Below are 144179 nucleotides of genomic sequence, written 5' to 3' on the forward strand. Positions count from 1 at the left end.
TCTGTGGAGCCCATGGAATGGGAAAAGATTTTCACAAACTCCGTTATCTGATAAAGGGCCAATGTCCAAAATATATGAAGAACTCAAGAAACGAGGTATCAAAAAATGGAATACAGAACCATACAGGGGTCTCAATAGTGGGATCTCAAATGGCTGAGAAACACATAAAGAAATGTTCAACATCCTTAGCCATCAGGGAAATCAAAACTACTCTGAGATTCCTTCTATTTTACACCTTTTAGAATGACTTAATCCAGCATGTCTGCTCTTTTTGAAATGTGGGTTGATTTGTACTATTTGGTATTTCTGTTAACCATGGTTTTACTCATCTTTTCCTGTCTCTGCTATGCCAGTTGGTTTTCTCGTCAGTGTGACAGAATGAACAATATGAAGCATGGTTTGTTTTACTCGAAGTCGTAGCCAATAGTCATTGGTTGTATGAATTTCAGGGTCACGGTGAAGCCGAACACAGCAGGAGAAGCCTTTTATCTTCTGTGGGACTTGTTTAATATTATGGGGGACAGAAGCAGAGTAAGGAAAGGAGACAAGACCTTCAAAGGCATGATCTCAGTGACCTACCTCCTGAAACAAGATTCCATCCCTTAACGTTTCTAGAACCTTCCAAACCAGGGCTGCCAGATGTGAGTTAAGAATTCAGTGGCTCCCCTGGGGGGAGAAATTTCATATTTATGCTATAACGCCTGCCTTACATTGGGGTGACTGAGTTTTATCTTTTCCTATTGAAAACTTGTATGCCCCTTTAATGTTTAACTATACTAACATTTAATGTGAAGTCTCCATCAGAAGTTCATCAATGCCTGCTTTCCTTTCCAGCAAAAACATCTTTTAACTCTTCACATGCCTTCACTGTCTGCAGCTGTCTGTTACTGTAACTTAAAAGGAGGAAATGCTTGGTTCAGTTTTTGGGGTTTCAGCTGATGGTGCCTTGGCCTGTGTTTCTGGGCCTGAAATGTCATGACAGGGGTACATGGTACAACAAGCTACTTACCCCGTGGTGTCCACAAATCAAAGAGAAAAAGAGAGCCTGGGATCTCAGTATCTCCTCTAAGGGCATGTTCCCAGTGACCTGAGCCTTCCCACTAGCCTCTACTTCTTACAAGTTTTCGTTACCTCCCAGGAGTGCCAGGCTGGAAAGTAAGGATTTCTCGCATGGAACTTTGGAAGGTATGCCACATCTAAGCTGCGGCATTGTAGTCATGTTGTGTGTTATTATACAACATTCTTATTTTCTTTTATTTTTATATATTCAAACTGTTTCTATGGTTGTGGTTGTTGCTTTATAAGGCCAGTAATTGCCTACCAATTTTTTAGGCTAATCATTTCTTCTTACAGTTTAAAAATTTAAGCTCAAAATCCTTTAACAGATTCTGTAGTGAAAGCCCACTGGTCTTGTCTGAAAATATTATTTGCCTTAATTAAAATCTAGGTTGGCAGCTATCTCCCATTGGCACTTTGAAGTTGCTCTTCTATTGTCTCAGACTTCAGTGTTACTATGGAGATGTCTGCTCGTCTTGGTGTCATTCCATTGAGAGGTAATCTGACCTTTTTACGGACTCTCAAGATCTCCAGATTCTTTGCTTCTTTCTTCTGTAGTTTCACTTCTATGTCTAGCAATGCATTTTATTTATACACACCACTCTGCATACCTCCCTTGTCTAAAGACATCAGAAATTTCTTTGAGCATTGTCTCTCTCAGGCTCTCTAGTCTTTACTTCTAGGTCTTCAATTAGATTTTTACTTTTTATCTGAATTTGCTTTTTTCTTTATTTTCTGTTTCACAGCTTCTTGATCTTTTACACTGTATTTGGGGACATTCCTGTAGAACTTTCAGTTCATAAATTTTGTTAAGATGTGTTTCATATGCTCTTTATTTTACCACTGAGTTTTAGATTTCAGTAACTAAAATGTACATTTCTAGAATTTAAAAATAATCTATCTAGACTCTTTTGAGACAGGGTTTCACTGTGTAGCTCTGGCTGGCTTGGAATTCCCTATACAGACTAAGCTGGCTCCAAACTCAGAGATCTACCTGACTCTGCTTCTTGAGTGCTGAGATTAAACTATGTGCCTAGCTATCTGGTACTTCTTGACAGTGCCTTTTATTTACTCTCCTGCTTTCTGTCCAGTATTTAAAAATATCAATAAATATTTGAGTGACAGTTAAAAAATGCCTATTATTCTAATAATGAGAACTACCAGGGTACTATTTTTGTTGCAAACATTTTTATGCTGTGTCTTGTTCATGATGGCTTGCTTTTATATATTTGTTTCAGTTTGGGGATTGTAAATTGCAGGATAGGGCTTTATCTCCGAGGTCTGTGGCATCTTTAACATGGTTCTTACTTGAAAGGATGCACTTGCTTCTTTTCAGCTACCTGGATGCAACTAATCTAGTACTACACTGTTATTGTTTGGGGATTTCCAGACTGTGTGCAAATGAAAACTCTAAATCTGTATCCTGCAGATACAGGATGATATCATAAAAATCAACAGCATAGAAAATCCTTGAAAAGGATTCTCAAGCACATCCTCTTTTTCCATCGTCTAGGTTTTTCTTTTAGTTTGCCATTTCGTGAAGAACACTGTATTTCAAATTTTCTTATTTTAAATGGAGAGTTTTACTTCCAACATGGGGATTAATAAGACTCTGTGCGGATGAAAGCTTTATCTTCTGCCAATGACTGTTAAAATTCATGGTTATTTAACTGAGACAGGTTAATGCCTTCATGATAGCAGTGGGTTAAGTACCACTTCAATAAGTCAGCTTTCAGTTCCTTACGTAGATGTCCTGTGTGCTTGTAATTTATTTTTGAGAAGTAAATTATACATCTTAGTAGTTTGACAGAAATACTTCATCCAGTACTTATGGGTGATGTGTGTACCTGTGTTCATATGTGTAAACATATGTATATGCAGAGGCCAGAGGTTGGTAATACATGTCTTCCTTGATCTCCACCTAATCATTTTGGAGTCTCTGGCTGAAACCAGAGCTCACTGAATGGCTGAAAGCTTAAGGAATACACCCGTCTTCTTCCCTCCACAACCAGCACCAGGGTTATGGGTGCACACACCCATTCCTTGACTTTTTATACAGATGCTGGCCATCTGAACTCAGGTCACTTTACTGACTGGGCCATCAGTAAACAATACCAGTTCTTGTTTAGTTGCAGAATTTTAGGCTTATTAGCTGCCATTAGATGGACTACTACATCAAAGTCACAGGCTTTAGTTCTTCAAATCTAAAGATTTCTTCTGTACACAGTTTTATAGACCTTATATGAGAATAAGACAGGAAGGCTGGGAACACAGTTCAGTGATGGAGCTCTTGCCTATCACACACAAGCGCCTTTGTTTGGGGACAGAGCCTCATGTATCCCAAGCTGGCCTCAGACTTGCTGAGGCTGCAAATGACTTTGTACTTCTGAACCTTATGCCTCTATACTCCTAGTGATGGAAGTACAGGTGTGCGTCACCACACTGTTCATGTGGTGCTCACGAGAAAACCAACACAGGGCTTCATATATGATGGGCATACATCAACTGAACTACAGCCCCAACCCTTGATTTTTAAATGTTAAACGTTAAGCCTTATTGGCAAACAAGGACACATCGACTTCATTTCTTTTCTCTTGCTCTCATTTACATCTTCTTCCATCTCACTTTCTTTTCATTGGCTGGGGCAATATATCAAGGGAGAAAGAAAGGCTACAACACAAACTCATATAACTAATAAAACTTAACAACATTCTTGAGTTGTCTTATGTTTTCATACCTATTGTTTTCTATGAGCCTTTTGATGGATTAATCCATAATTTTAAAGACCTATTTGCCTCATAGTATGTATTTTTTTTTTTACATTGTGAGCTTAAATATCAACCAATTTTAATAAAGTATTGTGGGGTTAATCATCCTAAAAGTCTCTTAGATATTCAAGTAAAATTCTTTGGAGATGTTTATGCTATGATGATTGTATTGGGTGCTGAGGGTTGAATCTTGGGTCTCATGCTCTATATTCTCAGTGTGCTACACCACAGTCCTATTTTTATAGTTTAATTTGGCTTAATTTTTCTAGGTTCTCTATTGCTAGTAGTTTTGCATGCAACACAGCCAATGCAACAATACTTATAATTAACTTCAGAAATTCTTAAATATATCCATTTCACTTTGAAATAAATGGCATGATAGTGTTTGGAGGGTCACAATATCAGCATCCACACAAGAGAATGACAGACAACTGGCAAGAACAAAAGCTACTGGTCAAGGCAGGAAGAATGGTACGGATGCTTAACTTCATGAAGCATGTAGATCTTTAAGAGTGTTTTATGTTATGACTGTTTCCGTTTCATTGTACAGGACAAGCACTGCAATGCAGTTACATAATAGACACTCAAGGATGAGGTGTGTTTTTGTCTTGTTAGTCATAAGAATATTTCTTCGACAAGTTGATTTCTTTTATTTAAATCAAACTTACTTTGAGTTTATCAAGTCACCTGTAGTTACAGGTCAGCTCTGTGAGGACTGACATCTTAAATCAACAGACCTCTGGGAAATCAAGACAATATACAATTAATGCTATCAATGGATAGCAGGTTGGAGGGTGGGGAAGATCCAAACTTTTCTTGTAGCAAGAAAACAAAAAAAGCTTGATTAAAATTTCTATTTATCATTTTGATTTCAAAGAGTATATGAGAAGAGTTTAAATAAGACAAGGAATACATCAGAATGTATGCTAGAATCAAAGGTTGTAATTAATGTTTTCAATGGCTGTATCTGAGATATGTCCTATAATAGATGGGGGCCTTAAGTTAGGATCAATGGATCAAAAATAATATGGTACAATAAACTACCAGTCAAAATATTAACCTATGCAGCATGTAAATTTTAAGTGGATGCACTTCATATTTATATCAACAAACATTTCTTATTGTGACCAGGAATATAAACTTTTAGTAACTGCAAAGAATGGAGTTGGCTTTGTAAAACAGGTATAGTGTATTCAAAAAAGGTCCTACAGTAGGCTGGATAATGATCCTCCAACAAAGAAATTTGTATCTCTAAATCCAGGAACCATAAACTGTTTGTTTGACATTTCATAAGGGTCTTTTCTGATGCGGTTAAGAATACGGACATGGGCCGGGCGGTGGTGGCTCACGCCTTTAATCCCAGCACTCGGGAGGCAGAGGCAGGCGGATCTCTGTGAGTTCAAGACCAGCCTGGTCTACAAGAGCTAGTTCCAGGACAGGCTCCAAAGCTACAGAGAAACCCTGTCTCGAAAAACAAAACAAAAAACAAACAAACAAACAAACAAACAAACAAAAAAAAAGAATACGGACATGGAAATGAGATTATTCTGGTGAGCTCTGAATCCATCCTGGTCAAGTTGTGGAGTCATGATTTCTACCACCTTAGGGATGGAATGCAGCTTCTCTGACATTGGATTTTAGCTTCAGGTGACCCGTATAGAAAACTGTGGCCCACAAAAATCATAAACCCATTAATGCTGTTTAAAACAAAAAGTTTTGTTGAAACTGGTTACAACCGCAATAGGCAAGAGGTTTGTTCCAGCTAAATCAACGACATACTGCGTAGTACACAAACACTGTAACACGTGCAAAAGACATTTTGGCTTCATTAACTTGTCGGGGAGGTGTCGGGCAACGGGCAGCATCCATTTAGCTCATGCTGGAGAGGGTAACAGGCTGCGTGGTGTGCGCCTCTTCCTCAGGGTGTTTCACGAGCTTAACACTCCGAGGTTAGTTAACCGAACCCCCTGTTTACCTTGTTTGTGCCAGGGCTGCTGGTTTTGTTACAATAAACTAGGTAAACCCAGTAAGACGACCTCCTAAAGCTCGCCCTCCTGAAGCTCCCAGACGACGAAGCCAGCACAAGGACAGCAGTCTTTGCAAGGTTCACAGTGCCTTTCCCGCTCTTAAGGGACGCCACGCGCCTGGAGCCTCAGCAAAAATGAATAGATAAATAAAAATTCGAAGGAGGCGATGAGTACCAAATCTCGCGATATTTGAACGTCCGCAGACCGTCCCGGCCGACCGAGTCCGGAAGGGAGCTCGCTGGAGTCGGCTTGGAGGCTAACCCATCTTCTCGCGATATCTACAGGGAGCGCCTAGGGGTCGTTCTCGCGGGATTTCGGACTGCGGCCGGTCGCTGCGGTGACGCCCACCCCGAGCTCGGCGCTCCCGGCGGGCGGGCGGGCTATGCCAGGCGGGCGGCCTCCGTGCTGTGCCCTCCTCGCCGCCGACCGCTAGATGTCGAGAGCGGCGGGGCTGCCAGGCGCCTCCCTCTGGCCCGATGGACGCCTCCTCCCCTCAGCCCCGCGCGGAATCCCGCAAAGGTATGAGCTCCGAGCTCGCGCCTCTGCGCTGACACACGCCCCGAAGGGACTTCCGGGAGAGGCTTCCGCGTGGTTTTGTGATTGGCAGCTGACGATTTAGACCCCTTTCACCGCGGGAACCTGAACGTCAGGATTTAGTGCTGCCCCTCGCCGTGGGAGCAGACACCTCATCTTTTCAATGGGGACAGTTGGGTTTCATGACTCCACTTTTGACCCGTAATAAGCATTCCGTATATGTTAGATATTTTTCCTTTACGTCTTTGTATAGGCCAGTCACTAGTCGATAGTAGGAATTTGTTAAGTGGATGAGTGAAGGCCTATTTTATTACACAGACAGCTTATTACATGGTGTATTGAAGCCGAATTCTGCCTCTAGTACTTCACCAAGAGTTTTTGAAGAAGGCATGGTTATCTCATAAGTATCAGGATGCAGGCTTGCCCCCTAACTTATATTAATTACAGTGATTGCTATAATTGATTAAAAATCGTTTTGTGGATGTCTGTGTGTGTGCATGCACCAGGCATGTGGACGTTAGACGACAACTTGAGCAGGTCAGTTCTCTCCTTCCACCTTGTGATCTGTGGGGATGGAGCCCAGGCCACCAGTGTTAGCAGCCAGTTGGCTTACAGGTGGAGCATCCTACAGACCTTACAAAATGGATATACAGTTGAGTGTTTGTTGCCCAGGAATCTTCTGATAAATTTTGCTTTTCCTTTGAAGAAGGTCTCTCATGAAAGCAAGGCGGAATCCAGTGTTAAATCTCAGAGTAGGCAACAAGCCTTGAACTCTGGGGCTATAAATTGATAAAGTCATCATAATTAAGGGCCCACGAATATAAATGTCTTTGTGAGTCTGTCTGCTAAAGGCATATAAGTAGAGTTTTGGGTTTTTGTTTTTTTTTTTTGTGGGGAGAGGCCGCCACGTTTTATTAGGGTGCCGCAGAATAGAGTTTTTTTTTTAATTGATTTTATTGAGCTCTACATTTTTCTCTGCTCCCCTCCCTCTCTCTCCCCTCCCCTTCAACCCTCTCCATGGTCCCCATGCTCCCGATTTACTCAGGAGATCTTGACCTTTCCTACTTCCCATGTAGATTAGATCCATGTGTGTCTCTCTTAGGGTCCTCATTGTTGTCTAGGTTCTCTGGGTTGTGATTTGTAGGCTGCTTTTCTTTGCTTTATGTTTATAAACCACTTACGAGTGAGTACATATGATAATTGTCTTTCTGGGTCTGGGTTACCTCCCTCAATATGATGTTTTCTAGATCCATCTATTTGCCTGCAAATTTCAAGATGTCATTTTTTTCTGCTGTGTAGTACACCACTGTGTAAATAATGTACCACATTTTCCTTATGCAGTCTTTGGTTAGGGGCATTTAGGTTGTTTCCAGGTTCTGACTATGACAAGCAATGCTGCTATGAACATAGTTGAGCACATTTCCTTGTGGTACGATTGAGCATCCTTTGGGTATATACCCAAAAGTGGTATTACTGGGTCTTGAGGAAGGTTGTTTCCTAATTTTCTGAGAAATCGCCATACTGATATCCAAAGGAGCTGTACAAGCTTGCACTCCCATCAGCAATGCAGGAGTGTTCCCTTTACCCCACATCCTCTCCAGCATGAGTTGTCGTCAGTGTTTTTGATCTTGGCCATTCTGACAGGTGTAAGATGGAATCTCAGAGTTGTTTTGATTTGCATTTCTCTGATGACTAAGGATGTTGAGTATTTCCTTAAGAGTCAGTCATTTTAGATTCCTTTGTTGAGAGTTCTCTGTTTAGGTCTCTACTCCATTTTTTATTGGATTATTTGGTTTTTGTTTTTTTTTTGTTTTTTTTTTTTTTTTTTCGAGACAGGGTTTCTCTGCAGCTTTTTTAGAGCCTGTCCTGGAACTAGCTCTTGTAGACCAGGCTGGCCTCGAACTCACAGAGATCCGCCTGCCTCTGCCTCCCAAGTGCTGGGATTAAAGGCGTGCGCCACCACTGCCCGGCTTATTTGTTCTTTTGATGAATAATTTCTTGAGTTCTTTGTATATTTTGGAGATCAGCCTTCTGTCCAATGTGGAGTTGGTGAAGATCTTTCCCATTCTGTAGGCTGTCATTTGTCTTGTTGACCATGTTCATTGATTTACAGAAGCTTTTCAGTTTCAGGAGGTCCCATTTATTGTTTATCTCAGTGTCTGTGCAACTGGGTTATATTTGGGAAGTAGTCTCCTGTGCCAATGCGTTCAAATGTGCTTCCTACTTTCTCTTCTATGAGGTTCAATGTAGCTGGCTTTATGTTGAGGTCTTTGATCCTTTGGACTTGAGTTTTGAGCATGGTGATAGGTATGGATCTATTTTCATTCTTCTACATGTTGATATCCAGTTATGCCAGCACCATTTGTTAAATATGTTTTCTTTTTTCCATTTGATATTTTTTGCTTCTTTGTCAAAAATCAGGTGTTCTAAGGTGTGTGTGTGTTCCATCTTACACCTGTCAGAATGGCCAAGATCAAAAACACTGATGACAACTTATGCTGGAGAGGTTGTGGGGTAAAGGGAACACTCTTCCATTGCTGGTGGGAGTGCAATCTGGTACGGCCCCTTTGGATATCAGTATGGCGATTTCTCAGAAATTAATTTATGGATTAATATCCATAAATGATCCCTGGAAATAAGATGCAGGGAAACTACTCACTACCTTTTTTAACATTGTTCCTCATTTTATACCCATTATGTGGTACAGTGTCTGATAAATAATCGATGTTCAAATCATGTATGTTGAGTGTCAATTAAGGAATGAGGTTTTAAAAATCAGAGGCAGATGCATCATTTAAAACGGAAATTATGTGTTAGGAACTGCTTCCGCGGTTAGCTCAGGCTCAGCTAGCCCTGTCCCAGAGAGAAGACACTTGGACCTGCACACCCTTTGTGCCTGGACAGTAGAGTAGGGTATTAATTTCATAATAGTATAACAGTTCTCAGTTTGGATCTTAAGAATAGAGTGAGAGAACTTGTTTTTTCCATGTGTACTTAGGATGACTATAGTAAAACCACTTCAGCAAAGTTAGTGGGAATAATGCTTTTGAGGAATAATTGATGAAGACCATCATGGTGAGTTATTCCTGCTTAAGACAGCCTATACCTATCATTATAACCAGAAATGTTTTGAAGTTCTAACTGGAACTTCTCAGGAAGATCCTAGGAAAGCACTGATGGTCTTGTGATATCCGTGAGGAGTGTGTAAGAAAAATAATCCCCAGTATCCTTACAGTTATAGCCGTATAATTTCTTGGATCCTTTCAATGAGGAATTCCATTTGGAAAATTACTCTCCATTTTGTACACTTTAAGCTGCTTAGTAGTATATTCTAGGGAACCTCTCTCCCCTCATGCTGTCTTCAGAAGAGAAAACAAGACAGTTGGCTGAATAGTTAACAAAGAGTGAGTTCAGGTGTATAGAAATCAGTATCTTCAGTAATGGCATAACTTAGAACTGGAGTTATAAATGGGTGTGAACCACTGTGTGAAGACTGGAATTGAACCCTGGTGTTCTGCAATGGCTTCAAATACTTTTCAGAGCCCTCTCTTACAGTTTAAAGTATTCAACACCCAGAATAGATAAGCTGTAGTGGTTGTGGTGTCATTGTAGTCAGATAAGAGGTTCCCTTGGCCTATTACATACCCGTGTTCAGAGAAGGATGGAGTAAGCAAAAAGCTCATGACACAGAGTTGCTTTCCTGAAGATTCCAGCTTACTCTTACCGTGTCTATTTCTCTTGCTGTATCATATAAAGAGAATGTGTATAATATTTATGAATCAGCAAGAATATTTAAATCAGTGGATATCAGCTCTGGTTGACCATCAAGATCAATTTTATAGGAAAACATCTGATAATATATTTTAGAAAAACATGCATGAAAATAAATATTTATTTTGTTTAAGTTATTTGGAAAACATGTTATATTTTTTTCTCAGATAAATGAGGTATAACTTCATGAGCTTTTAGAAAAGCTAATTTTCTTTCTTCTTATAGACAAGTGGTATCCAGGAGAAAGATGTCTTGCTCCTTCTTCAGATGATAAAAAGCTTTGTGAAGCAACCATAAAGTCTATCACTGTGGATGAAAATGGGAAGCCATGTGCAATTGTCCTGTATTCAGATTTTCAAGAAAAGAAAATACCTCTTCAAAGACTTCAAGAAGTAAAACCAGCTAAAAATTTCTCCAGAAGTTTTATATTTGATGATGAAGATTTGGAAAAACCCTATTTCCCAGATCGAAAAATTCCACCATTGGCTAATGCTTTTAAATTATCGGAAGATGGAGACTCCATTCCTTACACTATTAATAGGTATTTGCGTGATTACCAAAGAGAGGGAGCTCAGTTTCTCTACAGACACTACATCCAGGGAAGAGGGTGTATTCTCGGTGATGACATGGGACTTGGAAAAACAATACAGGTATTTATATTAATTACTTTATAATCAGAGTAAGCTCATCCTATGTATAAGAGTGCATACACTTATGCAAATCTCTTTTTGTAATACCACCTGTTACTATACGTATTTGTTTGTCTTATTAGCTAGATGGTAAAGTTTCAGAATTGAGAACGGTGACTCAGTGTGTCACTATTTTATCCTCAGTACTTCGTTAGTATGTGGGGAATAACATTTTTCTTAATTTTTATTCTTAGAGAAAATGCCATATGCAATATAAAAAGTTAATTAACGTCCAGCGCCCCAAGCCCTTTAAAAACGAAGCAAAATAGCCTTTGCATTTTAAAGACAAATTTGATAAGGTCTGTAATTCATATTGTAAGACTCGAGCTTTGTAATGAAAAGTGAGCTAAATCGCCTTTCAAAATGGCACTTAATTATACATTTTTAAAAATATATTTTGGTCATTCTTTACCCTTTCCTAACTCCTCTTAAATCCTCTGCCTTTCCCAACGTAGTGTTCTTTCCTCTCTTAAAACACACACACACACACACACACACACACCCCAAAGAAACCAGGCAGGGAATCAACCAACAACAACAACACACACTCAAAAGCAAAGCAAAGAAACCGTGGGATTCATTTTGTGCTGCCAAGGACCCTGACCATAAGGCTGGCTCTGGGGTGTGGTTGAGACATCCATTGCCACTCCATTGAAGAAAACGGGCTTTCCCTCTCGATCAGCTGTCAGCTGCAATCGCTTCTTGGCTAGGAGTGGGACTGTGTGCCACACTGCCCACTGCCCTTTTCATTCTGGGACGCTGTCTGGCTTGAACGCCTGCAGATCTTGTGCTTGTGGACACAGTTTCCAAGCTCATGTGTGCTTCAGTCTTGCTATACCTAGAGCATGCGATTTCCTTGGAGTTGTCCATAACTTCCGGCTTTGCAACCTTTCTGTTTTCTCTTCTGCATAGATCTGAGCCTGGAGGGGAAGCGTGTGATAAAGACATCCCATTTAGTGCTAAGTATGTTGAAGTTTGTCACTCTCTACATTGCCATTTTTTTAAGCAAGCAAAAATCTTTTTGCAAGTATTGTTCTGAAACATTCTCTGTTTCTTTTTATCTTCTGTGAGATGAAAAACAATAAGGAATGTGGTTATCTCTTTAGTCTTATGAAACCCACTTGTCCCCCTCCTCTTTTTTTTTTTTTTTTGGCTAAGCCTTTGGTTCGAATGTTTGAAATGTTTCCCAGTCTCTCATTTATTCTATATCAGGAGGTAACTGCAGGTGAGGAAAGATGCCTTATAAAAACGTTTGCTTGGCAGAGTTTAGAAGAGAGTGCCTGTGAAAGCAAAGCTTTTCCAGGAAGATATTTTACTTATGACTTTTATTGTTCTAATGTGATAGTCTTAAATTTTTATCTATCATCTATCTATCTATCTATCTATCTCTATATATTCTGTAAGCAATTTTGTAAATATTCCACAGTAAAGCACTTTCTGATTAGTTTCTTCTGAGGATTAGTTTTAAAATCTTCATTCTAAATTTGTCATAGATCTGTAAATTGAGATTGTGTAGACCTGTACTGTGGCAGTGACTTGTGGTAGACCAGGCCTGATCTTCTCCAGATATCCATGTTCCTTTTGCTGTGGAGTAGTAGATCAAGTACAGTGTTTCTCTAATCTTGCATGTCAGTGTAGTTTTGACAGACTTAGGCTAGTAAAAATAGCATAGACGTGATGAATGCCATTTTGGCCCTGGCCTGTGAACCACCTGTATGATTTTTCATATCCTTCTTTCCCTTTTGGATATTATTAGCACATTATAGTTAGCATCACTTTAATTATATCAGGCTGAGAGATTACCATGGCTTTAGTCTCCCTGTTCACTTAGGGTGTATTCTCAACTAAAGAACAAGTTTATACCTTTTTGGGTGGGGGTGAATGAAGCAGTAAAGTTTGAAGTTAGTGTATATTGTTGTTATTATCATTAGTGTATTTAATGAATTAGATAAAGCTGATTTATAATTGGATCTTAAAATTTAGTTATGACATTTTACAAAGGTCTGAGTGTTTTTAAAATGATTTGTTCTTAATTATGTGTGTATATGTGTTTCTGTGCATGAGTATGAGCACATGTGAGTGCAGGTGCCTGAGATGTCCAGAAAAAGGTGTATGATCCTCTGGAGCTGGAGTTGCAATCAGTAGTGAGCCACCCAGTGCAGGTGCTGATAACCAAACCTGATCCTCTGTAAGAGTAGTGCACTTCTTAGCTGCTACACCATCTCTTCAGCCCTAGATCTGAGATTAAGTAAATGAAAAGCATTTCATGTTTTTGCTTTAGGGAATTTGGCAAATCTAGAATTAAGATTATTTTGGAAGTATTCTAAAGTATTCTATTTGTTTCCTCTAGTCACTTCTAATAACTTTTGTGTCTCAGTTTTTGTTCTATGAAGCACCCACTTGTGAATTTTTGATAATTTTTTATTTTGGTGGTGGTGAGTAATTAATATTCCTAACTACTGAGCCTATGACTTAAGATGTTTTCTTTTTAAAAATGATCAACTTTTATTTCTTCAAATAAATCTCATTACCATTCTTTTTCTTCTCTCATTTGGGATTTAGATAATTGGTATCTACATATTAAAAATCACTTTTCTCATAAGGTATGTACTGACAAACACATATATAGATACAGTCACAGTTGTAATTCCAGCACTTGGGAAGGATAAAGCAGGATTGCTACAAGTTTGAGGCCACCTTGACCGGGCTACTAAGTGAGCGTTAGTCTTCCCTGGGCTAGAGTAAAAAAGATCTTTGTCAGCCCCCTTCCTTGTCCCCAAATCCAAACTTTCCTTTATAGTTTTTCTACTTTTTTTTAATAATTTTTCTCTAGATTTCAATATTTCTATAATTTATTTTTTAAAGTAATGATTTATTTACTTCTATATGAATACCTACCTCATACACTTTCATCCCAAATCTTTAAAACAACCTTGCTGATATTATTTTTATAATTTTTGCAAAGAACTTTTTTAGGGAGTTAATTACCTTGCTGAAGTTCACATAGCTGCCAAAGAACCAGTGTTAACATTTCAACCAGCAAGTGTCTAATTGGTTGAATGTTACTTGCTATTGATCGTGTGACTATACATGCTTTTTCTTATTTTTAGTCTTCTTTTTAATTTTTGGAGAAGAGCTGCTATTCAAAATGATATGTATTGATGAGTTGTGGTACCCTGCCTTAAATTGGCAATGCTGTTCATTAGATAAACAAAGGTACTAATCTATAAGGCAAATATTTCTTCCTTTTAGGAATTCATTTTTTACAGGAAAAGAAAAATGTATAGTTTATTTTAGAGGCTTTGAGAAGATAGTATCCATGGATGGAAACAAATAGTAAGGTAATATCTCAGATGAGGGAATAAAGAAAGAATTTATCAAGTGAGCAGAATTGTTCTGAGATGATGGCCATGTGGAGTTTTATGTGTTCAAAGGTAGTATTATTATATGTTTGCTTGTTAATTCAGAAAGAGTACCAATATTTTTATGCTTCCTCTAACATCTTTTTGTTTGTAGTTTACTGATTAGTTGTCACGTGTAAAGTGAAATTATGCATAGTAATAAAGTCTTTTTTCTTCTAGGTTATTTCATTTTTGGCTGCAGTTTTGCATAAAAAGGGAACTCGTGAAGATATTGAAAATAACATGCCAGAGTTCTTACTAAAAAGTATGAAAAAGGAACCCTCTTCTACGGCCCAGAAGGTAAAATGTCTCAAAGTATTTAGCTTATAAAGCTGTCATTGCAAATACAGAAGCATTTAAACACAATATAATGTATTATACATTTTAAAACAGGAATATAGACATTAAACTATTTATTTATTTATTTAATTAGACTTTGTGGAAGGTTGCCAGTTTCATCTGCTAGTTGTATCAAGTTATATCTCAGACTTGCCCACCCCGTAACTAATCAGGCCTGGCTCTGCTGAGATCAGACATGTTCAGGGTAACGTGCACAAAATAAGAGATTTGTAACAAAATTAATAAAACAATAAAATTATCAGAAGCGTTACGCTTGCAGCCTTTGTGTGTATACATGCGTGTGTGTGTGTGTGTGTGTGTGTGTGTGTGTGTGTGTGTGTTTGCGCGCGCAGAGGACATGCACATATGCTAAAGAGGACCAGAGGTCAATGTCTGGTGTCTTCTTTCTTCACCTTAGTTTTTGAGACAGGGTCTCTCACCAAACCTGGACCTTGCTGATCCATCTAGACTGGCCGGCCAGCAAGCTCCAGGAATCCTCTTGTTCCTACCTCCTCAGTGCTGGGACTGTAGGTCTTCACTGCCACCCAGCTTTTTAAGCCATGGGTGCTGAGGATTGAATCAGACCCTCATGCTTGCACAGCAGGTCCTTTACCAACTGAGCCATCTCTCTAGTCCCCTTATGTGCTCTTCTGTTGTCCTCAGTATTTAGAAAATTAATAGGAATAAAGATGGAGTGATTAGATGAAGACAATTACTGTTTTATTAAGGTAGTGAACTATATTCCTCAAGTTCTTACATGGGATTTCTTTTTTAAGATTTTGTAAATCTTATAATATTGCTATGAAGTCCAGGTTTACTCCAATGACTTCAGAAGGGTTATATTTATATAAAAAGTTGAAAAGTACTGACTTACGGTATTTTTGTTATTACTTTAAATTTTCTTACTATTTTACCAGCATTCATGTGTGTGGTATGAGACAATAGCTGCCTCAGTTGACACTGGTGTCTTCTTTTATTCTTTCCTTCCTTCCTTCGTGTGTCTGTGCATATATATTTCAATCCTTTGTCATAGCACACATTATTTTTATTAGATCTTTTTTGGTTGAAATTTTACCAATTTGTGTTGTCTTGCATTCTAATAAATTCCATTAATGTATAGATGTTCCTTTGAGCGCTACTGTAGCTCCATTACTATCTTGATGAGTAGTAGTGTTCTCGTTACTCTTGTCTGAATTGTCTGTGACTCCACTTTTGCTTTTTAACCAAGTACTATTTAAAAGACAAGTTCTAAAATTTTCAAATAAATATAGTATTTGTGATGGAAGAGCTTAGTTTTTAAGATAATATAACTGAAATATTTCCTTTGTAAAGTATTGATACTGTATTTTGTGTAGTCTGTTATTTGAAAATATCCATTTATTTCTTGTCTTCTTTGTTATTATGGCCACATAGTTGTGTACTTTCTGTTTAACCAAGCTTGATTGCCTTCTTAAAAACCTTTATCCTATAATTGAGACAAATTAGAAAGACAAGGATCCTCTTGACTGCTGAGTGTCAAGAATTCCAGCACAATTAGCAGATTTGCTGTGAGAATTGCCTGTCTATAAACAACAGAGCCATTTCAAATACAATACTGAGGTGTGGGGTTTTGTGTAAGACTGAAAGGGATGTGACCTTTGAGTTTGGCGCACGCCTTTCACAGCTGTGAACCTGCAAGTTTTTGAGACGCTCACTGGACTATGAACTTTGTTTGTGGGAAAAGTCTATGTTTTCACTACCTAGTGAGCTCCTTCCAGGCATCACAGCACAGATTGTTTTCATATTTGTTCTTCATTTTGGTGGCATCAGTGCATATATGTTTTCAGAGAGTCCATTTGAAGTAGCATACATTTTTAAAACATGTTTTGTAAAGCCAAGCAGTAGTGGTGCATGCCTTTAATCCCAACACTTGGGAGACAGAGGCAGTCCTCTTGGACTCTTTGTGAGTTCAAGAGGCCAGCCTGGTCTACAAGAGCTAATTTCAAGACAGCTAAGACTGTTACACAGAGAAACCCTGTCTCAAAAAACCAAAGGGAAAAAATGTTTTGTGAAAAAGAGAATAAATAAAGTAAAGCTAATGCCAGAATTAAATCAACCCTGAAACACTGATCTTTAATCTCCTTGAAAAAGAAACATTCAATGAATTAAATTCTACAAATTAAGTATTAGTATTTTGAGCTAGGGATGCAAGTATGTGTGAAAGATCTATTTTATATACATTCTAAAACTTTGCAGGTATGAATAAAACTTTGAGGAATGCATGAAATGTAAGTGCCAATGAATTCCTAAAGGAAAAGACACAAACCATGCATTTCAAGTGCTTATTCTTGGAATGATTCATTAGATTTAGGCTAAGTTTATGCTGTAGTTTGGTCTTTATGAAATAAATCATAGTAAGTTAATTAAAATATTATCTTCTAAGATCAAACTTTGGAGATTCTAAGAATACATTGTAAGAGAAGGGCAGAGGCTATGGAGACAGCTCGGTGGGTAAGGTACTCGCCGTGATGGGGCCCTGAGTTTGTACCTCCAGTGCCTGTGTAAAGGAGACAGCTCGGTGGGTAAGGTACTCGCCGTGATGGGGCCCTGAGTTTGTACCTCCAGTACCTGTGTAAAGGAGACAGCTCGGTGGGTAAGGTACTCACCGTGATGGGGCCCTGAGTTTGTACCTCCAGTGCCTGTGTAAAGGAGACAGCTCCGTGGGTAAGGTACTCGCTGTGATGGGGCCCTGAGTTTGTACCTCCAGTACCTGTGTAAAGGAGACAGCTCGGTGGGTAAGGTACTTGCCGTGATGGGGCCCTGAGTTTATACCTCCAGTGCCTGTGTAAAGGAGACAGCTCGGTGGGTAAGGTACTCGCCGTGATGGGGCCCTGAGTTTGTACCTCCAGTGCCTGTGTAAAGGAGACAGCTCGGTGGGTAAGGTACTTGCCGTGATGGGGCCCTGAGTTTATACCTCCAGTGCCTGTGTAAAGGAGACAGCTCGGTGGGTAAGGTGCTCGCCGTGATGGGGCCCTGAGTTTGTACCTCCAGTGCCCATGTAAAAAGTGGGTTGGCAGTTTGCACCCATGACAGTGCTGGCAGCAGAGACAGGCAGAGCCCAGGGCTTGCCAGACAGCCAACCTAGCCGAAATAGGAAGCTCCAGGTTCAGTGAGAGAGGTGGGGACCCAGAGAGGAAAACATTCAACATCATCCTCTGCCCTCCCATATGTACACATGCACATGCACCACACAGGAAGAAAATTAAAACTGAAAAATGAGAGGAAGAATTTCCTAGCAATTACAATACCAGTGTTAGAAATATTTTCAGTTGTGTCGAGCAAAAGAATTTTTCAGCTATTTTGTGTAGCATTTACCATCTTTTTTAGCTCTTGTTATATGACTGAAACAAGTATTAAGTTTCTGTTTCCTTCTTTCACTGTGATAAAACACTCTGGTCAGATGCAGCTTGGGGAGGAAAGGGTGTATTTGGCTTACACTTTCAGGTCCATACTCTGTTATTGAAGGGCAAGAACTCAGAGTAGGAACCTGGAGGCAGGAACCATGGGGGAACACTGCTTGCTGGCTCATTCTCTCACTTGCTCTCAGGTTCATGCGTAGCTAGCTTTCCCACACAACCCATGATAGCTTGTCCAGGATACTACAGCCCACAGGAGGCTGGGACCCTCCACATCAAGTAATAATAAAGACAGCTCCCCACAGACTTGCCCACAGGCCAGTTGTATCAAGAAAATTCCTCAACTGAGGCTCTAGGTTATGCCAAATTGACTACTAAGACTAACCTGAACATAAACACTAGAACAGAAAAATAAGGAGCCAAGCAGTTTTAAGGAGAATCGGTCACAGGAGGCTGCATGGCAAATGATGCTACTGTAAACACCGTTCCGTGTACAGCTCATCAACCTTTGTAGTTAATAAGTATAGGGCATATTCTTAAGACAAACTGCAATTGTGAAGGTAGGAAAACTACTGGGTGCCCAGATGGAGTTTGTACCCAGGATTGTCATCCTGTAATATACAAAATTCAAAGGGAGACATCACAGTTGGACTTAATATTTTGAGCCTTGACTTTGTATTTGAAAGCAGAAAAATTAAATTGTCAGGTGAGCTACAATAGCAAAGGTATTTGAAGGGAAGCAAGAAAGAGAAGGTGCTCCTGTGCTTGAGGAGTGGGGGCAAGGAGCTCACTTCAGTTAAACTTTTGCTTTCTGTTTTCTCTTTACAAACACAGTCACGTATTTTGTTTCTTACAGGTCATAAATGACCTAGATGAAACATGACACAGAACCTATAAATTGGTTCATCTCTTGGGTAGTGGGGCAAGTATAAATCTTTAGAAAAGTTTGCCAGTAATACTCTCATATGTAACAAGCTATAAGTATTTGTCATAGGGAAAAATGAGATCATAAAAAATTTTAAGCTGTTGATAAGAGTGGTTTCCAGGGTTCAAAAAGAAAAGTGGAGCCTCCAAGCACCACTTTGAAAAACAGACGTGTTAGTAATCTTAACAGCCTGCTTTAGTTGGAAGCTGAATTAATCAACTTTCCGTCACTGGAACAAATTACCTGAGATACGTAACTTTAAAGAAGGAGAGGTTTGTTTCGGCTCTTAGTTTTAGAGATTTTAGTTCATGATCTGTTGTGGTGCTCCTCAGTCTCTGGCAAGGCTCCTCATGGTAGGAATCCATGGAGAAGGAAGCTGCTCCTTGCGTGGAAGCCAGAGTGAAAAGACACAGGAGGTGTTCTCCAAGGGCATGTCCCTGTGGCTCAGGTTCTCTTCTCAAGGTTCTGTCTCTTTAAAGTTCTACTACCTTCCTGGGAACCAATCTTTTGCCACACATACCTTTGGGGGAACACTTCATATCCAGACTGTAGCTTTTTTCCAAATTCTGTTCACATGAGTTCAGTAGCGACCAGAGGATAGAGGTAATGAGTACTGATCGGCCTTGAGAACGTTGCTGTAAAGGAAGGGACTGGCAGCCAAAGATGTACGCTGGAGAAAACTTGTTATGTTTTGGTTCAGTTTGATTTTATTTTGTTTTTTAACCCTGGGAAATGTACTCATTGATAAAAGTGGTTTGTTATAAAGATAAAGCTGGCATGTGTTGACTCTAGATTGGCAAGAGAGATGATGGGAGCCACTGAGTATAATCAAACATCATTTGAAGAACAGAAGCAGTTAATCTGTGGTCAGAGGTGGTAAGGCAGGTGTGTGGAAATAAATAGAAACCTACATGGAGTCCTCTACTTGTTTCAGTTTTCCAGTGAGTTTCTCATGCCTTTAGCACAGAGAAGCTGAGGAAAATGGAGTTGGAAAGAGAGATGAAAGGAGCCCCAGAAGACTGTTCAGAGAAGGATGCTACCCATTTGCTTTGCGTGTTAGCTCTTTAATTTGTTGTTGGGATCCTGATTTTATTGTTCTCTCTCTTAAAAGAGTTACTTTTCTCTTCTTCAATGTCTTTAAGAATTGAAATGAAAAATAACCATTCTCTTCAGTGGGTTATCTTTGTTGTTGTTCTGACAAAAGCTAATTAAAGAGTATTTTTTGAGGATGTTTTGTTCACATTTAACAAACCAATCAGTTGTATCAATCGCTTATAACATCAAAATCAAAGAGGGACTGTTGATACTGTGTATTTCATATTGGAGTTCTTATTAAAACGTGGATGCTTTCCTTCTGTTTTTAGATGTTCTTAATAGTTGCCCCTCTTTCTGTCCTCTACAACTGGAAGGATGAATTGGATACCTGGGGATATTTCCGAGTCACTGTTTTACATGGTAGTAAAAAAGATAATGGACTGATTCGTTTAAAGCAAAGAAAATGTGAAATTGCTCTAACAACCTATGAAACACTGCGCTTGTGTCTGGAGGAACTTAACAGGTAAAACCATAAGAGTGATGCTGTCAGTGTGCTGCTAACATGAGTCATATGCATCCTTTATGTCATGATTCAAAACTCAAACGCTTTTAGTTTAGTTTCATGTCAGGGTTATACGTTTTGGTTATACCTACTTTGGCCTATGACAAGGCAGGATAGAGTCAGGTGGGAAATCAAACAGATATGGGAGAAGGGTAGAGTCTGGGACACACCAGCCAGTTACAAAGGAAGCAAGACATGTGAAAAAATGAGGTAACAAGCCACAAATCACTTGGCAAAGCATAGATTTTTAAAAAAGGTAAATTTAAATGTAAGAGCTAGCTAGTAATAAGCCTGAGCTATCGGCCAAGCATTTATAAGTAATATTAAGCCTCTGAGTGGATATTTGGGAACTGGCAGGTGGGAGAGAAACCTCCAATTACATATTCTTTTTATTTTTACAGCTCATTTAAAATATAAAGCTATTCTTAATTTGTTGACTGTGCAAAACTATCCACAATCTGGGTGTGGCCTGGTGGCCACAGTTCACTGACCTGTGTTTTGAACAGTGAATGCTTGAGCTCAATCCCTATCCCAAGTAAGAGAGAAACCTTTCAACTGTCCTCTTCTTTACAGCTAACCTTTCTTCAGTTCTCACCATGAACATTCATCTTGATTTCTATTGTCAGACTGTTTCAAGCTATTCCAGAGAATTCTACTAATACAATTAAGCTGAAAGTTTCCTCATTCGTGCCTGGCATCTTACCCAACATATTTTTGAGATTCATCTGAACTATTTAGTAAATCAGTGGTTATTTTTTAAACGTTGAATTGTATTCCGTCTTATGTGTGTGTTCCTGTTTTTCTTACCCATCATTTGAAAATAGTTACTTAATTTGTTTCCTATTTTGTTGTTATTATAAGTAAAATTTCAAGGAGTATATTTATAGAAGTCCTTTTTTGATATATGTTTTTATTTCTATCGTGTAAATAAATGAGAGCCTTTATGCCAGCACTAAGGAGGTAGAGACAGAAGTGATATGGCTGGACAGGGAGAGGAGTATCAGGCGGGAGGAGACAGGAGCTCAGTGCAGTCTGAGGTTTGGTGGAGACAGACGGAGTCTGGAGATGCAGTTTGAGGACAGGATCACCCCTTCAGTCTGGGTATTGGTAGAGGTAAAAGAGCTCTCTAGTCATTGGCCTCTCTGCTTCTCTGATCTTCAGACTCTGGGTTTTTATTATTAAGACCAACTAGAATTCATGCTGCGCTCTCCCCCACCCTCCCTTTCTCTCCTCATCCTCACCTCCACCCTCTTTGTTCTGTTCAGTTTGATTTTGAGGTAGTCTCACCTAATCCAGGCTGGCCAGAATTTTCTGTGTACCTCAGGCTGTCCTTGAATTCTTGATTCTCCTGTTTCTACTTTCTGAAAACTGGGATTAGAAACATGTATCAACATGTCTGACTTTTATAACCACATCTCTAACAGTGTAGTTATGCTACAGTTTTTAATGATTTTTCTGTGTCAAATTCTTAGGGGAAATTAAGATTTTGCCATACTTGGTGCCTTTTATATCCTTACATGAGAATAACTTTCATGTCTATATTGTAGAGTGGGGATTGTTATTTATGAGGTCCAAACAATTTCCTGAGTCATACAGTACCCCCAGCTCCTAGTTCTTTTAAGAACTACACATAGGCTCCTTGCCTTGTTGTGCTGCTGACCTATAGACTGATTTCTCTGCTTCTGTAGGTCATCTTGTCTGTCTTTCCATTTCTTTCTTTCTGTGTTCTTGAGAGGTTCTATCTTTTTGTACCTTTACCTTAACATGTAGAAAAACTGGACAGATGTGTATGAGTGTCCATCTGCCCAACAGTTATAGCCAACAGATCTTTTTGTGCGTATCTGTGTATGCTTGTGTGTGTGCTCTTGCATATATGTATGTGTGTGTTTTATGCATTATGCACACATGCACATACACTTTCTCTAAGTATCTTTGTGAATCACTTCAGTAGACTTCACATAGCATGACAACTTGAGTCCTAAATATTTTAATGTTGTTCTCTCAAATTTTGTGTTCTTTCTTGCTGTTGGTTATTTTTACTCTGTGGGAGCCCACAGAAGTGGATCTGTTCCACATCTAAAGAGGGGATATTCAGACCCTTTCTTGCTCCTTCAAGGTTCTATGACAGGAGGTTTGACCAAAGTGTGGCTACTAACAGGATGTATGACCTAGGGTGTGGTTACTTTATGTTTTGGCTATTCAGAAGGTAACTACTTTGTTCTTTATGACTTGGTAAAGAAGCCTTTTTTGCCTTCCCCCTCCTTTCTGGATTGAGGTATATAAAGGCTATGAGAAATACGAGGCTTGTCTCAGTATTTACTGAGTGCCCTCCCGATTCTATCTGTTGTCTCTTGTCTATTTCTTTCTTAATCCACGTGCTTCCCCCACCCCCAAGTACAGACAAATATGTAGTGTAGGACCTGGCATTAATCTTTTGGGGGCCCACCACCAAGCTCCCAAATAAATACATGGAGATTTATTCTTACTTATGAATGCCCGCCCAGCCTTAGCTTGGCTTGTTTCTAGCCAGCTTTTCTTAAATTACCCCATCTACTTTTTGCCTCTGGGCTTTTACCTTTCTCTAGTCTATATAACTCTCTTTCCTTCTTAGTCTGTGGCTCATATGGCTGGCCCCTGGTGTCTTCTTCTACCTTTCTGCTCTTCCGTCTTCTCTGTTCTTCTCATTGTATTTATTCTCAGTGCCTAGTAGCCCCACGTGTCCCTCTCCTGCCTAGCTGTTGGTTGTTCAGATCTTTATTAGACCAATCAGATGTTTTAGGCAGGCACAGTAACACAGCTTTAGAGAGGTAAGCAAATGCAATGTGAAAGAATGTACCACGTCTTTGCATTATTTTTTTTTTTGCAGCAGAAACAAATTAACACAGTTAAAATAATATAGCATAATACTTTATACTTCATTATCCTTGTCTTATGGGTAGGTAACTTGGTAAACTGCTTGCTATGTAGCATGAGGACCTGAGTTTGATTTCCTAGAACTCACTGGGCATGGTGGCACACACTTGTAGTAGTAGAGACAGGTGGATATCTGGAGCTCACTGGTTAGCTAGCCTGGCCTTATTGGCCAGTTCCAGACCACTGAGAGATCCTGTCTCAAAAAAACCTAACAGACAGAATCTAAGGAATAATACCTGAGGTTGACCTCTGTCTTTCACATGCATGTGTACACACATGTATACATACAGGTACATGCGTACATACATTCACAAAAGAAAGTAATAAAAAATTAAAAGACGAGGGGGAAACAAATGTCCTTAAGATATTATCAGTAGCTAATTTTTGTAAGACAGGATTCAGTAAAGGTTTGGGTGGTGGCTTTGGTTACTAAGTCTTATATTCACCTGATATACAATGATCCCCTTTATCATTTGTATCTTAGTAAATTGAGTCTAGCCTAAAGCTATTAGATGCTGTTAACATTGTTGACAAGGATGCTTCATCAAATGAAAGCTTCATGAAAGCTGTGGACTTTATATTTGTCACTTTGGGATATGCTATGCTGTTCATTGTTAATGACACTAAGTTCACCTGTAGGATAAAGGAGCCATCCATACAATAGTACCTTCAAAACACGGTTCTCCCTTTATCATAGCAAATCTACGAAATGACATTTTACTACCACTTAAGTGTAGCGCCTGCACTACAGGATGGCACGTGCACACACACACACAGACAGAGACACAGGGACACGGGTCATCTTTGAAACAAGAATGCCCCCTTTATTGTGTTCCAGGGCAGCTTATATAGGGGTCCTTAACTGATAGCCACGCCCCAGCCAAACCCACCAGAAACCACTCCCCTGCCGTCAGGAACTCCTGAGGTTCTGTGCTCAGAGCAGCTGCAAACACAGGAAAACAAGTTGTTTTGTTCAGAGCAGCTGAAAGAATAACAAGTTGTTTACAGGAAATTCAGGGTCTGGGAGTCCATAGTCCCCAACATTTACGTACTTTATGTCCATTTTTGTAAATGTTTTGGCGTGTAAAATTTATCCTTACTTAAACCCATTTATTTTATTGGGTCTTATAGCATAATGTGTTTTTCCAGTTTGTCATTTCTTTTATCTTATTATAGTATTCTTCTCTAAAGAAATGTCTCCTTGGTTAGGAATTAGATACAGTTTTAACTTAAGTCATGGTCAGTGAGTGCCTGATTGCATTGGAGTGAAAAGTTAAACTAGTGAATGAGTATACAGATCATGGCAGTTTGTCCTCCTCCTCTGCTTTCTGAGTTACAGACATGTTTATTTGCAGCCTGTGTGTTGTTAAATAGTTCAAGCTATTTGCCCATACTTTGGTTAGGCTGCTGAGTTGCAGTAGCATATAGTCCATGTACAGGTTTTCTTCTGGCTATAGTTGGCACATGTTTTTCTCTCAGTCTGTGATTCATTTTCTTAATGATGTCTTCAGAAGGGCAAAAGTTTGTAACTTTGACAACATCCAATTTATCACAAAAATTTCTGGGAAGTTTTTGTCTGGCTTAGAATCAGGAAGATTGCCTGTTCCATAAATTTTATTATTTTTCCTCATATTTAGATTTATAATCTATCATCTTAAGTTAATTTTGTCTATGGTGGTTTTTTTTCTGTTTAATTCCTAGATGTTTATTTATTCAGTACTTTTGGTAGGCAGATTCTGCTCTTTGGTTTCCCAACTTCTCAGACCCGAATAATCAAATACAAACTATATTAAGTACAAAACTGTGTTTGGCCAATAGCTTATGCATATTTCTAGCTAACTCTTACATCTTAAATTAACCAATTTCTATTAATCTGTGAATCACCACGAGGGTGTGACCTACCTGTTAGGTTCTTTGGCAGCGACATGGCCTCTCCCTGAGTCCGCCTACTTTCTCTTTCTATCTCTGTTCTGATTTCCTGCCCGACTTTACTGAATCATTGGCTGAAACAGCTTCTTTAATAACCAATGGTAATAAAACATTCGTAGCATATAGAGGAGAATCCCACATTATTTTATACCCAATTGTAATTGGGATTTTTTTTTTTTTTTTTTTGACTTGGGGTTTCTCTGTATAGCTCTGGCTGTCTTAGAACTCACTCTGTAGACCACGCTGGCCTTGAAGTCAGAAATCCACCTGCCTTCTGAGTACTGGGATTAAAGCAGTAGGCCACCACTGCCTGATGTAAGTTATTCTTGATGCTCCAATATTCTAATTAGGCTGGTCTGGGCGTTTAACCTAGCCTTGGCTCCTCAGTATCTCTGCTGTCCCCACTGTCTCCACTGACCGACACTGCAGCTACTCATCTCCATGCAGTGATATTTTGTTTGTAATCTAGCAAAGAAAACTGGACCCAAGATCGGAGTGCAGAGCTAAGCTACTAGGTAGTCATAGAGGCCAGGTAGTAGTGGCACACACCTTTAATCCCAGCGCCAGTGGAGACAGGAGTGATATGGCTGGGCAGAGATAGGAATGTAAGGCAGGAATAAACAGGAGCTCAGATGTAGTCTGAGGATTCGTAGAGACAAGATCGCCCCTTTGGTTCGAGCATTGGTAGAAGTAAGAACTCTCTAGTAGTTGGCTGCTCTGCTTCTCTGATCTTCCAGCATTAATCCCTATATCTGACTCCGAGTTTTTATTATTAAGAACAGTTAGAATTTGTGCTACATCTCTAGGAGGGTCACAGCATTAACCTTTTTAGTAAATAGTGTTCATTATGAGTTTTAAAAAAATACTGCTGTCTATATCAGTGCTTTTCAAATTTAACATAAAGTTTGTTTCTTTTATGTGTCTGTTTCTGGTTTGTTACTTATAGGAGGAATAGTCATTTAGCTTTTATTCCAGCATTATCAGACATGATCTCTAAACCTGGTTTAGTATCATTTGTATTTTATTGGGGTCTACAAAAATCATGGGTTTTTTTTCTCATATTTTTCCTACATTTATTGGTAACATTCTGTGATCTAGATTCACTTAGCCAAATGAGAACCAGTATAGTCATCTAAGGATAAAGATGCTAGGGAGAAAAACAATGCTATCTAAATTCTATTAGACTAAGGTAAGGACATTTTCTGTTCTCCATTCTTCCCTTTTTTTTTTTTCTTGTAGTTTGGAATGGTCAGCTGTTATTGTAGATGAAGCTCATAGAATCAAGAATCCAAAAGCACGAATTACAGAAGTCTTGAAGGCTGTGAAGTGCAAGGTCCGCATTGGCCTGACTGGTACCATCCTCCAGAACAACATGAAGGAGCTGTGGTGTGTTATGGACTGGTGAGTGAGATGCCTAGATAGTTTCTGTTTAGGTGTTAGCTGAAGGCTGCCTCCCCAGAAAACGGGCCACTTAACTGTTTACAGAAATATCCAGCCCCAAACATGTTTCAGTCTAGGAAGTTGTGTGAGAAGTCAGCATGTTCCTGTTGGTTCCCAGAGTAAGGAAGTGCTGGGTTCCTAGTTCCATCACCTTCAGTTAGAGACCTTTACAAGGGAGGAATGCTGTGCTCCTGGCTCTTGTTTATGCTGTCATTAGTAAGCAAGTCACTGAATAGATTCCTTACCAGCAAAGGAATTGAATGCTTTTCTTTTTAGATAATTTAGTAACTCTGTTATATTTTTCTTACTTCCTTTATAAAGGGCTGTGCCGGGACTTTTAGGCAGCAGGAGCCACTTTAAGAAGCAGTTTTCTGACCCAGTGGAACATGGCCAGAGACACACAGCAACCAAAAGAGAGCTTGCTACTGGCCGAAAAGCTATGCACAGGCTTGCAAAAAAGATGTCTGGCTGTTTTCTCAGGCGCACCAAGACCCTTATCAAGGGTCAGCTACCTAAGAAGGAAGACAGGGTGAGAACTGTATTTGTTTGTATTATTAATTCCTCATCACAATTTTTTTTTCCTGAAAAGCATTTCTTTTTAGGATTCCTTTTGTTACATGTGGGATTTCAGAAAACATCAACTGAGCTCAGTTTTATTTCTTTCCTGGTTTTACTGACCTGTTGGCTATTAGGCCTGCAATTAGCACGTGTGTTAGTTAGCTTTCTGTTGCCATGATATATTCTGGAGATAAGTCACTGTAAAAGGAGGGAAGATCTGTTCTGGTTTCATTGGTTTCAGCCCGTGGTTCTTTGTTCCTGTGTCCTGTGGAGAACATGGTGGAGCAAGCTCTTGCCTCACAGTGGTGAGAAGGAAAAGGAGACAGGAAGGGGACAGGAGCCCAGTGCTCACTTTAAGGGAACAGTCTCAGCGACCTAAGTTTCTTCTGATGGTTCCACACGTCGAAGGCCACTGAGCTGGGCTTTGGTTTATGGGCCTATGGTGGACATTTGGTTTCCAAGCCATGACGGTATGTTTCTAATGCATATCTTAAGTCAGGGTAGCGGGGCATTCCTTTAATCCCAGCACCAATACTCAGGCAGGTGAATTTCTGAGTTCAGGCCAATCTGGAGTACATAGTGAGTTCCAGGCCAGTGAGGTCTGCACAGTGAAACCCTTTCTCAAAAATAAAAAACCAGACCAAATTCTCGTGTCCTATCAAGGCTTTTGATTCAGTTCTAAGGAAGTAGGGAGAGCTTCCCTTTGTAATGGATTTTCCTTCACACGTAGCACTGTTCAGTGTGTTCTGTGGCATCTTAAGTCTAGTTATAGGACTAAAATGGTTTAGTGCTGTTTTTCTTGGTTGGCTTCATGTGGAATGCTGTTTGTAGTTATGCTCCTGACCTAATTATTCACTTGTAAGAAAATAACATTGTTTAGAAACTTGGAGTTGTCGAAGATTTTTATATTTTTTTCATTGATTATTTAACCTTATGATTCCTGGCTCCAGCAGTAGAATAAAGATTCTGTAAATTATTACAAGTTAAATCTATCTCATGCTGTTTTAACTAGAGGTAATGATATCAAATGCATTCTAGTCTTAGGATACCTTGTAAAGATAGATTTGAAAATAAAGGCTGGTACTGACATGGTAGTCGAGAAAATTAATGATATGTGACTTGATATTTACCTAAAGCAAATATTATGTTAGAGTACTTTTGAACCTCTGCTTTCTAAAATGTTGCATGTAGGGCCACATGTGTACATGCACTTGCGTAAGCACGTGTGTGTGTGTGTGTGAGAGAGAGAGAGAGAGAGAGAGAGAGAGATCTATTAATAGGAATAATGCAAACAAAATACATCAAGAGAGAACTGTGCCTGGAGATCTAGAACTCGGGCTCTGGCTCTCCCAGTTACAGTTCTGTTTCGGTCGAGCATCTTGTCGAGGTTCTCAGACCAGGAGCCAGTGACTATAGGCAGGCTTCACATGGTTGCTCTGAAATGCATGACACATACGAAACACTTAGTAACTATTGAATACTAATATAAAATATTAAAATATCCTTATATTGTAATCATTGATTGCCATATTCTATGTCTGCCTGCTATTCTTAAGTACTTTTATAATCAAGACTGAGCATCAAGGAGTAATTATATTCTGTAGATATTTTTTAAAATTCTAACATTGTTTTTAAACACATTCCCATATTTGCTGAATGTCTATTTTTTGTAATGCTGTCCCATTGAGCATATAAATGCTTAAAAGTGGATGGCTATTCCTTTTTATTCATATTCTTATGGCCTGTTTTGGATACATTTGATTTTATGACACTGATTTCACACATATTTAGAAGAATTTTATAATTTCTAGTGCTGCCAGAAGTAGGAGGGAAATTGTGTTCCTTATAACTTGTTGGCATAGTTTTGTTATAACATTTTGTCTGTCCTTGAATTCAGACATATAATAGCAACTTTATTTTGGTTTTGCATATATTTATTTAATTCTTATCTTTACTAATTTTAGGAATTTATAGCAAGGTCCTGAATACAAGTAATTAAAGTAACATGGAATTTTTAATGTTTTTGCAGTTTTTCAAGTATTTCAGTAGCATTTGTTATTTATACTATTGTTCTGAAGTCTTTTGTTTTACTTTATCATAATTTCTTTGCATGATGTACGAATATATATTCTAAGGAGACCTGTGATATACTGAGAAAAATATAAGGAAGATACATCATTTGTTTTTCATGTTTTTTTAAGTAAAATAAGAACAAATTGTAATGATTATTTCAAAGTGAGGTGATAGTCTGTGCACTGTCAAATGAGGTGAGGAGTGAAAGAGATGGGAGAGTAATAGTCACAAAGACAGAGCACAGGTGACCAGTGTAGGTGAGTGTGGTGTGACCGTCACTAACTCTTAAAGACAGAGCACAGGTGACCAGTGTAGGTGACTGTGGTGTGACTGTCACTAACTCTATAAAGACAGAAGCACAGGTGACCAGTGTAGGTGACTGTGGTGTGACCGTCACTAACTCTATAAAGACAGCACAGGTGACCAGTGTAGGTGACTGTGGTGTGATAGTCACTAAATCTAGTGGGCTTTGTGATGACTCCTCTCGTTGCTATAGAAACCCTCATAACTGTCCTCTCCTTGGTCTGCAGATGGTGTATTGTTCTTTGACAGAGTTCCAGAAAGCTGTCTACCAAACAGTGTTAGACACAGAAGATGTAGCTTTGATCCTTCAGTCCTCTCAGCCTTGTACCTGTGGCAGTGGCCGGAAAAGGAGAAACTGCTGTCACAAGGCAAGCATTCCCCTTACCCTCACTGTTTCGTTCTGTGTCAGTGAGACCACTGTTCTTCGGTTCTTTAACTTTAGAAGCTGTGTTTTTAGAAAGTTATCAAGAGGCCAGGGAGATGACATGGTGAGAAAAAGTGCTGGCCACACCAGCCTGACAGCCGAGCCTGACAGCCGAGCCGCGTTCTGATCCCCTGACCCACACAGACAGCGTGCGCAGCAGGCTGTGTGAGCTTAGCACTCCTGGCAGGAAAATCCCTGGGAGCTACAGGTCAGTAAGAGAGTCTGCTTCAAAACAAGGTGGAAGGCAGGAATTGCATTTTAAAAGTTATCCTCTCCACATGTCTGCCATGGCACAAGCATACCACATGGGTAATCACAAATTAATCAGAAATGCTTTACAATTTCAAATCACTACACTATAAAATACAATATTCAGATAGCAACAAAACCTAGTTTAGAAATTGAGCTTCAGTTTTGTATCTTACTACTTATTAGGAAATAATTTACTTTGAATTTAAAATTCCATTTTTACAAATGTTTCATCCACTGCTGTTAAGAATGAATCAGTGCTTTGCTGATGAAATACAACTCCTAGCCACAGTATCTGCTTAACAGAGCACTGTGTTAGTAGAACAAAATGTTTCCTTAGAGATAAAAAATTACTTGTTTTCCTATCTGCTGTTTGGTTGGTTGGTTGGTTGGTTTGTTGGTTTTCTGAGACAGGATTTATCTTTGTAGCCCTGCCTGTCCTGGAACTCACTGTAGATCAGGCTGACCTTGAACTCAGAGATCCACCTGCCTCTGTCTCCCAGGTACTGGGTTCAGAGGTGTGTGGCACTGCTGCCCAGCTTTCATAAAATTTCTTATGTCACATACCTGTGATGATTACAGGGATCCAAGTATTTCTCTAGATTGCTTTTTAATCAGTTTAGCTGGTTTTGCTCTTTTCAGCCATTTCCGTTTTTGTAATACTCCATATTTTTAAAAAACTTTCTAGTTTTATCAGATTTGGGGGTTACACCTGTTCCCCAAGTCAGATCTGGCCTCTCATCGTAATTCAATTAAAAGAGGAAGGCAAAGAAGATTTATTAAGCACAACTACATTTGAAAAAGGGACAGAGATCCATCAAATTCCTCAAGTCTATGTTCCCATTCCAGAAGTGAGGTCAGCATTTAAATAGCGGGCCAAGGATGTGCCATCCAAGCGGTGCCAGTCAAGATGCTGTCCCGCCCACCACTGACCCATCAGTGTCTAGGCTTCAGTCTGTAACGTGGTTTTGCAAGTTGTTAGAACTGTGTAAAATCTTTCTGGAAGTCGGGTTCCCTCGATGGCTAGCGTTTTTTTCAACCTCACGGTATGAGTTTCTTGGAGAACTTTCTGGTTTCTTGGGTTCCGTTGTTTCAGTGGTCTGATCATCTATAACTGGAGGTTTCTCTCCCACCTGCCAGTTCCCAAATGACCACTCTGAGGCTTAATATTAATTACAAAAATGTTTGACCCATTAGCTCAGGCTTATTATTAACTTAAATTGACCCATTTCTATTCTATATTTTGCCAAAAGGGTCATGGCTTGTTACCTCACATCTTGCTTCTCTAAAGACTACTGGCATCTCCCTGACTCCACCTTCTTTCCCCCCTCTACTCTGCTTGGATTTCCTGCCTAGCTCTATTCTGCCTGGCTGTTGGCCAAATTAGCTTCTTTATTAACCAGTGGTAATAGAACATATTCACAACATACAGAAGGGCATCCCACATCAATAGTCCAATTGAGAGACAAGTGTCTCTTAAGAGTATCTTCAGTTCTGCTGGGCTAGGCGTAAGTAGAGAAGAAAGTATTCTTTAGAACATGGTGACTACACTGTAGTTCTGATACCAGGACCCTCCTAACGGCAGCCTTTCTGTCACTGCTCCATCCCAGAATGGAAGTTCCCCTTATTAAATAAGCATTGCTGTCTTATGATCCATGAAGAGTGACTCTAGGTCCCTGCTTCATGGATATTCCTCCGAGCAGCTGCCTTCACTGTCTTAGGTAACTAGAAATAAGTATCAGTGTTGGGTTTTATAATTAGCTGTATAGCTATGTTGTTAATGCTTTTCTTATTTGTGTTTTCTGTTCTTTCGGTTACAGACTAATTCACAGGGTGACAAAGTGAGATCACTGTGTCTTAGTTACCTGACTGTGCTACAGAAAGTAGCAAACCACGTTGCTCTGCTGCAGGCCGCCAGCACCTCCAAACATCAGGTGGGGGTTCACTTTACATCTCTCTGTGTTGCTGTTGGTATAAAACTGATACTGTACAGTGTTGCTGACACAAAAAACATAGCTCTCATCTTCAAGGAAGTAAAGGATACTTTATTCTGGAACCATTTCAGTGACCAGAGCCTAGGAAGAGGGATTTAGATTATCCCAAATTCCATATTTTAACACGGAAGTGGTTTTATGGGGTTTTATAGTTTACTGAAGAAAGAAAGTCACACATTGAGGGAAGTTTTATACCAGTGGGTACATCAGAGAGATGGGTACAACAAGATGGAGAAACTATGTTTATAGGCTCAGTATGCTATTCTGATAACATTCTTAGCTTCTGGATTGCTAAAAACTAAGATCCCAAACTCTTTATCTGTTAGCCACAGAATGTTAGTTCTGACATAGAGGTGGGCAAGGAGTGGCTGTCAGAGGGTGGGACTAAAGCTCCGTCCCTTAACTTCTGAAGCTGCAACATTTCCGTCTGTCCACAGTATTGTGGCGCTGATCAGTTGATCATTCTCTGCAGACACAGCTTCTTTCCAGAATTGTTCTTCACGTTATCTTAGCTAAATACTCTTGGTTTGGTTTGGTTTGGTTTGGTTTGGTTTGGTTTGGTTTGGTTTTGGTTTTTCGAGACAGGGTTCGCTGTAGCTTTGGAGCCTGTCCTGGAACTAGCTCTGTAAACCAGGCTGGCCTCGAATTCAGAAGGCAGATTACATTTGTCTTTTTACAAATTTTTATTTTTTGCAGGTTTAAATATGTATTGAAATTTCTTCTTCCTTCTCTCAGGAAACACTTATCAAGAGGATATGTGATCAGGTATTTTCCAGATTCCCAGATTTTGTGCAGAAAAGCAGAGATGCAGCCTTCGAAACACTTTCTGACCCTAAGTACAGTGGGAAAATGAAGGTGCGTGCGCTTCCTTCAGTTTGCATTCAGCCAGGAGTGCTGCACAGAAAAGTTTGATTTATACCGTGGTACAGCAAGGACACCAGCGAGTCAGGACAGATCCCAAACCCTGAGAAGTGAGGGAGATTGTAAGCTGTGCACATCGATCTGTGCACACAATGGGTTCTCAGTGGCAGTTGATCAAATTACTTCATATTTTTCCTTACTTCAGATTTTCCTATTGAGCTTAAGAGCACTTAAAATATAAGCACATATAACACATGTGTGCAGAGACAAGGACTCTATATCTAGACTAGATTTTCTGCCTCCAGGTTTTGTTTGCTGGCCTGGATAGTAAAATTGCAAGGGGGCATTTTGTTCTGCTCAGGGAAACTGACCTATGGCCGTGTTGTTCTTGGTACTGCATTACTAAAGGGGTGTGGAAAGGAAGCCTTAGGAAGACCTAAGGAAGCTTAGGTTTCAGGACATTACCTGTCATCGTAGTGTGACTGCCTTCTGCAAGAAGCCAAGTTTGCTTGACCCCTCAATAACTATCAAGAATCCCTCATTTATGGGCTCATAGATTTTTATAGAACAATTCCCAGCCTTATACTACAATTAAGAAGATGGTAAGATATTTATTTCTTTTGGCAAAGGGAATAAAAAGGAAGTAATTCAAATTAGTCAATTAGTGTCTTATCTAGAAGTGCTTTTAGCTGTTTTTCTAGATAAGCTCAATGTGGTTTAGTTGCTTAGAACCTAGAATTTCAGTGAAACAAAATAGGTGAAAATAGAAGTAGTAAAGAGGATTACATTAAAAATTTATTTTAAAAATTAAATTAATTTGTATTCATGAGTATATTACGATTTATTCAAAGAAATAATTAAATTATAGCAATCTCTTTTTGTCCATTTTATTTATTTATTTTAAAATTTCAAAATATAAGAGCCAGATCTGTAGAAGGAGCGGCAGGCTGCATTCCTGCCCGGCTCCTGCACGGCTAGCTTAGCCCCAGAATAATTACATGGAAACTGTATTCTTTTAAACACTGCCTGGCCCATTAGTTTCAGCCTCTTATTGGCTAATTGTCATATCTTGCTTTAACCCATATTTAGTATCTGCGTAGCACCACGATGTGGTGGCTTACAGGGAAGGATCTTAGCCTGCATCTGTCTCAGAGAGGAGAGGCATGGCGACTGCCTGAAGTGTCTGCCTGACTCTGCTTGTTTTCTCCCACAATTCTGTTCTGTCTACTCCACCTACCTAATTTTCTGTCCTATTAAAGGGCCAAGGCAGTTGCTTTATTAACCAATGAAAGTAACACATAGACAGATGACCCTCCTCCATCACAGATTCATTTAGAGTTTTACTTTTATAAATTATAGTGTGTAGTTAACATAATGATTAGATTTCATTTTTATTTTTATTTTGGTTATTGAAAACTGGATAGGCATCTTTCTTTCTATGGAGAACAGTTGATTTGCAACTTTTGACTGATTGCTAGTCAAACAGATCTTGACAGTAATAAGCCGGAGATATATACCGCAGGGCTGTTTATTTCTTCTCATGTAATTAGCAGCATTACCTTTGACATACTGTTCGGTGATTTATAGCCTATAGGCTTATCATAGAATTATTGCTGTGAGGTTAGAAACTTCAACTGTGCATCCAGACATGGAGAACTCTCTTTCTATCCCTTGGGAACACCACAGGTCCACCTACTAAGAGAGCTGAAAACCTAGGGAGCCAGGTCAGTGTTGTGTGACGGAAAGGAAGGCACCGCGTTCATCCTTCTAGGCCAGTCTGACTAATTCAAGAAACTTATATCCAAAACCGTATTTACTTTGAATACTCTCAGATTCATAGGTAGATTGTTTTTTGGAAGCTAAGTAAAGATCTGTATTATTAAAGTGTCAACAAATATTCATGGTACTGCCATTTTTGAATTTTTGGTAAAAACACTTAATTTATGGTTATTCATTTAGTGAGTTGTTTTTCTTTAAATTAGCCTAATGAAGACCTGCAGTCAGGAAGAAGAAAAATTCTCTTCTCATTACTTATTTCTGCTTTTAATTTTAAATACCTCACATGACAACAGATCAGAAGCCATCCGTGTCCAGTGACACGAGTAGATTTCTGTTCAGAATATTTCCGGTTGAATGCATTAGCATCTTCCAAGGGAATAAAGGACAAGCCACAGACCAAAATGTCTTTACAAGATGATGAAGGATTGGTATTCAAAATATACAGAGAATCTTAAAACTCAGTAGTAGAAAATAGGTAATCTAGCTTAAAAGTTGGCGGAAGATCTGAACAGATAATTTGGTACAAAAAGAAGGTCAGATGGCGAGCAAGCTCAAGGGAAGATGCTGCCCACTGCTATATAACTGCAAAAATAAAAGGAGGGGACCAGTGCATGCCTGTTCTGGTAGCAAAGTCCAGACCACTGGAGCACCAGGTGCTGCTGCCCCTCTTCCATCCCAGGTGAAGCTACAGAGTGAATTGGTCTCTCTGGAAAATAGTTTGGTGACTTTTGGCAAAGCTTTTACTTTTGGTAATGGTAAATGCATAGCATTTAAAATGTGTTTGAGATTTAAAATATGAGAATGAAATATTATTACCTTATTACCCATTAATCACATTTCTTGTTATTTATCTAAGAGTTAGATTTAGTGAATTTTACTAAGTTTAAACTTAATGCCTACACAAGAACCCCACCTAAATTTATTCATAATTTTCAAAGCTTGGAAACAATCAAGATGTCCTTCAAAAGGCAAATGGATAAACTGTGGTACAGCCATAAAATGGCATAGTTTTTAACAATAAAAACTAAGTGAGACATGGAGGTGCATGCTTTAATCCCTTCACTCTGGCTGCAGAGGCAGAGGCAGAGGCAGAGGCAGAGGCAGGTGGATCTTGTTAAGTTCAACGACAGCGTGGTCTACATAGCCAATTCCAGGCCAGGCAGGGCTACACAGTGAAACCTTGGAGAACTCTTAAATGTACATTGTTAATTGAAGAACCCAGTCTGGAAAAGACTAAATGTTGTGTGACTCCATCTGTGTGACCTTCTGGAAATGGAAGCACTCCAGAGATAGCAAAACGATCAGGGGAAAGGAAGGTATGTAGGTAAAACACCAGGGACTTTTAAACAGTAACACTGTTTTATATGATGTTGTCATGATATACTCATCAGAATTCAAAACTGTAAACAAGGTGAGTGAACACCAATGCAGGCTGGACTTCTGTTAACAGTATGAGTCAGTATTCTTAGTTGCATAGATACCCCATGAATGATAATCATATTTTAATAATATTAGTTTTACATAGACGTTAGTAGGAGGTATTACGGGGATATATAACTCAGACGTAGAGAGCCTAGCATGCACAAGGCCATGGATTAATCCCAAATATTGCAAAAAGAGAGGTGGGGGGTGGTATGTGGGAGCTTTTTACATTTATACTCAGTTCTGAAAACTTTTGTAATGTATATCAGTTGAAAGTATTAATCTTATATAAAATTAAAATGCATGTCCTTCATAAAGTCAGTTATTTCATTTAAAAATAAACTAAATGCAAATAAAACTTTTTATGTTGTCAGATATTAAAATAATATTTCCCTAGGCTGTGGCATTTTTATTCACCATCTGAGTAGATTTAACAAGGCAACCTCTATAGCATGTTTTCTTTTCAAGGATGGAGGCTACAGCTCAAATTTAGAACAAGTCCTTACTAGATAAACTATTAAAAGGTGCTATATTGAGTATAATTTTTCTTTAAATATTTATCATTAAATAAATAGCATTGTTTCTTTCGTAGTTCAGTAAAACTTGGTAGAGAAAAGTCCTCTTCCCTCTGTGGATTGCTTTTCCATGGTGTTCTGTTTCCCAGCTATGAGGGTGTCTGCTTGAAAACAGCATTTTCTTCTGTTATCTTTGGGTTGTTCTTCCCCTCCAAAGACCTGAGTACGAGGGCAGATTATTAGCACTGTGAGATCAAATCCAGCCTGGAAGTCAGGTAAATAAACAAAGGGGAGAAAGCAGGTGCGCATCTAAGAATAAACATCAGGTCTTTCGGAACCTACCTAGATGCAACTGAGAACATTGTGTTTTGTCTGTCTAGAAAGCCATTTATTTGCTAAAAGGTATGATTTGCTAATTCAGTTTCTTAACATAGTGTAGATATAAAATTGTATTCTAGAAATTAAATTCCTCATCTAAAATGCTTCTTTTTATTAAAACCAGATTAGATGAAATAGGGAAATAGGCTTTGGGAACTTTGCCTTCTTTCTGACAGCAGGATGATGAATAGCATTTGATGAGATAAATATTGCATTTGTTAACTTGGAATATATAGAAGTTAGCAGAGATGCTGAGGTTAGTGCTGTGTAGAGCACTTCAGGAACTCTTCAGTGCTGTCTGGATGTGAAGAGCATGGTTGGGATTGGTTCTGGTCCACTGATGCCCTGTTCCTCCCGCAGGTTCTCCAGCAGCTTTTAAACCATTTTAGGAAACACAGAGATAAGGTTCTTCTCTTCTCCTTTTCCACCAAGGTGAGTTCCATCCAGACTGCTCTTGCTTGGTGGACTTGGGTTCTCTAAGCACTAAGCACAAGGAAGTAGCAGATACTGTTACATTCTCTTCATCCCCACAGCAAATTGTGGTGAGGGAAGCAACTCAGACCTTCCCAGCACACTCAGTTATGTGTGGAAATTAGATAGGGGTGCCACCATCCTGTCAAACTCAAAGGTAAAATTGTATTTTCTGTTGATTATTTTTAAATATTTAAGATATTTTAACGTTTACAAAATGGCATAAATAAATGTTTACATAAATTATTTGACTGATGATTTTTAAGAAAGACTTATTAAAAAGAAAAGATAGCCTATTTCAGAATAATGGAAAGAAATACATAGGTTAAAAGTGAGAAAGTATTTATTTATTCATTTATTCATTCATTCATTCATTCATTTATTTATTTATTTATTTATTTGGTGCTGGAAATAGAGCCTGGGCCTAGTATAGGAAATCACTCTCACACAGAGTTACACCCAGGACCCCTTTATCTATTGCTCTTTAGTTAGAAGAAGGAATGGTGGGCCCAATGGTCAGTGCTCACCAGATGCAGCCTCAGTGGCTGGACAAAGCCTGTGACTGAAAACTTGATGCTTCCCCTGCTCCCCTCCAGCTGCTGGACGTGCTGCAGCAGTACTGTATGGCTTCCGGCCTTGACTACCGGAGACTTGATGGAAGCACAAAATCAGAGGAAAGACTCAAGATTGTGAAAGAGTTCAACAGTACACAAGACGTGAACATTTGTCTTGTCTCCACGATGTAAGAAAATAAAACTGGGTAGCTTGATTTCTATATGATTGGGTTTTTTTTTTTTTAAAAAAAAAAAAAACTGTTTTGGGATTAATTTTCACCAAATAGGCGTATGTTGCTCTGTTTTATTTGACTTTAAAAAGCAGTAAAAACTCTATCATTTGTAACTGGAATAGCAGTATCTTGAATTTTACCTAATCCTTTATTTACTTCTCATTCTGGACCTCCCCATGTAAGGACAGGCTTATAAGATGAGAATGAATATACCAACGTTGATTCCTAGGAATTCCTGGACAGTGTTGGTGCCCTAGGGTCAGTACCATTGGACTCTTTGCTCAGAACTGAGCACTGCGTCCTTCTCTGCTTTGTCCCAGCTGGAGCTGCTCCTGAGATTTTATAAGGAATAGATTTATTCTTGCACCTACTTAGTGAATCTCTAATTAGAGCTTGTAAGGAAAATTTATTCTTCTGAGAAAGATTTCAGCCAGTAGGAAAACCTAAGGAAGATATTTGAGGGCATAGTAAATACTTTGGCATTCTGTGTGAGACTTTTTAGGCTTTTGTCACTGTAGGGGGAGGCTGCTTGTTTGTTCACAGCTGCCCAGGACCAAAATAATCTCAGAAATCTGTATTAATTGCAATGCCATTTGGCCAATAGATTGAGTGTATTTCTGGCTAACTCTTACATCTTAAATTAACCAATTTTACTAATCTGTGTATCGCCATGTCACTGTGGCTTACCAGCGAGGTTGTGGTGCATCTGTCTCCTGCAGGCGGCTACATGGCTTCTCAGTGACTCTGCCTACTTCCTTTGTACATCTCTGTATTCCCAGCCTGGCTTTACTGTGATAAACCACTGGCCAAAAGCAGCAATGGCATTCACAGCATGCAGAGGGGAACCCACATCAGAGAACCTTTAGAAATCAAATATGAACCACACGTGTGGAACTCAAGCTGAGTACTGAGGTGCGGAGTCAAGCTGCTGTGGTGTGACTGGATTCTTGTAGCTGAGAATAGGGGAGAAGCTTTGAACTTATTTGTTGTGGATGATATCGAACATCCCTCACCTAAGTCCTTACATTGAAAGCAGTACTTAGTGATGTGAGTCCTGCCTTCCTTTCTTAGGTTCTGTGACACTGAACAGAGGTTGTTTTCTGAAAACAGCTGACAGCTCTGGTCTCACTGTAACTGAACAATCCCTACGTACCCAATGCACTGTATTCCTAATGTCTAAAGAAAAATGTTTATTTTTAGGAATCCTATTAGAGCTTTACAAACCCACCTTATCATTTTATTTGCATTTTGTTCCCTATGGTTTTTAGTCTTTTAATTCTTCATCACATTATTAAAATTTTTGAAATTATTTATTTTTAAAATTAATATATTGTGGTTAGGCAAGGCTTATGCCATGGTACATATGTGGAGGTAAAAGAACACCTATGTAGAATCAGTCCTTTCTTACTTTTATGGTTCTCAACCTTCCCAATGCTGTGACCCCTTAATACAGTTCCTCCTCATGTTGTGGCGACCCCCAACCATAAAATCATTTTTGTTGCAACTTTATAAATGTAATTTTGCTACTGTTATGAACTGTAATGTAAATATCTATTTTCTATTGGTCTTGGGTGACCCCTGTAAAAGGGTCGTTCTAACCCAAAGGGATCAAGACTCACAGGTTGAAACCTCTGGATTAGGAGATCAGATTCCAAGACTTGTATGGCAAGTGCTTTTACCTGCTGCTCCATTTTGCTGATCCTAATTTTTTTTTAAGACTGGGGTCTCATTCTGTAGCCCCGTCTGGCCTGATGTGAACCAGGTTGATCTTGAACCTGCTTCTGCCTCCCACATACTGAGGTTAAAAGCATGCACCAGTACACCCAGCCCCTAAAATCTTTTTATTAGTGGTTTTTTTTTTTTTGTTTTTGTTTTTTTTTTTTACCGTATTCAGTTTTGTACTTGGGGTTGCTAATCATCAGGCTGTTTCCTCAGGCTCTTGCTTCTGGTACATGATTTCTTCACACATTTTATAAATTTTTATTTTGATTTCCTGGTGGAACTGCTTTGGAGACCAGTTGTCCTCCACTTGTGTGGTTTTCCTGTGTCCTGACCAAGGTAGAAGTTCTGTGTGACTGAGTTCAAGAAGTAATTCTCTGCACAAGCCACTCCGTCTTTGACCTTTGCCCCCGTCCGTATCTGTTAACTCCTGTCTTTGACTTTGTTGGGGCTATCACTGTTTTTAACTCCTGAAACGCTAACTAGCTTCGTATCCACAGATTAGCTTTTAGAGCAGTTATTAGACATGCAGTGTGCTCAGATGCACATATTAGACATGTAGTGTGCGCAGATGCTCATATGACCTCTACTTGCAGTGCATTTAAGTCTCTCCATGTTTACCCCAGCTTCTCCATGCTGGGATTGTATTGTTGTTGTCTTTTTTCCAAAACTCTTTCCCTTTCCCACCTTTGCCCCCAGGTTCAAGTCTCTCTGGAATTGTTTTGTTTTGTTTTTTGAGACAGGATTTCTCTGTGTAGTATTGGCTGACTTAGAACTTGCTCTGTAGACCAGGCTGGCCTCAAACTCACAGAGATCCACTTTGCTCTGCCTCCTGATTGCTGGGATTAAAAGGATACACCACCACCACTAAGCTTCTCTGGAATCTTTTTATTATCAGCTCTGGAAAGTAATTCTAAAAAGACAAGTCAATTTCTCTTGAGCACTAAATTTAACAGGATGCTTCAGTTTGAATACAGGCTCAGGCTGCTTAGGAGACCTTTCTAAGATATGTTTGGATCTTAAATTTATCTTGAGGAAGGCCAGTCCTAGTGATGGACACCTTTAATCCCAACACTTGAGAGGCAGAGCCAGGCAGATCCCTGTGAGTTCAAGGCCAGCCCGGTCTACATAGTAAGTTTCATAACAGCCAGAGCTACACAGTGAGTCCTGTGTCGGGGGGGGGGGGCGTGGGGGGATGTATCTTGAGGATTAAAGACAAGAAAATATCTACTGTGACTCCTTGTGGAGTCGTGCATAGTCAATGTAAATTTTTTCCCATTTAATGCATGTTTTAAGGAAGAAGGTCATTACCAGTTTTTGTCTTAGATGATGAGCATCAGGGTGAGCAGCCTGAGTTGTGAGTGATGTTCCTGACACAGTGGGAAACTGACAGCCAAAGGCTTAAGAGACAAGATTAGGAAGGCAGTGGAGGGAAACTGAAGACAAACCTTTTTCCTTAGACTTCAGTTTTGCTGCTCCATTTAGTTTTTCAATTGGTTTTTAATTATATAAACTTCATTATAAAAAACTTTAAAAAATAGAAATATCACATTAAAATTAACCATTAAAACTTAGTGAACTGCTGTATAGTTATAATCGGCGTTTAGAACAGAAGCTGTGGAGCTTTACATTAAATTTTACACTTCAGTATCAAATATATTTTATTTACTTATCCACCATCAAGACCCAAATATCCATGGCAGGATTAGAACTAGAAGTATAATTCTCTTTCCATCATCTCTCATGACTCCTGACCATCGCCTGCACTCATCCTTCCTCTCCTCCGTATCTTTAGCCTTCCTTGTTTTCTTTTCTTCATGTCATATCCATAATTACAGTTGTTTACTTATATTATTGGCTAGAGTTCATGCATGAGAGAGAGAACATGGGGTGGGGGGTTCTTTCTGTGATTGTGTGACCTTCCTTAATAGTGTAAGTCCATTTTCATGTAAATTTCTAAGCTTCGTTCTTCAGAGCTGGAGTACTCGGTGTGTGTGTGTGTGCGCGCGCGCGCATGTGTAGCTGTTCCTTTTTAAATGTGTACAGTTTTATCACTATTGTAAATTCGCTGTTAAAAAGGGAATACAAGACTAGAAATTTCACAACATGGAAAGGTCATTACCACTGTTAGAAAAGATTTACTCATTGACTGTAACGAATACACATCAGTCCTGGACTGAGTCTGAACTTTGTGAACCAGGATCCTGGAGGGACAAGTAGACTGGGCTTATACTGTACAGATGTTTCCGTAACTTCTACTTATCAAAGTTATATACTAAAGTCAAAGGATATACTAAAATTGTTTTTAATTATATTTGAAATTCCTGTAGAAATGGTATTTGAATATGTAAAAATTATAAAAACTAGCATATTGCATGGATTTCTATCAATCTATATATAGATTGTTTAGGGATTTTCTTTGAATGATAGAAAAAGAATATGTCAGACATAAAAGCATATTTCTGTTTAAATCAACTATTTTTATATAAAATGGCAATATAGTATATCAGCTGAAGAAAGTAGGTATGATTGAGTTATAGCACAATGGTTTGTTCTGTTCTGGATAGCGGGGGTTTTTTGAGAAAGGGTTTTATGTTAAAGCTAAACTGACCTGGAACTTTTGATTCCTGCTTCTGCCTCCTGAGTGCTGAGATTGCAGTGTGCACTGCCATCCCTCTCAGTGGTTTATACTTTTTAATGTGTTGTTTCCTTTTCTTTCCAGGGCTGGTGGACTAGGTCTCAATTTTGTTGGTGCCAACGTTGTTATATTATTTGATCCAACTTGGAATCCAGCCAATGATCTTCAAGCCATTGACAGGTATTATACTGACAAAATGTAAATGACCTGTGAGTTCTTGTCATTTAAAACCACTCCGGAACTTTATAGATTTCTTATAGTTAGAAAAGGTAGGTACCTTGTAAAAATTTGTATTAAAAAATGACCCCAAACCTCTAAATTCAAATGGCAGGCTGCTCGTAGCCATTTGTTTTTTACCTCCAAATCCTGCTTATGTGAATAAGGCCATAATACCAACGCAAACTAGGAGAGTTCATTGCTGGTCCAGAACTTCTGCGGAAACTCCAGAGAGACTTAGCAGAGAGAAAACTGCCAGCCTGAGCTGACACCTCGTAGGGTGTGGAAGCAGATAAGGTGTTGCTCTTGGGAACTCAGAGCAACATGAGGAGGAGGCAGCTTCCTCTGTGTACTTCATACACAGGCATGGTCTAGGGTGAGTTCCTTAAAGGACCGTTTCATAGGTAGAAAACTGAGATTTAGGTCACAAAGTGGAGCTATATACTTTGTACACAGGAGTGGTCTAGGGTGAGTTCCTTAATGTAGAAGGAGCAGCGGGCTGCCTTCCTGCCGCCCAGCTCCTGGCCGCTTGGCTAGCTTATGCCCCGAAATAACAACACACAAATTGTATTCATTTAAACACTGCCTGGCCCATTAGTTCTAGCCTCTTATTGACTAATTCTCACATCTTGCTTTAACCCATATTTAGTAATCTGTGTAGCACCACGAGGGGTGGGCTTACCAGGCGAGATCTTAACCTGCGTCCGTCTTGGAGAGGAGAGGCAACTGAGGCATCTGTCTCACTTCCCTTCTTCTCAGCATTCTGTTCTGTCTACTCCACCCACCTAAGGGCTGGCCTATCAAATGGGCCAAGGCAGTTTCTTTATTAACCAATGAAATCAACACAAACAGAAGACTATTCCACATCACCTTAAAGGACCGTTTCATGGGTAGAAAACTGAGATTTAGGTCACTAAGTGGAGCCAGTCAAGAATCCCAGGTCTTCATAGTACACGATACGAGAAGTGATTGAATAAACCTATTGCCTACACAGGGAACTAGACCATCTTTCCACTTTAATTCACGTGCCTTTTTATTTTAATTACAAAGAGAAATTAAGAATTATGAGACATTTCCATAAAAATAGCAGCATGAGAGAAAAGAGCCACAGCAAAAAACAGGTATTGAAGGGGCTAAAATAAGAGTGAGACAAAAATAACACAGCTCAGTAAGAAGAACACGTGTGCAGTGAGCAAGACATGTTCTTAGAAGTTATAACCTTTGCCAAGATCAAAGTCATCAGCAGATCTGAATAATAAAGCAGAGAGAGCAATGTGATCTAAAGGATGCGTATTTTAAATCAAAGTGCAGTCAAATAGATGTAGAATATGAGTACAGAGAGAGGAAAGCATCCCCCCCGCCAAAAAAAAAAAATCTTCTGTTTGTTCCAGAAATAAAAATGGAAGACTAAAGGATGGGAGGGAATTAACAATATATCTGAAGAACATTGTTAATTTTGAAGGGCTGCCAAACACTTAGTGCAAATAATGGCCAAGAGGGAGATGAAATCTATATCTTTGTTATATTTCTAATTCTGAAGATAAAGAGGACTAAAATACCCCAGAGTAAGAAATAAAAGGATTTATAAAAACAAAACCCAAAAGAAAAATCAAGTTAACCATAAATGGGAATCAGCTTCATTTCTGCAGGTCAGACTTTTTGTCTGTGACTGTAGTTATGACCTTATGAGAAAGAAAACTACTTTGACTTGTGGTTGTGATCAGTGACTGACGCATTAGTGTGTAAGACAAGATTAAAAGCAGCCTGACACCCGAGAGCTCAGGGATGTACTGCTGTAGGCGGTGATGGCCGAAGAAGGTTCTATGTAGTTGTTGGTGCTAAAGCATATTGACAGTGTGGTCACGAGGCTTCATACAGTTACAAAGGAAAAAGTCTCCCAATACTAAAGGATGATATAAAAATACCAATAGGTAAGAATTGAAACTCCATGTAATTTTAATGAAGTGTCAGGATTATTCAGGAAGAAGAAACTCTTAGAATTTTTCTTTGCTTTCAGGAAACAATATCCTGATCAGTTCTCAAAAATTTTAACAATGATATTTTTAAATACTAGAAAAAATTAAGGGCAACAATTATAAGAATGAGTCATGGGTGATCCCTCACTACTGTTTGAAAGCACAGATGACTAGCCCTCACCCTCCACACATTCTGCCTCTGAAGTTATATACAGGAACATACGATCTGTTCAAAGTAATGGCAAAACCAGTCTCCAGACACTTAAGGATAGACAGTGAACATACAAGACAGACTTTAAAATAACCATCTTAAATTCTCTAAAAACTGAAAAAATATACAGAGAATTCTAGAAAATACTGGTGGACAAAATGAGAAAGAATATCCGCAGAAATAAACATTGTGAGAACAAAAGTACAAATATTCTGAACCTGCCATTCAGTTCTAGAATTAAAAGCTTCACTAGACTTAACCTTGACTTAAACAGGATGAAGTAAATGAACCTGTGAACATGGAGTCATAGTACTTTAAGATACTAAGCCTGAGAAAGAATCTTTTAAAAAGAAGGAAAAATAAATTTCACCAAAGAGGCACATTTTCCTTTACTTTTCTTCTCTTTTCTCATTCCTTCTCATCAAATAGACCTCTTTGCACATTATGGAATTCTCAGCAGAGGAAAAAGAAAAGAAATAATTATTGAAAAGCTTCCTGAGTTTGAAGGAAAATACAAGAAAGAAAAAAATTCCATGTTGAGATGATCCCAAAGAGACTTGCACCAAGACTTTTTCAGGCTGTCAGTAGGTAAAAACAAAGCCAAAGTCCTAAAAGTGGCAGGATCAAACTGTATGGTGTGGGACTGATCTCCACAGGCTCAGCAGTGATTGTCTCAGCACAGACCTGGCAGTCAGAAAGCAGTGTGCTGGCGTGTTCAAAGGAGTAAACATGTATAAAGTGGAAGTGAAAAGACAGCAGACAGTAACTGGAAGCTTTATGAAAAGTCCATCAGTCTAAGTAAATCCATGGGCAAGTACAAATATCAATAGAATTTAAATGTTTGTTTTCAGTAGAATTCAAAAGGAAAATGCATAAAATGCTTGTGAATCCATCTGTGCATTTGTAATATATAAATATGAAATTTATAATATATGTTTTTATTTATTTATGTATATGTATTTATGTATATGTGTTTTATATATATAGAAACAACAGAGAGGAAAGGCATCAGTGTATTACTAAAAAAAAAAAAAAAGATCAGTTAAAAACACAAAGGAATACAAGAGCTAGTTCCAGGACATGCTACAGAGAAACCCTGTCTTAAAACAAAACAATACAAAAAACCCACAAAGGAAAAATCAGTAATGGAGGGAATCTGACAAAACAGTTAAACACAGCAAAGGCAGCTGAGCATAGTGGTACAAGTCTTTAATCCCAGCACTCTGGAGGATGAGGCAGGCAGATTTCTGTGAGTTTGAGGCCAGCCTGGTCTACATAGTGAGTTCAGAACAGCTAGGGAGAGGCCCTATCTCAACAAACTAGCAAAAGCAAGACCTCCTTTGTTATTTTATTTGACCATAGGCAGATTCAACTCCCAGATCAAAAGACATTGATCTCAGAACAGATTAAAAAGGAATATGGGGGAGGATAGGAGAATCTGACTACATGGTTTCTATAAGTCTCAGTGTGGATTCAAGGATATGTGTAAGCTGGAAATCAAAGGCTGGCAAAAGATATTTCATGAAAATATTAACCAAAAAAAGAGCAGAGGTATTGTGTTAATAGAATAAAAAATAGACTTTTAAGTAAAACCTGTTATAAGAAGAAAAGAGGGACATTGTGCAATGATTTTTAAAAGTCAGTATGCCAACAAGTTATAGCAGTTACAAATAGAAGTATAACAAACATCGAGCTCCAACCCCTCCAGCAAACCTGTCAGAATTAAAGGGAAACAGATAGTTCTGCAGCAGTAGGGGAGACTCACTGTCCTTCCTCAGCCCAGTCACGGATAGAGAACTTCACAGCAGATGTAAAGAGAACACCTGAACAACATTGGAGACAAGTCAAATGTGACAGATGCCTCTTCCAACAAAGCATCAACAAAGTGTGCTTCTCTCAAGTACACATGAAACATTGATGTGGGAGAGTCTGCTGTTTGTGATGATTTCATTCGTTAATAAAGAAACTGCCTGTCCTGCCTGGCCTATTAGTTTCAGCCTCTTACTCACATCTTGATTAACCCACATCTAGTAATCTGTGTAGCACCACAAAGTGGTGCCTTACCAGGAAGATTCTAGCGTATGTCCATCTTGGGCTTCATCGAGTCTGGCTCAGAGAGGAGAGGCATGGCAATTGCCTGAGGCATCTGCCTGAGCCATCTACCTTACTTCCTTCTTCCTGTTCTGTCTACTCCACCCACCTAATAAGGGCTGGCCTATTAAATGGGCCAAGGCAGTTCCTTTATTAATTAACCAGTGAAATCATCAGATAGATAGAAGACACACCTACATCAAAACATTCTCTAGAATAACCCATATTCTAACCTGCAAAAAAACCTTAACATGTTTAAAAATACTTAAATTGTTTAGTATTTTGTTTTTCATTTGCAGTAGAAGAAAAAACTCAAATATTCACAATTATCTGAAAATAAAACAATCCACCCAAAACCCTTAACTGATCAAAGAAGAAGTGGCAGAAGAAATTTAAAATATCTTTGAATGAAAACATCATTCCAAAACTTATGGGATACAGTGAATAAGAGAAATTTATAGCTATAAATCCTTACTGAGAAAATTGGGTACAGAGGGGCCGGGGGGCAGAGACTAAGGAATTGCTGTTTGGTGGATAAGAAATTTCAGTTTGAAATGAGGAAGGCTTGCATATTATATATGATGTTGGTTCCAAAGCACTGAATCTACTTTTTGCATTTCAGCAGTATGCTCAAAATGATTAAATTTGACGTAGCATCTATTTTATCATAAAAGAAAAATCAAAAGAGCAGATGTGATTTTTTTTGTTTTTTTTTTAGAAATAAGTACTAGTGAAATCACTGTAGATCACTAAGTTATCATTAGTTTATAATTTTAATTTCTTCTTTAAGATTTTCTTTTATGTGTATTGTTTGCCTGTATGAGTACATGTGCACTGTGTGCATGTGATGTCCACTGAGGCTAGAAGGGGACTTGGGATGCCCTAGAATTGGAGTCACAGGTGATGGTATTCCAGTTCAATGGCTACCAGGAGTCAATCACTGAGCCGTCTTTCCAGCCCCAAATTTTAAATTAATTCCTTAGAAAAGACTGAAAGTGAATGAAAAAGACAATATAACTTAGAAAACAAGCAAGCAAACAAAAAAGCAATAAGAGAAAGTTATAGAAGAAATTATCATTATTAACATGACATAATTTAAGTTATTAATTAAAAGAATGGTGGGAGAGGACAAAGCAGAAAGGAGCCTAGTATGGTAGCATACACCTGTACTCCCAGCACTCTGGAGGTAAAGGCTAGCCTAGTCTCTATAGCAAGATCCAGGCCAGCCAGAGCTACGTAGAAGAGCCTGTCATCATCATCATCATAATAATAATAATAAATAATAATAATTAATCAGAAAGGCTTACTAACAACTAATGGCAAGTACTTTACTGAGTTACCACCCTAGGTCCTAATTTTGTACTTTTTCATATATATCCCTATGACTTAACTATTCCACTCTCCCTCATAACATAGTGCGTTTCCCTCCCCAACCATCTCCTTCTACTGAGTCTCTAGAACAAAGAGAAATCAAGACATTGACCTGTGTGTTGTAAAGCAGTTCCTTTATATTTGTCTCTATATAGTAGAAGACTCATCATTTGTAAGTCCCTGTTTGATGGACCAAGAACTTGATGAAGCATAAGTACATGTATTCAAGTTTCACCCGTGGAAATTAAAAGACAAGCATTCTAACACATAACACAAAACAGTGGGCTACACACACACACACACACACACACACACACACACACACTCGACAGAGACAGAGAGACAGAGAGGGAGGGAGAGATTTGATATTTTCTTGCATCCTTCTCTGATTTTTTTTTACAGCCCCTTTATTCCTTTCTGCAGAAACAAGGTTTGCAGTACCCAAAAGTCTTTATGAGAGAATACCAAATATTAATAGTATTTACAATGATCTCTCAAGTTCAAAATAAATTTTCCCCAAGTTATAACATTTTTCAAGTATTATAAATAGTTAATAATGTAAATAGTTAAGTCTTGTCCATTTGCATCAGGAACTCCACAAATGTTTAGGGATATGACTTTGTTCAGAGCATCAATAGAGCCTGTTTGAGAACCAGAGGGAGCAGACTGGTAACCACTATGGCGAATCAGGATCAAGTGTGGTTGGTATCAGGGTCTGTATCACAGCCTGACAACCTGGGGTGTAGGTAACCAAGTGATTCACTCAGACCCAGAAGATGATGTCAGTTCTTAAACCTGCATCCGAGAATTTTCAGTTATTTTTAACAAAATCTATTTTTTATTTTCGTTTTTATTCTTTGGGATGGGTACTTTTTATTGTTTTATCTTAGATCATTTTATTAAAGTGTAATTGCCATATTTACATATAGTAAACTTGACAAACTTAATGTGTATAGTTGGTAAGTGTTGATGATTGTGTATACCATCACCATAATCAAGATAATGAATGTTTCCCTTCCCCCACAGGTTTCTTTGCACCTTTTGTAGTTTGTCCTCCTGCCCCTTACAGTCCCTCATCCCCAGGCAGATATTAATCTTGCTTTTGCCACTATGGATCAGTCTGCATTTGGAGGAATCCATAAGAAAAGAAAAACTAAATTTAGGAAAAAAGCTTTGGGCAATGGAAGATGATATTTGTAACAGAACGTTTTATATACCTTTTCTATAATATTCTCAGCAACTAATATTTATATGACTAGATATATTTGCTTTATTACTAAATAACACCACATAACCTAAGCACTATTAAAATGTTGTGATCTTCCACTACTACATATAGAAGCTGCCTCTTAAACTTCAGGTTGTTTCAGCTGACGTCCTGTTTTTTAATTTCCAGAGCATACAGGATTGGGCAGTGTAGAGATGTCAAAGTGCTCAGGCTGATATCCTTGGGGACTGTGGAGGAGATCATGTACTTACGGCAGATTTACAAACAGGTGAGAGTATGCCTCATTCTAAGTTAGAAGTCATCATGGGTCTATTTTGAGAAATTAGGAACAAATTTGTATAAAGAACTTTTGAATTTTTACTCTAGTGTATAATTTACTACGATTATAAAATATACTCTTCCATGCACGTGCACAAAATAGAGTAATTGTTAAGTTCATTGGATTTTACTCTTGAAAGCATTATCTCTTAAACCTTAATGTGTACTTTAATCACCTAGGGATTCTGTTGACATTCAGGTTCTGATTAAGTAGGTCTGAGGTACAGCCCAAAGACTCTGCATTTTGTTTGTTTCCTTCTGAGTGCTAGGATTTAAGGCATGCACCACTACTGCCCAGGTGACTCTGCGTCTTTAACTTGCTTCCAGGAATGCCAAGACTCAGCTAGTACACTGACCACAGTTTAAGTCATACAGTGAGCCAGGGTGTGATATGTGTACCGTAGGTGAGTTTCCAGTGCACAGCTCACAGCAGGAATGCTTGAGCCACCTTCAAGCCTTAAGGGACCTCCTCTTTTTACTGCAGGTTGATATTCATGGTTCTTCTGTATGTGCTGAGACATGAAAAAGATCGAGGAGCACTGCCTTAGAGATACAGAGACACCATAGGAAACTGGCTGCAGAGATGCCCAGGAAATGAGATTGTGCAGCTTGAGCTTCCGCTGCTGCTGCTTGGTGCTCTGAGTGTTCATCCGAAATCTCATTGGCTCTTTAATATGTGTAGGATATTAATTTCTGTTCTCTTCATACTTATAAATAAACATTTCTTTATTTAGGATTGCTCATTTGAGAAGCTCTGAACTGAGGCTCAAGTTTAATTACAAGTATTAAATTTGAATTGCTCCCTGTATATTTGACTGGCATCTATTTAAGAACAAACATCTTTCACATGTGGTGGTAGTTAACCTAAAAATGATTCAGTCTTAAAACTCATGCTAACTTCTTCATTCTAAAAACAGAACCATGCGCAGCAGTTTGTGTATTTTCTTAAATCATTTAGCTCTAAAGGAAATAGTTTGGAACTACTTGAGAGAAGTTTTTTCTAACTTAACCACTTGTGAAAAAATGGGCTATTTCTTATGACCTGTTGTTTTGAGTTCTGTCTTAAACTGGTCATCAGTAATGCTTCCTTAACCATGTAAGTGGTTTTCAACCTATTATTATATGCACTTTTAGTTTTATCTAAAACGGCATATTATGTACTGTAAAATAGTATATAATAGAAAAATTTCAGGAAACTGTAATTTAGGTGTTGAGAACTTTGTATGATACAAAGATAAGGTAGCGATCATATAAGGAAAAGGCAGGACACATGGTTTAAAGACAGTTGGGAATTCGAAACAAGGGTGCATATCAGGCATACATACATTGAGCCTCACATTCTTTGAGAAAAAAATTAAAAAACTAAGAACAAAAAAGCTGCAAATATGTTGAAACACAGGTTACTCAGGGCCCGGAAATTGTTTAAGGATCCTTAAAGACAGAAAAGAAAGAAACTCAGTGAAACTCAGCCAGAGGGAGAACACCAGAAAATTAGACAGTCACTACCCCAAAAAAGAATTCCTGGAGACTCTCTGGAGCATCGTGTGTAATAAGGTGGCTTAACGTGTATTTTCATCTGTGCACTGTGCAGCCAACAGTTGTCTGTTCCCAAGTGAGAACAACAGATAGAGATCCTGGAAGCAAACAAGTAAGACAACTCAGACATTTTGCTGATATACACAAAAAAGTCACCCTCATCACCCAGAAGGCTAAATACTCAGACAGTCTCTGCTCTACTTCAAGTAGCTGTGGAGTAGGCTAAAGTGAGTGTGGACTGAAACACACTAGTGACCAGGTGAAGGCAAAAAGATGAAGAGTACAACAGTGGGCTGGACTGTGGCTAGCAAATCTTAGTACCTGGAACCGTATTACTTCATATCAGAGGCTATGTTTATACACGAAACTGTTTCTCTGTAGCTGCAACTGCACTGCAGGGACATCTGGAAAGATCTGAGATCTCTTGTTTAAGGAGAACTTGGAATGGGGTATGCTGTGCTTCCATGCAGCTACCAGATAGTCTGTGGTTTGAAATAATATTTATACAGCACCTGTGTTCCTTCAAATTTGGAACATCATATACAATCAAGTTTGGCATTTTGAGATTTACCTTATCTATATGTTGTACATAGGTATACCTATATATACAATTTATTTAGAAAAATTTATGGAAGAATTGACTGAGCAGCTCAAAAAACTCCAAACTTGCCCCAATTCCTGTTTGATAACATTTTTCATGTTTGCCTTCTCCTTGTTGGAGCTATTACCTTTCTTCTTTCTCTGGGCCATTTGAAACTCACAGACTTATCATCTATGTGTATTTCCTCAAAGATCATGTTTAAATTTTACACACTTACATTATATTATGAAATAGTTAGCAAATAGAGAGTATCCATATGGTGATGCTAAAATGATATATATCCATATATATCCTGAATTACTCAATTGTTGGGGTTCTCAAAACTCTTGACAGTGGTGTTTCTAGGATTTTCATGGTACTTGTCAATGAAATATTGTGGTTGGTAAATCTGCAGTTAGCTTGGCATCAGCATGTTTATTGTATAGATACTTCAGATTGTAACATAAGTGATATAACAATTCTGCTAATTCCTTTGTTATACTGTAAGAAATAATTAATATGAAAGTTATTAAAAATTATAAGAATTTCAAAAAGTCTTCATAGAAATAGGTTCTTCTGGAGAATAACTATATATTTGACTATTTAATAGCAATGTTAAAATGAAATCTCCATTCTATTTTGCTGTTTTAGTTTGTTTTGTGTTACTATAATAAACATGAGCAAAAGCCACTTGTGGTAGGCAAAGGCTTACTTGACTTAAATATACTTTTTAATGTAGTAATTTTAAAAGAAGAAAAATGTATTCAGATGTCAGATTTCATTATTAAACATTTATAACAAAACATTTATAATAATGTAATCTCGACTCAGTATTTAAAAAACAGATAAAATAGGAAATATAAAATGCCTGCTTCAGCAAGGTGGCCAGATTATTATTTCACCATAACAGCAACATCTGCAGAGAAATTGAAACAAAATCTCCTCCTTAAGGCAATTCAGCCAACCCTACTAAAACTGTGTGTATGCAGGGAGTGCCAGGAAACTCTGACATACTGTTGGAGCAAACATTTCAGAAATATCTTTTATTTTTCTGTTCTAGCAACTTCACTGTGTGGTGGTTGGAAGTGAAAATGCCAAGCGATACTTTGAAGCAGTACAAGGATCAAAAGAACATCGAGGCGAGCTCTTTGGTGTCCACAACCTCTTCAGACTAAGGTCCCAAGGGTCCTGTCTTACGAGAGACATCCTGGAGGTATGGAGCTGTTCTGTGACCCTCTTCAGTGATGATTTCAGGACAGTTTTATCATTTGGGAATTTTCAAATGCAATTGGTGTCTCCTTTCCAGAGAAATTTTTGGTTTTCCTTAACATAAATGCCTGTTTAGTATGTTTACTTTTAAAGAAATGGGAACTGAATTGTACCTCAAAGCCAAGGCTTTCTCATGGATGCTGATAGATAATACACATCCATATATTCCATCCACGCATGAGATAGTATGGCCTCCACGGCCATTTCAGACAAATTTGAGAGTTTATTATTCTGAAAATGGTTGTTGAAATTGAGAGCTAAAAAATTAAGATTTTCCTAAATAAACAAAACTGTAAAACATGTTTTGATTAGAAGTTACAAAATACTCCCTGAGATGTACTCTCTTGTCTCTTAGAGATTTTTGTTTTCTGTTCCCAATAAAAATTCCACACCAATATTTCAGACTCTTAGCTATGTTCATGCTCAGCGTACAGATGTTTTTTATTCTTCAAATGAGACACTTACATGGCTTTAAAAATTCCTTAAGTTCGTTAATTTACCAGAACACTGAGAATATTGTCCTTTTTCTCAACTGAGATTAGTGTAGATATGATAAAGCCCTGGAATATCATCCTTCTCCATCTCCTTCTTACATAGATGAGGAAACAGCCAGCAAGAACTCCAGGCTATTTCCCTTGGCTTCTGGGACTTGGTAGTAAAATTCTTGACTGTATTTCATTTAGTAAGCATCATAAATAAAGTTGAAGAAAAATTAGTCCCTGTCTTTGAGCAATTTCTGTCCTGATAGAGATGGAGATGAAGGACATTTGTACAGGTGGACATGTGTACTGTACTCAGGATGAGCGCTGGGGATGGGAAGGAGGCCTGTATTGTCCGTGTCCTCTTCTCTGGTGTCTGGTGACTCTGAGTAGCTGAGCAGCCCAGTAACGTCCTGTAGTGGATGTGACTAGCAAATGCACTACTGACACAAATTAAAGCCCCGCGGTTTAGCACAGCGTCGTGAGGCTTGGATGCTGCCGTATGCCTTTTCTTCAGATGTGAAAGAGCAGCTGTGATAGGCGCATCCTGGGCAAATGTGGCGCGTGTGCTTCCCAGCAGTGCTTTCAGTGGAGCTGGACACAGCCCTCGTTTTCTGTGTTGTAACACTGTATGAGTTTCTTATTTAGCAATGAGAAAGTGTTATTAAGGATGCAGAGCCACTTATACTTAGCCTGCCTTTGCTGTTATTTTTCTGGTTATTTCACTCTGTATTTACAGCTGTTTATATTCTCCCTTGTGAACATTACAGAGAGAAGGCCAAGTGGAAGCTGGCATCATGACAGCCACAACATGGTTGAAAGGGGGACTTTCAGCACAGGAACTAGAAACAGTGAGTAACCAGAAAACATGGCATGTGACAGTCTTTTCTTCTACTTCTTCCTTCATTTTTCAGTACGCAAAAAATAGAAAGTTTTCTAAAATCTCAGAGTCATAAAGTCATAGGATGATGAATGAAGTTAATTAAGGTGATCAGTATTCATATAAACAAGTCCAGGAGCAGTCCCAAATTAAACACCTTCTGTAAGTGACCACACCAGACTATATTTTTTGTTTGTTTTATTTTTTTGTTTTTGTTTTTGTTTTTCAAGACAGGGTTTCTCTGTGTTGCTTTGGATCCTGTCCTAGAACTAGCTCTTGTAGACCAGGCTGGCCAGCCTTGAACTCACAGAGATCCGCCTGCCTCTGCGTCCTGTGTGCTGGGATTAAAGGCGTGCGCCACCACTGCCCGGCCAGACTTTTTTTTTTAACTGAAGAACAAGTTAAATAGAGAAATGACCATCAATGTGCATCTAAGATTAAACCCAAGTGTCAAAATCATTCAGTAAATCAAAGCAAGTATTGTGTTGGTTTGAGTCTGTGATCTAAAGATCTCTTTATACAGCCATGAAACCTATGTTGTTACCAGAAGCCATGTTAGGTATAAGATAAAAAAAATATACGGGCGATTTTTATGCTGTGGGATGATGCTCTTGTACACTGTAAAGATTGTTCACTCGTATTGGTTTAATAACATGCTGATTGACCAGTTGCTGGGCAGGAAATATAGGTATGGCAACCAGACTAGGAGAGTTCTGGGAAGAGAAAAGGCACAGACACAGTCACCAGCCAGACACAGAGGAAGCAAGATGAAAATGCTTTACTGAGTAAGATACCAAGCCACATGACTAAACATAGATAAGAATTATGGGTTAATTTAAGTTGTAAGGGCTAGTTAGTAATAAGCCTGAGCAATAGGCCAAACAGTGTATAATTAATAGATGCCTCTGTGTGTTTATTTGGTACTGAAAGACTGCAGGACCATGCAGGACAGAAACTTCTGTCTACATTTTTATGTTGCTATTCTTGTTTTTGTTTTGTTTGCTTTTGAGATTTAAGTTTATGTGAACTGAGTGACCTTGAACTCAGGGGACTTGTTTTTATTTACAAATTTTGTGTTCTACCAAGTTGGATCAGGCTCAGGTTGTTAAGCTTGGTCACAGATGCTTCTCCCTCTGAGCCATCTTGCTGGCCCAGGCTGACAATTTTTTTTTAAATGTAGATAAGAACAAATATAAAATAATGGCAGAAGTATCAAATTACTTTCTGAAAATATTAACAAGTTAAGCCTTAATTTTAGGGAACTGAAGGTTATCCTTAACTTGGGTTACCATGGAAAGGGAACTGAATTTAAATTTGTAGCAAATTTTGTTCTTGAGACAGGGTTTCATATAGTCAAGACTGGCCTTGAATTCCTGGTGAAGTGGAGGGTTGTTATAAGAAGCTGCAAGAGTCTGTTAAGGTTCTCAAGAATTTATTTGGTATAAAATAGGGGTAAACGCTCACTGATACTGAGCGATGTAGATGCCACCACTGATCAGCTGTCTTCATCCAGTCTGTTCAGGGATGAAAAGCAAGCTGCCTGCTCCACTCTGGCCACCCAGGAGAGCATGAGAGCAAGAGAAAGCGAGATCCTCTCCCTAAGCTTATAAGTTGTCGCGTCCGCAGACAAGTCCCGCCCTAGGATTCATAATCCCCAACAGCCATTCGCTGAAGGGATCAGAATCCCACAACCGAGGATGGTCTTGAACCCCTGATCCTCCTGTCTATTTCCCAAGTCCTTTGCTTTTCCTGCTGTAGACATGCACCACTGCACACCACCCTTCCCTCATGTTTTCTGATGTTTCTGACTGCTTTTTTATGTAGCCTAGAGACCCTGACTGTCAAGAATCCACAGAGGTGTGTGAGCTCTACAGTGACTTCAGTGATGACGAGCCAGTGGGCCGCTCCCTTGGAAAGACGGCTGAACACAGAGTCTCTGGCTCCAGTAGAGCTGCAGGCTCCTCAGCACAGCTCACTTTGCTGCAGTGTGGATTCTCTAAATTGTTTGAGGCAAATTGTAAGTCAGTCCAGGATGGCAATGGAAACGCTGCCTCCAGTGATGAAAGCTCTGATGAGCAGCCCACATGCCTGTCAGCAGAAGCCAAGCAGGCTGCTTGTCAGAAAACTCGAGACTCTGTTTGTACTTCAGAACATCAGAAATCAGAGAACATCCAAAATCCTAATGAGAAATGTGGTTTTGATAAGAAGACTTTAGAACAGAACGTTTCTTCTCAGTCTGATGAGAAAAAGTATCACAGTACAGATGGGCATCATGGCATGGGACAAAGTGACACAGAGTCAGAAGACAGTGATGTCATCTTTCCCACACAGTATCCAGCTCAGAAAGCCCCTAACAACCGTATACGCTTTAAGCTGCTGTTTGGTGAATCTGAAGATTCTGAAGCAGAAAACCCTGTGAAAAGAAATTGTGTTGCTGGTAGACAGAACAGTGGCAAAGGAAATGGACCTGTTTCAAAACCCTTGAGTACTGAGAACATGACCTTGAAACTTGTTAGGAAAAGAAAAGATACAGATGATATTAGTGATGAATCTGATGACATCGACATGTTCCCCAAGTCCAGAATAAGAAAGCAAAGAGCTACTACTTCCCTGAAGTTTAAGAGAAAAAAGGAAAACAAAAGGGGGTCTCCTGGAAGAGCAAAGGAGCCCAAACAAGTGTGCGCAGCAGATGGGGACTGTAGCTCTCAGGTCATTGACGACTTCTCATCCTCTGATGACAATGTATCTGTCAGCCATTGGAGTTCCTCTAAACTAAGTCACAGAGCAGAAACTGTAAAAGATAAAATCAGTTTGTTCTCCAAGCTACCTGGCCCGGATAAGAAAAACATTTGTATATCAAGGAAGCCAGCAAGCTTTTTAAATGAAAGAGTTGTCAGTCAAGAGCAAATGTGTGACTCAATGGATAAAATATTAGGTAACTATAACTGTAGACATTTCTCTAAATAACTGTTTTTCACTCATATTCTAAGAGAGATTATTCAGCCAGATGTAAAATAATTGTAACGTCAAGATGCTGCATTGAGGCAATAATGCAGGATAATGAAGAAATAATGAAGTGGCAGGTAAAGGAAAGGCCTCCTACAGGAGGGTGGAGAGTTTTGCTCTCTCCCTGTCATGCCCCTCCATGTGGCCCACCCTCAGCACGGCTTCTCTGTGCCATAGAACCAGTTATTTTGATTTGTAAATTCCTTAGTATATTGTTCAATTTTGTCACATGGGTGTGTGTTCTCTGAAGGCCTAGCTCAGTCTTGTCCCCTTCACCTTACGTCATCTGTGCGATCTGCAGGAGTCTTCCTCATCCTTTCATTACCATGTGATTTACTTACAGAGTTTCCGTCAGTCTGCATTTTGCTCGGTTCTCTCAGCAGCCAGACATGTTCACCAACCTCTGGATTACCTGTGAATGAGTAGTATTTCAGTGGTCATATTATTTGTACGTTTGCATGTATAGTTTATGTACTATATTTGTAATTATATATCTTAATATGTATATTATACATATACTCATTTGTGTATGAATGTACATACAGATATCTTATGTAGTTGTATGTGATGGTGAATATATCTCATGAACTATATTTATACTTCCATATTTATAGTGGTACTTAATTAGAAAGTTCTCTCTCATCTCCATTATATTTGAATATTATTTCTCTCATCTTGATCATTCTGGTCACATGCAAAGACTGATTTAGTTATAATGTCCCATAATTGCTTATTTATTTCATCTCCTACTATACAATAGTGAAGGAATGCACTGGCATGGTACCAAAGTGAAGGTTGGAGGTGTATCCCAGAAGCAGAGCATCACAAAAACATTTTTAGTTTGCTTTTGGGTTTTTGTTTTGTTTTGTTTTGTTTTTTTGACAAAATGTTCCATTTCTTTCTGCTTAATGGATACACTATGTCTAAACTGCCAGAGACTTTGGCTATATTCTTCACCTTTGGTTTCACTCCCTGTGGTGTATAGGTAACTAGAAATTCCATGGTCCCTTTCAGTCCTCCAAGTGTCGGTGTCTCTAAATCATTTGCATCATCTGGACCTTGTTTTCTAGTAAATCTCTTAAGACATGTTGCAGAGGGACTTTTTTTTTCTACTGAAGTTCGTGTGATAATGTTTTGTACCCTGAAAGCCAGTTTTGCTGGATCTAAAGTCCGTGGCTCACACTTTGCTGAGTATTTTCAATATTATTTTCTTTCCATTGCTGCCCAGTGGTCTTGCCAGACTGTGTTTGATGTTTATTCTGAGCCAGTGCTCCCATGTGCGAATGTAGTCTCCACATAGTCTTTCCTTAGGAGCGTCAGCTGCCATCAGCGCCCTGTTCAAGTCTCTCGTCTGGTTCACATGTCACTGCTCTTGAGGATCAGTCTCTTAAATCAATTTTATCCTCTCACTTGTTTGGGTTTTTGTCATTATCTATGGTATTTATTTCCTCTTAATGTTTCTTCTAGATTAGTCTTCACTTACAAATGACATTTTCTTTTTGTTTTTATTTTTAATTATTTTTTAATTTGTAATTTTTATTTATTTTATATACCAACCACAGTTCCCTCTGCTCCTCCTGTTCTCCCCTCCTCTCAACCCCACCCCCAAATCCACTCCTCAGAAAGGGTAAGGTCTCCCCTGGGGAGTCAAAAAAAGCCTGACACATTAAGTTGAGGCAGGGCCAAGCCCCTCTCCCCTCTTCATTAAGCTGATAAAAGCATCCACCATAGACAGTGAGCTCCAAAAAGCCAGCTCATACACTAGAGATCGATCCTAATGCAAGCCACTCCACTGTCACCCACATACAGAGAGCCTAATTTGGTTCCCTGCAGACTTCCCAGCTGTTGGTTTAAAGTTCATGAACTCCCACGAGCTTGGGTCAGCTGTCTCTATTGCTATCTCTATCATGATCTTGGCCTGCCTTGCTCATATGATTCCTCCTCCCTCTCTTCAACTGGACTCCAGAGTTTTGCCTGGTGCTTGGTTGTGGATCTCTGCATCTGCTTCCATCTGTTAATGGATGGAGGCTCTATGATGACAGTTAGGGGATTCACCCATCTGATTACAGGGGAAGGCCAGTTCAGACACCTTTTCCACTATTGTTAGGAGTCTTAGCTGGGGTCATCCTTGTGGGTTCCTGGGAATTTCCCTGGTACCAGGTATCTTTCTAACCCCATAATGGCTCCTGCTATCAAGATACTGCTTTCATTACTCTCCCCACTCTGTCCCAACCCCCATCTGGGCCATCCAGTTCCCTCATGTTCTCCCCCTTCCCCTTCCTTCTACTCACTCCACCACCACCCCCATTTACACAGGAGATCTCATCTATTTCCCTTTCCCAGGGCGATCCGTGCATCCCTCCTAGGGTCCTCCTGGTTACCTGTCTTCTGGAACTGTAGATTCTGACCTGGTCATCCCTTGCTTTACATCTGGTATCCACTTATGAGTGAGTACATACCAGGTTTGTCTTTCTGGGTTTGGGTTACCTCACTCAGGATGATTTTTTTTTTCTAGTTCCATCCATTTGCCTGCAAATTTCATGATATCCTTGTTTTTTACTGCTGAGTAATAGCCCATTATATAAATACACCACATTTTCCATATCTATTCTTTGGATAAGGGGCATCTAGATTGTTTCAAGGTTCTGGCTATTATGAATAATGCTGCTATGAACATATTTGAGCAAGTGTTCTTGTATGATTGAGCATCCTTTGGGTCTATGCCCAAGTGTGGTGATGCTGGGTCTTAAGGTGGGTGGGTCTTGATTCCCAAATTTTTGAGAATCGCCGTACTGATTTCTGTAGTGAGGAGCTGCGGGCCGAAAGCCAGGCAGCGGGAATGCAGCCCGCTGCTCCCAATCACTACAGATTTCCAAAGTGGCCATACAAGTTTGAACTCCCACCAGAAGTGGAGGAGTAGTCCCCTTACCCCACATCTCCTCTAACATAAGCTGCCATCAGTGTTTTTGATCTTAGCCATTCCAACAGGTATAAGATTATCTCAGAGTCATTTTGATTTGCATTTCCCCAATGACTAAGAATGCTGAGCAATTCCTTAAATGTCATTCAGCCATTAAGATTCTTCTGTTGAGAATTCTCTACTTAGATCTGTATCCCATTTTTAAATTGGATTATTTGGTATTTTGATGTCTAGTTTCTTGAGTTCTATATATTTTGGAGATCAGCCATCTTTCAGATGTGGAGTTGGTGAAGATCTTTTCTCATCCTGTAGGCTGCCATGTTGTCTTATTGACCGTGTCCTTTGTCTTACAGAGCTTTTCATTTTCAGGAGGTCCTTTTTATTGATTGTTGGTCTTGGTGTCTGTGCTACTAGTGCTATATTTAGGAAGTGGTCTCCTGTGCCAATGTATTCAAGGCTATTCCCACTTTCTCTTCTATCAGGTTCATTGTGACTGGGTTTATGTTGAGGTCTTTGATCCACTTGTACTTGAGTTTTGTGCATGGCGATAGATATGGATCTATTTGCATTCTTTTACTTGCCAACATCCAGTTATGCCACCATTTGTTGAAGATGCTTTCTTTTTTTATTGTACAATTTTGGCTTCTTTGTCAAAAATCATGTGTTCATAGGTCTTCAATTCGATTCCATTGATCCATGTGTCTGTTTTTATGCTGCTACCAAGCTTTTTTTATTACTACAGCTCTATAGTAGAACATGAAATCAGGAATACTGATGCCTTCAGAAGTTACAAAGGACATTTTCTTAATGTCTAAGTCTTTCTGAGACATTCCACCTCTCATTTCTAAATTATTATAATTATGATTTATATTTTTGGGGTGGGGCAGGTGTTCAATAGAAGATTTCTCTCTGTAGCCCTGGCTGTCCTGGAACTCACTCTGGCTATGGAACAGAGATCTGCCTGCCTCTGCCTCCTGAATGCTGGGATTAAAGGTGTGCACCACCACTACCTGGGCTGATTTATATTGTTAATTTGTGACTTCTTTCATGGTCTTAAGGTGTTTTGACATCAGTCTGTTTTGTGAGTCTGTCATTTACCTGGTTTTGACATAGGTCTCTTTTGTGAGCCAGTCATTTCTGACAGGGATATTACTCTGCTGCTTGTTCTTTCTTTGCTCATAATTTTTGGGATTTGACCCAGATAATTCTTTCAATCTTTTTTTAGGAGAAATTATTCCCCTGCTTAGTGCTGAATCCTGCTCTCCTGCACACACTGATCACCTCCCTATGTTGCTTCTCTTTGCTGGGCTCTGGCTGGGCAGGAACACCAGTAAGTGGGCCAGTCTGGGAATTTATATTATATAGTTAGGTTGGTACATTCTGTAATAAGACTTCTGGTCTCTTCAGTCCTAGTGAGCAGAACACTTCCCTCTGAGTGACCCTTTGTGCCTCTCAACAAATGCCTGTTGGCTATCCTGGGATCTCCTGTTCTTAGGTCTGTCACATGCCACACCTCCCTTCTTCCGTAATACGGATGTCAGTACTGTACGGCAGTGATTCCCAGCCTTCCTCACACTGCCGCCTCTTAGTGCAGGTTCTCACTGTGGTGACGTCCAACCACAGCGTTACTTTCTTTGCTGTGTCATGGCTGTAATTGTGTTACTGTTACGAATCATAGTGTAAATAGCTGTGTTTTCTGATGGTCTTGGACAACCCCTGTGAAAGGGTCAACCCCCAGGGGGTTGTGACCCCATAGGTTGAGAACCGTAGTTTTGCCATTGGCAGATTGCCTCCACTTGATTGTAATTTAGGGCTCGTGGAAATGCCCTATCATCTAATTTTGTTTTCATGTGGTCCATAGGTGTCTACTTTTGTTGTCTAGTTGCTGTTTGATTTTACCTGGGGATTCAGAGGGAATGAACAACCTTTGTTCAGAATCTACTTGGTGATTATGAGTTAGCATTGCTTTATGAGTGTCTGTCTTATTTCCCATAAATCATGTGAAGCAAGATGAAATAAGGTGCTACATGCAGCTTGTTAACTTTTATTTACCTCTGCATTAGGCTTTCTCTTATGGATAAGACCCATTTAAAATATCCCAATTATATCTGTGCATCCTGGTGCCATTATTAACTCAGCACAGGATTATCGATTGGATTGTTTACTCCAGTGAAATTAGAGGGTTAAGGATTTGTTACAAATACTTTTAAAAATAATCACATGAGGTTTTTAACAGCAGGTGTCAGCAGTTGGAGTTAGTGGTATTTTGTGTCACCTAGAGATGTTTTCCTGGTAACGTTTAATTACATGATGTAGCAGTGTCTTGTGGTTTGTGCTTGGTGATTGCTGGAGAGTTCAGGGCTAAAACAGCTGTGTCGTGGCCACAGTTGAGGTTGATTGCCAGGGCTGTTTGAGGAAAATTTTACAGGCCTCAGTTCCAGCCTCCTCTTTTATGGCTGTAATTTCAAAATAAATTATTAGAACCTAGATGCAAAGCAATAAAAGATACAGCCACTTTTAAGACCTCTTTCAGATAAAAAGCTATGAGTTAATTTTTCTTTCACTTCCTAAAAAGCTCTCATCTTGACATTCTCTGGGCATGTGTACAAAAAAAGACAAAATACAAACAATAAAGCCGAGCACCACCAACCAAACACAACTTTCTGGTCATAAACCCCATGTTCTCGTCCGTCACTGCCATCAGGGCTTTTTTAGACGAGCAGATAAGCCTAGAGCAACTCCTTAAATGTGCAAACAACAGTTTGAAATTAGCAAGGAAGAAAAATCTATATAGGACCATTAACCATGATTCTCACAGACAAAAATCTCTATTTCAGATTTAAATTTAAAAATTGTTACTTAATTTCAGCAATTCTCATATTGATAACAGTAGAAGGTCATTTCCAGGTTAACCTGAACCAACATATTTGAATTCCTTTTTCCATTTGCTTTTTAAAATGTTGTGGTAATAACGTGATCTTTTAAACATTAAAAATAAAGCAAGCCATTAAGCATAGTTGCTTATACCTGTAATTTCAACAATACTTAGGAGGCTTAGAGAGGAGAATTACCATGAGATCTAGGCCATCCTGAGCTGCAGAGTAAGCTCTTATTTCAAGGAAGCAACAAAGATAATAATAATTTTAAAATACAGCAATCATAGCCAGATGTGGTAGTTCACACCTTGAATCTTAGCTATGGGGAGTAAGAGCCGGACTGACTGAGTTTGAGACCAGCCTAGTCTACATAGTGAGTTCCAGGTCAGCCAGGGCTACTAAGTAAGGCTATATCTTATAAAGAAAGAGAGGTAAGGAAGGAAGAAAAGAAGGAAGCATAACTAGGAGTCTAAGACAGAAGAATCACAGGTTTGAAACTAACCTGGGCTGTATAGTAAGAAGGTCTCAAAAACAGAGGGAGTAAGAAAGCAGGTTTATCCTGTTCTTAGCGTGCTGTGGATAATTGAACCATATTGCATCACAGTGATTAATCATTTAATAAACATGTTTGCCTCCTAGGTGGTGTTCAGGAAGTGGCGTATATCCACTCAAATCAGAATGTGATTGGATCAAGCAGAGCTGAAAATCACATGAGCCGTTGGGCAACCCGTGATGTATTTGAGTTGAAACAGTTTTCCCAGCTCCCTGCTAATGTAGCTGTTTGCAGTTCAAAGGTAAGAAAATTTCGTTTTTATCTCACTTTTCACAAAAGTTTCTCAGTAGGGTTTTTTATTTATTTTTTTTTTTGATGTTTTTGTTTTTGTTTTTCAAGACAGGGTTTCTCTGTAGCTTTGGAGCCTTTCCTGGAACTAGCTCTTATAGACCAGGTTGGCCTCAAACTCACAGAGATCCGCCTGCCTCTGCCTCCCGAGTGCTGGGATTAAAGACATGTGCCACTACTACCCAGCTAATAGGGTCCTTTTTATGACCTCAGAAGTAGCCGCTGATTCTATTAGGAGACATAGAACTAAGTGTGGAAAAGCCATATAGCATTGTAATAGTTACCATCACAGAAGATGTTGGGAATGTGTAGTGGCTTGGATGAGAATGGCCCCATAGACTCATGTTTGAATATTTGCTCCCCGGTTGGTAGAACTATTTGAGAAAGATGAGGGGGTGTAGCCTTGTTGGAGATGTATCACTGTGGGCAGGCTTCCCAGAGTGCTCTCTCTGCCTTCTGCTTATGGATCAAGATATGAATTCTCAGCTACTGCTCCAGCACATGCCTGCCTGCCTTCCTGCCTCACGCCAGGCTCCCTGCCATGATGGTCACAGACTCTAACCCTCTGAAACTCTAAACTCTAAATAAACTCTTTTTCTTTTATAAGTTGCCTTCTTCGTGGTATTTTATCACAGCAAAAAAACAAATTAAATGACATATGTAAATTAAAATGCCCAGTAAAACCGAGTTGACTAATAGTTTCCCTTTTTAAAAAGTATTTCTATGTCCCCAAATTCAAAACAACCTGAAGAGTTACACAGATTAAATCATAACCCCAAACTACTTCTGCTTTTATGGATATGATTAGGTTTCTTCAAGTTTTCTTCCCCCATCCAAAAGACACAGACACAAAAATCTAGCTTCATACAGACTTCTATGAAGGATTTTCATAATGTTAAAGTAATAAAGCCTGGATTTTTCCTGCTTAAGATTACTGCTGCATGGAAATAAAGACTTATATAATTGTATTGTTTTGTTTATACGTGGTCATTTTCATCAAAGATTTTTTTTTTATTTTTTTTTTCAAAGATTTTTAAAAATGTTTTTGTTGTTGTATTCATCTGAAAGCCTACTGTTTATTGTTTTATAGGTCAGAGTTATTAAAAGTGCATGTTGCATGTAACAGTGATATAATGTAGTGTTGCTTTTAAGAGTGAAGCTGGGGGAAATCTCTCTGAACTTTCCAACTGTCTTAATTTGATTCAGATTGTCTTAACAGTAAATCGAGAGTGTAAAGTGAAACTCACGACCAGGGAAATGTGGACTAAAGAGCAGATGACTGGAAGAAGGGTAGACTGCAGACACGTGGCCAGCACGTTCTACATAGACATCTTACCGACAAGACAGTGTGAGATTTCCAGTGGGTCTAACAGAGAAGACAACCAGTATTGATTGTCTCAGCTCGAGTTTGAATGATCTTGTTGACCAGATGCTGAACAGGCACAAACCACCATGTTGGGCTGAGTGTAATGGAGTGAATTCAAAGAAAGGGGGGGTTATACTCCAAATGCTTTAACATTGAGCAGACAAAGACTACAGAAACCAAAAATACCAGTTTTAGGAGAATCAAAGCTTCTCATAGCATATAATTTGAAGGCAGTTTGTCATCTGAGGTGTGTGTGTGTGTGTGTGTGTGTGTGTGTGTGGTGTACTTGTGTGCATGTGTGTATAGAGGCCAGAGCTCTACATGAAGTGCCTTCTTCAGTCTCTCTCCATCTTGGTTTTGAGATAGGGTCTCTCTGAGCCTGAAGCTCATGGATCCTGCTAGACTGGCTGGCTGCTTATTTCTGTCTCCTCTTTTTCCCAGACACTGTAATTGCAGACATGAGTCTCAGGCTCCTCATGGGCTCTGGAGATCCCTTGCTCCTCAGAGACTTGACTGACCCATATCCCCAGCTCTTCATCTGGAATCTTTTCGTGGGGCGGGGAGAGGCTGTTAAATGAGCTAGGAAAGAGCCCATCCTCCTACCGTATCTGTAGAGTAAATTTTAAAAGGACCCAGTTTAATATGCAAATTTAGGTTTTTCTTTTGAAAGGAAGCAGATACTGTTTTTTGCCCTCCTGTTACCCTTTTGTGTTTTTCTACCCCTCTTCTTTTTAGACAACATCCTCTGTTTGCATATCCCTTTCCTACTTCCACATTGTGTATTTACATTTTTATTTTATTTAGAGTCTCCATACAAGAGGAAACGTAGTGTTTGTCTCTCAGGCTTATTTTGCGGCATTCAGTAAGAATCCCCAACGACCCATTTTCCTGCAGGGAACATAATCTCATTCTTTTTCCCTTGTTATATAAACTTTATTTTCTTTACCCATTCATCAGTTAATGCATCTCTCCTGGTTCAGATCTTGGCTGTTGTAGATAGTGCCAGAATGAACATGGATGGTCAAATATCTCTGTAGTGTACTAGAGTTAATGAGATAATTTACTGGATATTGGTCACAAGGAGAAAGTCAGAGTTAACACGGCTCATCTAGATGTGAGCTTGAAAAGCGTCTCCCGCATGTAGAGATAGTAAGCAGCCTCTTCAGAGCCATCTTTAAGAAAGATGTGGAAAGAGAAATACACCTCCCCTCTAACCCGTTTGACCTCAACATTTTATAGGAACAGTCTCATCTGAAACTTGTCTCTGCATACAGTTTTCATGAGATTCATCTCCTACCGTGAAAGAGGTAGGTATCTATCCTGTGAGGTTTCTTTTTTCATTATTTCTAAAACTTTCCATAATGAATTTTGGTCACATTCTTTCCCCTCCCCCAACTCATCCCAGGTCCCTCTCTCTTTATCCACCCCACTTCATACTATTTTTTTTCTTTTGTTAAAAAAAAAAAAAAAGCCAAACCAAGCACATACATACACAGACACCCAATAGGCCGTGGAGTTTGTTTTGTCTCGGCTGTTACTGAGCATATGGCTTCCCTGGGATGTGGTCAGTACGCCCAGTGTCATTCCTTTGCAGAAAACTGATTTTAATTCTCCCAGCAACTGTCAATGACAAATTGCTTCTTGGTTGGGGGCTGTGGTGATTTGAATAGGAATGGCCCCCATAAGCTCATATATATGAAGGTTTCGTCATTAGGGACTGGCACTACTTGGCAACAATTAGGAGGTATTGTCTTGTTGGAGAAAGTGTGTCTCTGGAGTTGGGCTTTGAAGTTTCAGAAGCCCAAGCCAGGCCGAGTGTCTCACTCTCTACCTGCTGCCTGCTGCCTGCTGCCTGCAGGCTCAGATTTAGAACTCTCAGCTCTGCAGCACCATGTCTGCCTGTGTACCACCGTGCTGATAATTGGCTAAACCTACAAAACTGTAATCCGGCCCCAGTTAAATGCTTTCCTTTATAAGAGTTGCTGTGGTCATGGTGTCTCTTCACAGCAATAGGACATTGACTAAGACGGGGTGGGGCATGGTGCCCACTTCCTTTCTCAGTATTGGGTCTTCTGTGCTTGAATATCTTCTTATACCACATTCAGTTTAGAGGCCATTTTTTATGGAATATGATTAAATCTACTATTTAATGACTAAACTGTGGTATGTATGAAGATTGGAAGAAGTTTTAAAACAATTGATCAGGACGTTGGGCAGATGGCTAAGTGAGTAAGATAGCTTGCTGCAAAGCATGAAGACTCGAGTTTCAGTCCCCAGCACACATGTGAAAGACTGCACGTGGACACTTAGCCCATAACTCCAGCACTGTGACCAGGGAGACAGAATAGCTGAGACCTGCTAGCCTGCCAGCCTCGCTGAACACAGACAGCTCCAGGTTCATTGATAACCTTTCCCAAAGGGCATAAGGCAAGGGAACAGTAGGATACCCAGTGTCTTCTGGCCTCTGACATGTGCACACATGTGTACCTACACACACTCCAAACCATGGTCAGGAGGGTCTACCCGTGCCACCAGTGCCACCAATGCTAGTGGGCCGCAACGGTCACTTCTGTAACTGACATCTTTACGTCAGTACACAATAGAGTAGAATTCCATCCAGCTTTGCAGAAGCCATCTTCACAGAATTTCTGTGAAAGTATCGCAGATTTCATCATACTGGACAGTATTACTTCAAGATCTTCAATGAGAAAATTATTAAAACTTACTTCCATCTTTGGTGAGATATTTCTATCACTGTATAGAGGTGGATGGCAACAGTAAATTTGAAGTTTTAAAAAAGAAGTTAAATAGTTATTGGGGGGAAAGAGTAAACAAGAAGAAAGGAAACAGGCCGGGCGGTGGTGGTGCACTCCTTTAATCCCAGCACTCGGGAGGCAGAGGCAGGCGGATCTCTGGTTGGAGGCCAGCCTGTCCTATAAAGCAAGTTCCACGGCAGCCAGGACTGTCTCACAGAGAGGGAGGGGAGGGGAAATGAAGGAAGAGCAAAGGAGATTTCCGTTAGTCTCAGGAAGTGCCTGGAGCAAAGCATGTTGGTGCACTCCTATAATCCTAGCACTTGGGAGTCAGGGACAGGTGGGAACCCTGTGAGTTTGAGGCCAACCTGGTCTACATAGTGTGTTCTAGGATAGCCAAAGTTTTGTAGAAAGACCCTGTCTCAAAAAATTTAAAAAAAAAGGAAAGAATACCTGAAGGCCTCTTGCTCCTGAAATCTTTTTTTTAAAGATTTATTTATTTATTATGTATACAACATTCTCAGTATTCTGTCTGCATGTATGCCTGCAGGCCAGAAGAGGGCACTAGATCTCATTACAGATGGTTGTGAGCCACCATGTGGTTGCTGGGAATTGAACTCAGGACCTTTGGAAGAGCAGGCAGTGCTCTTAACTGCTGAGCCATCTCTCCAGCCCCTTGCTCCTGAAATCTTAAAAATAAAAATAAAACAGACTTCCCACCTGCAGGCCTAGTATCTTTTCTCTAGGGCTCAAATCCAGTCTCTTCTTGATTGCTGAGAATTTTTTGAGTTGTCTGTCATCAGTGTTCTGTATAAAACACCTTTCAGAAGGTGGTGTATGTGTCTGCAGCCAGATGCAAAACAAAGCAAATCTATGTATTTATAAGAAATTAATAGTTGAGCAACAGTGGTTGCAATATTTCAGTGTTTTGCTGTGTGGGGAATGCTATACTTAACGCTCACTTACAGCCTTTGACTAACTTACAAAGAAATATGTATACCAAATGGAGAACTTGTAAGAGAATTAATGGACACCACAGTACTAGATAACCACTGTGAATCTACTTTGAAAATTCACCTTTTGGGGGGGGGTTCGAGACAGGGTTTTTCTATGTAGCTTTGGAGCCTGCCCTGGAACTAGCTCTTGTAGACCAGGCTGGCCTTTAACTCACAGAGATCCGCCTACCTCTGCCTCCCGAGTGCTGGGATTAAAGGCGTGCGCCACCACTGCCTGGTGAAAATTCACCTATGTCTTTAGGAAAGACCTAAAATATATAAGGTTTTTCATGTTTCTTTTTTATTCTTTTAGTAATACTTACTAGTTTTTATTTGTAGAACATTTTATAGTTGTACTAAAGTAAAACCTCTTTCTCCCAAAATAAATTTGTAATTATACCTGTTATTTGACAATACAAATATAAAATAGTATGCAAAATAAGAACATATTTTACCTTTAATTATACTTGTTTTCTGTTTTTATTTTTTAATTATTTTTAAATTAAAATATATTACTTCCCTTCTTTCCTTTCCTCCCTCCAACACCTACCATGCCCACATTCCCTGTCAAACTGATGACCATTTTCTCTTTGATTATTGTTGTGTACACATTTATATGTATGTGTATATATGTATATACATATGCATAAATATTATAATATAACCTGCTGAATGTGTGTGTGTGTGTGAGTGAATTCAGAACTGACCATTTGTATTTGATAACCTACCTAGAGTACTGATCCCTGGGAGAGAGTCCACTCAGCAGTCATTAGTTGCCTGTAGTTCTTTGTATAGTGAACCCCATGAGATTTTCCCTTTCAGTAGAAAGAAATAGTCATAATGATGTTGTCCTTATTTTGGGTCTCATTTAGGCAGCCATTTTGTTGTGGTATCATGGGTGTTGCTTCCCTGTCATGGAAATCATTAAAAAGCTAAAAATAAATCTATTATATAATCCGTTCATCTATACTGCTCCTTGGCATATGCCCACAGGACTTGACAGCCTACCCCATAATCCTTCTCAGCAATATCCTTGGCTGTTCTAAAATTGAAACAACTTAAATGTCCTTCAGAAGATATGGATAATGAAATGTGCTATCTGTTCACTATAGAATGCTGTTCAGCCATAACAAGCAAAATTTATATTTTGATATTTTAAAACCATCTTTGTAAAGATAGGATATCTGCAATGAAACCCCATGTGTCTTGTGTTTCAGTTCAGACCAGAAAGAAAGGTTTTAAGTGTGTAAAGGAGAGATGCTGTGTGTCCCAGACTTCACTCCTCCTGAGGGGCAGTGTGTCTCAGAACTGTACCTGTGGGGCTGTGTGTCTCAGAAGTGTACCTGTGGGGCTGTGTGTCTCAGAAGAGTACCTGTGGAGCTGTGTGTCTCAGAAGAGTACCTGTGGAGCTGTGTGTCTCAGAACTGTACCTGAGGGGCTGTGTCTCAGAACTGTACTGTGGGGCTGTGTGTCTCAGAACTGTACCTGTGGAGCTGTGTGTCTCAGAAGAGTACCTGTGGGGCTGTGTGTCTCAGAAGTGTACCTGTGGGGCTGTGTGTCTCAGAAGTGTACCTGTGGGGCTGTGTGTCTCAGAACTATACCTGTGGGGCTGTGTGTCTCAGAACTGTACCTGTGGGCTGTGTGTCTCAGAAGTGTACCTGTGGAGCTGTGTGTCTCAGAACTGTACCTGTGGGGCTGTGTGTCTCAGAACTGTACCTGTGGGGCTGTATGTCTCAGAACTGTACCTGTGGGGCTGTGTGTCTCAGAAGTGTACCTGTGGGGCTGTGTGTCTCAGAACTGTACCTGTGGGGCTGTGTGTCTCAGAAGTGTACCTGTGGAGCTGTGTGTCTCAGAACTATACCTGTGGGGCTGTGTTTCTCAGAACTGTACCTGTGGGGTTGTGTGTCTCAGAACTGTACTGTGGGGTTGTGTGTCTCAGAACTGTACCTGTGGGGCTGTGTGTCTCAGAACTATACCTGTGGGGCTGTGTGTCTCAGAACTATACCTGTGGAGTTGTGTGTCTCAGAACTGTACTATGGGGTTGTGTGTCTCAGAACTGTACCTGTGGGCTGTGTGTCTCAGAACTGTACCTGTGGGGCTGTGTGTCTCAGAAGAGTACCTGTGGAGCTGTGTGTCTCAGAACTGTACCTGTGGGGCTGTGTGTCTCAGAACTATACCTGTGGGGCTGTGTTTCTCAGAACTGTACCTGTGGGGTTGTGTGTCTCAGAACTGTACTGTGGGGTTGTGTGTCTCAGAACTGTACCTGTGGGGCTGTGTGTCTCAGAACTATACCTGTGGGGCTGTGTGTCTCAGAACTATACCTGTGGGGCTGTGTGTCTCAGAACTATACCTGTGGGGCTGTGTGTCTCAGAACTGTACCTGTGGGGCTGTGTGTCTCAGAACTGTACCTGTGGGGCTGTGTGTCTCAGAACTGTACCTGTGGGGCTGTGTCACGCCTGTGACCACGACCTGTGGTGCAGTGCCTCCTTTCTCAACTCCATGTCTTCAACTTAAGGTTGCTTAAAGTTTTCTGAAAAAAATGTACAAAGACAGCGTTCAATTAAAGATTAATCACTATGGCAACTGAGATGTGGTGACTAAGGGGGGAGGATGTATTCTCCCCTGAGTTTCCTGCCAGCTGTCATAGTCAACCTTTGCTGCCTGAATCCAAGCCAAAATATAGACTGTGACCAACTCTAAGAAACTATATCTGTATTTTTATAAATTGGTACAAGTATCAGACTATAAAAGAAAACTTAATCCCCTGAATTGGATGACAGACACTTGGCACTCCTGCTAGTGTTTGACAGAAAAATAATGGGTCACTTTGTAGTAAAACCTGGATTAATAGTAAACCCTTCTTTATATGATTTCAGTGTGCTGTAAATGAGTGGGCTAAGCGAGCTGTCGGGCTGAGGTGGGAGTGTCTTTTTATAACCAATGGAGATTTAAGTATTGTTGAGAATACTATAAACTCAAAATGTTGTGTTAGCAGGAACTTCTCTTGTATGCATGTTAGATTGACATTCTTTGAACTACTTAATGCAAGGATTTCTGTGAGCTTTGGTGGATTGGTTGCAGTGTGTTTATACAACCTTTGGAGTCAGCAAGGAGGAGTAGACTGTTTATAATGAGCAGACTTTGGGGAAAGAGAACATTCTATTACTCTATTTTTATCAGGATAATTGTCAATGGTATAAAGTAATTGACTAGTTTATGAGGTAGTCCAGTAAGTACAGCTTATGGTTTTAACATGTTAACAGAATTTACTCTCAGTGGGATTTTTCTTGTCTACTAATTTTTCTTCTTTATCTCAATATTAACTTTATATAGCTTTATCAGATAGTTTTTTTTTTCAAGTAACAAGTGGGATTAAGATTTCTGGGACTGCAGTGAATATATGCATGAGGTTATGGTGCTACTATTGGCATGAAAGGAGCTTTCTGTTTTTATCCTTAAGAGGAAGATTGATTGTAGGTGACAGTCTTTTCCACAAAAACAATATCATCTGAGTGAAGAATACTCGTTTGTTAAACAGGAGAAGGACAAGCCAGTGCTCTTGTATACATAGCCCTGTCCTTCTTAGAGCTAGGGTTCAAGAAAACCTATAGTATCCTTCCTCATAGTATCCAAAACACACTCACCGCCTTGAAAAAAAAAAAAAAAAAAAAAAAAGAAAGAAAAGTGCTGAAATTACTCAAAACAGAACATAGACTTTTATTATTATAATTGTGGGAATGGCTTAATAGTCACATGAGGGATAAACTCTTCTGTGGTTCTATGTAATTATCTATTACTACTATTTGTTCATTGTACCAGTAAAGTTTTTAGAGTACCTTATTAGCTACCTGGTAAGTCTTCTAATTTTATTAAGAACCTGTCCTGAACTGTGGCTGATTTCCCATGGAAAGGGATAGAGAAAACATATGTATATATACATACATACATTTTTTAAGAACGTAACTAACATTGGATTAGATAAACGAAAGTAATTTTTCTTCTTAGGAAGTGGTGTCATTCTAACTCTTTTACTAGATGGTGAGCCTTCTGATTGCACAAACAAATTGACTTTGAAAAACTTCATGGTTTAGATAGTTGTGAGGTTTTACTAATTTATAAAATGCTATTTCTTCAAGTAATGCATTCTGTTAACAGGATAGAAGTTCAGAGGTTAAAAAAGCCTCATTGAACTTTCATTGACTCTACTAATGAACTAAGGGATGGAAAGCAATGAACAGTGCTTTTCAAACTGCATTTTATACCTTTATGAATTGTAGTGTCAACCAGACACAGTCACATGATAGAAACACTACACCGTCATCTGAGAACACTGCCTCCGCACATGAAATCGTGAGTTTTTATATAAACATAAAATTGGGGGGAAAATCATTGTATTTCAGTTTGAAGAATTTAGGGAAAGTATATCCACACATTTCATCTTACTTATTTTTAAAGTGCGACACTTGGATCTCCTTCCAGCCTCGGGAACGGCCGTCGGCTTCCATCCTGGGGACTTTCTCACCGCTGGTCTTTCCTGGGCCCTCCTTTCCCTTTGATCTCTAGTTGAAGATTTCAGATTGATTTTCTAATATGTGACATATTAACCTTTTAATTTTCTAAGATACCTAGTTTTTAAAACATTTATTCCAATTAAACCCAAAAGCCAACAACTAGAGTAAATTCATCATTCCTATATATATATATATCAAAGAGTTAAACTCTGTCTGGACTCAAGAAGTGCAGCGAGAGTTGGAGAAGTAGCTCAGTGGATAAAGTACTGACTGATGCATAAGCATGAAGCCTGAGTTTGCATCCCCAGATCCCATGTAAAGCCCACTGCAGCAGCACGCATCTGTATTCCCTGCGCTCCTGTAGAGATGGGAAGTAGAGACAGGAGAGTTCCTAGAAACTCATGGCCAGTTATCCTGGGCATAGACATATCTGTGAGCATACACAGTGGCTAACAAAGATGCACTGCTTAAATGTAAAATGTAGTTGACCCACATTCAAGGTTGCCCTCTGACCTACACACACACACACACACACACACACACACACTACACACACTGTGGATATGCATGCCTTCACTGACACACACACACACACTGGATATGCATGCCTTCACTGATATACACACAAGAAACATGACAAGCCGGGCGGTGGTGGCGCACGCCTTTAATCCCAGCACTCGGGAGGCAGAGGCAGGCGGATCTCTGAGTTCGAGACCAGCCTGGTCTATAAGAGCTAGTTCCAGGACAGGCTCTAAAGCTGTAGAGAAACCCTGTCTTGAAAAATCCAAAAAAAAAAAAAAAGAAAGAAAGAAAGCAACATGACAAAACTATGAGGAAATTCAACTTTCCCAAAGATATTTTGGCAAAGATATAATTTTTTTTTTACTTTTTCTAAATACTGTGTTGGTTAATGTTAGTTGTCAATGTGACTGGATTGAGAGATGCCAAGAAAATTGGCAGTCAGACTCTGGGTGTGTCTTTGATGGTATTTGGTAACCTGAGGGGAAGATGTGCCTTCAGTATAGTCTGAGCTCTTAGATGAGAAACTACCTCATGGACTGACTTGAGTGGGGCATTGCTGACGCTGTTGCCGATGGCCACCACGCAGTTCTTTAACCTGGAATGCCAGCTCACATCAGCAACTCTCCAAGAAGCTTCCCAACCGTCTGCCCCTGACTGGGGCTGCCTCATTGGTCCCTCTTGTTCTCAGGCTCCCAACTTCTTGGACTGAGCAACTGCTGATCTCTCCGGTTCCTCACCTAGGGATAGCCATTTTTGAGTTATTCAACCTCTGTTCATACAAGCCAGTGTACTAAATCCCTTCGTGTGTGTGTGCATGCATGTATGTGCGCGCATGTGTGCGTGTGTGTGCGTGTGTGTGTGTGTGTGTGTGTGTGTTACTCTTTTCCTTTGGAGAGCACTGATTTATACTTGTACTTTTCCTTTACCTAGAATATGTTTAGCTTTGTGTTTATGTCTCCCAGATCTCTCTGCCTTTTAGTGTGCACCACCACAAATGTGTCATCTCTTCCCCAGGTCTCCACTAGTTTCTCACCCAGCTAGAAACAAAAGGCCCTTCCTCTTAGGCTTTTTCTTCTTCACTCAGTAGAAGAACTTTGTGTGGCCAGTTCTTACTCTAAAGTAGGTATTTGAGAGTTATATTATAGTTGTGTTAAGACATCTCTTTTTTAAATTAAAATATATCATTTTCTTCTCTTTCCTCCAGCCAGTCTCTCACATATACTCCACCCTCTTTTCTCCCTCTCCAATTCATGGCATCTTTCGTTTGTTGTTACTGTCTCTCTCTCTCTCTCTCTCTCTCTCTCTCTCTCTCTCTCTCTCTCGCTCTCTCACACACACACACACACACACACACACACACACACACCTACAGATATAAATACAACCTGCTCAGTCTGTGTAATGTTGATCATATGTTTATGGTTTCAAGGCTTACTGCTTGGTATTAGGTAATCTATGAGGGGGCTTATCCCTGGGGAGCACAATTTTTCCTGCTTTCAGTATTCTTTAGATACCTGTAAGAACATACCTCTCCAAATAAACCAGAAGTGTGGATTTCCCTAAGTAGGATGTATTTCTGACTCACTTTTGATAACCTAAATGGAGTTTATATTTGAGTAAATACTTTTTCCAGAAGATTTAACTGTTACTTTTGTCAAGGTACAATGGCTTCAGACACTATGTTGGACTTGAAAAGCTTGTTTTGTTGTTGGGTATGATTGGTTTGGTTAATTTTGGTTTTCGGTGATGGAGATGAACACTGGGCCTTTGTGCTTGTTAGGCAGGCGCACTACCATTGCGCTTTACCCAGTCTGTGTTCTGAACACTTTAGGTGGTTTGAATCATCTTTTCCGTGAACAACTTTCTGATTTTTCTGGAAATCACCTTACTCAGAGATAGTACTGAGTGTATCCAGACTGGGGCTCCTCTGTATACATTATTGTTCATCATGGTGCTGGCAAAGAAGCCTACTTAATAAAAGAGCACGTGGAGAATGGAGAAAGGAAGATGCCTGTCCTGTGTGTGAAGTCAGAGTGAGACTTTGTTCTCTCTCCCCCAGGTCTGTGTGTGCGTGTGTGTGTACACGTGTGTGTGTGTGTGTGCGTGTGTGTGTGTGTGTGCGTGTGTGTGTGTGTGCGTGTGTGTGCGTGTGTGTGCGTGTGTGTGTGTGCGTGTGTGTGCGTGTGTGTGTGTGCGTGTGTGTGTGTGTGTGTGTGTGTGTGTGTGTGCGTGTGTGTGTGTGTGCGTGTGTGTGTGTGTGTATATGTGTACACGTGTGTGTGCGTGTGTTAACATGTATATGGAACTTTTAGAAATTAATGCTCTACTTCTACCTCATGGCGTCTGGAGCTTGAACTCAGGTTGTCTAGTTTAGTAGCAAGCACCTCTGCTGAGCTGTCCACCAGCCAAGTTCTGTGAAGTGTCTTACTGTAGTCTGGGCATGGAGGTGCGTATTCATATAATGTCGGCACTCCAAAGTCTGAAGCAGAATTGTAAGTTCAGTACCATCCTATGCTACGTGCTGAGTTTTAGGTTAGCCTAGACCACAAAGTGATAGATCCTGTCACAAAACCAACAAAACCACCACAGAATAAAGTTGCTTTAGACTGCAGCTGTTAGACTTCTGGGAGGAAAGGAGCCAGAGTTGCCAGCTTCAGTCTCCTCTTCTTCTCAAAACATGTTTTGGACTTGAATCTGCTTGTGTTTTCAGGCCTATCATTTTTATAACATGCAGGAAATGTGACTTTTGTGTATATTTGGAGTGAGTCCTCTAACCACTTGGTTTTTCTCCCAAATGATGGCTTAATGTTTAAGAGTAGCTTTTAGACTTAGGTTTTTCTTAAATACAGAGACCTACATTATGATAACCTTGCATAAATAGAGTATTTTCACCCTTGTACAAAGATCTTTAAACAGCTTTGTCACTTTAGACCCAGCTGCCATTTGAATGAATTTACTTACACTGTGCTATCTGTTTTGATAGCACTCCCCGTTCCTTGTATTACAAAGATAAGAAAATTTATGCCTTTGTGTGTTCTTACAGTTTGGCCCTTAACCAAAGAGATCTGTTTTTAAGTCTTTTGTTTGAACAGATGAGTAAACAAAACATTGCAGCCTGAGACTTCACTGTTTAAGGCTTGATGAAGACAGAAACTGAAAGAACACTTGATTTGTAGTCTTCACAGCATACATGATGGAAGAGTGTGGCCACACATGGTGGTGACCTTAGAGTGTCTGTATAGCTCTCTGCTAGTCCTGGGAACAAGCTGTAGGCTCTAGAATTTCCTGGGATAGGCAGGTCCTCTGTTCATCTTAGAACTAGGCTTCTTATTTGAGCCTTTCTTCATCATGACTTTCTACTACCTTTAAAATCCCCCCTTAGTTCCAATTCCCTATTAGTGATCAAGCCTGACCATCTGACTTTGGAGGCATTGGTGACACATACACATTGCTCTTTTCTGGTGTGCTAGATCCATCGCTTATCTGCCCAGTGAAAGATCTCACTAGTCCCTGCTAACCTACCACAGATTGGCTCTCTTGCCCGTGCATCATTCTGAGTGTCCTTCCCCTGAAATGTGCAGGGGAAGGTGAGCTGGTAATGGATGCGGCTCCAGAACTAGCCCCAGAGAGATTATCCATTGTACTTTTATTTCTTTTATGTAAAATAGGAGCTAGGGACTTGTCTTAGAGTTTTATTGCTATGAAGAAACATCATGACCATGGCAACTCTTAGGAAAGAAAACATTTAGTTGAGGCTGCTTACAGTTTAGAGATAGTCCATTATCATCCTGTAGGGAAGACATGCTGAACAAAGAGCTGAGAGTTCTACATCATAATCTGCAGGCAGCAGGCAGAGAGAACCACTGGACCTGGTTTGGGCTTCTGAACCACCAAAGCCCACCCCCAGTGACACACTTCCTCCAACAAGGCCACACCTCCAATAATGCCACTCCCAATGGGCCTGTGGGGGCCATTTTCATTCAAACCACAACAGGGCTCTTCATAATTGTCTTCAAAAGTTAGCCTCATGGTGGGCATTGTGGCAAGCTTGTATAACCACAACATTCTGAAAGCCGAAACAGAAGTACCCAAGTTCAAGGCCAGCTTGGGCTACTTCATTAGTTTTAAGGTCACCTGAACAACATTGAAAAACCCTGTGTCGAAAAAATAAAAGTTCCTCATTCTCCTGGATTTTAATCTCTTGGCGCATTGGTTAGCGGATGTGGTCATGAGGCCTTTTTCCATCAAATTCTTGTTCCCTTATTATCCCTGTGTAAGTGCCCTCTATGGTTCTTTAGCAGTTTACCTCCTAACTTATTTTTCACATCAATTAATGTTAATAAAAAGAGGCTTTTGTTTTGTAAACATTCTCTGAACTGTACAGTGCTGTTTCCTAGTATATGCAATCCATGTAAACATTCTCTGAACTGTACAGTGCTGTTTCCTAGTATATGCAATCCATGTAAACATTCTCTGAACTGTACAGTGCTGTTTCCTAGTATATGCAATCCATGTAAACATTCTCTGAACTGTACAGTGCTGTTTCCTAGTATATGCAATCCATGTAAACATTCTCTGAACTGTACGGTGCTGTTTCCTAGTATATGCAATCCATGTAAACATTCTCTGAACTGTACGGTGCTGTTTCCTAGTATATGCAATCCATGTAAACATTCTCTGAACTGTACAGTGCTGTTTCCTAGTATATGCAATCCATGTAAACATTCTCTGAACTGTACGGTGCTGTTTCCTAGTATATGCAATCCATGTAAACATTCTCTGAACTGTACGGTGCTGTTTCCTAGTATATGCAATCCATGTAAACATTCTCTGAACTGTACGGTGCTGTTTCCTAGTATATGCAATCCATGTAAACATTCTCTGAACTGTACGGTGCTGTTTCCTAGTATATGCAATCCATGTAAACATTCTCTGAACTGTACGGTGCTGTTTCCTAGTATATGCAATCCATGTAAACATTCTCTGAACTGTACAGTGCTGTTTCCTAGTATATGCAATCCATATGTGGCTGAGTAAACAGAAGCGAAAGAGCAAGCACACAGCTGTGAGGTAGGAGGCGCCCTCCTTTTGAAAGCACTCTGACGTTAATGATTACTGTCTACAGTTTTCTTAGCCCTCTCATACTGAAAACTCTGGAGCTTTCCTTTTTTTTAGCTACACCTGAAATAAAACCCGGTGCTTGAATGAAAGCAAGGCACCTTGGCTTCAGCCTTGTAATCAGAGCCTGCATTTCACTAAAGGGATAAGACAGAGGCTTCTGAGATGGCTTAGCAGGTGAAGGCCAGCAGCCCTGACACCCACATGATGGAGGAAAACCACTGACCTCCACGCACATGCTTTGGCATGTGAGTACAAAATAAATAAATGAATAAATAAATAAAAATAAGATCCTTAAGCCAGGCATAGTAGCACATGCCTTTAATCCTAGCACTCAGGAGGCAGAGGCAGACAGATCTCTGTGAGTTTGAGGTCAGCCTGGTCTATAGAACAAGTTCCAGGACTTCTAGAGATACACAGAGAAACCCTGTCTCAAAAAAACAAGCAAACATAAAGACTCAGTATTGTCCAAGGCTGTTTGATGGTTTCCTGCTGCTGCAGATGGGTAACAATGCAGTATGGCTGAAAAGACCTAGTGTGGATTCATTTGTTTCCTCAAGTTTTGCTTTAGAGATTTTATTTGTACACTTTTTCCCCCTATTTTGTCTTCTAAGTGGGCAAAGTTTGATTTAGATTACCTTGAGTTTCAGATTTGCATGCTCTTATGTAAAGCAGGGGAAGGGAAACTGCACAGTGAACACATCCCTAGCATTCTTCCTACACAAATGCCTTCTTAGCTAGAGTTTCTCTCTAGCTTTGGAGCCTGTCCCAGAACTAGCTCTCGTAGGGCAGGCTGGCTTTGAACTCACAGAGACCCCAGCCTCTGTCTCCCAAGTGCTGTGGCTCTGATGTAGGTGGGTCTTCTGTTTTGTGTTGATTTCATTGGTTAATTAATAAAGAAAACTGCTTGGCCTGATAGGTCAGAACATAGGTAGGCGGGGAAGACAGAACAGAATGTTGGGAGAAGGGAAGTGAGGCAGATGCCTCAGGCAGACGCCATAGCTCTCCTCTCTGAGATGGACGCAAGCTAAGATCCTTCCCGGTAAGACACCACCTCGTGGTCTACACAAATTACTAAATATGGGTTAAAGCAAGATTTGAGAATTAGCCAATAAGAGGCTGAAACTAATGGGCCAGGCAGTGTTTAAAAGAATACAGTTTCCATGTAATTACTTCGGGTGTAAAGCTAGCCGGGTGGCAGGACGCAGCCCACTGCTCCATCAACATGGCTCATGTGTCTATTATAATTTACAATAGTAAATCATAGTAAATATATGCTTATCCAGCTTTAAATAGCAGTTTTATATTTTTAAGCACATTTTACGGGTAAACCAGAAAAATCAACAGTGATTCTATAGTTTTATCAAAGTTAATGCAAAAGCAGTTATTTATCTTAAAGTTAAAACTTTCCTTTTTATTTAAACAGAAAAGGGGAAATGGTGTGAAAAGTTCTTCTGTATATGTGTTGCTTTTATTGGTTAATGAATAAGGAAGCTGTTTTGGCCTGTGATAGGTCAGAACAGAGCTAGGTAGGGAAGGCTGAACTGAGTGCTGGAAGGAAGAAGGCGGAGTCAGGGAGATCCATGCAGCCACCAGAGGGCAAAGACACGAGCTGCCAGGTGGAACCTTGCTGGTAGGCCACAAGCCTTGTGGTAAAATATAAAATAATGGAAATGGGTTAATTCTATATGTAAGAGCTAGTTAGTACACTGAAGCTATTGGCCAAACAGTATTGCAAATAATATAATTTCTGTGTGATTATTTTGGGAGTCTGGGTGGCCAGGAAATGAACAAGTGGCCTCCAACAACAAGAAATTTCCAAATTTGATATTTAATTATTGGTAGGTAGATTGTTTTGGCCAAAAATGTCAGAACAATTGTCATTTGTAGAAGCGTTTTATGTAGATTAACTTGTATATACTAAAATGTAATAATTATTTTTGTAAAGGCAACATACTATATCTAAAGTTTCAATGCTATAAGACTAGGGTCCACATAATTAGCTTAACGGTTTACTTTTTCTGTCTCCGAAAGCTCTGAAAGGACAGCAGGGTTATTTCCCTTTTCCCCCCCCTTTTTTTTTTAAGTTTTTTAAGACAGGGTGTCTCTGTAGCCTTTGGAGACCGTCCTGGAACTAGCTCTTGTAGACCAGGCTGGCCTCGAACTCACAGAGATCCTCCTGCCTCTGCCTTCCTTATAGGCTCTGCATGTCCAAAGAGGAAAGAAAGAAATGTTACTTACTGCTTATTAATTAAAATTACTATTTTATTGTCCTCTGATAAGTTCATCTTTATGAATAACCACCTGCTTTTTATTCAGTACATCTTATTAGATGGACTTATTTAACTTTATATTATTGAGGAATGATTGCTGCATTTCTTCCATTTGTGCAGTGGGTTTTATTTTTTAACAAAGATTCTAAAAGTTGGATTTGATTTTTTTTTTCTCATACAAACACAGTGGTGAACATACCTAACTAACAATGGTGCATAATTTATGGGATTGGCCATCCACATAGCAATTACTGAGTGAGAGGCCATTTGAAGTGTGATGTTTTCTAAGGTAAGTGTTTAACAGAAATACTCGTGCTCAATGAAGAGTACACGAGATTCTTACTTTCATAACTTCTTTCTTATTTTTGCTACAGCCATAATTAGAATTTATGTCTAATGTAGCTTCAGACATTCATTTGTCAATACCTTCTCCTTGAAAAAGTACTTTAATAATGAACATATTTGTATTAATTTTTCTTTTGAAATGATTTAACTTTTTTTCGTTTGAGACAAGGTTTTGTTGTATAGCTCAGGCTGGCCTCAAATTCAATGTACCTCTATTCCTGAATGCTAGGACTCCAGATGTCTGCCACCATACCCAACTTCAAGACTATCTTGAATTTTTTAAAATATTATTTATGTGTATGAGTGTTTGGGCTGCATGACAAAGGCAAGAAGATGGCATTGGATCTCCTAGAACTGGAGTTGTGGGTGGTTGTGAGCTACCTTGTGGGCACTGAGAACCAAACCCAGGTCCTCTGCAAGAGCAGCAAGTGCTCTGAACTGCTGGGCCCTCGCTCTGGCCCCCTAATCTGGGCACTAGTTACTTTTATGGTCCATGTGACAAAGTATATGACAGAAGCAACTTAACAGAAGACTTATTTTGGCTCAGAGCTTCAGTTTGTCATGGTGGGGAAGGCATGTTAGAGTTCGTGGCAGCAGAAGCATGTGGCAGAGGCTCCACATGTTTTGGCAAGTCAGTAAGGGGGGATCAAAAGCAGGGCCAGGCTGTAACCCTCAAGACTAGCCCTAATGGTCTGTGTCTGTCAGCAAAGCCTACATTCCAAAGGTTCCACAGCTTCCTTAGACAGTGCCACCAGCTGGGGAACAAATGCTCTAATACATGTGCCTGTAGGAGCATTTCATATATAAACTGCAACAGATTTTTAGAGAAAAATATTAGAGATGTCAGGCTCATGTTTATAATTCGAGCACATGAGGAACAAAAGAAGCAGAAGCAAGAGAATTGTGAGCTTAAGACCAGTGTGGGTCTTAGGTACTGAGTTCAAGGCCAATGGGGGTGCATCCTGACACACTGTCTCACCCGATCCACCAGTCAGTAGGAAGGGGGTAACTGTGGCTGTGCAGAAACAGGTTTGCTTTTTACTTCCCCTTGTAGTTGCAAAGCTTTCCATCCAGTTCCTGCCCAGTTATCCAGTTGTTGCCAGTCCTGCTCTCTTGAGAGAAGAAAGGTGCTTTTAGCTTCATGCCTTCAGCCACAAGAGCAACTTCACCCTCTGTCCTGATGTTAAAAGAGACAGGATTACTTTTTAAATTCCTCATCCACTTTTCTTTAGGGACTTAGTGTCACCTCATTGTCAGGACTCCATAGCGTGCCTGATCGTGAATTGTCCTGTCCTGTCTGCACATTGTCAGTGCAGCTACGCTTCACTGTGGCAGTAATTGCCCGTCTCAGCTGCTGTAAAGAGTTAGCTGTATGACTTTAAGATAAAACAGTGAAAAACTCCTCTGTAACAAAAACACCAAGATATTTATAAATTAATATGGATATTATTTTTCAGAAATAATAATTTTGAAAAACTACATAAATAGAGCTGCCACGTAAACCAGCAGTTCATAAAACTTTGTGCTCACATACACCTTATACAATGAGAAAAAGCTCTAGGCTTTTCTGCCTGAGAGTTGTGTAGATGCTCACATACACTCCCTGCAAATGCAGCTTCAGAAGGGTCAGGAGTCTTCATAAGGCCAGGGAACTCTAGCAAAGGACCCTTAGTAAGAAAAAATCCCAGAGTCCCTAAAATTCTTGCCCATGGCTAATCTCTGGAACTCATTAGTATGTTACCTTACCTGACGACAGAGAACTAAGATTATAGGTGCGATTCAGGTTGAATCAACTGGATGGATACCATTAAAGGATACTACCCAGCTGACCAGGATCCTTTGCCGAGTGTCTGGCTGGACTTAGTATAGTCACATTCCTTCTTACCAGCAGTACCCTTCCTGGCTGTACACTCAGGGTGGTGTGACCCCGAAAGAAGTGTACAGGAAGGCAAGGACTGTGTTCTGCATCTGGGAGTTGGTGAAGTATGGAAATGAATTGTCCCCTAGAGCCTCTGAAAAGGAACATAACTCTGCCAGCACTTTGATTTTAGCCCAGTGAGACCCGTGTCAGACATACCTACAAAAATGTAAGGTCAGGAGTTTATGTTGTTTCAAGCCAATAATACCATGGTAACTTGTTATACAGCAATCAGAATGTAACCCACTACCTCCATTCCATACTGATAATTCAGTATAAATCAGAATGTAACCCACTACCTCCATTCTATACTTATAATTCAGTATAAATGTGACAGCACAAACATTCCCAAAATCTTAATACAGTTGGGCTAAATACAAATTTATGGCTTACAACCTAATTTCAATAAAGTAGCAAAATTATCTACTAAAATAGCAATTTGAAGTCATGTCTTTTTTAAAAAAATAAGATATAGAATTCATGTGAGGGGGGAAAATGAATTTTCTCCTTTTAAGAATCTGGTTTTAAATTGTGTACTATGTCAGAAAATCTAATGACCTATTTATCCAGTTCTTTGGTTGCAAAGGCTGAATTCTTGAAGGATTTATAAAACTGATTCTTTAAATGTATATAAAATGTGGGCTTTGTAATGTCAGAAAGGGCGATCACATAAACAATTGAAAAGAGCCATTGCCCAGCACTGTCTCCCCATGGCTTCAGAAATCACAGTGTAGCAGGAAGGAGAGTTCTTGGTTGGTCCAGCTGCTCTCCTGTTTATTCTCCTTATGTTCACATCAGCATTCTCATCTCTTAAAATAGTGAACAGTCATCTCTGGGGAGTTAGAGTCTGCTACTTATAACCCTCATCTTGTTTCTGATAGAAATACATACATAACATCTCTTTTGGATTTATCTTAAAGATCAGTATTTTTTTCTCTTCATTGATGATGTTTTCAGGCAATTTAAAAACCTGATGACCTTAACGAAGCAGCTTTCAGTATTCCTGACTGCTGTCAGCAGAGCTGCAGTCACACCTGTCTGCCTGGCATGGTTTGTTCCTGTGCACCATCATAGCTTCTGAAATGTCTGCTTATCTTCATTAGAAATGGTTCGCACAGTTGCTTTGGGGTAGGGAGAGACGTGAAAGTAAGTTAAGATATACATGTTGTACAAGGAAACCAAGGGGCTAAGTAGTCTTTAAATGGTCTACCTCTTATATCCCTGGGTGATATGGCTTCAGTGTGTGTTTGTGTCTCTGATGCATATAATGGGAGCATAATAACTACTTAGAATATCCATGGAGTCAAAATGTATTCTCTACCTGTCTTGTGAACATGGGCCATTTTGTTCCCATTTGGGTCCTCTCCATCTTAGGGTTCCTATTGCTGTGATGAAGCACCATGACCAAAAGGCAAGTTGGGGAGGAAAGGGTTTTTTTGGCTTATACTTTCACATTGTAATCCACCATTGGAGAAAACCAGGGCAGGAAACTCAAACAGGGCAGGAACCTGGAGGCAGGAGCTGATGCAGAAGCCATGGAAGACTGCTGCTTATTGCCTTGCTCCCTGTGTCTTGCTCAGCCTGCTTCATTATAGAACCCACCACCACCTGCCCAAGGGTGGTCCCACCCACATCAACCACTAACTAGAAAATGCTTTACAGGCCTTCCTGTAGCCTGCTCTGATTGAGGCATTTTTCTCAATTGAGGCTCCCTCCTCACCAGTGACTAACTTGTATCCAAGTTGACATAAAACTAGCCAGCACACTATCAAGGAAAAAATATTACATTATTATCAACAATGTATAGCTAGTGAATTCTGATAATCTGTTTATATTTGAAATTTCCTGTGTTTTTGAGATCAGCTCTCTTTATTTTGTCCAGATAGACCTTGACCAGACAGTCCTGCTTCAGCTTCTCAAGTAGCTGGGTACAGGCATGCCCTGTGGTGCCTGGCATGGGCAGTTGTCAAGCTATAGTCTGACCTGTGTGTGATGATAGGTGGCATGGCTTGTGTAACAGTGAAGAGATTACCATCTTGTTCTGCTGGCACTAGTTAGAAGTCTCACATTCGCCAGTTCTTTTCTACCATCTCTCACTCCAGCAGTTTTTAGACTATTCCCTTATCCGTAATCTGAAGGAAGATATTTATTGTCTTTGTTCCTAGTAAAGATGCTCTCTTCTTTTTTAGCTTGAAGTTTTGTTTTTCTAATTCTTTGCCCTATGGTTTCTGAATTCTTTTATTTTATTTCTAAATATACTTTCCATCTCTTCTCTCACTACCTACACTAAATTCTGAGTTATTTTATTTCCCTAGTTTATCAGCCTCGTTGCAGGTCTGTGCTTGCTGTCTAACCCATGTATTGTTTCTATTTTACATTACATCTATTTCTTAAAGTTTACATTTGGCACTGTCTCAAGTGTTGTTATACAATGCCATGCAGGGGTTTTCTTTCTCTTTTTTAAATCTTTTCCGGTAAAGTGTCCTTCAGATTGCCTGATCCCTATCATTCTGCAACAGAATTCACATCTTGGCTGTACCTGTGGCTTAACAATGCTGGGTTTTTAGTGTTCTTTAGGACTCTCTTAATTTCTTTCCCAACTGAATCATAAGCCTTCTTTTGATTCAGGAAGCCTTCTTACACTGTTCTGGTATTTGGACCTCGCTGGACTCTAGTTTTCACTGGTTCTTGGCCAGTTTTCAGCTTAGCTTTTCTTACCAAACAGCATGTACAAAATCCTCCGATTGTCACCAGCTGGCCATTCTGTTTGTCTCTAGTGGTTCTTTCTAGATACTTTTTAGATACTATACCCAAATGGGCCTTTTATAAGGAACCTCTAAAGGAGTTCCCACAACAGTTCTACTGTCTAGGGTAAGAAGTAAGAAGATAGCCCTTACTTTTGTTCTGTGTACCCGTTTAGGCTTGTCTAGCCTTCTTGTGGGGAGGGGAGTGCTGGGGGAACTAAGGCACTGATTGTTAGACAAACATTTACCACATCTCCAGCATTGCTGCCACTGATGCTCCTGCTATTGCTGCTCCGTGTATTTCTAGTATACAGGTGGGTACATGTATGTGCACAAATGTATCTTGTGTTCCTTGGAACAGTGCGCCCTAGGAACCTCCTGCCTCTTCCCCAGCAACGGCTTCACAAGCGTGCCCCACTGCATCCAGCTTTGATGAGTCCTAAGGTTAAACTCAGACCCTTTATCATTAGTAGAAGTGCTAACACTCTTTAGTTAGTGTGCATATGTGCGTATGTTAGTGCAGTAGTGGTGAGAGAGACTTGAGACGTTGGTTTTCTCTAGCCACGTGTATTTTCTGGGAATGGAGCTTAGGTTTTCAGGCTTCAGAGCACGCCTCTCCCCACCAAGTCACCTAGCCAGCCCCAAACAGATCTCCATGCTTGCACGGTATCTTCCTAGCTTGTTTGTTTGTTGTTTATTTGTTGTTGTTGTTTTATTTCAGGGAGTTAAATCATTTCCATCTCCCAGCTCCGCACAGGTCCTGCGGGCCATGTTCTAGAATACTAACCTGTGGCCTGCTGGGCTCCCACTCATTGCTGTGTCATTTCTTTGGTTTTGGAAGCTAGAAAGTTTGGTTTTCTTACTTGTGAACTTAAGTATGTTTTTGTTGTTGTAAATTTGTCTCTATTATTTTTATTTTTGGAATGGAGTAGAACTTTATACCTGGCCACAGTTGCCATTGAGATTAGAAACATATAATATCTTTTCCTGACATTAAACAACAGCCCATAAAATTATTATAAAGTTTGGTTTTGTTTATAACATACAAACTGTAGACAATGCAGAGAGTGGTTTTGTTTGTTTTTGAGACAGGGTTTCTCTGTGTAGCCCTGGCTGTCCTAGAACTCCATCTTTAGACCAGGCTGGCCTCAAACTCAGAGAGATCCGCCTGCCTCTGCCTCCCGAGTGCTAGGATTAAAGGTGTGTGCTGCCACTACCTGATTGATGATATTTTTAAAATACTGAATATTCTTCAGCCTAACAGAGGACTTATGAAATTGGTTTCTCCTTTTGCTGCATAATGGTTCCTTTTTCTAGTTTATGTGCTTATATAAAATTAAACAAAAACTGCTGCATAACTTTTACAAAAATACAAATAAATTAGGTAGACTTTTTGGTTTTATTTTTAATTTTTTTATTTTCAAGGCGGGGAGCACATGTCTGTGCTATAACATGCATATGTAGGTTAGGGGACAACTGATCTCTAGGTGTTGGTTCTCTCCTGCCTCCTTGTGGGATCTGGTTATCAGGCCTGCATGCAAGCATCTATCTCTAGTCCTGTATTATTTTTTGAGATTCGGTTTCTTTAGTTCAGGCTGGCCTGGTAGTCCCTGTATTCTTCAGAATGACTTCAATGCCTGCCTGATCTGCCTCCAAAATGCTGAGATTAGAGGTGTGGACAACCACACCTTACCTAGATAGACCAATTGTGAACCTTCATTCATTTAATCATTGGTTATTATCCTTAGGGTAGTGGCTGTCAGCCTGTGTATCAGTACATCCATATCCTTGACAGCAGACAATACCTCATTTCCCATACTCTGTCCTTTTCAGGTCTAGACTAATATCCTCCAACAGTTGCTCCAGTTGAATACTGGGATCTGCTTTACTGTAAAGATTATCTGGGAAATAAGTGTGATCTTCTTTGTCTTGTTGAACCAAAACTGTTTTTTCAGACTTAGTTTTTATTTCCTTTTTTACAGACATACAAAAATAAAGTGAACGCACACTCAGAGAAAGATGAGTCCCCAAGTGATGGAACCATTTCCTCTCCTCTGTGTGTATCTCACCCTGTGAGCCAGAAAAAGAAAGATGTCTACCGTACTAACCAGACCACCTTCATCATTGGAGAAACACCAAAAGGAATCCGCAGGTATGTTATCTGTGGTAACTCTAGACTCAGGCCAGTTCTCAGAAGATGTATAGCTTCATCATAAAGTATATAATGTAAAAACATACCTCACATCCAAATTTCAGAAAATCAGAACTTTTCTATGTTAAAAATAAATGCTTTTGAGATAGGCTCTCACTAAGTAGCTCAGACTGGCCTGGAATTTGCTATGTATAGTTCAGACTGGTGTTATGAATCTCATGCTTTAACTTGCTAAATTCTGGGGTTACAGAGATTTAGTGGGGACTAACATGGAAATGAGGCTGTCTCCAGGGTTGGGTGAAGAGATGAATAAGCCAGGAGTTCAGTGGGAGCTCCACAAGCAAGTGTTAATGTTATCAAGAATGGCATCAAGAGTTGGTGAGGTGGCCCCATAAGCCTGGTCCACGGGCCTCTGGACAGTGGAAATGATACTGGCTCTCGCTCAGCGTTTGTCTCTGAGGTGCCAGGAAAGGAGCAGCAAGCCCCGCAGTAACCCATAGAGCTGGCATGAGGCCACACCTTGTCCTGCCAGGCAGGCTTGCTGCAGTGATTCCTGCAGGGTGTACCTTTTCATTGAGATCAGTTACTCCTCTAGAAGGCAACTGTATTTCCCTAGTCGTTAAGAAACGTGGGTTCAGAGGAGGGAAGGACAGCGGTGGTTTCTTCTTGTCCTCTCGTTGTTCACAGCCCACAGAGGAAATGTCCCCTGCTCGGTGAAAGGTAAAGAGTAATACCCTTCCTGCTGCCATCATAGTCAGTCAGAGTCAAGACAGGTCTTGTAGCAGCCACATGATGGCCTTTCAACACCTCCAGCCCCCAGAAAGCAAAGGCAGTGGCATGGTGATAGCAGATGTGGTCCAGCTCCTTCCCAAGAGTAGACAAGCTTTGGAACGTTAGCCGTCGTGACTTCCAGATGACTCCTCGCTGGTTTTTCCCTTTTCCCTTTTCCTAAAGCTACTCTACTACTTTTTTTTTTCTCACAAAAGTGATTAGCTTGTGTTCCTAATTACACCTTGCATTTTCATTGAATTCTTAGAAAAAATTCTGTTGAAGTCCCAGAATTAAGAAAATGAGTTGGAAGGCAAAAAATAATCCTTCTGTGCAGCCATGAGCATAATTCACTCAAGGTTTCATGGGCTAATAGTGTTGAAGCAGCACTCCTCCCAGGGACGACCCACCCAGAGTCCCAGGTGAGGGCGTGCATCCTTTCAGGTTGCTTTGGCATCTGCTAGACAGAGGTGCCACCAAGTCTTAGATAAATAGAAGACATCACTTAAAATCCTCTTGGTCACTAAAGCCTTATAAATATAAGTTAAAAAAAAAAAAAAAAAACATTTACTAGGTCCTGGAAATGGATTTGTGTAGGTGAACACGAATAAGGTAGTTCCACACTAGCTCAGAATTAAGAATAATAAAGGGTTCTTTATTTAGGGGGAACTCACAGATTACAGTTCTAAGCATGAGCAGAGAACAGGAACTGAATCCAACAGCAGAGAGAGAGAGAGAGAGAGAGAGAGAGAGAGAGAGAGAGAGAGAGAGAGAGAGAGAGAGAGAGAGCGTGCAAGTGTGCACACGTTTTTTAGTACCCAAGGCCATGCCCAACCTGGTCCAGCATCTCAAAGGCCATTGCCTGAAAGAGTTTCCCAGCACCTCCTCTTTTTGTCTAAATAAGAGAATTCCAAACCCAATACAAAACTATATACAATAAGAACAGATATCAAGTATAAAAATTAGAATTACAACCAGCATAAACAATATTAAGCAAGAAACATATGCTAAATGATAATTATTTTATTTTAAGGAGTCTAAGTCCTGTGTTATAAATAACTTGACTAAGTCAGGAGAGAAAAGTAACTATGATTATCTTCTAGTCTTTAACCCCATCAGAGACCTGTTGTGTAAAGTGAAATACAACACTAAAACTGGGGAGCCTTTCACATGTGCTGCAGAATTGGCTTTGGTTTTTATCTGAAGAAAAATTTACAGATACTTAGGTTTCCCAACTTATGTCCCAACTGCAGCATCAGCAAAGCCATACGCTGTACCTTATTTTTTCAGTGGGGAGGGAGATGAGGCAGGCTGGCTCCAAACTTACCATATAGCTGAGGTTGATCAAGAACTCAATCCTCCTGCCTCCACATCCAGAGTGTTAGGATCACAAGCATATGTTACCAAGCCTGGCTCAAAACTGGGATCTTTTGAAAACACCCTTGTGCTAGTTCCCTATTCTCTTGCCTTATGAAGACATTAGTCCCGTGGGGTCCATGCCCTACCCATGACTTTACTTTGATCCTATAGGTCCTTTTGCCGATGCTGTCACATTGAACTTCAGTGTAGTTTAGGGGATAAGTACACTTTAGATTTTAAATCCTTCACTGTGGAAAGTAGCAGTCTATGGCTCAAGGAACCTAAATAGTTTTTCTGCCTCCACTTTACCAGGGTTCCAGAAGGCCCATTTGTGTGTGTACATAGAGAAGTGTTTGTTAGTATCTTACTCTAGGAAGGCACTTTGTGTCTTCAAATAACATCTTACTTTGTTTATTTGGTTGGGGGGGGGTTGTTCGTTAGTTTGTTTGTTTTTGAGACAGAGTCAAAAACAAACTAAGTAGCCCATACTGCCTCAAACTTTCTATCCTCTTGTCTCTTGAGTACTAGGCATGTAGCTGTACACACCACCATGCTCAGTAAAAATGGGCTCCGGCTTCCAAGATTAGCTGTCTGCACAGGTTGAATCAATTGGGGGTGGAGGTGGGGGGCTACTGTAGGAGGAAGGGGTGCTTGGTGGTTCCCGGCCACCCTGGCTAGCTTAGCCCCGAAATAACCACACAGAAACCGTATTAATTAAATAACTGCTTGGCCCATTAGCTCTGCCTTCTTATTGGCTAGCTTTTACATCTTGATTTAACCCATTTCTACTAATCTATGTGTCGCCACATGGTTGTGGCTTACCTGCAAGGATCTGCAGCTGACTCTGGTGGTGGATCCATGGCGTCTCTGACTCCGCCCATCTTTCTCCCAGCATTCAGCCCCATCTTCCCCACCTACCTAAGCTGTGCCCTATCAGGCCAAGGCAGTTTCTTTATTCATTAACCAAGAAAAGCAACACAGACAGAAGGACCTCCCACACCAGACTACAGTTATAGGGCTTTCTTTAAAGCTCAACCAAAGCCCTGTGAAATTCTATACTGTGAAAGAAGGGGGAAAGGGAATTTTTTTTCAGAATTTTCCATTTATCAAAGCCATTCTTTAACAATATTATTCTGAGACTTGAATGCAGTATAGATTCTCAAAAACAGAGTATTTAATGATGATTCTCATGTCAGTCATAAATTGACTAACTGGAGGAGTAGCCTGCTGGGTTCTCATAATTCCCAGAAAATACATAATAGTATAAATCAGAGTCATGGAAAAAGCTGATGATTTAATAAGCTAAAAGACCGTTTCTGGTAGCATTAGGGAAGAGGCACATTCTCCGAGGATGGAGTCAAGCTGATATTCCAAAGGGCAAGGTGCGTTGTTCTGTGTTTGTTTCCTGTCGCTGCTACCAAGCACATTAAAAGTCCTTAACTCCACTGCAGTGTGCGAGCACAGGCACACGCGCCACAGAGCATGTGGAGACCAGAAGACAGCGGTCTGGAGTTGCTCTCTCGTTCCACCCTTGCATGTGTTCTGACTGAATGCAGGTCCTCTTCACTTGTACCTGCTGGGCCATCTCAACAGCCTTCTGATTATCTCTTTCAAAATAAATTGTAAATGCAATACAAAATAGTAACTCCTTGCTTTGTCTATCCAATCTTTAGAAAGCAGTTTGAAGAAATGGCCTCCTACTACAAGTCATCTGTACAGGAGTTTGCTAGACAGGTAACCAGTGCCACGTCTGAGGAGCGACTGAGACTGCTCAGGGACTTCTACAGCCCTCGGCACCCAGAGGTAAAGGGGTTCTTCGTGAGTTCTGCCCCAGAGTCGACCAGATCTGTCCACAAGCAGGAAGACAGGGTCAAGAATAAATCCAAAGGAAAAGAATCTCTTTTAAAAGAACAGCGCTCAAATGATAACACTTGGTCACGCAATGATCCCACCAACAAAATGTCTCAAGCTTACAACCCAAAACTATATAAAGGAAAGTCAAACAGATTTCAAAATCATGGTTCCCATGGAGAAGAGATATTTTCTGGTGATACAAAAATTAAGAAATTGTCTGTCAGCTTTACTCAAGAGAGCGACAGTGAGAGAAATGGCCACACACCCAGGAACAGCATGACACTCTTCTGTCCAAACAGCAAGCCTGGAGCCCCAGAGACAGAGCGAGAGAATTCCCCAGGGGCGTGCAGTTCCAGGGACAGATCACTTCTCAAGCTGAGGAACAGCAGGGTAGAAAACCCAGCGTCAGAAAAAGCTCCTGTGGAAGACTTACTCGGTGACACCTCTATTCTTAATGACCTCTTTAAAAGCTGCGGGGAGGGTCCCACACAGCTGCCAGATAGCGTTCTTTCAAGATCTGTGACAAAAGCAAAGCAGAGACCCAGAGACTTCTGGGACATGTTGGATGAGCAGAATGATGACAGCCTTAGCAAACTCACTGACTTGGCAGTGATAGAGACTCTGTGTACCAAGGCTCCCCGCTCCACAGTCTCCAAAAGGAAAGATGAACTGGAAGCTCCCCTTTGGAAAACAAATGAGAAGTTTTTGTGGAAGACGTTTAACTCAGAGGACGATGAAAGCATAGCCAGTACAGAGAGAGAGTAGAACTTGGATGCGCCGTTGTGTGAGCGTTTGTGGTACTGGGATTGTTATCATTGGCCAGAGCACCAGCGCCTTAACCTCTCACATTGCTGTGATCTAGTAATTGTATTTAAGTGGAAGGAAGTGAACAGACATTTGATTTTAGTTGAAACCTCTTTCAATGAACTTAATATATGTGGCTTGCACACTCTGAAATGTTCTCATTGTTGGATTTGTTTACTTGGTGGCTTTTTCTCAGCTGCTGTGGTCTGGGATTGGTGCTTGGCTGTGTAGGTGAAGGCAGGGAGGTCCTGTCTGCAGAGCACCAGGTCTGCATAGCCCCTGGGTTGTGACTGGCACACTGAGGGTATGGGGCTGGTGCCTGCCCACATTCAGCCAAGTCTGCAGGACTGATGCGAGGAACTATCCGGTCAGAAAAATAGCAGGCTCTCCAGATTCCCCCCACGCTGGAGCGTTTTAAATTTACTACTTTCTTTTTTCCTTTACTGTAAGAACCTCTTGAACCTGTTAGAGTGTTGGAACGCAGTAACTTGAATCTGTGATCCAGGGCCATGATCATTCATAGTTGGCTGGGGGTGGGTGAGTTAAGAGTTTTGTTTGCATGGGCAGAAACCAGCCCCCAGTAAGGGCTGTACACCCACTAACAGAAACAAGAAACAGGCTCCCAAAGGTTTCTCCAGTCCCTGCTGCCCCTCCCCTGCCACTCCCCAGGGAGCAAGAAGAGGAGCAGGCTTTGGATTAGTCAAACTAAGAGTTGTTGACAGTTTGTTTAACTTCCTGGGTACTTAGAGACACACCCAGGGATCATCCAGGTATAGGCCTGCCACTCAGAAGGTGGCTGACCTTCTCAAGCTGGGCATGGCACAACTCTTGGGCTTTTCTTTTTCAGCCTGCAGCAGGATGTACCACAGCCAACTGAGCTTGGCCCCACACTTCTGGCAAACTGCAGACCCTGTGGACCACAAATGAGCACTTCGGTGGGTGGCAACTCCCGCAAAGCCTGAACTTCGCGTGTGTGTGCGCGCGCGCGCACACACACACACACACACACACACACACTGCCTTAAAAGAGAAGAAAGGCTAATCTGGAGGCAGCGACGGAAAACTCTGGAGCTCAAGCCATTGGGAAGCTTGTTATCTACCACCAACGGGCATCCTGCATCCCTCACAGCGTGAAGCCGTGGATGTGCAGGGAGCTTGAAGAGCCCGAGCCTCAAAGCAAGGGGGCGGGGAACAACACTGTACGTCTGTGATCTTGTGGGGTCCCCCATAATATTTTGGCAGGAGGGTGGGGATGGTCGCCTAGTGCGTGTGGCCAGTCGAGGGTCCAAGCGGAGGTCCATTAGGCAGGAGCAGGTGGGGACCCCGGGCAGGGGTGCAGCTTGGCGCGGTGGCCTGGGTGAATGGACCTCAGGTGGAGAGGTCCCGCCCCCTGGAGGCCAGAGGCAGTGATTTCCGCTGTCTAAATCACTCTCTACTGGTCCCCGGTTAGAGTGGTTAGAATTGAAGCTGCAGGCCAGAGGCGCCGCCCTCCCTGCAAGCACCTAGACAGAGCTGCCGAGCAAGGAAGGAAATGGGAAGCTGGCAAGATGGATCTGGCCGATTCCAGGCGCAGTGTTAGCGAGCCCACTGGGGACTCGGCCAGGCACGCCCCGCAAACACACGGCAGGCTTGCTGGGGAGGAAGTCAGACTTAGCACCTTGGCGTACTCCACCTAGCTTCCCCGGCCAGCTGCCCCGGGAAGCGACCCCCCACGTCCAGAAGCACTCCCCAGCCTGTGCACGCCCTGCGTTGTCTGGCCTCCAGTCCTAGGCCACACACTCCCTAGGACGAGCCCTGCTGCTGCCTTCCCTGCCCTCCCACCTTCATGCTTCCCTCAAAGCCAGCGCCTTCTGCCAAACCTCCATTCCCAACCTGTTATCACGTCCTGGAGAGAATGTCTCTGAAATATTTCCTGAATCCCACTGCCAAGAACCTAGAGTTTCCGTCCCTCCACCTCCCATCTGGATGCCTGCAGACTTCTCCCTGGGTTCCCAGGCTCCAGCCTCCTCCCTCTCTAATCCATTTTCCACACCGCATCCCCAAAGCCTGTTGAAACACAGGGACCTTGGCTGCAGTAAACCTCTCGTTTCCTCTGTTAGAGTGGGTTAAAAGGGATTGTGCTGGGGAATAAGTGCATCAGTTCACATTTATTGAGTATTTACTGTGTCGTTTGTTTAACATTTCAAGTGATTTTCATGCTTAATCTGCCCAGCAGCTCTCCTGAGCAGGTATTATCTGTTTTATTGAGGAAGAAACTGAGGCACGGAAGCCACACAGCCCTGAATCGGCAACAGCTGCTCCAACTATGTTTCTCCTCTACCTGAGATTCTCCTGAAAGCCACCACCACCCTGGGTGGAAGGACCTGCAGCTGCAAGCTGTGTCCTGGGAGCAGCTGGATGCCAGCTCTAGTCACTAAGTGGTTCAAGCAGGTGACGTCTAGTCGGATTTACTTTGCTATACTTCACAGCCCCCCCCCCCCGTGTTTGCACGAGCCTTCTATGGTTTAGACTTCTGAGTCAGAGGCTAGCACTGCCCCTGCATTTGGCCCCTGAGCCTTGGAGTGCCCCCCTATCCATCCACCCAAGGCCATGACGTCACTCTTCATTGGCAGTGTCCACGAGATACAGGATAGACGGAGACACTCTTCTGCTTTCTCTCCTGCCAACACAACCTCTTCAGAGCCCTCCATACCCGCTCTGCCCTTAGATCCCCAACTGCCAGGCTCTGGCCATGCCCTTTGGTTTCCATTGTACTGGGAGGAGTGGGATTACTCTCTTAAAATTGTGGCTGGGAAATCTGGAATCAACAAGAGGCCTTTCTAGCCTTTTCCCCATCCCATTCCCTCCCCCCAAAAAAATATTACTGGGTCTCTGGCCCTGTTTTTCTGCCTAGGAGTTAACAAGGAAAGCCTGATCCCCACCCATCTCCTGTGGCTTGAAACAGAGACTCTGGGGTGGCAGTGAGCAGGAGACCTTGATTTGTTAGCTGAACCTGTTTCTGCTTCTGCGCACTGACCGATTACCTATAATGCTTTGTGCTTGGGCTAGCCTATGTGACTTTAAGCAGCTTTCTGAAAATTTAGTTTCTTTTCCTGTATAGATCCATAAAGACTTAGTTTTCTTCTGGAGGCAAGTACTATATCATCCTGCCATTCCTTACCATTCTGGTAGGGTTTGTTTGTTTGTTTGTTTGTTTGTTTGTTTGTTTTGAGAGGATCTCAAGTATCCCAGGTTGGCCTTAAACTCCTGATGTAAGTGAGAATGACCTTGAATACTTGGTCCTCCTGTTGTTAGAGGTTATAGGACTGTGTCACTAAGTCCCAGCTAATCAGTAGGGTTCTCTTGAGAATGAGCCACATGATTGTAAGCCCACTTTCCTGTCCAGCTATGTTTTCAGTGCTCTCTGTGTTAAACCTCAGTTTCAAAGGAAACACTGAGCCTCACCCCGCCCCAGTTGCCCAGCAACCAGTCCCCACATGGGGCTAGAAAGACACTGGTGACATCTACTATACCTCAAGGCTGCATTGGATGTGGAGCCAGCACTAGACAAGGACACTGAAACCTTGCCAGTAGGCTACGAGCCTCATGATAAAATATAAAATAATGGAGATGGGTTAATTCTAGATGTAAGAGCTAGCTAGCAATACGCTTGAGTAATTGACCAGGCAGTGATTTAATTAATATAGTTTCTGTGTGATTATTTCAAGAGTCTGAGCGGCCAGGAAAACAAACAAGCAGCTTCTTACAACGAGAAAGGACTTAGCATTGAGAGCTGCTCCAGCTTTGCTTGGTGTAACACACAGACCAGTTCCTGTTGCCTGCTACTTCTCCAGTGCTGTGTCTACCTATATGCTACTCTATCCCACCATGGTGATAATGGGCTGAACCCTCTGAACTGTAAGCAAGCCACCCCAATTAAATGGTTTCCTTTACAAGAGCTGCGTGGTTATGGTCCTCTTCACAGCAATAGAAACCCTAACTGAGACAAGTGGAGTAGACAAGCCTCAACAGAGGGACCACATGAGGACAGCACAGCAAAGGATTCAGATATAGTGCTCTGTAGTAACAGCCACCAAGGTCCAGAAGCAGCCACTCAGAGCAATTGGAATTGACCACAGGCTCTCCCTGGTCACAGAGAACAGTTCTCCAGGTAGCTTGTGCCGGTTTTTTGTAGCCGCAGCTTCTGGAGTTCAGGAAACAAACTAGACTATCAGAAGTCACCTATAGTGTGGGGTTGCTCCAGGGGAAATGGCAGCAACAGTGTGGAGCAAGTTCCTTCCTGCCACCTGCTCAGCTAACAACTCAGACCCAGTTGGCAGAGCCCCTACCCAGGAACAAGTCTGGGTTGAGTGCCAACTGCACGGTGCAGAACACGAGGTGAAGCCTTGTTAACGGGCATAGAAGACCGCAGAGAGAGAATGGGCTGTGGGAGGCCAGCCTGTGGGCCAGCGGTTTTGGATGTTCTCTGCACAGAAGGACACCTGATGCAGATTAATAAAAACTCAGGGTCAGAAATTGGGGTTCAATCTGAAGATCTGAAAAGCAGAACAGCCAGCCACTGGCTCTTACCTCGACCTCAGTCTGAAATGGCAATCCTGTCTCCAGGGATCTCAGAATGAGAGTGTTTGTTGAGATCTGTTTCCTCCCATTTTATAATCCTCTTTTGGGCTGGGATTAAAGGCATGGAAACTAGGGTGGCTACTAGGATTAAAGGTGTGTGTTACAGTAACCTGGTCTGTAAGGCTGGCCAGTGGGACTCTTTTACTCTCAGATCTTCAGGCAGTCTTTATTTATTAAAATACAATTGAAATGCCACTACAGACACCACCACCACCAGCAAGTGGGGAGCTACTGCTCAGCCTCAACAAACTCCTTGACATCCTGCAGGTGTCCTTTCATTTGCTGTTAGCACAGACAGCATACGCCATGCACCACATGTACACACACTATATTCCTTTTACCATACCTGCCATACACACCACACACCAGGTGCATACACCTCACACCATGTACACATATCATACACCAGGTACACATCATACCATCATACACCAAGTGCATACATAATATATCAGCTACACACATCATACATCAGGTACACACACCAGGGACACACATCACACACCAGGGACACACACCACACACTAAGTACATATACTATACACTAGGTACACCATATGCCTTTAATCACACCAAATACATACCAGAGCTGCCACATACACACACGCGCGCACACACACACACACACACACACACACCCTACACCAGTAGGGAGCCTTGAGTGAATGTGTATTGTTGACACGATACAACACGTCAAGGACCCAATGGGAATGGCAAAGCCTTCCCCACACAGCTCAGGCTTGGAATAGGCAAAGCCTTCTCCCAGTCTGGATGTGGATGTTGACAGTGTGAAGAAACCAACAACTGAAGCTTTCCCCGCTGAAAGGACTACAGCCTGAGACTCCTGGCTACAGAGACCTCCTACCAACGCTGGCTAATTCTTCCCCTGTGCTGTACATAATAAACACACTGAGGTTTTGGGTTATTGTGGTAGTTGGTGCAGCTCCATTAGAGTGTGTAAACCCCCCAGGCCCCAGCTTTTCTGTTCCTGTGTCTGTTCTTTTCCCATTCCCCTGCCACCTGTGACAGTTCTGGATATCACCTTGACTGCTTCTGGAATTGACTGAAGCTCAAATGGCTGAACACACTTATGAGGGATCTTTTTCTTAATTAAATCATTTTAAGTAGGAAGACCCACTTTTTAAATTCTTTTTTGTTTTTATTGAGCTATATATTTTTCTCTGCTCCCCTCCCTTCCTCTGCCCTCCCCTTCTACCCTCTCCCATGGTCCCCATGCTCCCAATTTCAATCTTCTCAGAAGATCATGTCTTTCTATTTCCCATGTATATTAGATCCATGTATGTCTCTTTTAGGATCCTCTTTATTGTCTAGGTTCTCTGGGATTGTGAATTGTAGGCTACTTTTCCTTTGCTATATGTCTAAAAGTTACTTATGAGTGAGTACGTGTGATAATTATCTTTCTGGGTCTGGGTTATATATAAAATATAATGTTTTCTAGATCCATCCATTTACCCTCAAATTTCAAGATGTTATTATTTTTTTATGCTGTGTAGTACTCCGTTGTGTAAATGTACCACATTTTCCCTATCCATTCTTCAGTTGAGGGGCATTTAGATTGTTTCCAGGTTCTGGCTATGGCAAATAATGCTGTTACAAACATAGTTGAGCACATGTCCTTGTGGCATGATTGAGCATCCTTTGTATATATACCCAAAAGTGGTATTTCTGGGTCTTGACGTAGGTTGTTTCCTAATTTTCTGAGAAATCGCCATACTGATATCCAAAGGGGCTGGACCATCTTGCACTCCCATCAGCAATGCAGGAGTGTTCCCTTTTCCCCACAGCCTCTCCAGCATAAGTTGTCATCAGTGTTTTTGATCTTGGCCATTCTTACAGGTGTAAGATGGAATCTCAGAGTTGTTTTGATTTGTATTCCTCTGATGGCTAAGGATGTTGAGCATTTCCTTAAGTGTCTTTCGGTCATTTTAGATTCCTCTGTTGAGAGTTCTCTGTTTAGTTCTCTGTACCCCATTTTTTATTGAATTATTTGTTTTTTTGATGACCAATTTCTAGAGTTCTTCGTATATTTTGGAGATCAGCCCTCTGTCCAATGTGGGATTGATGAAGATCTTTTCCCATTCTGTAGGTTGCCATTTTGGGAAGACCCACTTTTTGTCCGGATCTTTGAGGTGAGAAGATACCTTTAATCTGGACCACAATTCTTCCTGGAAAACATAAAATTGCTAAAATAGATAAAGGATGTGCCTCATATTCTATAAAGCCAGAAAGAATGTGTCCCTGCATACAACAGAACATGAACAATGCCATTGCCTGCTGAGGTTCAGATAACAGTGGCCAGCTTGTTTGGGTTTTTTGGTGGTTTGTTTGCTTGCTTGCTTGCTTGCTTGCTTGCTTGCTTGCTTGCTTGCTTATGTTGTGCATATATAACATGTTTGCCATGGTAATTTTACTGAGCTATTACAGAACAGTCCAAAGATACTCTTATAGATTCTGGGGATAAAGTGTGCTATAATTCTTTCATTAGGACAGTGGACACTCTAGCCAATGATTTAAAAATAAAAGAACACAAACATACAAGACAAAGGTGAATGAAACTTCTCTCTGTCTTGGCTACATCTTGATGGCATCAAATGGAAAAGTAAGTCCACTTGGCTTCGATGCAGCTTTGTTCTGCTCCCAGACCTCAGCTGTTTGACGCTAAGAAAAGCACAGAAAAACCACCTCTGCCCCTAGAAGCGGGGGAAATGTCCGAGGTCTCCTGTCACCGAAGCCTGAAGCCGCTTGTTCCATGTATGTCTTCCCTGAGTGGAGAGATCATCAGAAGCAAATATCCCCTCCGCAGAGCCCATCCAAAAAGCTCCCCAAAGGGAGAGTCTGATTTCAGACATGGACTCCACCCCAGCCCCAGCAGGCCCAGGCCACCCCACTCCTCCATGGACCCCACCCCAACCCCAGCATCCCTAGGCCACCTCACTCCTCCATTGTCTGAGCTCACTCCGAGTCCTTTTTGTCCCCACATTGCAAACAGTTGCACCACCTCTGCCTTTCTGCCCCTCAGAATGAATTCACCATTGCTCATGTTTGTTTGTTTTACAAGTTTTACAGCGCCGTAAGTTGGAGGCCTTGTAGGGACTGTGCTCTTCAGCGTAGCCGGTTCCTACAGACAGCCAACACATTGTCTGAGAGTGTCTTATACAGACTCTCCAGTCTAGAGCCCACACTCCATCTCTGTTTAGTGCTCACAGTTCCCCTGTCCTGGCCACCAGGTTCTAACCACTGGGAACTATAGTGCAGCCAGAGCACTCCACATCACTGAACTAGTTGGAAGCCTGCTGAAATGTGGTAGCCACTCCTGCCCATGAAATCAGTTATGTTTTCAAAAATCTAATTTGCGCATGTGTTAGGTATGTGTGAATGGTGTGTGTTTATATGTACATATGTGCACACTAGGACAGAGGCCATCCAGTGTCCTTGCTCTCATTCTCTGCCTTTGAAACAGATCGTTGAACCTAGAAGTAGGGTGGCAGATAGCAAGCCTCAGGGTCCTCCTGGACCCTCTGTCCCTGTCCTCCAAGGACTGGAGTTACAGGCAAAGGCTCCACCTGGCTTTTTACATGGGTGCTGAGGATTCAAACTCAGGTCTCACGCTTGCATAGGAAATGCTCCCCAGTCCCAACACAGTAAAAACTTCTTTTAGCTTATACTTTCTGCTCCCCTTATTCCACCTTGCTGGCTCTGGTCCTTCTCCATAGGACTCTCCATGGCCTGTGGCCTTGTTTCTAGGGATCTGTGAACATAGACTTCTTCGTTTGCACAGTGAATGTAAGCACAGTTATGCGAGCATGCGTGTGTGTGTGTGTGTGTGTGTGTGTGTGTGTGTGTGTGGTCCTGGGGTTTGAACCCAGGGTCTTATGAATGGTGAGCAATGTTCCACCTCTGATCTGTATCCCCAGTCCTCTTTTTTCTTAGTCAGAAATTCATTGTGTTCACTCAGGCTGATCTAAAATCAGTGTATAGTTCAGGTTGGCCTCAAATTCTTGATCCTTTTGCTTATGTCCCTTAATGCTGGTATTATAAACATGTATCACTATGCTTGGTGAATTCTGTTCTCATTTCATTTGTTTATAGTTTATTTGGGGGGTACACATATACCACAGTACATGTAGCAAAACAACCTTGGGTGTAATTCCTCTGGTGTCTGTCACCTTTTTTGTTTGAGGCAGGATCTCTCAAACTTTGCCAACTAGACTAGACTAGCTACCCAGCTTCAAGGGATCTGTTTATCTCTGCCTTCTACTGGCCATTGGGATTTAAAATGTACATTTACCAACTAAGCCATCTCCTTAGCTCTATCTGTCTGTCTGTCTGTCTGCCTATCATCTATCTATCTATCATCTATCTATCTACCTATCTATTTATCATTAATCATCTGTCTATCTTTCTATCATCTATCTACCCACCTATTTATTTTGGTGTGTGATGTAGCCCAGGCTGGCCTTCACTCACTGTGTAGCTAAGGATGGTCTTGAAGCTCTGATCTGCCTCCTGAATGCTGGGATTACAGGCAAGTACCACCATTCATGGTCCATGTGGTGTTACAGATGGAGCCCACAGCTTCATGGTAAGCATGGTGGGTAAGCATTCTAGCAACTGAGCTACATCCCCAGACCAAGTCACAGTTCTGAATACCTGAGACAGAGCAGCAATCATCCAAACAATGCCCCCGAAGTCGCAGAGTCATGGAAGAGCCCATTCACAAGCAACGAGACAGAACAGATATGGCATGTCCAGTTAGAATTACATGCTCTGAGTGCACAAGGCTGAGGTTGGCTGATTGCTACTCATACACCAAGGCACCCAGAGCTCTATATGCTGAGTGCCTGGCAGCTTCCAGAAGAAGCAAAATGTTTTATCTGCTGTTGATGCTCAGCCAGGATAAATGCTGTCTCTTTCCCAATAAGCAAACGAGGGCTCGAATCCAGGAGAAAATAACTTCCCAGCATCAACATCAGCCTACTCCAATCTAGTGGCTTTCCAAATGCTATAAAGCTGAAGCTCCCAAGCCCAAGGATCCAAGAGATAGGCAGGCCTCATGCTAACCCCGAGGCCTGGGTCCAGCTTGCTTGTGTGTTCACAATTTGTTTGTAAATAAAGAGTCGCCGTGAAGATCTCCGGACCCTTTTGTTTCCATCATCCCTGGAGACCACTGCCTGCCTCCACTTCACAGTGTCACCAGCCAGGCCTGATGTAGGAGCCGTTCTGTGGGCTCACATCAGGAGAGGAAGGTGGACCACCCAGAGTCCATGTTATCAGCATGCAAGTCTCCCTCTCCCTCTCCCTCTACCTCCCTCCCTCCCTCCCTCCCTCCCTCCCTCCCTCCCTCTCTCTCTCTCTCTCTCTCTCTCTCTCTCTCTCTCTCTCTCTCTCTCTCTCTCTCTCTCCCTCTCTCTCCTTCCCTCCCTCCTTCCCCTTTCCCCCTTTTCTTTTCTCATCTCAGGCTGGCCTGGAACTCACTATGACCCTTCTATGACCTTGAACTTCTGATCCTCCTGCCTCCATTTCCTGAGTGCTGGGATCACAGGCCTATGCTACCATGCCAGGTTTATGTGGCGCTGGGGATAAAACCAGGATTTTGTTCATATTAGGCAAATACACTACTAACTGAGTCTCATCCCTAGTGTGGCTCTTCTCTCTCTCTCTCTCTCTCTCTCTCTCTCTCTCTCTCTCTCTCTCTCTCTCTCACACACACACACACACACACACACACACACAAAATTAAATCCTATTTTGGGAAACTATCAGAATACAATATGATAAATGATGAGAAAAGTTAAACTCATGGGCATCCATCCAGTGACTGGGAACTACACACACACAGAGAGAGAGAGAGAGAGGGAGGGAGGGAGGGAGGAAGGGGGAGAGAGGGAGAGAGGGAGAGAGAGAGGGAGAGAGAGAGGGAGGGAGGGGGAGAGAGAGAGAGAGAGAGATGCCAGAACTCCACATAGCTAGGTCCCTTCACCAAGGAAAGGCCATGGCCCCCAGACCTGCGGATCACTTGGGGAAGCAGGAGAAGAGGGCATACAGGGACACAGGGCTGGGGACTGAGCGACTATAACAGAAGCTGCTGCTTGTGCCTGGTTGCTGTCCACAGCCTCCCATCTCCTTATAGCATCTGCCGCAGAGACAGCCCCTCTTCATCTCCTGTGAACTCGAGGAAGGTCCGGCTGTGCCACGGCTTGTTTATCTTTGCCTGGAATCCTAAGAGTTTATCTCCCACCATTGATCTCCCTGGTAGGTTTGTTTGTGTTTTTATACAAACACAGTCCATCTGCTTTGATAGTTGTCCTCTGGGAGTCTCTTTCGGCTGTCGCTAATGTCATACTCCAGAGCTAGCTAAACACAGAAGGACATCTCCCCAAGAGCCAGAGGGAACCTCTGTGTGGCCAGAACACAGTTCTGCTCCTCTCTAACATGCTATTGTCTCCCCTAACTCTGGGTCCCTTCAACTCTGCTGTTCACTTAACAGTCTGGGAACAGCTCCACTCCTCTATGTAGGTCAGAGCCTCAGTTCCCAGGGCTCCCAGCTGACTTGAGGATGTCAACAATGAATCTTTCTACTTGTCGAGCGTCTTCAGTGTGTGTGTGTGTGTGTGTGTGTGTGTGCAGTGTGTGCGCGTGTGCAGTGTGTGTTTACATGCACAGGCAGGTGCATTTCTACATGTATGCATATCGGTGTGGAGGCCTAGAGGCCCATGCCAAGCACCTTCCTTTAACAGACTCCACTATGTTTTTAGACAGATCTTTCATGGAACCTACAGTTCACTGTCTGGCCCAGGAGCTCCAGTATGTTTTAAATTAACTCAGTCTGTTCCAGGATAGATAGACAGGCACAGATGTATTTTAGGTAAAAAGGTCTTTTAATGCTGAATGCTACCATAGGGATTCAGTTCTGAATCCCTGGGAAGCAAAAGGGATTTAGTTCCTAGAAGGGACGGGTGCTCTAAGGGAAAACATAGCATTGCTACAGACTTGTGTGTGGTTTGGGTAGCAGTAGTCTCGGTTGGTACATTGCCAGAAGGCAATGTCAGCACCAAGGGAGTGGGCACAACTCAACATTGCCGTCCTCCACAGGCTCAGATGGCTGCTCCTCATGGTGCATTCAGAGCCATGGTTCCAGTCACCCCGGTGGTCACTCCATGTTCCTGGAGGTCACTTAGCACTCCCGGGGTATGCTCTGCAATACTGGGTAGGGGTGTTGTTCTGGCCAGCTCCCATGGAGGTCGCTTGCTTGGGGCTGCTCCCGCTGAGGTCACTGGCTCAGGCCTGCTATCTTGGAAGTCGCTGATTTATACCAGGTCTCACAGAGGTCTCTGGCAGGGGCCTTTTCCCTCAGTGGTGGCTCCCTTGTACCTGCTTCTGTGGAGGTCACTGCCTGGGGCCTGCTCTGGCTGAGGTAGCTGGTTCAATCCTGCTCTGGTGGAGGTCACTGGCTCAGGCCTGTTCCCACAGATGTCCCTGGCTCAGGCCTGCTCACTTGGAGGTCCATGACTCATGCCCAGTCCTACAGAGGTCTCTGGCTCGGGCCTGCTCCCTAGGTGGTTGCTCCCTTGTACCTGCTCCTGTGGAGGTCGCTGCCTTAGGCCTGCTCCGACAGAAGTCTCAGTATTCTCTGGGTAGTGACATGATATTCTCAAATGCCAAGGAAGTCCTAAGATTCTAGTCAGACTTTCTAGTAAATACCAAGGGTGTACCATTGTCTCCAACTACAAAAAATCAGGCCAGACTGGCCTATCAATCACCTGGACAAGAGAATGTCCTTCAGGAAGAGTCATTGATTCCAGAGACTTAAGAAAGAGTATAGACCTGCTCACCTAAACTCTAGGTCAACCCGATGGTCCCTTTGCCCACTGTGCATTCATAGCCTCTCATTCGAGGCATCCTACTCTGCTTGTAAAAATCTCCATCTGAGCCGGGCGGTGGTGGCGCACGCCTTTAATCCCAGCACTCGGGAGGCAGAGGCAGGCGGATCTCTGTGAGTTCGAGACCAGCCTGGTCTACAAGAGCTAGCTCCAGGACAGGCTCTAAAGCTGCAGAGAAACCCTGTCTCAAAAAAAAAAAAAAAAAAAAAAAAGAAAAAAAAGAAAAAAAAATCATCTCCATCTGTCTTCTACACCATACTATGGTTCCTACCTAGATTCTTTCAATGGAGATAAAAGGACAAGGGAGATGTGTGATCCTGGTGACACCACCCCAGCATGTGTGATGGATAAAAGCTGACCACAGCTCTAGGACGTGTCTCCTGCTGCAGTATCATCCACAGTCCCACGTATCAACCTGCAGCTCCATTCCTGCAAGGTGATCCATCCTGCAGTGCGATCCAGTCAACACATCCTTAGGTTGTTTGTCTCCTTACTTGCTGGAAACCTCACCCTCAGGGATAGCTGTCCCCCTTGGAGCGGACTCAGTGTTTGCTCTAAGGCTTTCCTGGAATTCAGAGTGACTCAAGAGGAAAGTTTAAGGACAGTAGTTTTTCTTTGTGCCTTTCAGCCAGAGAGTAGACACAAAATAACAGCGGAGGGACCAGGGATGAAAGGTTCTGCTTTTAGTCCTGCTCTGAGGATGAGGAGTTGGCACTTCTTTTGCAAACGCAGCTGCTGAGTGCCTCTTTCACTCTTTTCCTCCAGCCCGTGGCAGCTGTCATTCTGCTTTCTGTCTGCAAGAATTGCGTCATTCAGGCTAGAGACATGGCACAGAGGTTAGGAGCACAGGTTGCTCTTCTAGAGGTCCTGAGTTCAATTCCCAGCAGCCACATGGTATACATGGTGGTACACAACCATCTATAATGAGACCTGATACCCTCTTCTGGCCTGCAGGGGTAAGTGCAGATAGAACACTGTAAAACAAACAAACAAACAAACAAAAAGTCTTTAAAAAAAAAAAAAAAGAATTGCATGATTCTCGGTGTCTGGTAGAACTGAAATTAGAGAATGTTTACCTGTAGCAGTCTTTCTCTTTGGCCCCCCCCAAGGCAGCTCCCAGATAAAGACACAGAGATGTATTATTAGTTATGAATGCTCATCCTTTTCTTATGCTTGTCCCACTAGCTCTTATAACTTAATTTAACCTATCTCTCGTCATCTATGTTTTGCCTTAGGGCTTTTTACCGTTCTTTCTTTCTTTTCTTTCTTTTTTTTTTTTTTTTTTTTTTTTTTTTTTTTTGGTTTTTCGAGACAGGGTTTCTCTGTGGCTTTGGAGCCTGTCCTGGAACTAGCTCTTGTAGACCAGGCTGGTCTTGAACCCACAGAGATCCGCCTGCCTCTGCCTCCCGAGTGCTGGGATTAAAGGCGTGCGCCACCACCGCCCGGCTTTATCGTTCTTTCATTCTGCATGTCCTACTTTTCCTGCTTCTTTCGTGGCTGGCTGGCGGCTGCCTACATGGCTGACCCCAGGTGTTTCCCGCTCCTTCTCCTGCGTTCTCACTTCCTCTCCTAGCCTAGGTTCCTCCTCCTGCTTACTCTCCCTGCCCACCAGTCCTTCCTATCCCTCTACTGCCTAACTATATTGCTTTTTATTAGACCAATCAGGTGCCTTAGGCAGGCAGAGCAACATAAACAAATACAACACACCTTTAAATAGTTAAAGTAAGCCGGGCGGTGGTGGCGCACGCCTTTAATCCCAGCACTCGGGAGGCAGAGGCAGGCGGATCTCTGTGAGTTCGAGACCAGCCTGGTCTACAAGAGCTAGTCCCAGGACAGGCTCCAAAGCCACAGAGAAACCCTGTCTCGAAAAACCAAAAAAAAAAAAAAATAGTTAAAGTAATATTTCACAGCATAAACAAATATAACACACCTTTAAATAGTTAAAGTAATATTCTGCAACATTTGTCAGTTTGTCCTTCCGGCTTGTTTCACCTCATATGATATCCCTAAGTTTCTTCTGTGTTGTTGCCTGTGTTGGAAATTCCTCTTGAAGACTGAATAGTACTCTCACTTTATCCATTCATCAAACTGTTGGTGGACATTCGGGTTGCCTCTGCCTTGAGTAGGGGCGGGGGTTTTAAATGGTACTGTATATATGGGTTTGCAGATACTGAAACATGGTGAGCTGTGTCAGAAACACAGGTGGGTACATTGTGTCTTTCTGCACTGCGTAACAGTGAGTTCACAAGCAAGCTGCTAGTCTCACTGATTGCAATTTGCCAAACAGTTCCAAGCTTGCAAGGAAAGCAGATTCTTCAGTTCTGATCTTCATTACTGATGTTAACTCCGAGACCACTCGTTACACAACACATGTTGACTATCTCTAGATGAATTATCTAGGTTGCAGAATGGCTACAGAGGGCTAAGGAGACCACGGCAGAGTTCACGTAGCTCAGAGTGGCTGTTTGAAGGCTGAAGAGGGAGGCTGGCTTAAGATGCAGAGATTAGTGAACCAGGAGATGGTTGCAGAGTTAAGGCAAGTGACAGGATCAGAGTTTAGCTGAGTCTTTTGTCAAAAAAAAAAAAAAAAAAAAAAAACCTCCAGTTACCGTAGCTCTTTGTTGCGTCCCAATTACCTCTGAGTTGAAGCGTTCCATCCTGGAGGAAGGTTGGTTAAGACTCAGAAAGGAAGCAACATGAGTGTTAGCAAATTGCTGAACAGTAGCCCCTCCCCAAGCTTACATAAACAGCAAGGACTGCTAGAGAGACTTTCTGGCCACTCTTGCTGCCTGTGGAGTCATACTGAGAGCTCCACAGAGCCCACCTCAGCTTTCACAAACTGTCACTGAGGCTGAGGTGGGCTTTTCGGTAAAGCAGCTGGCTTTGAGTCATTCACGCTCCTGTGAGTAACCCTAATTATGTAGCAGTACCCTGGTGTTCCGGGCAGGGCTCTGCAGAATGTAGGATACGCTTTGAATCGGTATCCAGTGTGTGGTACTGTTTCTCCTGTAGCCAGGATCCATAGATTCAGCAATCAAGGGGTGGAACTGGGAATGGTTTACTCACTACTGCCCCTAGTGACCCACTAGGGAAATTCTTGTTTCTTACTCCCACCACCCGAAAGTTCTGCTTACCTAAAAGTGCTCCGTCTCAGAGGTGGGAACACTCCTGCAAGGAGACAACAAACATTCCCTTGAACTGGAAGCTCAGATCTTGACTACCAGGGGACATTGGATTGCTTCTCCACAGCGGCGGTAAAGATTATGTCTGGAGTGCAGGAGATCCTTTAGGGTATCTCTTGGTGCTATCATGTCGTGTGTTTAAAGTCAGTGGGACTTGTTGAGGGTAGAGGAAACACAGAATGCATCACAAAGGAAGGCGGATATAAATATCAACCAAAGCTGCATGACCAGTTGCAGAAACAAAGGTTAAAACTGGCATACATGCTTCTGTCATGTTTTGATATGAAAGTGTGCATACGTAGACATACCCTAGACACACTCTTCGTTATGTAATGTAGCATTGATGGAAGTGACATCATTGGTTATTATCGCATTTAAGTTATGAGTCACAGAAAGACTAAGCATCCCTCGGGGGAATTACCACCCGTTCCATAATGCCCTTTCAGTTGTACGTGGGATAGCTATATCACGTCGGCAGAATGCTGACCTGGTTACTGTTCTCATTTGGAAATAAGGGTGACATAGCGAGACACGACTGTGTGTCGGGTTGTCAGAGGAGGACCTGTGATGGCTTAATGTCGGTTGTCAAATTACAGCTGAGATCAACTAAAACCTAAGCTGCTGGGCACACCTGTGAGGAATTTTCTTAACCGTATCGTTCTGAAACAGGAAGACCCAACCTAAATCTGACCCACACCTTCTGGTGGCTGCCCACATAAAGGATGTGGGAGAAGGAGTCTTTGGGTTCCACCCGCTTGTCCTCACTCTCGCTGGCAACCCATCCACCCTGCTGCTGAGACGTTCATTCAGTGGCGTTAGACCCTACTTCTTTGGGATGTCAAGGTAGACTGGAGACCAGCAGCTCTCTGGACCTCCTCCAGGCTTCCTGTGCCAGACTGTGAGTGCTAAGACATCCAAGCTCATAGCCTGAACCACTACCGGATTCTCGGCCTCTCTGGTCTGAGACAGGTTATTGTTGGACTACCCATACTGCATCTGTAAGGCAGTCTAATAAATCCTTTTTAAAACATTATACTTATTCATTCCATCAATTTTGTTCCTTCAGAGAGCGTGCCTAATGCCAACACCCTTGCTAGCTCCTACTATTCCTGTCCCTATCTGTGCTGGGCTGGAGCCCAGGGACCTCTTGGTTGTATTTGCTCTCTCTTCTGAGGCAGGGTCCTAACCATCTTCCTGTCATCTTCCCCCAACCTCACACTGTTTCTTTATTCCTCAGGTACCTCCTGGCTCTACTTCAGCCAGACAAATTATTCTTATCAGCCATACCTTCTCTCACCATCTTCCCTTTTCTGGAGATTGCTATCTTCTCTGGACATGCCATTTCTACCAAAGGCTCAACCACTATGAACCACCTGGAGTCACTATTCTCTGGGTCTGACTGGTCAAATAAACTTAGTCTTTATTTAGATGAGTCTATCCCAAGAAGGCTATGCTGTCCCTGGATGGACTCAGTTCTCACAAGGGCCTGAACACCAATTCCAGTCATGTCTGAAGCAGCAAAGGGCAGAGCTCAGGACCTGTGTCAAGTACCACCTGCTGGAGAACTGGACACACACCCTGAAGCCCTTAGATATGTCTCTACTTCACAAAATTCACAGAGGTTCCATCAGGTCACACAATTTTGAAAGGACGATAGTGCCTCTCTGGTCACCTTCCCCTCCTAGTCTCTCTCCTATCTATGTCTGCAAGGTCTGTGGCCACATCTCCCGAGAAGTGGCCCGGGGGACCGGCTTTGCAGAGGTGTGGACACTGTTACACCAAGCCAGAAGCAAGCACCTCTGAGAAGCATGAGATGCATAAGGCCCAGGTTCGCCATGCCCTCGGACCTCAGCCCTCTGCCCCCCTCAGTGGTTCAGTGTTGAGACAAGTCAACTTGAAGCTGGATAATAAATGAATTCCAGCTTGAGTCTTGGCAGGATTTGTTTTGCTTGAGGGAAGTTGTTTATGCTAACGGGTCCCCCCTCTGCATAGTTCGATTTATATTAAACAGAGTCTTGTCCATCATCTGGATAGTGCTGTAAACAAGATAATCTTTGTCTACCAGGAATGAGCCTGATGCCAATAACTTTAAATAAACACAAGCACCAGTTTTGTATTTACATTGTCTGAGGTAACTGCTGGCAAGAGCTGTTAATGGCGCCATCGCCCTCTCCCTGGCTAAGGTAGTGTCGGCTTTCGGGCTGACCTTGTTCATGGAGGACTAGCTCTAGGGGGTGGGGGTTGGAGATCTTATACTTAGCAGCTGAGTGCTACACCCAGAGCTGCATTCTTTTGTGTGGCTTTAGCATTTTAAAATTCCACTTAAATATCATGACCCCTTTTTGTGCTGGGAGAAATGGGGCATGGTTTGGAGGGGGTTGTCGTTATTAGACACAGGAAATCAAATCTCGAGTTTGAGCTATGAATGCCTTCAAGGGCCAGGCTCTAGGTACAAGTGGGCTCCAAGGATTTTATTATTAATGAGTCCCTGACTCAGCTCTGTGGAAGGGATCAGTAGACTGGCTTGCATTCCAGTTGGAGAAAACGCAGAATTTTGCAGAAGTCTGGGTATCTTTGCAAGTCTGGATCAACAGAGAAGCCACAGACACTAAGTCCTCTTCATGCAGTGATAACTGATCTTTGTGGGATAATAAAGAAAAAAGCTTCTTCTTTCTCTCCTGGCCTATCTTCATTGTAAAGACAGTAAGAGCTGGCTCTACTGAGTGTGCAAAGACAGTAAGAGCTACTGAGTGTGCAAAGACAGTAAGAGCCGGCTCTACTGAGTGTGAGAGTCACACTCACACGTCTACTCTGAAACAGACTGGAAATGTCATTTTGTGACAGCATGTGGCCAGGTAGGTAATCAGGCTACCTTAGAAACCCTGCCCTTCTCTCCTGAGTGATGGGATCCACCACCTTGCCTGGCTGGAAATGTCTCCTGTCATGTAAGTGTGTTGTTAACAGTCTAGGCTTCTAGTGCACAAGGCAAAGAAACTGGTTTGCTTGTTTGCTTGCTTGCTTGCTTGATTGATTTTGCAGTTTTGACTTGGGGTTTCATGCAACCCAGGCTGGCCTCCAACTTTCTGTGTAGCCAAGGATGACCTTGAACTCCTTGATCTTCCGACTTTCATCTCCCAAGTGCTGGGATTACAGGTACACCCTTTAGCCCCCAGTGCAAAAGGAACTAAACAGGCTGCTTGTCTGACATCATCGAGATGAGAGACGGTGTTAGGAATGCAACGGGAAACAGTGCCCAAGTATTCCATGAGGAAAATCTTTCTGGTCCCTGTTTGAAACTGGTAGGATGATGAACTTTTTTTTTTAAGTCTGAAACTAAGATGAATAAAATATAGTTTCCCTACCAAACAGGCAAAACCAAGTAAACAAAAAGTCCAACCTACTTTGTAACTACACACTTTATGGTATTTTGAGTTAATTTTGTGTAAAAGAAACAAGCCATTGAATGAATTATTGGGCTGGGCATGGACTATAAGTGGGGTAGTGATGAAGGCTACATGCTCCAGGATCAGGTTGTATGGGGACAGGCTCATGTGACTCTCTGAGTGACTTTAAACAAAATTTTAATTCATAAGTAATTCATTCTTCTATTTTGTAGTAGGAGTGATTCTTGAACATTTGTGACTCACTTGATAATGGGATGCACTCTGAGAGTCACACCCCTGGGTGGCTTTATTCATATATAAACATTTTAGAGTATACTTACACAAAAGAGTATAATGATGTCATAAAATCACTAAACTTGGCTTCTTGACGCACACACAAAAGAGAAGCCTGGGAGCATGGTGGCTCACACCTGTAATGCAGCACTCAGGAAGCCAGGGCAGGAAAGTCTCAAATTCAGGGTCATACTGGACTACGTAGCAAGACCCTGTCTTAAAAATGAGAAGAAGGTGTGGGAAAAAAATGTATCTGGATGATAAAGCACTTGCCTAGCATATGCAAGGTACAGGTCAGGAGGAACCCTACTATTTTATGGTAATTTTTATAAAAATAGAAAAAGTACACTCTTAATGATGCTAAGCAGACAATGATAAATGCATTGGACTGAGAGTTAGCATTGTTATCCAGTGTGTGCCAGGCTTTCATGTGGTAAGGAGGTAGACGTGTTCATGCCAGCAGCACTACAAACATTTGAGTAATATGTTGTACATGCCCTTAGAGTGGTTATGATGTCAAGACTGAGGAGATGGCTTAGTTGGCAAAATTCTTGCTGTGGAAGCCAGAGCACCAGAACTTAAATCCTTGGCACTCATGTAAGTAGCCAGTCAGGGCGGTGCATGCTTGCAATGCCAGCACCGGGGAGACAAAGACAGGAGGATCCAGGTTCAGTGAGACTGTCTCAAAAACTAAGGTGGAGAGGGATAAAGGAGGACATCAGACATTGATCCATGTCCTCCCTGCATGTGTGCCCCCGTGTGCACACACAAGCATGTCTACAATGCCCCTAGTGACAAGAAGCTTGGGGAGCCACTGGTATAGATGCTGTCTGCCCCTGACAAGACCTTATTATGTGGTACACATCTACAGTTAGTTCTTAAGCCTACTGAGGGTTACACTGGCTTGCATGTAGCAGCACAAAAAAACATACTATTCTTCAATGGCTGTCTTGCTTAGTACAATGTATACTGATAGATGCTCATCTGATAAATACATCATCTGATAAAAAAAAATTATAGCCAGGCAGGCTAAGTTGCAGAGAGAGAACCCCTTCCACTGGTTTCAGTAAGCTGGGCTTAAACAAATGCCTTATGGAATTGGTGGGCAGGCTGAGAAAAGCAGCGTTGGGTGGAGCTTTCACACACTGTTTCCAAAGCTACTATGTTGAACCAGGCCACCAAAGGAGCTGCTGCTTGTAGCCAGGGAGCAGGCACATGTGCTACAGATTCCACATGTCCATGTTGCCTGTACCAGTTCAATGGGAGCATCACAGACTTGTAGGACCCTCACACAATCCAGCAAGATCAAACCCTCCTGATTCACCGATGGGGGCATGGTATGTCAGCGGCACGGGGATACGTTGGGCCCAACTCTAAGCTCATCTGCTACCCTGAGGTGTACACAGCAGAAGTGGGTAGGTCAAGATAAAGTGATTACTACTGCATAGGGAGGCAGCAGGTCAAATGCCTATTTTACAAGGGAAAGCGGATCTCAAGACAAGTGGCAAATAGGAATCCACAGTAGGTCCCATGTTTACTGCGGGAGGTGACTCCATCACTAGAGGTACAAGGATGGGAGAAGAAGCAGCCTGGTAGGCAGTGCCATACAGCAGGGACCTCCGAGCTGGCCTTGGCTCCCTCCCGTAGTTCATGCTGAGGGGAGCTGAGGTTTTATTCTCAACCACATGGCCATAAGCAAAGAGGTGGCTTCGAGAAAAATCTCAAAGCTCAGGAGAGAGAACTCATTCTTTCACGTCTGCCCTGCTTGAGGTGTACGGTTATTTTCTGTTGAGGCATCCTGAAATTATGTGGGCTTTTGGTTGTCTGAGCTCCAGACTGCCTATGTATTCTCAGTGAAATTATCTTCTCATCTCAAAACACATGAATGGGAAAACCAAGCAAGCACACAGTATGTCTTCTCTCTAGGTAGATCTCCTAGACACAGCCTGTCTTAAGGCAATTGGAAGCCTTAGAAAGTGATTTCAACCCCAGCTCCACAGAAGGGGGATAGACTATGGCCAAGGACAAAGAAGGGTCATGGAATATTATGCAAGCAGTGCCAGATCTGGTACTGCTTCTCAGCTTCCTGTTGCTGTGACAACTGCTTGCTGAGATCCAAATAGATGTACTTATAAGGGTTATTTCATGGCTTCAGTCCATATTCACTGGGCCTTGCGGCTTTGTAGCAGTCTGGTACATCACAGAGGAAGGACACGGCTGAGAACGGAGGTCTGCTCACTTCAAGGCAGCCAGGGAGGCAAGCACATTACCTTCCTGGCCCAATGTCCTTCTACTGAGCCCTACCTCCCAAAGCTGACACCACCTCTCAATACACCACAGGCTCCTGGCCAAGTATTTAGTATATGGGCCTGTGGGGGAGTGTTTACCTTCCCAACCCAAACACTATTACCCTGGTGCCTACCTAGGTTTCAGATCTGCACCAGGTAGATCTCAAGGTAGCAGTACTGGGAGATGAGACCTGGAGAAAATTTTTAGGACACCAGGGGAATATACCCCTGTCTCTCCCTCTTCCTCTCTTTTATTCTTGGGCTGTGGCATGTGTGGATTTTCTCTGGTAGACATTGCTGCCATGATGCCATGATTGAGCCTGCCTCTCACAGGCTCAAAAAAAAAAAAAAAAAAAAAAAAAAAAAAAAAAAAAAAAAAAAGAAATGGGCCGAGTCCGAGTCCATCTCTGTCCAGAGCCTTCAAAACCGTGAGTCAAAAGAAACCTTTGTCTTTTATACGTTGATCTTCCTGAGTATTTGCTACAGTAGCAAAAAGCTGATTCACACAACAAAAATGTGCGAGTCGACTTCTTTAATCAGAAGCTGCCCTGCCGCAGCTCAGCGGTGGCTGGGCTCCAGGCTCTGCTGCCCAGAGCTGGCCTCTCATGCCAAGCCCTGCTTCATTTCGTCTCAGCAGTGCCATAAATACTTCTTGGATTTAACTGCTTCATTCTTCCTGCACACACTGGAGCTCACACTGAAATAAAAGGAGCTCAGCATCTTCCCAAGTTCCCACAGGGCTCCAGCTGGATCCAGCTTACTCCTGTTTGAAGTCTACTGTCAAGGATGGGTACCAGTGAGGAGAAAGTAAATAGTCTTGCCCGGAGTTTCCTAAAAGAAGTTCGCACCTAATCACCTCCTCCCACAGCCCCGTCTCCTGTGCCCAACAGTTCCTTATTTGATAAAGACAAATACTACCTCCAGTCTGGCCAGACAACTTCCCCCCCCCAACTGTGCTGGGGAGATAATTAACGTTCCAAGGCAATGTGGGAAGGGGTGGCCAGTGGGTGGGACTCAAACCAGCCCTATTCTAGAAGAGAATGAGTGGTGGTTTTTTCTTTTTTCTGTCACCCTACATAAAAATGATTTCAATTATTCTGTTTGGCTCCCGTGTCCCATAAAAGCTGTTTTGGGGGTGGCCCCAGCTTTGTGTGTATGTGCTCCTTAGTTATGGGGGCACACACTTGAAGCTCCCCCTCTGACTTCTATTACAGATTTTTCTGGTTGCCAGTCATGGCCAGTTTGTCAGAGAAAGGACGGAGAGGGAGGGAGAAAGGAGGGGGGAGAGAGATAAAAAGGAGGGGGTGGTGGGGTAAGAAGGAGAGGGAGGGAGGAAGAGAGAGAGAGAGAGAGAGAGAGAGAGAGAGAGAGAGAGAGAGAGAGAGAGAGAGAGAGAGAGAGAGAGAGAGAGAGAGAGAGAGAGAGAGAGAGAGAGAGAACATTAGCTATGAGCAGGGAGGGAGGGAGGGCCAGCAGAGCTGCCTTTGTGTGTGGTCCCAGGCTGGTCCTCCCTTCATGAAATCCTGGGCTTCATTCCTGGCTCTGGTAAACTTGAGCGTCACTTGAATGAGTCCCTTATCCATTTTCTAAACACTGAAGAGGTTTGAAAGGGCCCTGTGGGCAGACTGTTACTATCGGCGAAAGCAAACAAGCCAGCTTATTTAGCTAAGCATTTTTAATATTTAAACATCATAACTTTCAGCTATGCAGGAGCAGTGGCGGGCAGCCAGGAAAGCTGGCCGAAGGGACTGGAGCTGCAAGTGTTCCTTCAGGTGGGTCTTGCCGTCCTTTTGAGGGGCCAGCCGGCACCTTCCGACTTCCCACCGGTGGCAGCTTGCAAGGGGAGTCACTCAGTCTTGTCACGATCCGATGTGGTTTGAGCCTAATTCAGTGCTTCCCCCTTCAAAACGTAAACGTCTAAGCAGACCCCAGGAGAAAAGGAAACGGGAGGCGGCAGAGCAGGAACATGAGCTGTGGGCATCAGGACCAGGTACAGCAAATATTATCCCTGTGGATGTGGCCTGTGCTCCCCACTCCCGGACTGAGGCCATAAAAACCGGCCTGGCCAGGGGCTGTGACAGACCACAGCTCCTCCACAGCGCTGGGGACCCCTCCCAGCCGGGACAGGATGGCACCAGACACCCGCCCACCAGACTCCATCCCACCAGCTGGAAGTGGCTTTCTGGTTTATGGAGCAAGACGGACCTGTAAAGTCAGTAATTCTCAGCGGCCAGAAGAAAGTCAGCGCCCTGCCCCCACTGGAGCCTGGGGAAGCTTCTGGAACCCTGCAGGCAGTTGAGCCAGCCGGAGCTCAGCCAGGCCTCCCAGGCCAGACTCCCCCGGTGCCACCCGAGGGGCTGAATGGGCTCCCTGTCTGCCAGAGCAAACAAGACCCCTGGGCAGGGCGCTGGGGAACAGCCTGGCGCAGAGCAGGCCGGAGGTTACACAGGCCACAGGGGAGGACAGGGGACGTTTTCTCTCTGGGCATTCCACTGGGGAAAGCCTGCCAAGGGCTTTGCCAAGGAGCTCAGTCGGCCCCACCATTACGGATGCACCAGTAAATGGCTCCATTCACAGAGGACAAGGCCCAAAGGGCCTTTCTAGTGCAATGCCTGCCCATTCCCCAGCCAGAGCCACTTCTTGCCAACCGTAGGCTGCCACCCAGGGTCCCTCCTCTCGCTCAAGCTCACCCAGCTGCTCCGGGTTCTGAGATACTTTTCCTGGCACAAACTTGCAGCTTCCCATCTATACAAGCGTGGATCTGACCTGCAGGGCTAGTCTGGGAATTAATGGGAACTGCCTGGGTATGGCTGACACTGTTCCGACTTTAACTTTGGAGCAGTTTTCAGGTTATCCAGCTTTGCTGACAGCCCTAGGCTGCTTGGGAGGTAGGTGGGAGGGAACTCCCTCTGGCAGGAAGCTAGGGTATATGGGAAGGGGCAGAGGAAGGTCCCCTATCTTTCAGCCTCTCCCGCTTGCCCTGAGACCCACTCCATTCGGGAGACCGAAATGGGGGCGGGGGTGGAGTTCAAACTCCTCACGTAAAATATTGCCGTATCCACATGCAACCGCCTCCTGTCTCTTTATCATCCCTGGACTAACCGTAATTCAAATACAATGTATACGCTGTGTGTATACTTGCTGTACTTAGCAGTTCAGGGAGCAGACAGCAAACATGTCAGTACAGACTGAGAACACAGACACAATATCCCTTAAGTGTTTTTCATCCACAATCAGTTGAATTAGATGTGGAACCTGTGGATGTGGAGGCTGGACTGTCACCATCAGCCTCCCGTGATTCTCTGGGGCCCCAAGGTCCCATCCTTTACAGTACTGTTGGCTTTGACACTCAGCCTTCAGTACAGCTCGCTGAAGTCTGCAGGAGCCTGTGCTCAGTATCATTCCAGGGCTCACCAGCTTGCAGGAGGTAGGAAGACACATTAGCAGTGTAGTATGTCAGGAGCCATACATTGCTGCTATATGGCCCTCCCAAGAAGGTTATGAGAAGCTGGGCTTCTTGAGTCTGTGAGCTTAGAATCCCTTAGAGAACTTGTTTCTCCAAAACACCCTAATGTGGACACCTACAGGATAAGGTGGGTGGGGAAAGGGTTTTGAACACAGTGGGTGTTCAGAAAAAAAAAATCTTTTACTCCATTTCATTTATTTTGAAGGGAAGACAAGGAAAAGTGCAGGAGAGGAGAGGGCAAGAGAGGGGAGTTGGAGGAACAGTTTCCAGCTCAAATTTAATCCAAGAAGGGCCTGCAGCAAGTGTCCGGGTCAGGCTTGCTCCAGTTGTGCAGGAGCCGGGGACGCTGCGCTGTGGAGAAAAGGCTGAGGGTGTGAAGGGCTGGAGCATTGGAGCAGTGACGTCATCTGCTCCTCCAGAGGCAGACCTGCAGCCCGAGTCCATTTCATTCCTCCCTGTGGAGCGATGCCTTCCTATTACCCAGCCTCTACCCACGGGGGCTCATTCATGCTAGGCGAGCCCTGGACCGAGTGAGCTACACCTTAGACTGCTTTTAACTTTCCCCTTTCCCTCTTGATGGCTTTAGCACTCTATAAACTCACTTTACCCACTTTTTTTGCTGAGGTTTTTTTCCCCCTTTCTTGTTTTTTTGAGATAGGATCTCTACAGAGCCCTTATCTCTCTGTGTAGACCAGGCTGGCCTGAAACTCACAGAGATCTGCCTGCCTCTGCCTCTTGAGTGTTGGGATTAAGGGTGTGTACGACTGTACCTTGCCCAACCTGCTGGTCTGTTATTCAGACCCCCCCCCCCTCACCCTTTTCTACCGCAGAAAGATCACGCTCCCCCCCACCCCTGAAGAGCAGCAAAGCCTGTAGACCCCTGTGCCATCCTACACGGCTTTGCTGTCCTGAGGGCTCTGCTGAATTAACTTTTTTAAAAATTGTCCTGTGATCATGGTACTATCTGGTCCCATGAACGTGGAATCAAATGTTGTCCCTTTTATGTCCCTTAATAATGTCTTCCAGTTCCTAAAATTTGGGGGGGACCTCGACTGGAAATAACAAGTTTCCCAAATGGCCTGTATGAGTCAGCCCATTGGGGGTTGATTTTCCTCCCAGTGCTTTGGGTCCTGCAGTCCTTGTCTCAAGGAAAGATGAGGAATTAGATTACTGGATCCTTCTGCTTTCGTGGCTCTTGGCTGATTCTATCTGTACCTTCCGAGACAGATTCTGAGAGCCTCTTTCAATTCTTACCGAAAGCTATTTCCAATTCGAGCAGTTGTGGTACAGTAACCCTAATTATGGGTTTCCTGGACTTCGACTGAGGTCCTGTCTGCGTGCTGAGTCGTGGGTTCTCCCTTTCTCTGCTTTGAAGATTGTGACTTTAGTGATCCCTTCTGTACTTGTACATTATCCTCTCTCCTTGTTATCCAGTGTCCTCTACCTCTTCCTTCACAAATCAGAGGCTAATGCAGAGGATGTCTTCCACATGTCTTTTTCTCACCGAATCTCTCCCCTTCTGTGGGCAGGTTCCTTTTGACAGGCGGCTTAGACTCAGTTTGCATCTCATCTGCCATAGCAGAGGTCACAAATTTCTGCTGCCTGCTAACAATCCCATCCAATGGTCTTTCAGAGGCTGCAGGGTCTTCTCTAACTCTTGATCCATTTTTGATCACATAGTACCATCACTGTCCTCACTCAGAGGACTCCCATTCATCCAGGGGGTCACCTCATATCTTTTAAAAGAAGACAACCATCTGGGATTCCCCCTAGGATAGTTAACATTCAGCTAGTTCAGCCTTAGTTACACGTCTTACTACCTGTAGTAGTAGGTGTCTAATGACTGTGGCCACAGCAATAAATCATATGAGGAAGACGGGCCATAGATAGACCACCCTCTGGTGACTAAGCCTCTGCCGCATGTCTTACTATACATAACAAGGGGCATGCAACTTTTCTTCCCAGCCATCTCTGATTCCTTATGCTCATGTCCAGGTACCAAGTGTTGTATGACTTTTCCTGAGGAGTCTGTGTCTACTTACTACAGATGGAGAGAGCAAAAATATATTCATCCAATTCCAGCTTCGTGAAATGTTGTAGAATATTATTTTAACTAGGCAGAGATATGTTACATTTGTTTATGCTGCAGGATATTATTTTAACTGTGTACAAGTGTGTTATTTTTGTTTGGCTGTATTTGTTTAATGATGTAAGGATGTGTGTTTAATTATGTAAAGATGTGTTACATCTGTTTCACCTTGCTTGCCTAAGGCACGTGATTGGTCAAATAAAAAAGTTGAACGGCCATTAGCTAGGCAGAGAAAGGATAGACAGGGCTGACAGGGAGAGAGAATAAATAGAAGGAGAAATTTAGGCTTGAGAGAGGAAGGAAGAATGAGAGAAGGAGAAGAGAACATGGGAGATGCCTGGGACCAGAAGCCAGGCTGATGCCAGCAGACACAAGAAGCAGCAAAAGTTAAGATATACACAAGTAACAAAGGTAATAAGCCCTGAGGCAAAAAGTAGATAAAGAGAAACAGGTTAATTTAAGTTAAAAGAGCTAGCCAGAAATGTGCCAAAGCATTCAAAACTAATAATGGTCTCTGTGTCATGATTTGGAATGGGTTGGTGGCCCAAAAGGAAGGAAGCCTGGTATAGTGAACCAATGAGAGCAGTTGGGGTAACATAGAAGAACAAGACTGAGGGGCTTCCTGCAGGACTGTGGGTAACTTACAGGCAGCTGGACCACCAAAGAAAAGTCCCTTCCTGTCTTAGCAATTGTTAGCTACTCCCATATCCTGGGGAGGGAGGGACATCAGGAACCTGTGTGTTCCAGGAGGGAATCTTGTGAGGGTCTCGTGAAGGTGATGGCTCTGATTTCAAGATGGTGAATTATGTCATAAGAACAACATTCTCAAACACTACAGCATTAGCTGAATGGTTTCTATTCCATGTTCAATCCCTATTCTTCATTGCAAAGAATGGGAGAGCAGATTTGGGGAAGGTGATTGTGCCATGAAGGGATTAGAGTCTTGTAGAAAGAGACAAGTGAGGGATCTCCCAGACAGGGGAACCAGGGGGTGGGTCTTTGTTAGACAATCTGCCAGGACCTTGGTCTTTTTTTTTTTTTTTTTTTTTTTTTTTGGTTTTTCGAGACAGAGTTTCTCTGCAGCTTTAGAGCCTGTCCTGGAACTAGCTCTTGTAGACCAGGCTGGTCTCGAACTCACAGAGATCCGCCTGCCTCTGCCTCCCGAGTACTGGGATTAAAGGCATGCGCCACCACCGCCCGGCTACTTCCCTTCTTACAGAACTATGAAAGCTGAACTTCTGTTTTTAAAGCTACCCAGTCTGTGGCATTCATTATAGAGCTTAAACGGCAGTCACCAGTTAAAACAGTGACCATATATGAGAACTTAATCCACAATGCAATGCAGTAGAATGAACTAGAATGTCCATGCGCAGGATTGAAATGATCCTTAGTGTGGTGTGTGTGTGTGTGTGTGTGTGTGTGTGTGTGTGTGCCAATGGAAACCAAAAGAGGGGTTGGATCTCCTGAAACTGGAGTTAGTTACAGTTGTAAACACCATGCAGGTACTAGGAATTAAACCCAAGTCCTCTGGAAGAAAAGACAGTGGTCTTAACTTCTGAGATATTGTTTTAGTCCCATTGGATATTTCTTTGCACTGCTTGGGTTTGTTTTTGTTTTTAACTGTGTGATGGTGCTTTTCGTCCAGATGAGAACCACACATGCTGATTACTTAAGGCGACAGACACTTGGAGAGGAAGTTGACCTGCAGGGAAGGAGGCAGAGACCTTTGCCTGAGTTCAGCATCCTTCTGACACTACAGGCAAGTTGAGCTCAAGCTGTTTCCGATTAATATCACAGTCTTGCAGATGAATGGAATGTAAACCACATACCAATTACAAGAATCCCAAGGAGGAAACTCCCTCTTCCCTCTGTCTGTCCACCCACTTGTCCGACCACCCACCCACACAACTGCAGTGTCTCTCAGGGCAGGAAGGGAGAGGGAGGATGGGAGGGGGAGTGGTCAATGAGTAGCAGGGGAGACAGTGAACAAGAGCAAGCCCTAGTGCTCCTGGTGCTAACAATACTGTGTCTGCGAGCAAATCCCTCCTTCCTCCCCTCCATGGTGACTCTCATTCTCTGGAGGGAAGTTTAGATCTGTGAAGACTTTTGCCCACAGTTACAAAGCCAGGGTCAGCATGGAAAATAATTTTCTTTCCTGTACTGGAACAGAACTGCACGCGCATGAAGCTGTCTCCAGAGTGGTAGCAATAGGCTGGTAAAACACCCTGGTTGAAGCACCTCTGCTGAACCATGGCAGAAGTGCAGTGTGTCCTTCTGTCAGTCACTGGAGAAGGAGGACACTCTTCCTGGCTGACTGGACACCGCCAACAGGACGGTTCTGTAGTCTACAGTGTCTTGTTAGGAGTTCTGAAACTGTGATTGTATCCCTAGGATCACAACTGGATCCCAGCTACCTTAAGGCATGTCCGTTTTCCTCTTGATCTCAGCGCTGATGAGGGTCACTTTATACCCATGCTGGCCAAGCACTCTCTCACTGAACGAGCTGCTCAGCTGGAGGGCCACCCATCCTTGAGCAGAATGTAGATCAGCCAGCCAGCAAAGTTTTCCTTGGTAACTTTGTAAAGGGAGACTATGCATGTTCATTAGGCAGCTGACTTTGGGAGACAATGGGAAATGCCACATCCACCAGATCGAGACAAGCCAGGAAGACGAGATAAAAGTGAATGTGGAACCATCAGAGGCAGGAGTCAGAGCCTGGGAGGCACAAGCTGGGATTCCCAGGTTCTTGTGTCCAGGAAGACAGTGCTGGACCAAGGATGCATGGATAGTGGCAGAAACAGACAGTTTATTAAGGAAGGGAAAGACACTCCTAGGATGATGCCAGAGCCCAGAAGGTTTAGAAGCCCAGTGGCTCTGGGTCATTAGAATCTCAGTTTTTATGGGTCATTCTTACTCACTCACAGGTCTCAGATTTTTCTCCTGCTCTGTCCCTTATGCATGGCTCTTAGCTGTCTGTCCTTCCTCTACCATCTCTTTCATCTACCTGCTAAACATCATACCTTCTCCTCTTGCCTTGTTCTCCTGCCACAAAACCAAAAGGGCTTGCTGGATGGGAAAGCAAAGTGGCCACACACATTCGGTACTGTGAGGGAAAAGGGAGCCAGCCCAGAGGCCCCAGCTGCAGCCTGGCAACAGAAGGATCCGAAGGCAGGGTGCGTGGGTGCGTAGGCAGGAGAAAGGGTGCTGACAGGAAGGGTAGTTGATCAAATGCAAGGAGGAGAGGTTGGGAACTTGTGGCAGACCAGCGAAAGGACAGGAAGCTTCTTCCACCGCTCTCATGGCACAGTTCTCTGATGCTCTGCTGGCCCCTACAGGGATGCATTGTAAGAAACATGAAGGAAGCAGGCATCCCAGCCGGGCTCTGCTCCCGGGTTCCCACAGATCAGGCAAGCTAAACTCCTAACTGCCTTCTGTGGTGCCGAAAGGTCCCCGTATCAAAGAGCCACAGAAAGTGTGACAGAGAACGGCCAAGTGTCAGAGAAGTTCTGGGTCATGCTCCCGAGCAAAGTGCTTTCTACTTGGGGAAACCTCTAACTGCAAGTAAGAGTCGCTGGACGTGCAAATGAGAGGAAGGCTGGATTGCCAGCAGAGAGGAGAGGCAGAGGGTCAACCATAGCTGTTGATCTGAGAAGGCTGTGTCCCTGAAGAGGCACTGAATCTGTTGGTGCTGTGAAAATGCTAGCCAACATTCACACGATATAAGCTACCTCTGGCTGGCATGGCTTTAAGCATATTCTAGTTAACTTCCTTCACACTCACCCAGACTTGCAAAGTAGGTATGTATGACTATTAGCATAATTTCCATTTTATGGATGAGGAAACTGGGGTATAAATTGATTTAGTGACTGTCTCAAGATCATACTGAGAATAGATGTATAGTTACTGCCTACCAAATTGCTACACAATTAGCAGCTTAAGCAGCTACGCCCTTGTCTCCCAGGGTCTGAAGGTCAGGATCTGGATGATCTAGCACAGGGTCTCTCATGGGCTGCAGTCCAGCAGGAAAGGACCCATGGCTGTCGGCAGATGGCTGCTATTCCCACAGTAGTGTTAGTTAGACTGATAGCCTCAGTGCCCAGGGACTGTTGGCCAGAGGCCACTTTGGCCCCTTGCCTTGTGGGTCTTTCTATATGATCACTTCCTTACAAACACCATCTTTGTCCTCAGGGTCAGTTAAAGAGGGCACCTGCTTTAAGAAAAGTCAGTCTTGGGCACCATCTATGGCAGCTCATCACAGTTGCTACATTGACTTATAAGAAGCAACAAAGCCCCATGTATGCTTTGCAGTCAGGATGCAGACCAGACAGGTGGGGTGGGGGTATGTCCAAAACTAGGCAGCCTGTCTCCAAATCCTCAGCATCAGTAGGTTTTCTTGTTTCTGTGACAAAGTACCAGACGAAGGCAACTTCAGGAAGGAAAGGCTTGTGTTGGCTCACATCTTGAGCTTACAATCCATCATGGTGGGGTAAGCATGGAGACCGAAGAACAAAGGGTCTGGCCACATTTTATCCCCAGACAGGAGAAGAGAGAGGTGAATACAGGTGCCAGGCCACTCTCTCCTTTTTGTATAGTCCAGGACCCAAGCCTGTGGGATGATCCTACCCACTTAGAGTGGGTCTTCCCGCCTCAATGAATCCAGTTTACAAACAGCCTCACAAACATGCCATTTCTTGGTTTCCATGGTGATTCTAGAGCCTGCCCAATTGGCAATCGATATAAACGACCGCAGCCTCCACAGCTAACCACTGTGTTCTCTGTGAGCCTCAGCTTTCTACTGCTAATGGAGGGAAGGCTGACTTTGTCTCAGGTGCAGAGGCTTCAGCCCATGGTGACTTAGTCAGATTGCTTTGCAGCTGTGGAGAAAAGAGTTCATTTGAGGGGAGCGTGTGATGGAGAAGACGGCTCATATCACAGTGGCCAGAAAGCAAAGAGGAAGAGAAGGAGCTGGGACCCCAGCATCCCCTTTGAAGGCCCTGCACTGATGTAACTCCCTTCCACTAGACTCCACTGTTGTAAGAGAGGCTGCTTGTTTGTTTCCCGGCTGCCCAGCAGCTCAGATCTGAAATAATCACACAGAAACCATAATATTTGTAATACTGTTTGGCCAATAGCTTAAACGTATTTCTGGCTAACTCATATTTTAAATTAACCCATCTCCATTAATCTGTGTATCATTATGAGGCTGTGGTTTACCGTATAAAGTTCTGGAGTCTGTTTCCAGCAGGGCTACAGGACTTCTTCTTGGCTCTGCCTTCTTTCTCCCAGCATTCAGTTTAGTCTTCCCTGCCTAGCTAAGTTCTGCCTTATCAGGCCAAGCCAATTTTCTTTATTTATTAACCAATAAAAACAACACATAGACAGAAGGACCTCCCACATCACTCCATTCCTGTGCTTAAGGAGAGGCAGAAACACACTGTTCTGCTCATTCTGATTAGCACAATATGCCTTTAGAAAGTCAGAGATGATGCATTGTTGTGGTTTAAATATGGAATTTCCCCCACTCCCGCCACCGACTCCTGTTTGAACACTTGGCCACCAGCTCATGGCACTCTTCTGAGAGGTTGTGGAACCTTCAGGAGGTGGAGTCTCACTGGAGAGCATGGGTCGCTATGATTTTATAGCCGTCTGCCTCTTTCTGTGGTCTCTCCGCTTCCTGACTGCTGACACAATGTGACCAGCTGCCCCAGTCTCTGGCAGCCTTGCCTTCCCTTCCACATTCCTTTTAACTGTAAGCCATCACAGATAAAAGTAACTAATACAAGTGTCCTTGGAAACTGCCACTAAAATTAATGTGGAAGACTCAGTTACCCCGGGAAGACCGTCATCTTATACAGCCAGGTGGGGGAAAACCTTCTCAGAAGAGGCCTGTAGGAGATCCTGCGTGATTACCACTTTAAAACCCACAGGTTCTTACTATGAAGAAAAGTGCTTACTTTGTCCTTCCCAAATTCTCTCCTTCTCTCTAAAGATGGGGGGGGGGCTAGTGGTCAGAACAGTAGCAATCAGTGGTACAAAGCCAGATGAATAAATCAAAGAAAGAGACCGGTTCAGCCCCCTAAAAAGGTGGAAGGCAAGGGTAGACATCTGAGGTTGTCCTGTGATTTCTGCATGTGCCATAGGACACACATACATACAGAGAGAGAGAGAGAGAGAGAGAGAGAGAGAGAGAGAGAGAGAGAGAGAGAGAGAGAGAGAGAGAGAGAGAGAGAGAGATTGACTTGAAGAAGAAATGGCAATGCCTCCAGCTTGACGGTCCTGGTGGTGGTGGCCACCTTACAGAGAAGGCTCCCACCTGCGAACCTTTATTAAATTACTAAGAGTCACTCAGTCTGTTTCCTGGCCTGGGGAGGCGCTAGTGGCTCCTGGTTTTCCAGGACTCCTCACCCACCCTTCCTCCCGCCTGGTCCCTTCCTTTGGAAAGTACTATGTGTCTGTGCCAACAACTCACAGTGGGAAGGGAATCCACCAGGATTTTCTACCTTGAACAACTGATTCAGATGGGATTTGGGGTTTGGGACTTTTGAAGCTGGGAGCTATTAGGGAGGAATACATGCATTTTGTGTTTAAAAAAAAGATGTGAATATGAGGGGTGCAGAGGCAAAATGCCATGCCCCATTAAATGTTATAAATAATCCCCTTGCACTGTGCAGGGAGGTGGGACCTCTGTGAATGCTTAGATCACAGGACTCTGCCTCCATGAGCGGATTGATGCTGCTGAAAAGGGGTTTGGGGGGGTCATTCCTTCCTCCTGTTCCTCTGCCGTTTGAAGTCATGACATCCATCTTCTGCAAAAGGTATACCTACAGCCATGCTTCTACCTTGATCTTGGGGTTCCTTTAAAGAGTCATCTACTTATTTACTCATCCATTTACATACTGTGGGGGACGCATGCGCCATTGTGTTTGTGATGGTCAGACAACTTCTCGGAACCTTGTTTTGAGGCAGGATGTCTCTTGTTTCTTCTGCTATGTAATTGAACTTCCAGCTGATTGTCATGCTTCACCTCTCCAGGAGTGCTGGGATTACAGAAGCCCTTGGGTCTGTCAGATTTGAGAGGAAGGTGCTTCTATCTGCTGAGCCACCTCCCTGACCCCTTCAGTCTTTATGACTGTGGAAAATGAATCTCTATCTGACTTTTTATTTATTCTTTGGTCATTTAATACATGAATGCAATGTATTTGGATAATATTCATCTGTCCTGCCTCTTCCAGTGCCTCCTAAATCCTTCCACTTCATCACTAAACACCCCAATCACCCCATATTCATCCACTTCACTATGCTGTGGGTCTAAAAAGGGGAGTGAGAAAAACTCTCCTATGAGAACCCCCAAGTCAGGGATGCTAGATTTACTGGTGTGTGTGTGTGTGTGTGTGTGTGTGTGTGTGTGTGTGTGTGTGCGCGCGCTAGGACTCAAACCCTCTGTGTGTGTATGTGTGTGTGTGTGTGTGTGTGTGTGTGTGTGTGCGTGCGTGCATGCGTGTGTGCACACACATGGGCACATTGCTAGGACTCAAACCCAAGGCCTTGGGCCTGCTAAACCTTTGCTCTACCCCTGAGCTAAGCCTTTAGCCCAATGCCAAGGATGTACATCTGGACTAAGGTGCTAGCATCCCAGCAAGTCTCACTCGTTCATTTATAGTTGTTGCACTCCCAAGAGGGCCAGTCCTTGAGTCACCCAGGTGACAGTGTCTCTGAAGATCAACATTGGCTGCCATGTTTGATCATGCTTGTTGGTGCACCAAGACCTCAGCGGAGGCGATGCCAGCACTTCCAAAAGTAAATGGGACCCACACACAACTCCTTTGGCCCCTCGGAAGACCACTGAATGGGCTGGGTAGCCAACACTTCGGGGAAATATCTGAAACCAGCTGTTATCGTCCCTCCTGCCACCCATGCGGCTGTTTTTAAATATGGCTTGAACTCGAAGCTCTTTCCATTTGTAAAAATTCTTTCCCCAAATGCTCTTTCCGATAACAATATTCCCATGTGTGACTTTTGCTTCTGATATTTTTCCTATAAATCAATCTGCTGAAACAGAGTCCTCTTGTCCTAGGATTTTTGTGTCCACAAATGATCCTAGCCCCCACCTGTGTCAAGGGACGCCAGAAAGGTCAGGCTGCTCTCTGGTAATTCCTTTACTGTGTAGGATATGACAGTCTGTGCAGGGCTCAGGACCAGATGTACAGTAGCACATTCCTCACAGCCACAGAGTCTGCAGGCTCCAGGCAGGGTGTCTAATCCAATGTGCAGTCCTACCCTGATCTCCACCTTTGGTAAAGGCACACGAAGCCAGGTTGTCTTCAGAGTCTTCATTTCCATATTCTGAGAGCTGGAGCAATATCCTTACAGCACCTGGGATGGACACAGTCCTAGTGAGGGGCTCATTCAAACCATTAGGTGAGGGTCTCTCAGGTAGGACTCCATGGGAGTGTTTTGGAAACTCCTCAGGAGATGCCAACGTGCCACTAAGATTTAGATCCACTTCCTTTCAGGACTCCCCTGGCAGCATCCCAAGGATACAGGGTATCAGATTAAGGCATAGGTGTAGCAGTCTGTCTCTGGGGTAGCTTTCTCCTCCCAGAAAGGGTGTCCTCTCTGCCACATGGAGATTCGAGACAGGTTCAATGTTCCTTTGCCTAGAGGCATATAACTCATTTGTTTCCAAAGAATGGTCCCTATTTGCCTTGGAGATGCGACTGTTGTGTTGAGCCCTTCCCTTTCACAACACATACACCCTGATCATCACAAAACAGCTTGCACTCATTTCAATCCCTCAGCACTTTGTCTTAACTTCTTAGTCAATATTGCATTTTCCTAGTATAAAAAAGCATAAACAGAAATGTAAACATATTCATACATATATATGTATGCATATACACATATGTTATATGTGTATACATATGCATGTACACACATACATATGAGTAAATATGTAAATATATATGTAGACCCAAATGTTGTATAGTTGCCTTCATGTATATGAATGCATCAATGTGGACACACACACTCACATCTATAAATGACTCCAGAATAATTAGCTTGACAGGAACTAGCAATGGGAGGATGGGGAAGTTACCATTTCTATCCAGAAGCATCACATCTTTCTTTTCTTTTCTTGACACAAGGTCTCTCTGTATAGTCTTGGCTGACCTAGAGCTTGCTCTATAGACTAGGCTGGCTGGCCTCAAACTCTCAAGGATCCACCTACCTCTGCCTCCTGAGTGTTGGTGCTAGGAACCAAACCCAGATCCTCTGCAAGAACAGTAAGTGCTCTTAATGACTGAGCCACACTGCAGTCCCATGGGGAGGAGCAAGTCTTCAGAGGGACTACACTGGGGTTTTCAGGGGAAGGAAAACCATAGGAAGGTAGGTTGAATCTGTAGCCAGGGCCCAGTGACTAATTAACTTGCTTTTCTAGATTCTCACTCCCCCTTCCCTATCAGCCCACAAGCTGTAGACCATGTGCTTACCGCCTCCTGGCCTCCTTGTCAGCTACCTCCCTTAGCTACCCCTAGCAACGGCCAAAGTGGGAGGGAAATTTCTGTCCTTCTTCCTTTGTGCACTGTAACTTTTGTCAAGGTGAAACTTCCCTACTTAGAGATGGAATGATTGTGGGGGTGGATATTCCATCTGAAATGTGCGGTGATGGTTTGGTGCCGGCTCCTGTGTCCTGGTCACTGTGTGCAGCCTTGAGGGTTCACACAGAAGGGACTCATAGCAACACCTTCCTCTGCCTCTTCCCTTGTCCCTGCAGGTCCAGGACTGAACCAGATACCTATTAAATATTAGTTGAAAAAACAATGAATGAGGCCAAAACTTTCAACATTTCCTGACAAAAGTTATTAATTTGGCTTTAAGTTTAGGTAGCTACACCATCCTGCACTCCACACATCCCTTTCCTCAGTTTAGCTAACCAATTTAATTGGTTATTTTCTCCTCTGATTCTTCCTTCCTAATCAGCTATTATAATAAAAAATCAGCTATGTACCCTGACTGACAAGGGCAAAACTAACCCAAGAAGAGAAGCAACATGAAATGTTTTATTCAAGTCCTAGCATAAAGAACGAAACATTTTTCTTTTTGAGGTAATGAACCTCTCCACAAAATATTTGCCCAGTGACTATTTCCTACCTATAAGTGGGTATTGTGGGGAGACGAGGAAGCTGTTCACACATGCATTTATGGAGGAAAGATATTTTAAATATGTTTCAACCAATAATAACGTAAAAATACCCAGGAGCCCTGTGATGTGGAGCCAGGAAGGGTCTACGAGGTGAGGTGACGTCTGCCCCAGTCCCCTGTGTCCCATGTAGAAATGTTTCAGATATAAAATAAACTAATAACTGGAAAGTTGGAAGGATGGAGGGCCTTTGCCCTTAGTAACTTTAAAGGGACAAAAACTGCATCTAAGTAAGAAATACGTCAGCATTTCAAGGAAAGGGAGATTTGAAGCGCTAGAGAGATCTGACATTGTTTTGGGTTTTGTTTCTTAAGGCAGGGTCTCAAATAGTCTGGACTGGCCTCAATTTTTCTCTGTACCCAACAATAACCAGGAACTCCTACCTCTCAAGTGCTGGCATTATCGGCATGCTACAATGTCTGGCTTAAATTGTTTTAAATCCTAGTATTTTGCAGCTAATTGGAAATCAAGGATTTTGCAATCTAGAATACCCAAACCAATTGGTCCTTTTCATATTCTCATGAAGTTCTTTCTTAAGAAGACTTAAGGCCTGTGTTACTGAGGGATGGGCACCTGCCTATATTTCAGTCTTCTCTCTGAGTTGAAACTGAAACCCTACAAGCAAAATGAAGAAATCTTTATTTTCTGTACAATACTTTGGGGATTTATAAGCATGTGATTCACATATATAGACCAGTTCAGGCCACAAACTTGTAATGAGACATGCTTCTGTGATCATAACAAGCTATCTGGAACTCAGAAAGTATCCGTCTATCTTTGGACCATAATGATGAAGGTTTTTGTTGTTGTTGTTGTTGTTGTTTTGTTTTTGTTCTGTTGGAGTTTTTTGTTGTTTGTTTTTCTGACAGCATCGAGCCTTTCTCATCTCTTGGGGAGATAGGTACCAGATGATTGGCGGTCAGTGATTTTTTTTTTTAATTCGTTGCTTCATACCCATAAAGGATAAGGAAAGGAGATCAAGGAGTGAGCAGAGTGAACATAGAAAGAAAAGGTGAGAAAGAACCCCAAGAGCAGAAAGGATTTTTAGGAAAGAATATCCCCGTGTGGCTCTGCCCAGTGATCTTTTTACAGATTTCATGGTGGGGACTGGTTGGAGGCTGAGGCATCTTTACTGGGACTGGCTACTTTCAAACTCATGCTGCCCATGAGTTGGTAAGATGCCCACATGCCAGCTCATGTGTGTTCTCTCTGCCCACAGAGAAGTGTGATCCATTCAAGGGCGTGGTTACCGTGGGTCCTACCTCACTGCCCAAGAGACGCTAACTCCAGTCACGGAACTCCCTACCACCATGCCTTCCCTGAGCAGACTTATTTCAAGATGGTGTTAGCATTCTAGGAAGTCTTTCTTTTTGGGCCCCATAGATTTCACTGCTCCCACAAAATGCTCCACGCTTCAAGGACTTAGTAAGTGCTCTACAGAATGGAAGCTCATTGGGGATTGCACAAATCTGTCTCCATGTCTGTCCCATCAGTCTGTGAAACACCTTGGGAAGGGCTCATATTTCATCTATTTCAGCATCTCTGGTGCCTGGAGCATCACCTCTTTGCTTGTTAGTCCAGAAGAAATCATCAGGAAAATTTCAGCAAGATAAAATTCTAATAAAGAAATTCAGAACACACTAACACCAGAAAACAACACCTCCAAACTCACAAGGCCAAATCCAGAGCTGATAAGGGTGTAGCTGGCTCAGACTGAAGTCCCTAGAAGAAAGGTCCCCATGAAGAAGAGAGGAAGAATGCCTGCTACAAGGGAAGATGGGAGTGAGTGTCGGAGGAGGAGCTGTGGATAGCAGTTATAGACAGTACAAAAACAGAGGCTGATCAGAACGCTAAGAAAACTCAACAACCTTCTAAGAAGAGAGAACATTGTCTGTAAGGACCCCCCAGGGACAAATGGTTTATTGTGGCTCGGGGTTTCAGAGATATAGGGGCATTACTGGATTGTTCTGTTTCTTAGAGGTCCAAGGCAAGGCAGTCACATCAGGACGAGATAATTATGGTGGGAAAAAGCTGCCCATGTCACTGTGGCTAGGAAGCAGGGTGATAGCAAGAAAGGGGCTGGAGAGGGGCTGGAGAGAGGGCTCAGCAGTCGAGAGCATACACTGCTCTTGCAGATGACCAAGGTCCCAGCACCCACATAGACAGCTCACCATCTTGTATCTCCAGCTCCAGAGAATCCAAGACCTGTGGCCTCCAAGGGTATCTGCATTCACGTACATGTATATACACCTACATACACACATAATTAAAAATAATACAAATAAATCCTTTTTAAAACTAGGCTGGGGATCATATATACCCTTCAAAGGTACTACCTCAGTGGCCCACTTCCTCCTACCAAACCCTAGTTCCTCATAGCCCAGTCAGCTACAAACTCATCAGTGCCTTAATCCAGGAGCACCGTTTGATCGAATCATCCCTTAACCAACTGGGGACAAAGCCTTTAGCACATGAGCCTTTGGGGACATTTTATACATAACCCATAACATTATTCAGTCATAAAAATATAAAAATTGACCAACAATTTAACTACAAGTCGTGATGTGCCTATAGGAGCCGAGTGGCTGGGAGGCACTTAACCTAGGTAAGCCAGTGAAACCGGAGCCTGAGTTGTTGTTAAGGTTTATGGGAAAGATCCCTAAGAGGTTAAAAACACTCTGGGCATTTCCCCCCCTTTCCTTTCTCGTGCCTCCTCCTTGCCAGATGTGAAGACTCCGGGATTTTTATGGTGGGTTTGTAGTTGTTTGGACCCAAGCTCCTTCTATCTTTCTGTTCTTACATCTGGTTTCTCTTATTCGGGAGATAAACAAATCTTTATCTTGCTTAAGTAATTTTTACTGGGTCTCTGTACTGGCAGCTGAATATAGTTTCTCCCCAGTATCAGACATATAGCAAATTGTTTGGAGCCACAGAGCTGACCATGGAAGGACGTGCAGCCTTCTCCAGCTGTGCTGTATAACTCAATGATGAGCAGCCCTGTGTGTGTGTGTGTGTGTGAGAGAGAGAGAGAGAGAGAGAGAGAGAGAGAGAGAGAGAGAGAGAGAGAGAGAGAGAGAGAGAGAGAGAGAGAGAAGATGGCGTATGGAGCACCCTGCTGCCTGCATGAGCACCCATGTGGAGGGGTGAAGGCCCGGAGAGTTCAAGGGGTAATTGTCACACCAGTGGCTTGGCCTGATCTCTCAAAGGATTCACACATCTGGCCGCTGATTTTCATAGCAGTCTGGATTACAGTGTCAAACTTTGGAGCAGAGACTGATGGTCAGGCCCCAGCGCTGAAAATTCCCCTTACCCTATTCACTCCCTCACCTCTGAACAGTCAGCTTCCCTGGTCCATATCCCCAACAAGAAAGCTGTGTGTAGATTTTGGTTGCTCAAGTAGTACACAAAGCTTTTTGTAAAAATCCTGATTTAGCGGTACCTTTCTCTGAACCTCAGAAAGCCCTATTTGGTCCCTTTATTAAAGGTGCCTGACATGTGCAAGGCCCTGAACTTGATCCCTGGGACCACTTAATCAATCAAGAAATCCACCGGAAGCATCAGTGTCCTGGGGGGGGGGGGTACATCTAAAAATGGGGCCTCTCTGTAATTGTCCCACATCCATGAATACAGGCTGTCATTGTATCCCTTATAGATAATGCCACTGGAGAAGGAAGGCTGTCTAGAGGGGACATAACTTGGAAAGATGCAGCTCTCTGCAGCTCAGAGGGTTCCCCAAAGGGCAGACAGTTAAAAGGCATCAGCCAGTAGCACCTCTGGCAGCTTTCATCATGGCCCAAGTAGAGATACTGTCCAACACAATATCTCAAGTGCCAGCAACAGTGCTTGGTGCATGTTTATGTTCATGTCTAAGCTGCTGTTCTACCACTGTATGTATGTTCACATGTTAATCACTATTTTTTCCTGTAGGACACCACGACCAAGTCAACTTATAAAGAAAGTTTGGATTGGGTCTTGCTTACAGTTTCAGAAAGTCAGTCCATGACAGTCATAGTGGGAAGTATGGCAGAGAACAAGCAAACATGATGCTGGTGAAGTAGCTGAGAGCTCACATAGGATCCCCAAGTTGCAGGCCAAGAGAGACACAGATACTGGACCTGGCATGGACTTTTGAAATCTCAAAGCTGACCCCCAATGACACACTCCTCCAACAAGACCGCACCTCCTAATCCTTCCCCAATAGTTCCACTAACTGGGGACCAGGCATTCAAATATATGAGCCTATGGAGGCCATTCTTATTCAAACTATCACAATTCATGCAAGGGGAGGCCAGAGGTCAACCTTGGCTGCTGTTCTTCAGAAACCATCCACCTTGTTTTTGTTTTTAAAATCTTTGTGCACGTGTGTGGGTATTTCTGCATGTGAATGAAGGCACATACATACCACGCTATACATGCCGTCATTAGGTGGACAACCTTGAGTGTCTATCATTTCCTCCTACTTTGTTTTGAACTAAGGTTTCTTGCTATTTATTCATCATCCTGTTCACACGGCTGACTGGCCCATTAGCTGTGGAACTCCCTTAGCTCTGCTTCCCACTTCTCCTTAGGAGCCCAGGAATTACAGATCTACACTAGTATGGCTGGCTTTCCATGGGTCAAAGGGATTTGAACTCAGGTCCCGTGCTCACACAGCAAGCACTTTGCTGAGTCATCTCCCCAGAACCTGCTTGGTATGTTTCTGACAGGGAGATGTGCAGCTCTCATGTTGTATATCACAGATGCAATCGTATGTTTTAATCCACAAAGGGCATGCTATCTCATTGATCTTGGAGCACATAACCAGAAAGGAAACAGATACCTACTGCCCAATAACCTACCAGAAACTACAGGGAGGGCAAGAGAGAGCCCTGAACAGCCCACTCACCCAGAGATAACAAAGGGAGCCTTCTACACATGGGTTCATCCTCTCCTGGTATCTACTGTGCCCTTGTCTGTGGGCTGCCCGCGCAGGATGCAGAGAAAGTGCTTCTGTTCAGGGAACGCCATGGTCAAGTCTTCACTTAGCATGGCAGCCTCTCACTTTGACATCTCTGTCTTCCAGAAGATATCAGCTGTAACCAAGCTCTTCCTATCTCACAGGTGCCTCCTCCAAACACAGTCTAAGTCCTCTTTGGTTATCTTTAGTCACAGACGCTAACATTTATTCAGACGGCTACTCACTTTAAAGTGAACAGAATCTGTTGGGGTATCACCACCCCTGATTTCAATCTCTACTACAGAGGTATAGTCATAAAAAATCACATAGTATTGGCATAAAATTAGACAGATTGATCAACTGAATCAAATTAAAGGCCTAGATATAAAGCCACACACCTTTGGACACCTGTTTTTGATGAAGAAGCCAGAAATACACAATGTAAAAAAGAAAACATCTTCAATAAAAAGTGCTGGTCTAACTAGATGTCAGCATGTAAAAGAATACACATAGATCCATATCTATTATCCTGAACAAAACTCAAGTCCAAGTGAATCAAAGACCTCACCATAAATCCAGTTGCATTGAACCTGATAGAAGAGAAAATGGGGAATAGCTTTGAATGCTACTTCCTGAGCAGAACACAGAAAGCTCAGACACTAATATTGATAATTAATAAATGGAACCTCCTAAAATTGAAAGGCTTCTGTGAGGCAAAAAACATCATCAATAGGACAAAATGGCAGCCCACAGAATGATTTTCACCAACTCCACATCTGACAGAGGGCTAATATCCAAAATATATAAAGAACTCAAGAAAGTAGTCTTCAATAAGCCAAATAATCTGATTAAAAAATGGGGTACAGATATAACCAGATAATTCACAATAGAGGATACTCAAATGTCTGAGAAACATTTAAAGAAATGTTCAACATCCTTAGCCATCAGGGAAATGCAAATCACTTTTCCTTTGCTTGTGGGAGTGTAAACTTTTACAGTCGCTTTGGATATCAACATTGTGGTTCCTCAGAAAATTGGAAATTAATCCACCTCAAGAACCAGCTATACCACTCCTGGGCATATACCCAAAGGACACTCCATCCTACACCAAGGACACTAATTCAACCATGTTCATAACAGCTTTATTCATAATAACGAGAAACAGCAAACAACCTAGATGTACCTCAACCAAAGAATGGACAAAGAAAATGTGGTACATTTACACAATGGAGTATTGCTCAGTTGTTTAAAAAAAAATGACATCATGAAATTTGTAGACAAATAGATGGATCTAGGAAAAAAATCATCCTGAGTGAGGTAACCCAGACCCAGAAAGACAAACATGGTATATATTCATGTATAAATGGGTATTAATTACTAAGAAAAGGATGATACAATCCAAAGACTCAAGGAGGACTCAAGGGGGGAAGCATGGATATCCTTAGGAAGGGAAAAGAAAAGAACAGAACAGAATTTGCAGGTAGACTTGGAGAACAGGAGGGATCACATCAGGGGAGGGAGAGATTATTGGGAGAGCTGACTGGAAGGGTGCCATTTCAGGGCTAATTTGGAAACATAGTACATTAGAAACTCTCTGGAATCTATGAGGATGGCCCCAGTGAAGACTCCTAGGGATGGGGGATGTGTGGCCTGAACCAACATCGTCTGTAACCAGGCAAGGCCTCCAGTGGTGGGGCTGGGATACCAACCCAGCCATAAAACCTTTGACCTACAGTTTGTCCTGTTGGCAAGATATACTCTTGTTACCGTGGAACAGAACTTGTGGGAGTGGCCCACCAATGACTGGTCCAACTTGAGGCCCATGCCGAGAGAGGCAGTCCACCCCTGACACTGCCCAGATGGCCAGGGACCAGAGGCTGGACAGCCCAGAGACCTCGGATGGAACCAAATATGACTGGAGGGGGCCGGAGGGCAGAGTTCCTAATGATATTCTACTAAACTCATAGACTGGAGTCTATCCCAATTGTCATCAGAGAGTCTTCGTCTAGCATCTGATCAGAGCAGATGCAGAGACCCAGAGCCAAACAGTAGGAGGAGCTCAGCAAACCCTGGGGAATAGGGCGGATGGGGATTTTAGGAGCCAGAAGGACCAAGGACATAAGGACATGGGCCACAGAATAAACTAAGCAGGGCTCGTAAGGGCTCACAGAGACTGAGCGATCAGGGAACCCAATGGGTCTGAGCTAAGTTCTCTGCATATATGTTATGGTTATATGGCTTGGTGTTTTGTGGGACTCCTAACAGTGGGAGTGGGAGCTGTCTCTGACACTGCTCTTGGGACCCTTTCCTTCCTACTGGGTTACCTCATCCAGCCTTGATATGAGGGGAGGTGCCTAGTCTTATTGTAACTTATTATGCCATGTTGGGTTGATATCCCTAGGGAGGCTGGCTCTTTTCTTAAGGGAAAAAGAAGAGGCATGGATGGGGGGGGGGAGATAATATGAGGGAGGAGGGAAGAGGGAGGGACTGGGATGAGTAGAGGTGGTGAATACAATTGGAATATGGTATATAAGAGAAGAAAGGAGAGTGGAGGAAGGGAGGGAGGGAAGAAAGAAAAAGAAATTAAACCAAAAAGAGATAGCCAGAAAGTGTCTCAGATGTGTGAAGTCTGTGAATAGATACAAGCATCCTGTGGGGTACACAGCCTGAAAGTACCAGGGTCCCGCAGAAGCCCCCAGGGGGCTATAGCACTCCTGACTTTAGTATGCTTTACTATGTTTACCAAGTATCTGAGCTCCTCTTCCTTGGTAGATCTCAAGGTGGGAACGGCTATTAGATTTGTTCTGGCCAATTAAATAGAAACGGGAATAGTTTGATTTTTGTTGTTATAACTGAATACCACAGGGCCGGTTCTCGTGCAAGCGTGGGTGCGTGGGTGCATGTGGTGGTGGGGGGAGGCATGTGCCAAGGCACATGTGTGGAGGTCAATGGACAACTTACAGGAACCAGTTCTCTCCTTCTACCACGTGGGTCCGGAGAATAGAACTCACTAGATCATCAGGTTTGGCGTCATCTTTCTGGCATCTTGGTTTTCCCTGTACTTACCTTAGTACATCTGGAAGGATTAAATCCTTGGTGATGCTTCAGATATACATCACACATTTTCATTGTCTCTGCCATTTGCCCGGCTCTCTCTCCAAGCCATCCCAGCAACTGTCTCTGCCCACCTAAGAGACTTCAGATTTCTGCAGCCAGTCTGTCTCTGGTTACTATGACCCTGACTCCTTATGGCTGCTCAGGGACTAACCTCTTCCGCCAATCCTGCTTCAGGACACAGCCCAGGAAAAAGAGGCAGCGCCCTAGGGCAACTCTCCACCCACATCTCCCCACCTGACCTTACTTACACCCTTCTCCTTGCCCCTCACCATCTCAGAGGTAATTTCTTTTCCCAGGGCAGAAGAAAAAGCTGGATCTGTCTTGCTTTAAGATTCATGTTTTTGACTAGATCATTTCTTTACCCAGTTTCCTGGCCAGGCTTCAGTGAATGGCACTTACTGCTTTTAAGATGTGACTCGAAACTCACCTCCTGCAAGGAACATTGCAGGATTGGTTGCACATGAGTTGGCACATTCGCTGCTGTGGCCCCCTGGAACTCAGCTATTCAAGAGGCTGTGTAAATGTCCCCCTTGCCTTTGAGTTCTTTTGTTGCTGTGTTCTTTGGGTTTCTAGGAGGCCTTTTCAGATAGATTTTACACGTGGGATTAGAAGAAAGCACTCAAGCACCGACATACTAAGAAATATTAAAATAGCTTACCCTAGGAACAATAACAAGGTCACTGCCTTGAAACCTCCTGAGGCCAAAATTTTTGTTTCTTCAGAATTTTGACAAATACATGGATCTCTATATCACAGGCTCTAACCAGCTTTGGGAACCAGCTTGGGTGACGGATTTTAATTTTTGATTGTATTTTTGCTGTAATCCATTGTAATGACTATGTGTATTTATGGGGTATGGCACAGCGTTTCAGTATGTGGATGTAAAGTATTGAGCCCCAACAGATAGCTACCTTTCCCATCTCTTTTTACTTCTTGATATTTGGATCTTTTCAGCTCCTCTCCCCTAGTTCTTCCTGAAGTTTGTTGCAGGTTGTGGGGGCTGGAGATGAGGCTCAGCGATTGAAATATTTACTGCGCAAGCAAGAGGACCAGAGCTTAGATGTCTAGAACCTATATAAATGCTGGGTGTGCAGTCCAAGCTGGTTAGTGAGTCTGGATCTGCTGAGAGATCTTGCCTCAATGAATAAGACAGAAGGCAGCTAAGAACGTTTGAAAAGCCATGCAAAAACCTGCTATATTTTGTAAGCTCCATATATATGTGAGTTTGATCAGCATTACACTACACAGAAGATAATACTCCTTCTAGAAGCTATCCTTTGTCAAATACAAAGTCCAGTGCCGAGTGTGGGACACCTTCCCATTCAGTTGCTGGTCAGGATATTCTAAAGACACTTAGAACAAAACTAATTATTGCTACTGCTTTTGCTTGCTGACCAAAACTTGATGATAAGAACCTTCTGCTGAAGATACCACAAATTTTGGTCACAGGACATGGAGAAAGCACCTTGGTACTGACCAGAAAGGTTCCTCTGTGCTGGCTAGCTTTCATGGTATGGGAGGGGCTAACGGGCTGCTGGGAGTGAGGCAGGGACCATGACCTATCTATTGTCTGTCTTCTCCATCTGTGAACTACAATAATGACCATGGATGCAATAGCTGCCCAAATATCATGGAGGTAACCGAACACTTTCTATTTGGATTTAAGGATTGCTGCACAGGAAGACACACATAACTGGTGCCATAAATTTGGCCGAGAACCGTGATTTGGGAGTTCGTAGACCCCAGGAGTGAACCTGCTGCTAGTGTTCTGCTAAGTGAACACAGTATCTAACTGCCCTCTAAATGTGTATCTCTTACACTGATCAATTAGTGCAGCTCTCCGACCTCATCAGGGAAGTCTCTTTGTGTGGTAGATGGTAGTTAAGGCAGAAAGTTACAACATAGGAGACCGAGGCAACACAGAGCATTTTGGTAGAGAACTGGACCTCCTGCTGCCTGGGCGGCTCTGGGAACCCAGCTCAGGAGCCCTTCCTCCCCATGCCCCATGGCTTCCTCTCATGTTTCCCCTTTTCAGATCCATTCTCTATTGCATTTCTCCCCAGACCCTCCTCTGTTATCCTATTACCTCTCTCGTCAGCACACTAAGCAATTTCTCTCCTCTTTACCTAATCCCACCATTACATCATCCACCGTGGGATATCTGTAAATAAACAAGGTGTTCATCTCATCCCATTTTAAAGAAAACATTTGGGGCTGGAGAGATGGCTCAGAGGTTAAGAGCATTGTCTGCTCTTCCAAAGGTCCTGAGTTCAATTCCCAGCAACCACATGGTGGCTCACAACCATCTGTAATGGAGTCTGATGCTCTCTTCTGGCCTGCAGGCATACACACAGACAGAATATTGTATACATAATAAATAAATATATAGAAAAGAAAACATTAAAAAAAATCACACTTTAGGCTCTTCCACCCTGTGTACATGCTTCAAAAACATCATATTGGGCATAATAAATATATATACTAGAAAACATGTACACATTCACCAAGGAGGGCCAAAATCCATGAAGGAGGCCAGTTGGGAATTAGATCATTAAACTGAGAAAATGATATTCTGCTGTCCAGTTTTCCTGCTGGCTGCATGCTTCACAAAGCCTTCTCTTGTGACTCCCTGGTTTACAATGACATTCATGATGTTGCCTTTGTCCTTCAATATGCCATCAACAGATTCTCTCCTGAAAGGGATAAAAGGAAGGAGGATTGAATGAATGAATGGAAGAAAAAAGAAAGGAAGGAAGGAAAAAAGAAAGGAGGAAGGGAGGAAGGATGGGAAGGAGGAAGGGAGGGAGGGAGGGAGGAAAGACTGAACAGGATATTCAGATAAGGCTAAGGAGAACATATGGTTAACTTTGCCCAGATCACCTGTAGTTCTCAGTCTTCTCCGTCCTGGGTTTGTGTTAATTAATTAGGTTGCCCTCAAATCCTTCTGTGTGGTTAGGTGATGTGGGAGTCCCCTCTGTATGCTGTGAATATGTTTTATTACCATTGGTTAATAAAGAAACTACTTTGGCCTATGGCAGGCAGAATAGAGCTAGTTGGGAAAACTAAACTGAATGCAGGGAAAAAGAAGGCGGAGTCAAGCAGATGCCAGAGGAGAAAGACGCCAGAAACTCACCAGCAGGCCATGGCCTCATGGCAATACACAGATTACTAGAAATGGGTTAATGTAAGATATAAGAGCTAGCTAAGAATACAGCTAAGGTATTGGCCAAGCAGTGTTGTAATTAGTATGGTTTCTATGTGACTATTCAGGTCTGGGCAGCTGAGAAACGAAAAAGCAGTCTCTTTTTACAGTTAGGTTTATCCTTTTCCTGAGGCTCCTGCCCATACTGTGTACCAGGCTTTCATTTGGGGGGGGGGGCCACCAACCAGTTCCCAAAACATGACACAGAGACTTATTAGTAGTATTATTGAATACTCGGCCTAGTTTGGGCTTTTAACTTTTAATTTAATTTAAATTAACCTGTTTCTCTTTATCTGCAGCTGCCAGGCTGGTTGGCTGGACCTGGGCATGGTCCCCCTCTTTCTCCTCTCTTCTCTCATTCCTCTCTTGAGCTTAGATTTCTCCTCCTATTTATTCTCTCTGCCTGCCAGCCCTGCCTATCCTTTCTCTGCCTAGCTATTGGCCACTCAGCTCTTCATTAGACAAATCAGGTGCCTAAGGCAGGCAGGCAAGGTGAACCAAATGCAACACATCTTTACATAATTAAACACAACGTTCTTACATCGTTAAACAAAGGCAGCATAAACAAATGTAACACACCTTGACACAATGAAGTAATATTCCACAACAATACTGAACCACTTCGTGGGCCACTTCTAAGACCAGAGTTGTTGACTCTCGGGATCTGTAAGGTGTGACTGACTGGGGAAAGGAGAGCTTATTTGAATGCAGGTCATTGATTCTCCGTTAGATTCTTCCCGGTATTTAAAGCACATGCTAGCTGACATAAGATTGTTAAAATATTAATGTACCCCAGATCTCAACACAGCAAAATGGTAACCATAGCAACACCCACCAGAGCTTCCAAGCCATGGCTGAGACACCATGCAATGAAAATCTGCAGCTTCTCGCCTATGGAAGCAGAGTTTGAACTCATAACACTCAGAGTCTCATGGGCCCCAAGGACAAACAAGTCATACTGAAGTGTGCAGAGGGACTCAATAGAACGATAACGACTTAGTCACCTTCCACAGACTCTTGCCTTTTTTTTAGATTTATTTATTATGTATACAACATTCTGCCTCCGTGTATGCCCACACGCCAGAGGAGGGTGCCAGACCTCTTTACAGATGGTTATGAGCCACCATGTGGTTGCTGGAAATTGAACTCAGGACCTCTGGACGAGCAGCCAGTGCTCTTAACAAATGAGCCATCTCTCCAGCCCCAGAGTCTTGCCTTTTAAGCTCCTTTTTGCTGTGTATTGCAGACTGCTGAGAGTGAACCCA

The 144179-nt window shown here is 42.3% G+C and overlaps 1 protein-coding gene across 8 annotated transcripts; it reads left to right on the top strand.

Moving 5' to 3' along the window:
- The first annotated feature begins 6189 nt into the window (after positions 1–6189).
- Positions 6190–97141, top strand: Ercc6l2 (ERCC excision repair 6 like 2). 8 transcript variants are annotated; one of them, XM_038333126.1, is made up of 20 exons: positions 6190–6370; positions 10382–10806; positions 14427–14546; positions 20270–20463; positions 26584–26745; positions 27106–27313; positions 29946–30086; positions 32212–32325; positions 33121–33240; positions 37701–37772; positions 38408–38553; positions 43040–43135; positions 50217–50316; positions 53543–53695; positions 55001–55081; positions 56935–58045; positions 64552–64706; positions 89281–89450; positions 95083–95170; positions 96448–97141. In XM_038333126.1, exons 1-20 carry the CDS (start codon positions 6328–6330, stop codon positions 96457–96459), a joined length of 3711 nt encoding a protein of 1236 aa, XP_038189054.1. In that variant the 5' UTR covers positions 6190–6327; the 3' UTR covers positions 96460–97141. The 8 variants fall into 8 exon arrangements, with proteins under 8 accessions (XP_038189054.1, XP_038189055.1, XP_038189053.1 ...); XM_038333127.1 differs by having other exon boundaries at positions 96451–97141; XM_038333125.1 differs by having other exon boundaries at positions 96484–97141.
- The last annotated feature ends 47038 nt before the right edge of the window (positions 97142–144179 follow it).

The sequence above is a fragment of the Arvicola amphibius genome, chromosome 6 (assembly GCF_903992535.2).
Source record: "Arvicola amphibius chromosome 6, mArvAmp1.2, whole genome shotgun sequence".
NCBI classification, from domain to species: domain Eukaryota; kingdom Metazoa; phylum Chordata; class Mammalia; order Rodentia; family Cricetidae; genus Arvicola; species Arvicola amphibius.

Excerpts from the sequence above, each read along its gene's own strand:
- Ercc6l2 (XM_038333124.1), top strand. The coding sequence starts at position 6,328 with ATGGACGCCTCCTCCCCTCAGCCCCGCGCGGAATCCCGCAAAG. Across the intron at positions 6,371-10,381 it reads CCGCGCGGAATCCCGCAAAG|ACAAGTGGTATCCAGGAGAA; the intron begins GTATGAGCTCCG and ends TTCTTCTTATAG. Across the intron at positions 32,326-33,120 it reads CCAGCACCTCCAAACATCAG|GAAACACTTATCAAGAGGAT; the intron begins GTGGGGGTTCAC and ends TCCTTCTCTCAG.